The 111,113-nt window shown below is 44.2% G+C and overlaps 2 protein-coding genes across 4 annotated transcripts; one reads left to right on the forward strand and one right to left on the reverse strand.

Annotated features, from left to right (window-relative positions):
- Window positions 1-4,292: 4,292 nt before the first annotated feature.
- On the reverse strand, window positions 4,293-56,867 carry LOC115138088 (adhesion G protein-coupled receptor A3-like). The gene is made up of 19 exons (XM_029674547.2): window positions 55,745-56,867; window positions 35,891-35,962; window positions 28,577-28,648; window positions 23,728-23,799; window positions 23,285-23,356; window positions 22,685-22,845; window positions 21,658-21,871; window positions 21,062-21,226; window positions 19,990-20,191; window positions 19,591-19,740; window positions 18,651-18,812; window positions 18,221-18,424; window positions 17,287-17,494; window positions 16,685-16,893; window positions 11,744-11,868; window positions 9,835-9,958; window positions 8,890-9,035; window positions 7,916-8,011; window positions 4,293-6,168 (listed from the first exon to the last, which is right to left on the reverse strand). The coding sequence occupies exons 1-19, from the start codon at window positions 55,966-55,968 to the stop codon at window positions 4,677-4,679; spliced, it is 4,170 nt and encodes a 1,389-aa protein (XP_029530407.1). The 5' UTR covers window positions 55,969-56,867; the 3' UTR covers window positions 4,293-4,676.
- A 6,933-nt stretch (window positions 56,868-63,800) lies between these two features.
- LOC115138089 (cytosolic beta-glucosidase) lies at window positions 63,801-69,496 on the forward strand. 3 transcript variants are annotated; one of them, XM_029674550.2, is made up of 6 exons: window positions 63,801-63,928; window positions 64,176-64,287; window positions 66,296-66,523; window positions 66,825-67,627; window positions 68,531-68,654; window positions 69,051-69,496. In XM_029674550.2, exons 2-6 carry the CDS (start codon window positions 64,233-64,235, stop codon window positions 69,257-69,259), a joined length of 1,419 nt encoding a protein of 472 aa, XP_029530410.1. In that variant the 5' UTR covers window positions 63,801-63,928; window positions 64,176-64,232; the 3' UTR covers window positions 69,260-69,496. The 3 variants fall into 3 exon arrangements, with proteins under 3 accessions (XP_029530410.1, XP_029530408.1, XP_029530409.1); XM_029674548.2 differs by lacking the exon at window positions 63,801-63,928 and adding an exon at window positions 63,936-64,036; XM_029674549.2 differs by lacking the exons at window positions 63,801-63,928; window positions 64,176-64,287 and adding an exon at window positions 64,328-64,472.
- Window positions 69,497-111,113: the final 41,617 nt, after the last annotated feature.

The raw sequence follows: 111,113 nt of genomic DNA on the forward strand, positions 1-111,113 counted from the left end.
CTGATGGTTTCTTGACAGATGATTCGTTAACAGCAGCGTTAACTAATATGGCAGGTTAGGAGAGGTTAAGGTTAGCAAAATAGTTAGGGTTAGCTACAACGCTACAGTTGTCCCCAACGGACCAGAAACTGGCACAGACCAATGGTGAACGTCAATGAATGTAACTTGATATCAAGAAACACCTAAATCAGAAAACACCGCTAATTCGGTCTGCAATTACACCCTTTTTATTCCAAAATGTGAATAAAATAAGGTAAATGTCTAACTATTTTGCTAACCTTAACCTCTCCTAACCTGCCATATTAGTTAACGCTGCTGTTAACGATGCACCCATTTAAATGCTGTAGTCTGCACCGTACAGGGATATGAAAAGCTGACTCAAGGACATATACAAGTTCTTCCTGTTGACACAATATATTGACTATATATAATTCTGGGGCCATGCAGGAGTATGGTACTGTAGGTAGCTAATATTCCAGCTGTGCATGCACGTGCACACACACGTCTTGGTTTAACCATGCAGACCCTAATACTTTAAATTCTGAGATCAAAAGACCACCCAGATTGCCTGTCAGCAAATGTAGACAACAAAACTGACGTTTCACAGAAAATGCTTCCTTTCTGCTTTTTACAAACTGTACCGAGTGCCTGTCAGTGACAAATCAAAGGAGTTTGCGAATGAGTGTAAAAAGTTATACTCGGCATTACTGGGAATAGACATTTTCATCTCTATTTTGGACACTGTCAGTTACCTAAAGCACAACGGACAGATTTGGTGTAACCATTGGTGTGAAACAGGAGTAAATTTACTCAGTTGATTGCAGAATTTGCTGACAATATGTAGAAGGGACGCAATCCATTATAATCCTTTTTAATATAAGAATTATGCTGTGAATTATGTATTAAACCACACATTCACATCAAAAGGTGCAGTTGTCCTGCTGAGCTTTGCTGAAATTGCCAACCAGCAATGATCCTCAGCACCTGGATAGAACTTGAAGAATTTTGAAAAGAATAATGGGCAAATATTATACAGGTGTGCACAGCTCTAATGAGACTTACCCAAGAAGTCTCACAGCTGTAATCGCTAGTGTTTCTGCCATATATTGACTCAAGGGGGTGAATACCTATCTAATCAAGGTATATAAACTTAGCAAAATAAGAAACAACACTTAAGGACCCTGTCAGTCAAAGATAATTCGTAAAAATCCAAATAACTTCACAGACCTTCAATGTAAAGGGTTTAAACACTGTTTCCCATGCTTGTTCAATGAACCATAAAAAAATGAATGAACAAGCACCTGTAGAATGGTTGTTAAGACACTAACAGCTTACAGACGGTAGGCAATTAAGGTCACAGTTATGAAAACTTAGGACACTTATTCAGGATGGAATAAGAAGGAAATCTGTAAATCCTCCAACCAGGATTTCTAGAAAAACTGGGAATTTTGGGAAAGTTACTGGAATTGTGCAACCCTAATTGCATACAAGCCTAGTAGGGTATACTATAGAAAATGTGTCCCACTTGGATGTTTTGTAAATACCACTGCCAGCACATTCACTTGACTTGAATAGCATATGAATATGTGCAAATGCCCTAGAGTTGAATTGTAGTACATGAAATAAGCTAGTTTACCCAAAAAGCTAGTGGTTCAGTCATAGTAGCTTCCCCTTCAGATGCAATTTGTAAGCTGTAACCTGCTGATTCTACTATGCAGTTGACGGGTCGCACTAGAACTGAGTGTGGCCTGGGGGTGATGAGGCTAACACACAGTGTGTTATGTGTGATGGGTTTATGTAACTTCAGTCTAAAGTCCAAATTTTCTGAGCTATATGGTACACAAAAAGCAGGTCCCTGGATTTGGATATTACAAACACGTGTGTGTTCTCCATTTACCGTGGTCAGTCATTGCCTTTGTGTGGATTATCCTAACGCTCTGAGGTATCGTGGGTAGTCATAGCCTAAAATGCATGCCTTCCAATGGAAATGTAAGCGAAAATCATAAACATGTCAATTAATATAGAAGACTTTAATGAGTCAAAAGGTTTCAGATTATTTTGAAAGAATCAATCAATAGTGCAATATTGTGGCTTTCTTGTAAACCTGTAACATATTGCAACATTTCAACTAACCAACATATGTAGGTTTAGTGCAGAGGTGTTAGTGCAGGGCTGTAACAAAACTGAGCACTCAGAGTCCTACAGGAATGGAATGAAAAAACAAAGGAACCTCTCTTCTCCTCCTCAACTTCTACTTTCTCTCTTGCTCTTCCTTCTGCTCAACCATCTCTACCTCTTCATCACTTAGCTGAATCTGGACCTCTGCCCATTGCCTTAAAAAAATGCCCCCCCACACCCAGCCATCTGCATAGTCAAGAATCCATTTGGATGAGCCTGAAAAGACCATGAGATCCCACTTTCCCATACCGACATCCTAAGTGACTATACCTATAGACCTGCAACAGTTGGATTCAGGACAAGCAAGCCAAACAACGACTTTTGCTTTGACTTCAGCATAGGCCATTGATGAATGTCCTCCATTTCACTCGGCTCAAGGCAAGTTCTTCCACTCGCCCAGTCATCTCCACCTGGTCTTCTCTCGCCCAGGTGTGACTGCAAACAATGCGTTCAGATAAAAGCACATGACTACTCATCATTTTTAGCTGAAAATACTAAGAATATAGAATAGAGAAAAGCTCCATCAAAAGGGACTGCATGGTCTTAAAACATCAGTCCAAATGGCCCCCCATGTGCAGGAGCACACCAAACGATCAACTCTCACCACCACACGGATTCCTGGTTTCATATTTCGCTACATGTAATAAGACAATGGCTTGACACTGCCGTAATCATTAGAAACGCTGGTTGCTCATTTATAGTTCAGGCCTCTAAAGTTGTAAGTAATTAAGACGCTCCAGGTAATATATGTATTTTCCTCTAGACAGTTCGAGCCAGCTAATTGTGACTAGCACAGATGGCACGACTTTGTGGAAGGTATCAATCTTAATTCCCATGGCAAGTTTCCACAACAAAGCCAGATGCTTCTTCCAGGCAAGGTATGCAGTAAATCGGGAAAATGTCAAAGACGCATTACTCGTCTGACCTTAACCGTCCTTCGCCTCCCATAAGAACGTGGTTGGCCACGCTCTTAAGAAATCATAGTTGATGACAAAAAAACACCATTTGAAGTTTCTCAACTACTTTTTTTTTTTTTACAGGCAAGTCCAGGAAGCATTTGGATATCCTTTGCCGAGTTCTCAACACACATTTGGGGAAGCAATTGACTATTAATATCGGATCTCTGCGTGATTTCAAAGCAGATTGTATCAGCCCGTTGGTCGACTTGATTAGCTCAAGAAAGAAAACAGAAGTGTCAACCTCAAGTTAACTTCCTAACAGATGGGATCGACTCCTTGAAACCTCTGTCATTATTTGAAGCTCACTCTCCTGACTGGAGGGAATCACTGAAGCCAACACTAATCAAGCCATAACTGCTCAATACATTATTCAAAGGCCGTATTACAGATTGTCACTTTCAAGATGGCCGGGTAATACATCTCTGCCTGCCTGAAATATGCTTTGTATTGCATCATTAGCATAAACATTCAAGTGATGTCTTTACTTTCTTTGCTGTGTCCTTCGTGGCTTCGAAAGTTAGTCAGTCTTTTTTTAATGAATCCCATCTGGACTTTCTTTTTACATGACCTTCACACAAAAGTTGAATAAAGGACAGGTTGATTCGTAATAGGTGCAGTATGTCAAACAAATGACCGTCAAAACGTATTGTGAACATTTAGGGCAGACCCTCCAGCATGGATTGTCCCTAGGCCCTATACGGGGATTACTAATCAACGGATTAAGACCAGTACATGATAACTGACAAGTGGATGCATCTAGCAGACTAAATGATGGCAATCCATCCCTCTGCGACACATTGTGCGGTAAAGTACAGCTCAGTCGTCACTCCTCCCCACTCTCTCCTAACAGATATATGCAGCAGTATAAAACACTGATGGTCTGCTACAGAGAGGGGAGAGGTATAGAGGTGAAGATGCACTGCACTAATGATCCTCTCATTGCCGACAGTGACTCTCGCTGTCAAATCACTGCAGGCGGTGCAAGCCAGCGGACCCCTTGAGCAAGCCAGTGGTTTCTTGAGCTTGTCAAGGAACCACTGACAGTAGGGGAACTTTTGAGAACCAAGATGTTTTGACTCGCCTTCGCACTCTTGAAATATGCCGGAGTCAAATTTAACCGAGAACAGGGAAATGAGAGACTTTCAATTAGGTGAATGGAATTAGAAACTGTTGGTTTATTACGTTGGAACACACTAGAAAATACAAAAGAACCAGCCCAATGGATATGCACGGTACAGTAATGGTACAGACCTTGCAGTTTCACGTACAAAACTTGAGAACAGTGTAACCAAATCGGGATTAAATGATGTAAAAATAGACCATTTATAAAATGTCTCCTACAGAAACAGATGAGTGGCATCCAAAACACACACTTTCACAAACTCAAAATAGTGGGACTATTTATCCCGATACATTTTTCTTTTTAAATGTAAAAAAAAAATTGTACAGAAATCTAAAAAGCAACAATAGTATACAATTAAATTTCACAGTTGAAGGGTAGAGCACGTGATATGCAGTCTTTGGTGCAGAAAACATTCGCTACACGGTAGTTTCGTGTTTCCATAGGCCAGTCTTTATGTTGGCCGAGCTCAAGCTCTCTGTGTTGATTAAAGGCATGTTCTGCCCGTTGTCTTTGAGCGTGCCGTTTTGTATAGCCAAGTTGAGCCCGTACGATTTGGGCTGGCCCTCCACCAGTTCTGTGTTATTGGGCTGCTTTACGCTACTACTGCTTTTACTCGTAACGGAAGCAGCAGTCCCAACCCCCTCACTTTCTCCACCTGATCCTACTATTGTTCCTACACTACCACTTCCAACTCCTCTGACAGCCCCGTTGCCCAGGGTGCTAGTGCTGCCCCCTCCCTTGCCGGCATAGCGCGAGCGTCGGGGCAGGGACGTGCTGGCGTCGCTGCTGTCCTGTTGCATCTGGCTCTGGAGGCGCTCTCTGTAGGCCATGTAGGCTGCCCGTCGGCTGCTCCGTGCCTGCTGACTGTCGTGGTGTTCGTGGCGATGCCGCCTGTGGGGGGTGCTCTGCACGCTGCTGTCCACGCTGGTGGGCACATCATAGGCGTACTCGCGCAGCACCGTGAGTCGGCTGGCCCGGTGGGCCCGCGCCCTGTTCTTGTGGTGCCGGCCCGCGTGTCCATTGGTGGCGGCGGTGGGATTGTTGTTGTTGTTGACGGGCCGGAACTGCACCTCCACAGGAGCCACGTGCATCTTGATCTCGTTGTCCACAGAGTGCTCAGTCAGGCTGTTGTCCAGCAAGGCTGCGCCATTAGCCAGCGCGGGCAGGTGTAGTAAGGGCAGGGACTTGTTCTGCGCCGCCTCTGCATGCAGATTGGTCAGTTTACTTCCCTGGGCGGAGTTTCGCATGCTGGGGACACTCTTATTGGTGCAGGATGACTCAGCGCTGCTGTGGGCACACTTGACTGCATCTCCGTTGCCCCTACCAATCGACCCAGCCGCGGAGGCCGTGGATGTACCCGGCAGCGGCAGCAGGGCGTCCTCTTGCGCAGAGCATGCCCGTCTCCCAGGGCAACAGGCCTGAGCCCAGTGGTGCCTCATGTCCTGGCGGTTGACGCAGTGGTGCGCCATTAGAAAGCCACCCAGGGCCAGCGCCACCACGCCAAACAGGCAGGAGAACACCAGGTCGGCCGGCCTCCCCTGGGACACGGCCATGGCACCAAACACCCACAGCGCAGCGTAGAGCCCAAGAGCCACGGCCGCGCCCAGGAGCTGCACAGCGAATGTATGCTCGTTCTCCAAGGCCAACAGGGACATGGCGTGGGGAGCCGAAACTGTGGAGGACGAGGCGTCGTGGAGGTGGAGGAGGGTGGCTGGGACATCTCCGGCCTCGCTGCCTGCTACCGCCAGTCGCCGCTGCTCCTCGGTGGGCTCTTTGAGTTCGTAGCGGCGCTCAGGGTGGCGTCGCAGCTGGAGGAGGATGCTAAGGAAATACATGCAGTCCACGAAGACGATGAAGCTGACAGGGCCGAAGAAGGCCCCCAGGCTGGGCTCCCACGCCATCCAGCAACTGAGAGACACACAGAGGGGAAAGGCAACAGTACAAACAGTAAATATTTATGTAAATGTGGTACACACGCACGTTATCATTCACACAAATGTAGTATGCAGTGGTGTTGATATGTCAGCAAAAACATGTTGGCAATGGAGCCATATGACATGTAATTAGGGTCGTGCCACAAAGAGTGCCTTTGATATTTTAAGTAGAAATTATGCACCAATACTGAATGTTAAATTAAATGAATGAATTGTCCTTTAAAATAGACCAAATTGTTAATTCAATAAATCTTTTTATTTTATTTTTTAATATATACTGTATATATAGACTTGCTAAAGTGCCAAAATTCTGAATTATCACATGTCCCTCCATCAACCACCTGTGTCACTTCTTGGGAGATTTTAACCTCTTAACCCCAAGTTTCACCAGCCCTAGTTATTTTGTTGCTTTACAAAGTCATTTCTGAGATAATCATTTATTTCATGTGAAGAGTGATTCATTTACATCTGTCCCTCATTTTAAGGCCAACCCTGTTACGTGAACTGAAATGTTGTGTTAATGGTGAAACTATTCCTTTTTGTTATTTTTGCAAAAGAAACAAACATTTTAATAGTCAAATAATAATGTTAAAGCAGGTGAGCTGGTTCTCTTTTGGGGCATTTTCTCATGTTTTGTGGTGGAAAACTAAGCATAACATCTCAACCCTGTAGATAGGCTTAAAATGTTTTCACAATTTAATTTTGCCACTCCTATTTGCACACAACAAGCTTCCCATGTCACAAGGGGATTTATGGCCAATTTAAGGTGAAATAATCAACCCGATTAGTCATATCTGTTACTTTATTTGGCATTTAATAGACACTTACTATTGTATTTTTCTCTCTTTATGACAGAATGTTTAAATGAGATGAAATCAAAAAGTTACACTTTTCAAAAGGCACCGAATTGGTGGAACAACCCATGAGTCACTGGATGAGTCAAGTGCCAACCATTCAAGTGGTCCAACCTTTAAAAATATATATATATATAATAACTTCGTCATTTCAAGTTTGACTCAACCCCTTATCTCATTAAATCAGGTAAAGACACACGTGCACTCATTGAGCCTCTTTGTATTAAACATCCTGCTCTTCCTATTCTCAGAGAATCGGTTCCAGAAAATTCCACAGGGCGGTTTCCATTCGTCTCGGTAGCTGTGAATTAATTAAACTCCAAAGACTCCCAGGTCCAGATTTCCAAATTACCCAGGGCGCTTATGCAACCCAAACAGCTGCCACCATAAAAGAGAAAGGGGGGAGCGAGGGAGAGAGCAAGAACAAGAACAAGAGATGAGAATGAGAGAAGAGGACGAAAGAGAAGAGAACGATAGATTAGGAAAATGGCAGAAGATTCGAGAGAAAAGAGAGCGAGAAGAGAAAAAGAAAGCCAGAACACGAGATCGAGAGAAAAAGGAGTGACACTGGCAGCAGACGTGAGGTCCCGAGACGCTATAAATAGCGCTCCCTAATCGGGTTCTCAGAACTTCACAGGGACTCGGAACTTTTCCTATCCCCGCTAAATATTTGTTATTTACATAAATCCACACACGCATTCTGGTCAGTCAAAAACAAAAAGCAATTTGTCTTGCGTATAGTTTTGTCTATATATACACACACAAAGCCTTCTGGCGAGATAAAATGTAACAGAATTTCCATAAACACACAGTATAGTAGAAGGACTAATTGGTTTCCATACAATGTGACAGGCTGGCACTACTTACTATGCCGCGTTGGCCCGACTACCGTAGTTCTTGATGTTGGCGGCTGCGGTTATGCCACAGACTATGATCGGTATCCCTCCGCCTATTAGGTAGAACCTGGTAGGAAAAGGTATTGGAAAAACAACTTATTAGGACCTGCTTTCTTGTGAAAGAGATCAAATTGGTGGTAGAGATGGTATATATGCTTTAGGCCTCTATAGTAACACCCTGTGATGGAATTTAAATTAACAACACAAACCAAAATGTCTCCCTCCACAAGTCACAGAGCTAAGAGAAACCTTTTTAGAATATATTTCAATAGTATTAGCAACTCCTTGTAAAGGGAGAGAAAAACATTCAAATGTGAATGTACAGCATTCCAACTACAGTAAACACACTTGTCGGACTCGCTAGATGCCCTGAAAGTGGTACTTCCTGTTTCCTCTTTTTGAAGGCCAAGAATTGGCTTGAAATTTACACAGTCAAATTCATGAAAACGTGGTCATGTAAACATGTATATTAAAATGTATAAGTGTTTCGAGTGAATTTACGAGTGAATAGTACTGTCTGGCAATGTTCAGTAAAAAAAACAGAGTAATCTAATATAAAACACGGCAAATGGACTGTAACTAAAGGGTTTTTACCATCTGTGAGTCCTCAACTCAAGCAAGCACTCTCCAGCAGCACTCTCCAGCATGCTAACTAGACTACAGGAATTGTAGTTCAAATGAGACTAACTTTCGCCGATGTGTCTTACGTATTAAGCATAAAATATTTTGATAAAAGGCATCAGGTACGAGCAAATCAATGCACAAATATGAATAGAATTTTATATATATATATCTTATACTTCGTTTTCATGAATTTGATGATATAAGCTTGAAGCCCATTCAAAAACTGTACAGGACTAAAATCAGGAAGTAGGCAGGGCTTTCATAGGGTATAATGACCAAGCAGTTTCATAACAGTGCATTGTGGGAACTGTAATATTTTACCTCAGCATGGGTCGTGGAGGGGGCGGGGGCTCGTCCAGCTCTTCATAGCGCTTGGCCTTGCGAGTCACCTGCTTGTAGATGTTGCGTGCCGTCACGCCCACCCACAGAGCTGTGGCCAGGGTAGAGTAGTGCAGAATGATGCCCACCTAAAAACAAGACAACAATCTCAGTCCAACTTCAAACAAAAACCTTAGCTGTGAAAAGGTTCAGCACCCCAAACTGTACAACTGTACCAAATGTCATGCTTTTATGAAAAAGTGAAAGTTTTTCCACATATTTTGCCTGTACTATATATGAAGGCTTTATAGAGCATTCATACATTCTACATAGGCACTATATAGATGCTTCACAAATGATATGAGCAAATTACTAGGCATTTTCTGAAAATTAACTTCATAAAATGTTATTATACTAATTGTCAGTTGTTTAAATTCCTCGACAAAGTAGAGCCTAGCTGTCAGATATCCTTTATTCCTGGTGGAAAACCAGTACTTTCCCAGATGTTCTCCACCAGCCGGGCCCTTTGTATGAGGGACAATTCATTAATAAAAGAACCTAGTGAAGATCAGCAGGGGCTGCCTTCAGCTGAAATATAAATATTTGAGAGACAGATTGAGTCACGATTCTCCACCCTTCTCCCAAAGTGTGCACTTGCACACATCTCCTCATGGATTTAACAAGTGGTGTAAACTCTTTAGCCAATCTAATGCATTTCAATCTATGACGGCAAGTGCACACTTTGGGAGAAGGGTGGCGAGTCGGGACTCAGCCACAAGTCTAGAATCACAGTATGTTGCCAAAGGCACATCTTTCTCCACAACATCTTGAGATCCCCATATAATTGTGAGATGCTTTGGGCACGGGAAGGCAGGTTGGCAGTCTGCATGGTAGGCAGATAGGCTTGCACACCAGGGGGTATGGTGGGTAGTAGGGGGGAATACTCACGGCTTGGCACACGCTGGCGTAGCGTGTCTGGTTGATGCCACCCACAAAGACGCCACAGGTGAGGAATATGTGGAGGCAGAGGTTGACCAGCATATGCCAGTACTTACGGCTGATCCGGACAGACCTGGACAGGCAAACACACAGAACTGACATGGTAAGATTCGGCAAATAAATGCTGAGCTCAGGGAATAAAAGATGTCAAATGTCAACAACAAAAAATTAAAAGCTATTCGTACGTTTGACTAATTCAGAATCTTTGTTGTAATTTTGAATGAGTGTGGAATGGTGTAGATGTGTTTGTGGAGTGGTGAAAATATTACTGGAGCCTGGACAGTATTGGTTCCCAAACTTCTTTGCATTGTGACCCAACCAATAAGAAACCTTTTGCCAACAAATCTTATGCTGCGACCCGAAAGCGAGTCACAGTCCACCATTTGGTAATATACACGGTATTAGATACCGTACTACTAGTAAGATGGGTACTTGGTATTGTCATGTCGTTGCCCTGTTGGTGAGGTTTATGACCCCTATAAATACCTTTCCCCCTTTTCTCTACTCTACAGATTGGACTCTTAGAAAGCCCTTTGTTAACATAGAGAGAGTCTGGTAACATCAAAAGGCTGGGGAATGGAACCATATTTCGGTAATCCAACCAGTTGAAAATATCCGTTGGTATATAAAGAAAATGATGTCAGATCAGTTGTCGTCTGATACATTATTACTGATGATAGGATGACAAACTGTCACATCCTAGTTATCAGATTCACATGGAATTGTTGTGCAATTTAAATGTTTAAATATGAAACTATTTGTGAAAAGATTAAATGTAAATTTTAGCTTCTAAATGAGATAATTATTTTCATGAGTGAACTATGCTCACTCAGTGGCCCCGCCCAAGTGAACAGACATTGGTTGTGAACTATGCAACACGCCGTTCTTTCCACCACGACAAAAGCCCATTGACGAAAGTCAACCTTGTGTTCCCGATGACGTGAGAACTGCTGTCCATACGTTTAAAAGAGCTAATATCAACTACAGAACTAAGCCAACCTCAGTGTGAGCTCTGGTTGCGAATGGTTGAATGGCAACTTGATATGAACTTTGAACTCTTATTCTCTAAAGAATACATCCTAGACGTCGAGTTAGCAGCAGCAGCTGTAAACGTGGGCTAGGAAAGGACGGACAATCTCTTCAGAAAGACAGGGTACTACAATGTACCCGTTCTACCACACATCGACGGTTCTACAACGTACCCGTTCTATCACAAGACATATTCTTCAAAGGACAAGGGAGATCTCTGCTGGGCAACCCAGTCTTCCATCTACGACCAATCTATCGAAGCGCAGCTCAGAGTAAATATTTCTTGCATTTTCCTTTTCCAAATGGGCGGTTATTTAGAATGCATAAGATTCTGTATTTACGATAGCAAAGCTTTATAAGGTCCGATAGAGACTCAATCCTTTTGTTCCTCAGTCTTCCCGCGCTTTCATTCAAACACAACCCCCTTTCTTTGTGTAACCAGGCGTCATATCGGTTCCGTCCGCTAGGGACGTTTTCTTGTATGACATAATTAGTCATCAATGTATGATCCATCTTGTGTATATGTAATTCTGTGTGATTATTTAGGTTAATAATTGACTGCTATCGATATAAAAGATTACCGGGTCTTTAAGAGTCTTTTCGGAACACAACAGCTCTATAAACATTCTTCCGTGGTGCCCCGACTTTCTAGTTAATTACATTTACATGATTAGTTTGATCAGGTAATATTAATTACAGAGAAATTATTTTATAAAATAGCATTTCATATCACTTAATCCGGCATAGCAAACACACAACACGTATCTTATATACCTGGTATACACTGTATTAGATTCTAACAGGACGAGTATGCAGGTAGAGCTGTTACCTGTGGTGGTATATGTAGCTGATGATGATGATCAGTAGACAGAGCAAGAGGACGATAGCCGTGGCGTAAATGACTGGGTGGAGAGGCTCGATGCTGGGAGAGAAATACTCCACCCCAGTAAGATCCTGTGGGATCAAATCAAATAGTTTTTGTCACATGCGTCAAATACAAAAGGTGTAGACCTTACCGTGAAATGCTTACTTAGTGAAATGCTTACTTAGAAGCCCAATGCAGTTCAGGAAATAAGAGTTAAGAAAATATTTACAAAATAAACCAAAATAAAACGTAACACAATAAAATAACAACGATGCTATATACAGGGGGTACCGGTACCAATGTATCAATGTGCGGGGGTACAGGTTAGTGGAGGTAATTTGTATATGTAGGTAGGGGTAAGACGGACTCTGCATAGATAATAAACAGTGAGTAGCAACAGTGCAAAAACAAGAGGGGGGGTGTAAATAGTCATGGGGGCCATTTGATTAATTGTTCAGCAGTCTCATGGCCTTTTGGACCTAGACTTGGCTCTCCGGTACTGCTTGCCGTGCGGTAGCAGAGAGAACAGTCTGACTTCAGTGACTGGAGTCTGACAATTTTTGGGGCCTTCCTCTGACACTGCCTAGTATTATAGGTCCTGGATGGCAGGAAGCTTGGCCCCCAGTGATGGACTGGGCCATACGCGCTATCCTCTGTAGCGCCTTTTTTTTAACCTCTATTTAAGTCCGTTAAGAACAAATTCTTATTTTCAATGACGGCCTAGGAACAGTGGATTAACTGCCTTGTTCAGAACAACAGATTTGAACCTTGTCAGCTCAGGGATTTGATCTTGCAACCTTTCGGTTACTAGTCCAACGCTCTAACCACTAGGCTACCTGCCTTACGGTCAGATGACGAGCAGATGCCTGCCATACCAGGCGGTGATGCAACCGGTCAGGATGCTCTCGATGGTGCAGCTGTAAGGATCTGGGGACCCATGTCAAATCTTTTCAGCCTCCTGAGGGGGAAAAGGTGTTGTCGTGCCCTCTTCACGACTGTCTTGGTGTGTTTGGACCATGATAGTTTGGTGATGTGGACACCAAGGAACTTGAAACTCTCAACCTGCTCCACAACAACCCTGTTGATGTTAATGGGGGCCTGTTTGGTCCTCCTTTTCCTGTAGTCCACGATCAGCTCCTTAATCTTGCTCACATTAAGGGAGAGGTTGTTGTCCTGGCACCACACTGCCAAGTCTCTGACCTCCTCCCTATAGTCTCATCGTTTTTGGTGATCAGGCCTATCACTGTTCGGTCATTAGAAAACGAAACGATGGTGTTGGATTTGTAACTGGCCACACAGTAAACAGCAAGTACAGGAGGGGATAAAGCACGCACCCCTGAGGGGCCCCAGTGTTGAGGATCAGTGTGGCAGATGTGTTGTTGCCTACAATTACCACCTTGGGACGGCCCATCAGGAAGTCCAGGATCCAGTTGCAGACGGTGGTGTTTAGTCCCAGGGCCATTAGCTTAGTGATGAGCTTTGTGGGCACTATGGTGTTGAACACTGAGCTGTAGTCAATGAACAGCATTCTCACATAGGTGTTCCTTTTTTCCAGGTGGGAAAGGGCAGTGTGTTGTGCGATTGAGACTGCGTCATCTGTGAATCTGTTGGGGAGGTATGCAAATTGGAGTGGGTCTAGGGTTTCTGGGATAATGGTGTTGATGTGAGCCATTAACAGCCTTTCAAAGCACTTCATGGCTACCGATGTGAGTGCTACGGGACGGTAGTCATTTAGGCAGGTTACCTTTTCTTTCTTGGGCACAGAGACTATGGTGGTCTGCTTGAAACGTGTATGTTGACCTGTTTAAAAGGTCTTGCTCACATCGGCTACGGAGAGCGTGATAACACAGTCGCCCGGAACAGCTGGTGCTCTCGTGCATGCGTCAGTGTTGCTTGCCTTGAAGCGAGCATAAAAAGGCATTTAGCTCTTCTGGTAGGCTCGCGTCACTGGGTAGCTCACGGTTGGGTTTCCCTTTGTAGTCAGTGACAGTTTGCATACCCAGCCACATCCAACGAGCGTCAGAGCCGGTGTAGTAGGATTCAATCTTAGTCCTGTATTGATGCTTTGCCTGTTTGATTGTTTCGTCGGAGGGCATAGCACAATTTCTTAAAAGCATCCGGATTAGTGTTCCGCTCCTTGAAAGCAGCAGCTCTAGCCTTTGGCTCGGTGCGGATGTTGCATGTAATCTATTGCTTCTGGTTGGGATATGTAGAGTTGAAGTCGGAAGTTTACATACACTTAGGTTGGAGTCATTATAACTCGTTTTTCAACCAATACACCAATTTCTTGTTAACAAACTATAGTTTTGGCAAGTCGGTGAGGACATCTACTTTGTGCATGACACAAGTCATTTTCCCAATAACTTTACAGACAGATTATTTCACTTATAATTCACTGTATCACAATTCCAGTGGGTCAGAAGTTTACATACACTAAATTGACTGTGCACTTAAACAGTTTGGGAAATTCCAGAAAATGATGTCATGGCTTTAGAAACTTCTGATAGGCTAATTGACATCATTTGAGTCAATTGGAGGTGTAACTGTGGATGTATTTCAAGGCCTACCTTCAAACTCAGTGCCTGTTTGCTTGACATCATGTGAAAATCTAAAGAAACCAGCCAAGACCTCAGAAAAAAAATAGTAGACCTTCCAAGTCTGGTTCATTCTTGGGAGCAATTTCCAAACGCATGAATGTACCACATTCAACTGCACAAACAATAGTACGCAAGTATAAACACCATGGGACCACACAGCCGTCAAACTGCCCGGGAAGGAGACGCGGTGTACTTCGGTGTGGAAAATGCAAATCAATCGCAGAACAACAACAAAGGACCTTGTGAAGTTGCTGGAGGAAACAGGTACAAAAGTATCTATATCCACAGTAAAACGAGTCCTATATATCGACATAACCTAAAAGGCCGCTCAACAAGGAAGAAGCCACTGCTCCAAAACTGCCATATAAAAGCTACTACGGTTTGCAACTGCACATGGGTACAAAGATCATACATTTTGGAGATATGTCCTCTGGTCTGATGAAACAAAAATAGAACTGTTTGGCCATAATGACCATCGTTATGTTTGGAGGAAAAAGGGGAGGCTTGCAAGCCGAAGAACACCATCCCAACCGTGAAGCACAGGGGTGGCAGCATCATGTTGTGGGGGTGCTTTGCTGCAGGAGGGACTGGTGCACTTCACAAAATAGATGGCATCATGAGGGGGGGAAATGATGTGGATATATTGAAGCAACATCTCAAGACATCAGTCAGGAAGTTAAAGCTTGGTCGCAAATGGGTCATCCTGTCACGCCCTGACCGTAGAGAGCCCTGCCCGCATTCTATGTTTCGTATTCTATGATTTGGTGTTTCTTTGTTTTGGCCGGGTATGGTTCTCAATCGGGGACAGTTGTCTATCGTTGTCTCTGATTGGGAACCATACTTAGGTAGCCCTTTTTCCCATCTTTCTTTGTGGAAAGTAGACTTTGTTTAGGTCACATAGCCTTTGAGCTTCACGGTTTGTTTTTGTAGAGTTATTTGTTTTTGTTCGGCATCATTTTGATTAATAAAAGGAAAATGTACGCTCACCACGCTGCACCTTGGTCCTCTCCTTTCAACAGCTGTGACACTTCCAAATGGACAATGACCCCAAGCCTACTTCCAAAAGTTGTGGCAAAATGGCTTAAGGACAACAAAGTCAAGGTATTGGAGTGGCCATCACAAAGCCCTTACCTCAATCCTATAGAAAATATGTGGGCAGAACTGAAAAAGCGTGTACGAGCAAGGAGGCCTACAAACCTGACTCAGTTACACCAGCTGTGTCAGGAGCTGTTTCAAGGCACAGTCAACTTAGTGTATGTAAACTTCTGACCCACTGGAATTGTGATACAGTGAATTATAATTGAAATAATCTGTCTGTAAAGTTGTTGGGAAAATGACTTGTGTCATGCACAAAGTAGATGTCCTCACCGACTTGCCAAAACTATAGTTTGAACAAGAATTTTGTGAAGTGGTTGAAAAACGAGTTTTAATGACTCCAACCTAAGTGTATGTAAACTTCCGACTCAAACTGTACGTATGGTCACTGTGGGGACGACGTCGTCGATCTACTTATTGATGAAGCCGATAACTGAGGTGGAATACTCCTCAATGTCATTGGAAGAATCCCGGAACATATTCCTGACTGTGCTAGAAAAAAAGTCCTGTATCGTAGCATCCACATCATCTGACCACTTCTGTATTGAGCGAGACACTGGTGCTTCCTGCTTTAGTTTTTTCTTGTAAGCAGGAATCAGGAAGATACAATTAGGATAGAATCAGATTTGCCAAATGGAGGGTGAGGGAGAGCTTTGTATGTGTACGCTTCTCTGTGTATGGCATAAAGGTGGTCTAGTTCCCCCCCTCTGGCTGCACATTTGACATGCTTATAGAAATGAGGTCAAACTGATTTCAGTTTGCCTGCATTAAAGTCCCCGGCCACTAGAAGCACCACTTCTGGATGAGTGTTTTCTTGTTTGCTTACAGCCTTATACAGCTCGTTGAGTGCGGTCCTAGTGCCAGCATCAGTCTGTGGGGGTAAATAGACAGCCACAAATAATATAGATGAGAACTCTCTCGGTAGATAGTGTGGTCCATAGTTTATCATGAAGTACTCTACCTCAGGGGAGCAATACCTTGAGACTTCTTTAATATTAGACGTTGTGCACCAGACAAATAGACACACACCTCCGCCCCTCGTCTTACCAGACGTAGCTGCTCTGTCCTGCCGATGCACCGAAAACACAGCCAGCTCTATATTATCCGTGTTGTCGTATTTCCTGAGGAAAATAGCCCTTGTTGGGAACAAACAACCTTATGTTGTCACATTTCTTCATTAAGTTTAAAGGCCAGGAACCCCCTGGCCACTCACCATGAGCACGGCATAGTTGCTGAGCGAGTCACAGGAGAGCGTGGTGAAGTTGTCATGGTGGCCCAGGAGACGGCAGCCCTCGCTTTGCCAACCGCCCTGCCCACCAAACAGGCTGAAGTTCCAGCAGGCGGGCACGGCGTCAGTGCCGCGGGCAAACCTCCGCAGCGTGGCGTTCACCGGCATCCGCAGGCCGCGCAGTGGGAAACCCTCTGACCAGAGAGCGAGGCGTTAGTCTTGACGGTCAAAACATGTCATGGTTCTTATCTTTATGAATCTATCAATCTTTTTTGCGCAACATTTTCAAAAACCTGTTGTAACAAAAAACAAGTTGCCACCTCACACGTAATTAATAGAAAATAAAATGGCCTCACACACTTTCACTACATAGAACTAAATGTTTTTAGCTTTTTCGTACACTGTAAAATGTCAAATTACAGATGGATCCTAAATCAAGTCTTTGAAAGCTTTAATCAACATCTATTCATTCTAATAACATTTGTTGCCCATAACATAAAATTCACTATTAAAACAAGTCACAACAACATCTTGAACAAAACCCATCTAATACTATAGTGATACAGTGAGGTCCATGCCAGACTCACCTATCTTGGCCAGGAGCACGGGGGTGGCCACGTTCCTCCTCTTTCCCCCGTCGGCCAGCAGGGTGGAATTGCCCGTGGAGGGGAAGAGCTTGCCGTTGCGAAAGGCCAGCAGGTGGAACTTGTAGACGTTGTCACCGGCCTGGCCAGGGACAGAGTACTGGGAGAACAGAGAGGGGGGGAGCTGCAGGGAAGCCTCCACTATGGTGTTCTAGGGAGAGAAAGAGGTGATTTATTCTAAAATTGTATTTATACCTTATTTCTACAGGTGAATCCCATTGAGATTAAAATAATGGAGTGTACAGTATAACTGTGGGATTCTGGGTAACGCTTTATTCTACAGTTCATCGTTTTAATATGTGAACGTCACATGACAATGCACCTCATTAAAGACGTCCGCATGTTTCCCCATCCGAAACTGTTTGTGGATAATTATGACAACATTTTGTGACGTTTTGGTCCTTGGTATGTCAATATTGGGCTGTTCGTGCACACAACAAGCCAAAGTCTACGCCCCCAAGGGATTCTTCAATTAGTTGTGTTTTGTCATTCAACAAGAGTTGACTCTTTTTCCTGCTCATATTTTTCACTAGAGAAATACTGCACCAAACAGATTAGTTCAATGTAAAATTTTACGACTAGGCAAAAACATCAACATTTATGACAGATTTCTTAAATGATCTTAAGACTAATTCTGACTGTTTTGAGGAGGTGTATAATGGCTACGGCGTCTCAAGATGGACAAGCTAAGGTCTGAAGGGAGTTCACGTCGCCTAGCCGAGTTCTGCTAGGAGCAAGGCAAACCAAGTATTCAGACGCATTAAGGAGGCCCGTTTCAATTAACATGACTGCTGCCGCTTGCTCTTTGCGGTCGAGACTTGGTTACTTTAAAAGCACCTTGTGATCGACTCCCTTATGGACATTCCTGTGTACTGACCTTAAGAGCAAGGCTGGACAGGGTGCTGGTGATGTTACACTTGAAGCTGAGCTGGCGGTCAGGGTTGCCGTCTAGGTCGATGCGCGGACCCAGGTCTCTGATCCCAACACGATCAGGCATCAGCTTCTGAAACAGTGTGCAGGTCATGCCGTTGAAGCTGCTCGCCTTGATGGCGTGGGCCTCCAGAGCGATGTTATGGGAATTCTGGGAACAAATTATGGGAATTAGAGACAGAATAATACACGAGGCGAAATGAAGAACAGTAAGATCAGACGGGCTTTGAAATTCAAATAGTGGAAAACACATCTACAGACAGTAGTGCGCCTCCCAATGACATCAATGCATTTATGCATCAATGCTGCTTAGGATTTGGTCCGTAGAGTTGTAATAGGACATTATATACTGTGATCTCATGATTTACTCCACTTACGGTGGAGTAGGCCTGGGCTGTGCTGGCTAAGCGGTGTACAGCGATCCTCTGGAGACACTCCACGATGCGGGAGCAGGCCCTGGCCTCGTGCTGAGCCATCCACAGCAACCGCTCGTCAGCCAGCATCAGGTTACTGGAGATGTCCACCATCACATCCCCCAACTGAGACAGACAGAGCAGGGTTAACACACACGCCAAGAAACAACATAACTGCACGCTAAAAGTTACCTGCACATACACGCAGGGCCACAGACAGGGCACATGCATACACCAGCCGTATCAACCGAAACAATGTTATTATCATCACCGTGGTTCCTCTCAGCGCTCTCTCCATGAGTGCAGACTGCGGGCCGCAGGTCTCAACCAGGTGTGACATTCAGAGCCCTCTCTAATGAGCGCAAACTGACAGGTGCGCCACTGAATGCCCTTCCAATGGAAACCAAACAGGCAAAGAAACCTGACCCGGCCTTGCTCTGCAGTCCCTCACAGCTCAAATCCCAGACAGGAAACATCCCTCATTCCAGATCCTATCTTTTCCGCTCTCATTCAGATTCCTGTGGATTTAAACAGGACAGGGTTGCCTTGTCTCAACTACGAGGAACGTAGTGATAAAGTCAAGGGAAGACGCCCCAAATATCAGCAGTAAGATGGAAAGGCCTACAGTAAGTTGTATATTCACACTGTCACTTGCACTCAGAAGAAATGTGGCAGCATTCACTTAGAACACAGTGAACACACACTGACAAACTATTACCTACAGTAGCTCCACTTAGTGACCCCATTTCTTCTCATGACACCTATGCCCGAAGGTTCACCTCATCGTGCATGGGGTTCGTATCCTCGGTTTGTGCGTCTGTGTGTCTTTATATGCAAGTGCGTGCATCTTATTCGTGCCTAAATGAGATACACGGTGGGACTGTGAGATGGAAGCGGGACTCACCTCCTTGTATTTCTCTGCAAACTTGCCAAACTTCTCGATCATCTCGGCCACGAAGATGACGTCCATCTTATCGGAGAAGTTGGCGGCCTCAATTGTGTAGACGAGCAGCTGGCGGGCCGTGATCACTGCGTTGGTCATGTTCAGAGGCATCTAGAAGACACAGACAAGACAGACAGATTTAGGGTGAAAGCGTCAAGAAGGAATTTGAGTGTAGGAGGGGATTAATAATCATAAAAACACTGTCAGAAGAAAGAGATGAAAATAACAGACCAAGAGTAAAGACTTGAAAGATGAAAACAAAAGGAAGGAGGAGGAAAAAGAGAACGATGGATGTAGAGAAACAACACAGACAGACAAAGAGGGCAAATCAAACATGGGCAGAAAGAGTGCCATGGTCACCTGGTTGATGATGTAGAGGATGCGGGTGACGTCCTTCTGGTACTGGCAGCGCGAGTAGTTGTCCTCGGCCCATAGGCCCCCACGGTCACAGTGCCGCCATGCCCGCAGCTCATCACCCACCGAGCCCGAGTAGATTCCCGCGCCCGACGCCAACTTGTTGCAGGGCATGTAGGCTCTGATGCCCGCCATGGTACGAGGCCATCTGAGAGATGGGGGAGGGGGAGAGGAAGAGCCGGAGAGCGGGAGAAAGAGAGAGAAAGAAAGGGGGGGAAGAGAGAGAGCCAGATGGAGCGGAGAGAGACAGACGGAGGGGAGAGAGAGGAGAGAGAATTTGTTCAGTTAGCAAAATGCCAGAATCCCCCTAAGATTGATGAAGTGCTTAATAGATGTGCCAGGTTCACGTTTATTGTCATGAGTCTTCCTCCCAGCAAACCAGTTAATCAGCGAGAGAGTTGGTTACGAAAAAGAAGAGTGGGAATGCCAGAGTGTGGTTAGCATGAGTCACGTGGTGTGTTCCAGGAACATCATGTGATTATTTAGCCACAGCTGCTGCCACTTACTGGTGCTCAACATCATCATCTAAAACCGTGGAAAGCTTTAATTCCAGCCCTGTTCTACGATTCACTCAATGGATTAGACGCTTGTAGACAATTACAATTTTACAAATTGAAAACATTCAGCAATCAAAACAAGCATTTCTTATCGGACAAGTTCACGTTAGTCCTTCCCTCGTTCTGTCAAGTTTTCTTCCATTTGGTGCCTAGTGAATACGACCTCGATATTACTACAATTAACAGTCTGATATTCAACCACTAGGAGGTGCCACAGAGCCGAGCTTGTTCCACAAACAACTGACACACTTAAGGGATGGGTAGCGTCAAGAAGTTAAACAGCCTAAACAAGTCCATTCAAATTACACAAGTCAGTATATACATACCTGCTTGCATAAAACAATAGATGAGATTAAACCACATGACGGAGATGTAGATTAAACCAATAGATGAATAAAAGTACAATATTCACCTGAAAACATATATCTGACAGATTACTGACTGACATCAACCTAGCTCACCTGAAGTCTCCCTTGTTGTTTAACACCCTGTCGGGTGGGCAGTACTTGGCAGAGCTCTCCAGAGCCATGATGTGGACGGTACGCGTGGTGTTCCCACGGCTGGTCCTCACACGACACTCCCAGTTTCCCGTAGAGCCAGGCTGGATGTTGGAGATGGTCAACGCACTGATAGAACAGAGAGGGACAACAGTGACATAATATATTACTGACAAACAGTAGCTAGTTTCAACCATGATTGCTGACAGGTGCCATTTGCATCAAATTAAAGTTTTTTTTTTAAAGGTAACGTTCATGACCATTTCTGACTTTGGCCTTTTACTATAACATAGGATTCATGCACAGGATTTCCTCAGGGCTGACCGCATTGCTTTTTTTACAAATGCATATACTGTGGTTTCATACACTGCCGAGGTAAAGAGGACGCTTCAACTTCACGGTATCAATAACATTTTGTTTACGCTGACCTCCCCCCCTCCAAACAGCATTTGTCACAAAGTGCAAACAGCAGCACAGTGAGCAGATAGCAGGAGCACAGTGGCAAGAAGAAACTCCCTGGAAGGAGGAAACAGACAGGAAGCAGATGGTCTTCATCGTACCTGGCGATGAGGGAGCAGTTCTGCACCATGCTCTTCTCGATGAAGATGCCCTGGGCTGCGTCGGGTTCCACCATACGGCCGTCCTGGTACCACAGCACCTGCATGTCCTCCGCCACGAACGAGGCCTGGCACTGGAAGGGCAAGCTGTCGCCCTGGAACACGACCTGATGCCGGGATGGTGTCAGTTGGAAGGAGGGCAGCTCCAGGGGTGCATCTGGGGGGGACACGGTTCCATTTAGGGCATTTGTTTCAGGTGTGGTTTATTTTAGAGTTTTGGATTTTTTACTTGGTGGTGTGTGTGTGTGTGTGTGTGTGTGTGTGTGTGTGTGTGTGTGTGTGTACACATGACCATAGGTGAGTGTCTCTCTCTAGGGGACATGTCTGAGTAGGATGGGGTTAATTCAATGCATTTCAAAACAACTTCATTCATCTCCTGCTGGGATCCCCTCAATAGTCAAATGGTGGTCCTATTCATCACTCAGGTCATGTGTGTCTACTTGTGAAAGCTGTGCCACGTATTTCCTAACCCGTGCAGTGAAGAGTGCCAAACTGATAAGACAGGGCAAGCACAAACAAACGCTGCACTGCGACGTACTGCTGGCCCTTTCCTTATCGCCTGTGTCATTGGACAACTCCCATTCCCAAAAATACCAGCAACACAAAACAGACGACGAGCCAAACTCACCACTATGGAGTGGGGGGAGAGAGTTTTTAAGTACATCTATATATCTGTCCTGTCTGAGAATGCGTCTTAGGAGGGCAGCGTGCCAAAGACTGCTTGTGAGAGTGTGTTCATCAAGAGTTAGCCTTGAGCAAGGTGATGTATGGTGTAGGGGAGTAGCATGTATGTGTGTTGTTGATTGTGTTCTGACAAAACTTAGGTTTGATGAAGGTGAGTGAGTGTGTGTGCGCGCACATGTGCATTGGTGCGTGCCTATGTCTAGTGTTCTCTCTGTGTATATACGTACGTGGAACTTGAGGGCTGATGACTAAGTGTAGGACCAAATGTGTGTGTCTGTATCCTTACCACAGGTGAACAGTTCAGGCTTGGTGGAGGTGATGAGCTGGCCCTGCAGGGAGCGAGGGTAGGAGCAGCTGGTGTCCTTCACCCCCACGTTGTTGTCATTGATCCAGCGCAGCAGCCACAGCAGGTTGCAGTCGCACAGCAGGTACGGCGTCTGGAACTCCCTGAGGTAACATGGAGACAGACACCGAGTTAAAGGGGCAGTTCAACACTCCCGATGACATCGTAGAGAGTCATTTTCTTATCTTTTTGACTACAGAATATATTAAATCACAGTTTTACACATCTGTAGAAATAATAAATATGAGGTTAAAAAGTGGTAAAGTGCCCCTTTAAGTTTAATTTCCAGTCAAAAGTGCTAGCCCTATGAAGCAGTCTGGAAACAGAGGTTGAGGTTTTTTTGGCAGAACCATTTGATTGTATGTTTTGTAATGTGTTTGTAGAACCTTGAGTTGCCAACTGGGAAATGAAAGTTACAGATTCCACCTTTAAGTGGCGGCGTGAAGAATGGCGTAGCCCTACCATTTGTAAATAGCCCAGTAAAAACACTGTAAACTGCTAGAGAGACGCATTTCTAACCGTCACCCCTAAAATCATACTTACAATGTCTTCAACGACACCAAGCTGTCGAACGTCCCTTGGGCTAGCGATGAAAACATATTTCCTGAAAGGTTTCTGAAAAGACAAGACGAAGGCTATCAATCACCTATAACAAATTCATTCAAATATGCCAACCTGTCACATCACACCATCAGGACCCAAACACAAACGGTCATTGGTTACTCCAGTGAGATGTCCAGGAATATCGTAATCCTCACCTTTGTATTGTGGGAGCAGGACATGGAATAATGTGTTGCAGCTGTTGCACCATTCTCTGGTGTTCTAAGAAGGGCAAATACTATTGGGGCACTGGAGCCAAATATGTAACTTTCCTGTGAATGTACCTATCAATGACTTATGGGGTTGTTTTGAAAGTAATTTTTAAAGATGGATAGAGAAAAGAAATGAACGGTTTTCAAAGCAAATCGAAAATAACTATTACTTACAGTCGAACCAGACTTAAGAGGCCCTTGAATATGTCCACGTTGAGGCAGCCAATGCGGTTGTTGGACAGGTCTCTGTAGAAAGCCAAACCAATGGAGATTCTGGTTATATTCTGTCCTGATTTGCTCATGTCAAACAGCAGCAATATTTTTTGAAACATCATAGGCCACCGCAAATTGTACAAACATGGAATGCATACGTTAATTGACATCATGTGGTGACTCAGTGAATTCGAATAAATCCATGTTTTCGGTCAACAAATCAAAATCGGAGAAAAACTGTCAACTAGACTGGTGTTGTCGTTCCCCGAGAGACAGGTTGGGGCAGAGGCAGGGATAAAAAATAATAATAATCATTTTAAAAATATCGGGTGTCAGTTGTACAACTTTTCAAGGTGATTTGAGACGTCTGTGTTCACCCAGAGGGGGTTTCCACATCAAAGCTTGTGTAACACACTAAACTAGTCAAGATTAACCTCTTATAGTGCATGTCATACACATCAAAGCTTGTGTAACACACTAAACTAGTCAAGATTAACCTCTTATAGTGCATGTCATACACATCAAAGCCTGTGTAACACACTAAACTAGTCAAGATTAGCCTCTTATGATGCATGTCATACACATCAAAGCTTGTCTTTTTCGCCAGGACGGCAGGTAGCATTATCTATTGCCCGGGGGTCCTTTGTAAAGAAACCATGTTTGGGCAAAGATTTTTCTTTGACAACATTCTGGAAATATGTTAACTCAAAGATACATTAGGTCAAACTAGAAGAAATTAGGTAGGCAGGGAATTCGAAACAGCCATTCCAAAAACATGCCCCCATGTATAAAAGTAATGCTGTGGGTGTATAAAAAGAAATCAAGGTTGTGGGTGTATATGCAAGCAGTAACAGTGGGATAAAATAACATCCGCTTAACGACTCAAACGTAAACAAATGACTAAAGTGTAACACCAGTACATGTTACGAGCATGATAGTGTCGATGACATCCGTACGATGGCATCGTCCATATAAGGTTAACCCACATTTACATTATCAAGGTCTCACAATGCAATACAAACCCTAACCCAAGGCCAGGGCAGCATCATTGCTACAACCCTAACCCAAGGTCTAATGCCAGGGCAGCATCATTGCTACAACCCTAACCCAAGGCCCAATGCCAGGGCAGCAGCATTGCTACAACCCTAACCCAAGGTCTAATGCCAGGGCAGCATCATTGCTACAACCCTAACCCAAGGCCCAATGCCAGCAGCATTGCTACAACCCTAACCCAAGGCCCAATGCCAGGGCAGCAGCATTTCTACAACCCTATCCCAAGGTCTAATGCCAGGGCAGCATCATTGCTACAACCCTAACCCAAGGCCCAATGCCAGCAGCATTGCTACAACCCTAACCCAAAGCCCAATGCCAGGGCAGCAGCATTTCTACAACCCTAACCCAAGGTCTAATGCCAGGGCAGCAGCATTTCTACAACCCTTACCCAAGGTCTAATGCCAGGGCAGCAGCATTTCTACAACCCTAACCCAAGGTCTAATGCCAGGGCAGCATCATTGCTACAACCCTAACCCAAGGTCTAATGCCAGGGCAGCATCATTGCACTGGCAAACATCACAGCACTAGCAACACTTTTTTCAAATAATTGTGGAGCGCATCACGTAAACGTCCTGGTGTTGGTCTAATTATTGTTGTGGGTCCTAGGGAGGGTGGCAGCTGGGGAATTTACTGTGTGAGGTGATTAGTTCCGCCTGCCCCGGAACCCGGAAAAACCTTTCGGGGGCTGCCAAGAAGTCGTGCTGGCATCCTGTGTCTGAGGAGGATTACCTAGTGGGGGGGGGGGGGGGGTACTTCTTTAGCTAAAGGGATAAACTCCTGTCTTGCCAGTGCTGCCATGCCATATCACTAGACATGGTGCAGTGCTCTCGCAGTTGGGAAAATGTAGTGTGATGTCAAAGCAGCCCACATAAGGAGGAAACCATCTGCTATGCCTCTCACAAATGACATTGTTGTTGCTTGTGTCATCATCAGCAATGATCATAGCAACATCATGTCCAATGAATTTCCAACAATATTAAATGACAATTGCAGATCTCCTTGCCAGTCCCCCCCACACTATAACGTCGCTTCAGGGCTGTGTGTCAAAGTCACAACGATCTTGGTTGTACAGTACTTCAAAACATAAAACCTGTCCATGAACTTGTAGTCTGTCCATGAAAGTAGCAGCAGAGCTCAACATTACAGCCAGGCAGATGCAGACCCAGAGCAAGCCGTCTTTTGTGATATGAGCAGATGTTTAAAATAGCCTGGTGTGTCAGTAACAACGCAGGGTCAGTGACTGTTCAGCTGTTGGTGGAATGTTGAGGCTGCTGCTAGGTGGTAAGGCCCTGGAGAGGCCAGTACGGAAGAGGAGGGGTTGTAGTGTGAAGTTTCCCCCAGACGCTGATCTTTGGTCAGTTTTGCATTTTCCCCACTATGGGATAATATCAGAGTTGGTGGAGGGGGAAGTTGTTCCTACATCTGTACCCAGGGGAAACTTCACCCTGGAGTGACTTGAATAGGTGGCACTAATGCAGTGCCTTATATCCAGTGACTCATGCAGCACAAACGAGCAGTCATTTCATAGGTGTCATGTGACTATATTGGCAACGTATGCATTTGGCTGAATGCAGATGATATATCGACACAGTACTGAGTCGACTACTTGCTCCTCACCAGGACCTTGACTAGATGTATCAGGTGTTACAACAGGGTTGGAACTAGCCTTCCCTGGGGGCTCTCTCCTCCCAGGGTCTCTACTCCCCCACCTCTAGCCAGCCCGCCCCTAACAGCTGAGACCAGGCACCGTCTGACTGACACCAGATCAGACATTTGTCCCGTGAAGAGTCCAGGCGCCAACCTAAAAGCAAAGCTAAGCGACCCTGCCGACGTTGCGGTCATGTTGTGTTGGCTCTGCTTTTTATTTACAGCAGTGGGAGTGGATCAGTTGCATATCTACTGTGCTGTAAGAGCCCTGGTTTGACTTTCATTTGAATTATTTAACCTTTATTTAACTAGGCAAGTCAGTTAAGAACAAATTCTTATTTACAATGACGGCCTACCCCGGGCCAAACACGGATGATGCTGGGCCAATTGTGCGTCACCCTATGGGACTCCCAATCACGGCCGGTTGTGATACAGCCTGAAATCGAACCAGGGTCTGTAGTGACGCCTCTAGCACTGAGATGCAGTGCCTTATACTGCTGTGCCTCTCGGGAGCCCATCAATAGGCTACAACATTTCCTAACAATGTACACTGGAATGGAAAGAAGACTTTGACCTAAGTAAGTTTTGATTACAAATGATGACAATGAAAGGGGTGAAGTAATGCATTGTAGCATGCATTGAACATGTCTGTTTATTCATGAGAACATTCAAGTCTGACTTCCCTCTCCTCTCTCTGACAAGATGGGTAAAAGAGGCAGGCAGCCTCGGTTTGGCCTAGCCGCTAGCGAGTGGCATGTCTCAAAAACAAGCAAAAATCTAATTAGGGTTTTTGGAAAGAGGTATAAGGACAGATGGGACAAACTTAAGATTGGCTGAGTGTGTGTGTGTGTGTGTGTGTGTGTACTGTCTTTGTCACGAGTCTGCTACTGACTGCATTAGAAGAGAGGGAGCGTGTATTTTCATGTCCTCCGTGTCAATTAAGTCGATCACCTTTTTCCAGAAGCCCAGCACAGGGCAGGTGCAAGGGTAGGAGTTCAAGACTTTTTACCTCAGCTACTCTTTTCGCTCTTTCGTTAGCTGTGGAATTGGTTGAAGTGTAAGCGATATATTGGAGACGCAGCCAGTTACCAATCAAATGCATGATTTAACGACCTGACAAGCTGTCTGCAATATATTTCCACTGCCAAACATGTTCATTTTGTGAAAAGACTGCTGTGTCGTTCTGAACAGAAACGCATTGATGAATTTTCACCAATTGGATATACAGTGTTTCTGATCAATTCGTTTCATTCTGACCCAACGTTGGCATTGTGTTATATAGTCCCATTCAAGATGAAATAGCTGTTGGCTGAATGATATAGGTTAGATAAGGGAAATACGGCTATAGGTTTAGAGAATATAGTCATACTGTTGGTTGTAAAATGGCCGCGGCTTGACAAGGGGAAATGAAGCTCTGTCCAAGCCAAGGAGATGACAACCTTCCCGTCTCACTCACTGCTCTGCACCAGCAGCCAAACTCTAGTTGATGTTGGCAAGGTCCGGCCAGTGTGAGATGACAATACACACGCACTCGCGCACACACACACACGCTCTCTCCCTAACACACACACATACCAAAGCACAAACCCATCCCCCTTTTCCCCTGTATGTGTGAAAGTAGATCGGGCCTCATGCAGTCCCTGGCAAGGGCCCAAGTGGACTGGAGAACTGAATAGAAAGCTGCTTTACAGCAGTCGCTTATAGACTGGATACACTAGAGACAGAGAGTTGGCAATAGCCTCGATACGAGATACGACAGATAGGGCCAACATGAGTCAACATGAGTCAACAGTATTGATGAAACCTGACCTATCGGTCAAAATGTTGCGATGTGGGACCATCTACAACAGTGTGGAGGTATTTCTCTTATCATCATACCCATCTCTTTCTCTTCTCTAACAGTATTGGAAACGGTGCGAATTGGATTCTGTGAAAGAAATCTGACGTTGAGCAAAAGAACTGGGTATAGACACAGGTTTGAAACCGTTCAGCCCATCACTCGTGCAGGCTGCCTTCCAAGAGCTACACATTAAAGCATCTGCCAAGAAATTGACAAATGTTATTCAAATGAAAATGATTTAATGCAGATGGTAATACTGATAATGCTCACAGTCTTTTGAGTGCGAGCAGTCCAAGAAAAGCCCCCGGTTCGATACGGCTGATGATGTTGTTCCGCATGTCCCTGTGAAAGACAAAAAGAGGGTAAGACACAAGAAAATAAAGACAAACTAAACAAGTAAGTACACAACTATTAATACTTGTAGTCTTGTCCAGATATTACGAATACTTGCAACCGACTTCAGTAAAAATGAGTAAAAATCATAAAACACACATCAGAAAGAGTTGATTCATATTCCCTGATTGACTGCTCCGATAAATAGGGCTACTGTTAATATAAGTGCGTTGTACATTCAGGGACCACATGAGGGCAAAGAGACTAAAGGTGTTCGCATGCTTCCCAGCTGAAACAGTTCGGAAGAGTTTGTGCATTTTTGTTAGTTTTGGACATCAGTTAGCGTTTACATTCCTTCGTCTGCGATTGGTCAACAGCAGGGATTCTTCAATAAAGTCTGTTGTCGTCATTCAAAGAGAGACAACTCGTTTTGATGCACATTTTCTTCATTGAGAAATACTGGACCAAACATCTTCTTTAGACGTATAATTGTGCGACTAAGATCTCCTTGGCAAAAATGTAATCATGTCTTGAGTGATTTTAGATTCATTCTGACTATTTTGAGGAAGCGTATACTGGCTACGGCATCTCAAAATGGACAAACAGTACTAATGGTGTTTTTTTTTCGTATTTCAAAAGAAGGTATTTTAAGGGAGTACGCAAGCACACTAGTTCGGTTTGGCTAGCCAAGTTCGGCTAGGCGCCAATCGAACTGAGGTATGCTGACGCCTTAAGGCCTTCACCCAAGAGCCAGCTTTAAGCTAAAAATTCAGAAAAATGCATTGACTGAAACCCCACTGCTGCTCACCCCATTAACCCCTGGTTCTATGGTACTTTGTTACAGGATAACCACATGGCCAACAATCCTCCCATATCCCGTAGGACTCTCACCCACTCAGATCCCTGTGGCTAGGGCACGAGACCCCACCCCCCTACATCTATCAGGCGGCCTCAGCACAATCGCTGACATCCGTAGGTCCCCACACACGAAGGACCCCGCCACGCTTCGTCCTGGACCAAGTTCAAAGGCTGCGAGGTCACAGATACCCGCTAGCGCCTAGCGCTCCCCCGCGCCGCCACTGCCGAGTCACTCATTTACGATCCATGTTTCAAAAGATCTCGGGGGTCGCCACCTGAGCCGCTGGGTAACTGACTGGGCTGTTTGATGATGAAGAGCTGTCATCTGGTTGGAGGGGGATGGTGGAGGGGATTGGGAGGCAGGGCTACACATGGATCATAGGAGTCTATTGCTTTTGATGTGAACTGGCAGAATTGGCTTTCCTGTAGAGGGGTGTTGAAAGAAAGATGGAAAAGAGGGAGGACGAAAAAAATTATTCCCTTTGAAATGCAAGGCACAAATAGAGCACAGAGTGCCTTCGACCACCTGCAAGAGGCGAGGAAGTGAGGATGTTTGTACTTGCTTTGTGCCGAAATTGTACTTTTCCCCTACTCATTTCTCTATAGCCAATTCTGTTCTACCCTCTAAAAACCTTCCAAAAGTTTCACTTTGAAATGCTGGTGTTGCCATCCCCAACCCTAGCTGTGGTTTTTACCCAGCTGTTTGATGTTGCTGACCATAGTAAATCAACAGAGGTAGAATAGCAGTCCAGACTCTGGGGGAGGGTGTTCAACAAGCAAAAGGTGGGTTTAACATTTATCCATGTCTTGATCAGGCTTAAATCGTGCCATGGTGGGGCCGGTTCCAGTCAAATGGCCAGTGTGAAAACATCAGTGGGGGCAGTTTAGCACCAAAGCCAATCCCAATCTAATGAGCCTTTCATTTCCTCAAAGAGTAGTGTTGGAATGCTGGCAAAGGGTGAAACAGTCCAACAATTGTTCTGGACTCGTTTCGAACTCCAGTTCAGATCTCTCTGTGATTGCCTTTCCTAAGTTCGTTCAATGGGTTTCCCAAAAAAAATGACAGCTTGAAGTGATCAGTTCTGGGCTTCTTGGAAGGGGGTAAAGAATGCTCTTTGTTTGGTGGATTACTTGAGGCGAGTCACTGAAAGGTACCGTTTCCAATCTGTTTGCAATTCAACGGAGTGTGTCAGTTGTTTAAAGATGGAATTTGTATTAGGGGAAACAGCGCCACTGGTCGCCCCCACCGCCTTTGTTATTGTTTGAACAAGGTGAGGAGGGTCACCGTGTGGTAAAGAAGACTTGCAGTACACATTCTTCTGTTCTATCGAGAGTCCAGTATTTGTTATTGGAAGTAACTTCTTTGTTGTTGTAATAGCCCCAACGGACGTGGCCGTTTCACCATTACGGATTCCAGCTTTAAGAAGCTGGTTGATCTAGATTTTTGATTCATCGACGCTTGGGTGAAATACAATCTGCAGTACCCCACTGTCAAGTCGTCCCTGCTATCACTAAGATGCAATTTGAGGGGTGGCATCGACGTGTTGCAAAGTAAAATCTTACATACCCAACACTACCACCTTTCCATCTGCAATCTACTGGCAGAAATAGGAGTCAAAGTGCAGAATATAAAACCATTTGAAGTTTCCTTTTTAGAGAAGCTTGTGGATAACACGAGGGAGGGGTTGGGTTAATGGTGGGGGTTGCATTTGGAGGTACACCGTGCACAACCTATCCCAACTCAAATTCTATCGTCTCTTTGCAAGAACACACTAGGTCTGCTCGCCATGCTAAAATGGAAATTACTGGATAATGGAGTGGGAATTAATTTTACCTCAAAGTGCTTTAGGGGGTTCCAGAATTATCCTCATGTTCGGTCTAGTTTAAACTAAAAGGTTATGAGAAGCCAATGCAGCTATTTTGGAAAGGTGTAGAAACACAGCCAAATGCGCTGTTCAATATGAGAGCACGGTAGCTACTGGCAAACATTATGACCTTGTCATTCTGAAGGTGGAAAAGAAAGTCTCTTCAATTTCCATTTGCCACAAGCAATATTAAAAGCCACATTGTCTCTTTGGCAGGTTTCTAAAAAACATACTCTACCAAATCTGTCACAAAAGGCTGCAATTTCAAGATGAACATTCATGTTGCGACGAAGAGAAATTGCCAATGTTAAACAAGGCTGTCTGCTGAAACAAAATGATGGATGATTCCTTGTTAGCAGATCACAAGAGTTGATCAAATAAGGCTTCTCTCAACTTTGAGATTTTTCACTCCACCTCAGTCCGGTTAAGTGAGAAACACAAATGTCTCACCCCATAAATATACCTTTTCTGTAATTGCTTTATTATCTTATGCACAATATCTACAGTTCTCTTACATGCATACAGTTCCAGACTAGCATTCCTCATAAGACGGTTATTCCCCATAATAATGCTTCCTCTTGAAACTCAATACCTCTCCAGTCTTTCCAAATAACAAGAGATTAGTCCTGCTTCATTCGTAATAACCCTTCGCTCTGCATTGAATTTGTGGCAGCTTTGAGAGAGAATAACCGTGCGACGGGGGCTAACTTGGGTTCATATTACTGTGTAGGAGGGCAATAATGGGGATTCAGTGGGCCCGTCTCCATGCTAGGACACCTTTGGCCCTAACAAAACACTGCCGTCGTCACAGTTACCCTGCCATTTCACAGCTGGGGCTGGAAAGGGCTAATCAATGTACCCCCTGCCTGCCACTCACAATCAGCTCCAATCACAGAGCGCACCACTGCACATAGACTTACCCAAGCAGAGAAGCCCTATTTTTGTTGGCTGTGATCTGGGAAAGGAGGGAAGGAAGGAAGCAGGGGAGGAAGGAAGGTAGCAGGGGAGGAAGGAGGGTAGCAGGGGAGGAAGGAGGGAAGCAGGGGAGGAAGGAGGGAAGCAGGGGAGGAAGGAGGGAAGCAGGGGAGGAAGGAGGGAAGCAGGGGAGGAAGGAAGGTAGCAGGGGAGGAAGGAAGGTAGCAGGGGAGGAAGGAAGGTAGCAGGGGAGGAAGGAGGGAAACAGGGGAGGTAGGAGGGATGACAGAGCTCGTCACTGCATGCAAACCGACCAGGGCACAGCATTTTTATTTTTTGTTGTCGACTGTAGTCAAAGGAGAGAGAGACGGGAGTTGGAGGGAAGAAAAGCAGGGGGCATGCAACCGGGCTGGCTTTGTGTGTGTGTGTGTGTGTGAGAGAATCATTCTGCCGACACCTCTGGTCTTGGCCTCATTAGAATGACAAAGCAAAGAGCTTCTCTGGATGAGGGGTTGGGATGAAAGGGGGTTGGAGAGGAGGGAAAGCACAATGGGAGCTGCTTTGAGGTACATGTGCCACTGGCTGCACACTTCTTCCACCCAGAGAATTAACTCGCCAGCCGAAGCGACTGGCCGTACACTATGCATTAAGATGAAGCAAAGAGCATTAAAGGCTTCCTCAGCGTGGGGGATCAAAGGAGCTTACACTCACCGTCAGAAAGCACTTCCAGTTTATCTTACGACAGGGCTGCCCAACCCTCTTCTTGGAGATCTACAGTCCTGTGGGTTCAGTCCAACCCTAATTTAACACCTGATTATACTAATTAGCTGCTCAACAAGACTGAATCAGATATGCTAAATCAGGGTTGGACTGAAAACCTACAGGACGGTAGATCTCCAGGAAGAGGGTTGGGCTGAAAACCTACAGGACGGTAGATCTCCAGGAAGAGGGTTGGGCTGAAAACCTACAGGACAGTAGATCTCCAGGAAGAGGGTTGGGCTGAAAACCTACAGGACGGTAGATCTCCAGGAAGAGGGTTGGGCTGAAAACCTACAGGACGGTAGATCTCCAGGAAGAGGGTTGGGCTGAAAACCTACAGGACGGTAGATCTCCAGGAAGAGGGTTGGGCAGCCCTGTCTTACGGCCTTCCACTCTGAAATTCTCAAATCTGACCCACTTCTAAAAACCAGGAAGGAAGGTCGCCCCGAATAATCTGGGAGCGGATGTCTTATTAACACGGCAAGGTAGTCTGAGTGAGGTCAGGCATGCGGCTGGTCCAAGCATAACTCAAAACAACTACATCAAATCAAATGTATTTATATAGCCCTTCGTACATCAGCTGATATCTCAAAGTGCTGTACAGAAACCCAGCCTAAAACCCCAAACAGCAAGCAATGCAGGTGTAGAAGCACATGCATCCGTTTCAGTGCAGTGATATTCTAAAGCAAATCCATGCCTAGGTACATCCCTGGCCGTGACCCCACTCTCCAAGGGTGTCTTAGGGGGAGTTGGGACATTTCCATTTCACACCCGTACAGGTTACCCACTTGTACATGCAGTGAAACAGGACAAATATAAGCACCCCCAATTTGACCTTTGATGTCATTCTGGGTCTTCTCATTGGTTCAAGATGCATTAGCATGGATCTACTAGTCAATAGCATCATAACATATTCAGATGAGGGATAGGTATGGTGGGGGGTGAAAGACAAATGGAGGGTAAACAGGCTAACAGACTGGAGCGAAACATGTAGCCTCACACACAGAGGAACCTCAACAAGTGGGGATGTTTACTAGGTAGAACTCAAACTTCCACTGAGCACGGTTACATGCACACAATAGTGTGATTATTGTGGACAGACAGGTTCATGTAATAGTTTGTTTAAAATGTGTACATGCTTTGCAAGAAGAACGATTTCCCAGAATAATCCTATTTACATAGACACAACTGAAATCAGGCTACTAAATGGGACTTTTAATAAATGCAGAAAATCACCAATCAGAATAAAACAGTCTACCACAGTGACCATGGTATTCTTGCGGATACTTTTTGACATATAAAGTTTGAATGTGAAAACTATTTATACGGATGCATACTCAGTTCACTCGTACAGAAGAGAGAGGCTTGCGCTACCCGGTGCTGGCACATGTGCAGATCAAATACACTGCTGGAACGCCGATTAAGCAGTTTTACATATCCTAATCATTTGAAAGATTGCTCAAAAATCCAGGTGTTTTAATCGGCGCGTGCTTAAGTAGATTATGACCGTACGCCGATTACGATAAGCAGAGTAGGGTGTTTTAATCGGCGCGTGCTTAAGTAGATTATGACCGTACGCCGATTACGATAAGCAGAGTAAGGTGTTTTAATCGGCGCGTGCTTAAGTAGATTATGACCGTACGCCGATTACGATAAGCAGAGTAGGGTGTTTTAATCGGCGCGTGCTTAAGTAGATTATGACCGTACGCCGATTACGATAAGCAGAGTAAGGTGTTTTAATCGGCGCGTGCTTAAGTAGATTATGACCGTACGCCGATTACGATAAGCAGAGTAAGGTGTTTTACGTGACTAATGCCGCACTCGACCTTCTGCCATATTTAGTTTAATATCGAATTATTAGTGTGCATGTAAACGTACTGTGACCCAACATGAGGGGATACGTTTGTTCTACTCAACCTCCAACCGCCTGGCTATGGTTTCTAGACCGATACCAGATAGCTAACTGCGGCCAAAAAAGGCTTCCCATACCTCCCACAGAGACTCCTGTACCTTTTAACAAGACCTTGGAAAATATTCCCTTACAATTCCCCATTGATGCGGTCATTGGTTATTGTAGCCTTGGGTAACAACGTGGCTATTAATGGTCTGGTTATTTTATCAGCATGAAGCCATTGCGAAGCAATAAATCATCAGAGGTCCATAACGCACGGGCCGAGAGCATTTCCTCTGAGTCTCGGGGGAAACTGCGGCTGATAGGATTCCAAAACAAGACTCTTTGCGTTGTGGCAGGAACAACGTATTTCCTGCGTGCTCACTCAATCGTTCCGACGCATATTCAATATTGACCGAGCAGAGTAGACTTGAATAAATGTCTTCGCTGACAATTGACAAGGAGGCAGAGAAAGTACAATAGGCCTAATCCTCTCTGTATTGCTCCCCTCTAGCTTTCGCTCTTACTTTCTGCCTCATTTATCTTTAAAAAAAAAAAAGTTCACTTCCTAACACTCATAGCTTATTGCATAATGTTTACTCCCCTTACAAACACTAGATATTGTTCTGAAATGAAACACTAAGAAATATCTGGTGTGTGAAACGAACTGCCCCTAGAAAAGCTTTGCAAGCCTGTAGTAAATAAAGCACATTTCTGTCTAACATAGCACTTCCCCAAGCTTTATTATGGTATATATAGTAAGAGTAATGGGTTTGGTTTAGGACTCATCTCACACATTATACTGAAAGGAAGCCGTCTTGTCAAAAAGTATGCGTAAAGTGAAACGTGATTCTAGATATTGATTGACACAAGACGAAAGGCATAAATTACACTTAGTATTCATTCTCCCATGGTCAGAGCTTGTAGGAAATATCAGAATATTATGAAAATGTTAAGACTCACAATCTTTCCAAAGTAGACAGCCCGATGAAGGATCCATTCTTCAGTTCCTGAATTTTGTTGTTGCTTAAAATCCTGAAAAAAAAAAAAAAGATGTCAACTTCATTTAAAGAATTCCTACAAATGTACAGCAGCTTTCAGCAGTAATTAGTATTAGCAGAATTTTAACTCAACCACATTTCACATACTAAAACGTGCTCATCACCTAACAAGAATGAGTCTACTTTGGACATTTTAAAATTCCTTCAACACTGGAAAAAAAAAAAGCCCAGCTCTAGTAATCCCATCCTATTGTCCCTCAACCCTCCATTCATGGAATGTTCTCTAGTGCCAGAAAGAGGCCAGGGAAAAACTTTAGCTTCTGCCCTCCATGGTCTTTCATGATGCTAAACTGGTAGCATGTGTCTCTACAGGGTACAATTCGTCCAGGTTGGTGAGGTGTGATAAAGTCGGTGGATGCATACTTTCCATCAACCCTCTTCCTGCTTTGATGATTAAAGGTATGATCATTTGATCCAAAGCGGCGGTGACTCACTTTGAGATCGTTTCCAGAGTGCCACAAGAAGTCATTTGATGCAATGCTATACGCTTGATCGTAGACACCGGTAGTTCAGGTGTCTTGTCTTGACCTTCGATAATGATAGATGCGTTGGCAACCAGGCATTATCTTTTTATAGGGGTTAGATCCACAAGTCACTGGTATTGCTAAATCTAGGTTCAGACTAGTCCTGGTCAGGGCAACAATGACTCAATGAAAGTATGCAGAACTTGTCTGAGAGAAATCTGATGTGTAGATATGGTAAGATGCATCACCTCTATATACTATCAATCAGATAACAGATAAAGCATTGTACAAAGTGCTTAAGTATTGTACTTATTGACCCCTTATGATTTTGAGAGAAGATGCTATCAGGTAATCAACTTTGTGAGTGTCAAATACCTCACCAGGAGCACATTGCCTGCCCTCCCGGACATTTACAGCACCCGGTGTCACAGGAAGGCCAAGAAGATCATCAAGGACCTCAGCCACGACCTGTTCACCCAGCTACAAGGCGGAGACCATACAGGTGCATCAAATCTGACACCGAGAGACTGAAACACAGCTTCTATCTCCAGGCCATCAGACTGTTAGTCACCACTAGCCTAGCCGCCGCCCAGTACCCTGCCTTGAACCTTAGTAACTGTTACTTAGCCAGTTACCACCCAGTACTTGACTCTGCACCTTAGAGACTGTTACATTTACATTTAAGTCATTTAGCAGACGCTCTTATCCAGAGCGACTTACAAATTGGTGCGTTCACCTTAAGACATCCAGTGGAACAGCCACTTTACAATAGTGCATCTAAATCTTTTAAGGGGGGTGAGAAGGATTACTTTATCCTATCCTAGGTATTCCTGAAAGAGGTGGGGTTTCAGGTGTCTGCGGAAGGTGGTGATTGACTCCGCTGTCCTGGCGTCGTGAGGGAGTTTGTTCCACCATTGGGGGGCCAGAGCAGCGAACAGTTTTGACTGGGCTGCGCGGGAACTGTACTTCCTCAGTGGTAGGGAGGCGAGCAGGCCAGAGGTGGATGAACGCAGTGCCCTTGTTTGGGTGTAGGGCCTGATCAGAGCCTGGAGGTACTGAGGTGCCGTTCCCCTCACAGCTCCGTAGGCAAGCACCATGGTCTTGTAGCGGATGCGAGCTTCAACTGGAAGCCAGTGGAGAGAGCGGAGGAGCGGGGTGACGTGAGAGAACTTGGGAAGGTTGAACACCAGACGGGCTGCGGCGTTCTGGATGAGTTGTAGGGGTTTAATGGCACAGGCAGGGAGCCCAGCCAACAGCGAGTTGCAGTAATCCAGACGGGAGATGACAAGTGCCTGGATTAGGACCTGCGCTGCTTCCTGTGTGAGGCAGGGTCGTACTCTGCGGATGTTGTAGAGCATGAACCTACAAGAACGGGCCACCGCCTTGATGTTAGTTGAGAACGACAGGGTGTTGTCCAGGATCACGCCAAGGTTCTTAGCGCTCTGTTGCCCCATGTATATACTCATCGAACAATGGTCACTTTAATCATGTTTGGATACAGCTTTACACATTTCATACACTACCGTTCAAAAGTTTGGGGTCACTTAGAAATGTCCTTGTTTTGAAATAAAAGCTATTTTTTTTGTGGATTAAAATAACACCAAATTGATCAGAAATACAGTGTAGACATTGTTAATGTTGTAAATGACTATTGTAGCTGGAAATGGCTGATGTGTAATGGAATACATAGGTGTACAGAGGCCCATTATCAGTAACCATCACTCCTGTGTTCCAATGGCACATTGTGTTAGCTAATCCAGGTTTTAAAATTTTAAAAGGCTAATTTATCATTAGAAAACCCTTTTTCAATTATGTTAGCACAGTTGAAAACGGTTGTTTTGATTAAAGAAGCAATACAACTGGCCTTCTTTAGACTAGTTGAGCATCTGGAGCATCAGCATTTGTGGGTTCGATTACAGGCTCAAAATGGCCCGAAATAAAGCACTTTCTTCTGAAACTCGTGAGTCTATTCTTGTTTTGAGAAATGAAGGCTATTCCATACGAGAAATTATCAAGAAACTGAAGTTCTCACATGCTGTGTACTACTCCCTTCACAGAACAGTTCAAACTGGCGCTAACCAGAATAGAAAGAGGAGTGGGAGGCCCCGGTGCACAACTGAGCAAGAGGACAAGTACATTAGAATGTCTAGTTTGAGAAACAGACGCCTCAAGTCTTCAATTGGCAGCTTCATTAAATAGTACCCGCAAAACACCCGTCTCAACGTCAACAGTGAAAAGACCAGGATGCTAGCCTGGATGTCCTTTGGGTGGTGGACCATTTTTGATACACATGGGAAACTGTTGAGCGTGAAAAACCCAGGGGCGTTGTAGTTCTTGACACACTCAAACCGTTGCGCCTGGCACCTACTACCATAACCAATTAAAAGGCATATTTTGCCTTGTCCATTCACCCTTCATCTATAGTGATTGAAGTGGATTTAACAAGTGACATCAATAACAAATCATAAACTGACCAGGTGAAGGCTATGTCATGGAAAGAGCAGGTGTTCCTAATGTTTTGTATACTCCGTGTACATAGACTAATTAAACATCTTTAATTGAATCAGATGGTTCATTTTTCCCCCTCAGACCGTGAGGGAAGTCAGTCATTCCAATACCGAATAATGGTAAAGTACCCCTTACTGGTTCTAACAGCTGACCAATCAGTTTGCTACCGACTTTTAGCAACATTTTGTAAAAATGTTATTTGGCAGGATAGTATTTATCTGTAAACGAACTAAAAGACTTTCAGCATGATTATAGAGAAGGGCACTCAGCATGCAATGTACTGACACAAATGACTGATGAATGGTTGAAAGAAATGTATAATAAGAAGATTGTGGAAGCTGTACTGTCATTATCGACCTTACCCTGTTGCTGAAAAAATCGTGTGTTATGGCTGTTCAACCTCAGATTGCCATATTGTGGAGTCAGAGCTATGTAATAGAACAGATAGTTTTCTTTAATGGAAGCTTCTCGAATGTTAAATATCTAAAGTGTGGTTCTCTTGGCCCTCTACTCTTTTCTATTTTTTACTAATAACCTGCCACTGGCATCAAACAAAGACTATCTATTAGAGGTCGACCGATTAATCGGAATGGCCGATTAATTAGGGCCGATTTCAAGTTTTCATAACAATCGGAAATCTGTATTTTTGGACAGCGATTTGGCCGATAAAAAAATAATTATGTATACACCTTTTATTTAATCTTTATTTAACTAGGCAAGTCAGTTAAGAACACATTCTTATTTTCAATGACGGCCTAGGTGGGTTAACTGCCTTGTTCAGGGGAAGAACGACAGATTTTTACCTTGTCAGCTCAGGGATTCAATCTTGCAACCTTACAGTTAACTAGTCCAACGCTCTAACCACCTGATTACATTGAACTCCACGAGGAGACTGCATGTTACGCGAATGCAGTAAGTAGCCAAGGTAAGTTGCTAGCTAGCATTAAACTTCTTATAAAAAAATCAATCAATCATAATCACTAGTTAACTACACATGGTTGATGATATTACTAGTTTATCTAGCGTGGCCTGCGTTGCATATAATCGATGCGGTGCGTATCGTTGCTCCAATGTGTATCTAACCATAAACATCAATGCCTTTCTTAAAATCAATACACAGAAGTATATATTTTTAATCCTGCATATTTAGCTAAAAGAAATCCAGGTTAGCAGGCAATATTAAACAGGTGAAATTGTGTCACTTCTCTTGCGTTCATTGTACGCAGAGTCAGTGTATTATGCAACAGTTTGGGCCGCCTAATTTGCCAGAATTTTACGTAATTATTACATAACATCTCTAAAACTAAAAGCCTTGTATTTGGTACAAATCATTCCCTATGTTCTAGACCTCAGATGAATCTGATAATGAATAATATAATGTAGCTGCTGGTCAAGTTGAGGAGACTAAATTACTTGGTGGTGCCTTGGATTGTAAACATTCATGGTCAAAACATATTGATTCAGTGGTTGTAAAGATGGGGAGAGGTATGTCCGTGATTACGGGATTTGACACCACACTCCACAAAGCAAGTCCTCCAGGCTTTAGATGAATCTTATCGTGATTGCCTCGTCTTATGGTCAGGTGCTGCGAAGAAGGACCTAGTTAAGCTGCAGCTGGCTGAGAACAGAGCGGTACGTGTTGCTCTTCACTGTAATCAGAGGTCTAATACTATGCATGCCAGTCTCTCTTGGCTAAAAGTAGAGGGAGAGACTTACTGCATCACTTCTTTTTTTACAAGAAATTCCTAATTGTTTGCACAATAAACTTACACACAGCTCTGACACACACTGACTCCACCAGACATGCAAGCCTTGTGTCTTTTCAGTCCCCAAATCAAGAACAAATGCAAGAAAACAGTATGATATAGAGCCATGATTGCGCGGAACTCCCTTCCATTTCATATTGCTCTAGCGAACAGCTAAAAAACAACAGATAAAGCAACACCTCACGGCACAATGTCTCTCCCCTATTTGACCTAGATAGTTTGTGTGTATGTACTGATATTTGCAGGTGTGAAAGTATAATTAATTTCTTCCTGGAACAGAACCTCCTAAACATTTTATGGGCCTAATCATAGAATTGCTATTAATTCAATAGGATCTCTGTGTGCCTAGTTGTAAAAGATTTGTCATTTAAATTTAAAAACCTATTACCTTTATTTTGTGGCATAAACACAAGTCATGATGTTCTCGTCTGATTGTCAAACAATCACTTCAAAAAAGGGCTCCTTTACTAGGCTACCCCCGCACGTTCATCCACTTTAAATATATTTCCAGCCTCAAAACAGTTGTGAATGGAAAGAGACATCTGTTTCTCTCTACGTCTAGTCTAGGACACCAGTCTAGTTACACAAGACACCATTTGGAAATGGTTATTAGGCCAGAATTTAGGCATCGACTGCTGTCCACACGTGTCTTTGTGTCGGCCACTCATCTCCGCCTTGGCAAAATGTCCGTGTTCTCATCGAACCACATCGCATTTTGGAGCATAGGCTGTACCACCCGTTTTCAAGTCCATTCGCTCATTTTCCATTTATCTGACATGCGGTAATGATCAAAAGTAATGGCCTACAGTTTTTGACATTTTGTTTTTATTATTGTGATTGACTCATGTACTGGACCACCTTACCGCTGGCTATGTGTGACGATTTCATTTGAAGTAGTTCTTCCCTTGAGCTGTTCTTTTCTATTAATGTTCTGCATTATGTCACGTTTCATGTTTGTGTGGACTCCAGGAAGAACAGCTGCTAATGGGGATCCTAATAAAAAACGTTTTTTTTCTTTCTTTTTTTAAGTGATACATTTTATGAAAGTCTCTTTATTCAAGGGTAAAAAACCCTTGAATGCTAAAATGGGAGAAGCCTCGCAGAAACCATACAAATCGGGGAATTTAGGGTTTCAAACTTCAATTACCAAAGTTTTTTTAAATGGTGGCTTGAGCCAAAAGCATAGGGTATCCAATTAACAACAAAAACTGTTTTGACCAATGGGTAAACGAACAGATAATCCTCTAAGAAAACCAACGGTCCAACCCGCTTGTCTCGATCACAATCAGTTTAAAAGTTGAGTTTTTACCCTTGCAGGATGGCCGGAATTAGGGTGACTAAATCAGAGGCCAGAGGGGAAAAAAATAGTGGTCAAAATTCCAACCTGGTCTCAGAGCATTTCGTATTATTCCATTTAGTATGATATGTTACGTTTGCTATGGTTACATAAGACAGATGGTTACGTGAGGCAAAAACAAAAAGGAAGGTGGTTGGTCGGGGTGGATGGGTATAACATCGAGTTCGAATCTCATCATGGACAACTTTAGCATTTTAGCAACTTTTCAACTACTTACTTCTACTTAGCATGTAAGCGAACCCTTCCCCTAACCTTAACCCCTAACCTAGACACCTAGCTAGAATTTGTAACATAAGTTTAGCAAATTCAGAACATATTTAACATTTTTGACAATTAGTAATATGTTGTACCGTTTGGCAAACTCATAACATAATACAAATTGTCATTCTTAACATATCACACAAAACGGGTGATGGACATCCACAAATTAATACATACCATATGAAACGTAACATACTGTATCATACTAAATGGAGTGTTTCACATTTATGTACAGAATAGTCAAAAAAAGCTCTGAGACCAGGAAAAAAAATAAAAAGGAAAATTAGTGTCAGTAGGCTGGATTCTGTGCAAGAATTAAGGCTCCTGGCTACCTGACGGGCTCACTTTCCCGCTAAACTCGAATCCGCAGGAAATATAACGATAGAGGTAAGGCATGTCATATTTTCATACTTATTATACGCTTCTCATTATCAATTACAAATTCCTGTTCTTATAGAAGAAGATTTCTCACAAAAACAAGTGTCTCTCTGGAATGTCAACGAGGCACTGAGCGTATTTTTTTATTTTCAAAGCCTTTCACGTTTAATTCAGCTTGTGTCATGCTAATTTTGCAACCCGCTGAAACAACTTTGAAGACAAAACACAAAATGTAAAATAAAAAAAATAAAGAATGGACCGCTATGTCAACAGAGCTTGGTGCTTATTATCGGATGTATAAGGTTAAGATTTCCAACTTTTTAGATTTTTTTTTATATTGTTAGAGAATGACCCCACTGAACGATTCAGAACATTAATAATTATATTTGTCTTGGTAAAAATGTATTTTATAGCATAAGGAAGTGAATTTATCACCAAAGTGCTTTTAACAGTCATTGGTTTACTCTGAAAAACATTGGTCAGAGAAAATGTCCTGTGACAGAAGCAGTGTCATACATGTCAGAAGAAAACACAAAGGGCAGGGACATTTTTGGCCCCAAAATACACTTTATTCCCCCTTTCTTCAGATTTTTAATCATGCTAGTCACCTTTCACAGTATAGTATGTTATTCAATAGTATGTTAACATCACTATTCAATTACTAAGCCTTTGGAGGAAGAGGGTGTGAGAAGAGGGGGCTTGTGGTCACCCTATTTTTTGGCTTTCTGGGGGGGATGTGGTGGGTCACACACAAAACCAGTACCCACAACCCCCGGCCAGATTGGAGTCATTAAAGGGTGTTGAGGACTAGCTTTATTACAGGGTTGGCCGGTGGAGACTCATTCTATATTTTCTCTTCCCTGCTAAAAACCCCTCAGAGAGGGAACACAAACAGTTCCTGTGTTTCACGGCTGGCCCATGCAGACTTTTCTCCCTGCTGAAACTCCAGATGTCGGGGCTTGGCGAGGAACGAGACTGCAAAGACTATCACAGCTCTCAACACGTACCGATGATATAGACAGAGCCACAGGGGCCTCGCATAAAGTGCCCGGGTCAAGAAAATCTCATTTGTATTGAGGAATAGCTGGTTTGACTGATTTCTATAGCCTACTTGATTGCTATATTATATGGTTTAGGGAGGGATGGTCTAAAAACACAATTCCATTGTGAATAAATAATAGGTAAAGTACATGAATGGTTCTTGCACTGATGATAATGTGCACAAAGACGAAAGCAAGCAACGCTACAAATGAATTACGTTTGTATATTTTTGGGGGGAACAAAACTGTGCATACAGCTTTGTTTATCCACAAATATCCCTGCTATTTCCTTAGAAAACTGCATAATTCAGTATAGACTGGATTCAGAATGACAAAATCAGCACAGCTATATTACAAATACACACACACACACTGTTTGGAATTCTTCCAAGTCCGTCTAGATAAATATGCACTTCTGACCTTGTGACTCTCTGACTGTCAAAATAAATCTGTGTAAGAGAATTCTCCTGAGTCGTAAGCTTTGTTCTCGCTCTTCTCCGGAGTCTCACCCATGACTGGTGTGTGACATCCGTGAAGGGAGCTGCTTAGCTTCCAGGACTGCAGAACAACTTGCATATAGTTTACCATAAACAACTTCCTCTAAACAGCGGGTGTTTATAGTTCTGTTGACCACTCATAATATTCACATCTTAATTGGAACAACGGTTCCGCATTGTAGATGAATAGAGGAGCCTACGATGAAGAACAGAGTCACCCTGTGCTGTAGAATCGATTTTGAAAAGTACGTCAAAGTAGGCCTATAGACTGCGCTGTTTCATACGTGAAAGTTCAGTTGAAGTCGGAAGTTTACATACACCTTAGCCAAATACATTTAAACTCAGTTTCACAATTCCTGACATTTAATCCAAGTAAAAATTCCCTGTATTAGGGCAGTCGGGTTTGTAGGCCTCCTTGCTCTCACACGCTTTTTCAGTTCTGCCCACAAATGTTGTATAGGATTGGAGGTCAGGGCTTTGTGATGGCCACTCCAATACCTGGACTTTGTTGTCCTTAAGATATTTTGCCACAACTTTGGAAGTACGCTTGGGGTCATTGTCCATTTGGAAGACCCATTTGCGACCAAGATTTAACTTCCTGAATGATGTCTTGAGATGTTGCTTCAATATATCCACATAATTTTCCTCCCTCATGAAGCCATCTATGTTGTGAAGTGCACCTGTCCCTCCTGCAGCAAAGCACCCCCATGTCTGATGCTGTGATTCACGGTTGGGATGGTGTTCTTCGGCTTGCAAGCCTCCCACTTTTTCCTCCAAACATAACGATGGCCATTATGGCCAAACAGTTCTATTTTTGTTTCATCAGACCAGAGGACATTTCTCCAAAAAGTATGATCCTTGTCCCCATGTGCAGTTGCAAACCATTTGTCCCCATGTGCAGTTGCAAACCATATGTCAATATAGACCTCATTTTACTGTAGATACTTTTGTACCCGTTTCCTCCAGCATCTTCACAAGGTCCTTTGCTGTTGTTCTGGGATTGATTTGCACTTTTCGCACCAAAGTACATTAATCTCTAGGAGACAGAACACATCTCTTTCCTGAGAGTATGATGGCGGCATGGTCCCATGGTGTTTATACTTGTGTACTATTGTTTGTACAGATGAACGTGGTACCGTCAGGCGTTTGAAAATTGCTCCCAAGGATGAACCAGACTTGTGGAGGTCTTGACATCAAAAGTTCTTCAGTCTCTCAGTACCAGCTTTGATGCACCTGTACTGACCTCGCCTTCTGGATGATATGGGGTGAACAGGCAGTGGCTCGGGTGGTTGTTGTCCTTGATGATTTTTTGGCCTTCCTGTGACATCGGGTGCTGTAGGTGTCCTGGAAGGCAGGTAGTTTTCCCCTGGTGATGCATTGTGCAGACCTCACTACCCTCTGGAGAGCCTTACGTTTGTGGGCGGAGCAGTTGCCATACCAGGTGGTGATACAGCCCGACAGGATGCTCTCGATTGTGCATCTGTAAAAGTTTGTGAGTGTTTTTGGTGACAAGCCACATTTCTTCAGCCTCCGCAGTTTGTCCGTGATGTGTACGCCGAGGAACTTAAAACTTTCCACCTTCTCCACTACTTGCCCCATCGATGTGGATAGGGAGGTGTTCCCTCTGCTGTTTCCTGAAGTCCGTGATCATCTCCTTTGTTTTGTTGACATTGAGTGGAAGGTTATTTTCCTGACACCACACTCCGAGGGCCCTCACCTCCTCCCTGTAGGCAGTGTCGTCATTGTTGGTCATCAAGCCCACCACTGTAGTGTCGTCTGCAAACTTGACAATTGAGTTGGAGGCGTGCATGGCCACGCAGTCATGGGTGAACAGGGGCTACAGGAGAGGGCTGAGAACGCACCCTTGTGGGGCCCCAGTCTTGAGGATCAGCGGGGTGGAGATGTTGTTTCCTACTCTCCACCTGGGGGCGGCCCGTCAGAAAGACCAGGACACAGCTGCACAGGGCGGGGTGGAGACCCAGGGTCTCGAGCTTAATGACGAGTTTGGAGGGTACTATGGTGTTAAATGCTGAGCTGTAATCGATGAACGGCATTCATACATAGGTATTCCTCTTGTCCAGATGGGTTAGGGCAGTGTGCATTGTGATTGCGTCGTCTGTGGACCTATTGGGGCGGTAAGTAAATTGGAGTGGGTCTAGGGTGTCAGGTAGGGTGAAGGTGATATGATCCTTGACTAGTCTCTCAAAACACTTCATGATGACGGAAGTGAGTGCTACGGTGCAATAGTTTAGTTTAGCTCAGTTACCTTAGCTTTCTTGGGAACAGAGACAATGGTGGCCCTCTTCAAGCATGTGGGAACAGCAGACTGGGATAGGGATTGATTGAATATGTCCGTAAACACACCAGCCAGCTGGTCTGCGCACGCTCTGAGGACGCGGCTAGGGATGCCGTCTGGGCCGGCAGCCTTGCGAGGGTTAACATGTTTAAATGTTTTACTCACGTTGGCCACGGTGAAGGAGAGCCCACAGGTTTTGGTAGCGAGCCGTTTCAGTGGCACTGTATTGTCCTCAAAGCAAGCAAAGAAGTTGTTTAATTTTTCTGGGAGCAAGATGTCGGTGTCCGCGATGGGGCTGGTTTTCTTTTTGAAATCCGTGATTGACTGTAGACCCTGCCACATACGTTGTGTCTGAGCCGTTGAATTGCGACTCTACTTTGTCTCTATACTGACGCTTAGCTTGTTTGATTGTCTTGTGGAGGGAATAGCTACACTGTTTGTATTCGGTCATGTTTCTGGTCGCCTTGCCATGATTAAAAGCAGTGGTTTGAGCTTTCAGTTTTGCGCAAATGCTGCCATCAATCCACAGTTTCTGGTTGGGGAAGGTTTTAATAGTCACAGTGGGTACAACATCACCGATGCACTTGCTAATAAAGTCGCTCACCGAATCAGCGTATACATCAATGTTGTTGTCTGAGGCTATCCGGAACATATCCCTGTCCACGTGATCGAAGCAATCTTGAAGAGTGGAATCAGATTGATCGGCCCAGCACTGAACAGACCTGAGCGTTTCCTGTTTTCGTTTCTGTCTATAGGCTGGGAGCAACAAAATGGTGTCGTGGTCAGATTTGCCGAAAGGAAGGTGAGGGAGGGCTTGTATGAGTCGCAGAAGTTAGAGTAGCAATGATCCAGAATTTTGCCAACCCGGGTCACCCATTTGACATGCTGAAAAAATGCAGGGAGCCAGATTAGCCGGATTAAAATCCCCAGCTACAATAAATACAGCCTCAGGATATGTGGTTTCCAGTTTACATAGAGTGGAATTAAGTTCTTTCAGGGCCATTGAGGTGTCTGCTTGGGGGGGGGGGTAATACACAGCTGTGATTATAATCGAAGACTCGAACCTAAGTGTATGTAAACTTCTGACTTCAACTTCAACTGTAGCTGGTTCCAACGGCATTTGATTATCAATACATACACTGAACAAAAATATGAAACGCAACATGTAAAGTGTTGGTCCCATGTTTCATGAACTGAAATAAAAGATCACAGAAATGTATAAAATGTAATGCAACAGTGAGCTAGGTACAGACACAGCTGTAGGATATTTGTGCAAGGGATAAAAAGTCATCAGGTATTTTATGACGGTTTAACTGGATCAGAGCTCAACAGCAAGTAGCTTTTGAAAGGGAAAGAGCTTGAAGTGTTTTTCAAATAAATTGAGGAACTATTGTCATCCTCAATGGATTCTAAAAACAGACTGTTCACTTGCTGTTTGATGGGAAGAAAAATTACTTTGAGAAGCTCAACAGCACATTAGTGGTGGTCATTTAAGACAAATCAGAAATACTATCAGACATCCCCAAATGGGCACATTTATAGGCCTACATTTGTGCACAGCCCGGGTAGCCTAGACATGCATTTATATGCGCAATCAGGTGTGCGTCTTTATTCAACATTGGACAGGAGTGTTCCAAAAAAAGACAAAGAATAAATTGACAAAACTCGCAAATGGAATGAAATAAACCAAAATGTTGTTCCTCACAAGTGCTGCATAGGTTGTGAGCTCTGCAAACAACGTGTCCACTCCAACAATAAGAATGGTAACCGACTGTAATAATAATAAAATAATAAATAGATTACATTAACAGAAATTACCGTAACCAAACAAGCATTGTGGAGCTTACATTATGGGAATTAACAGTAAAGGAACTATTGGTGACATACAGAATGTAATGGGGAATTGAGAGACTAACAAACAAAGGGCAAACAGCTCACACAATGAAGTTACGAAACAATGAATGTGCATCTTAGCCAAACTCCCCTTCTGCTTGGACCGTTCCATCCCTGCGGCCTCCGCAATTGATTATTCCATTGACACGGTTCAGACAGCCTTCTTGTGTGCCATGAAAAATATATATATATATATATTTGCGACTGCTCGACTAAAAAAAGAATCTCAGTCGACCAACAGCCTATCGACCAAACAATTAACTAAATGGGGTCAGCCCTAAGAGATCCACATAAATCTCTCGTAATATGCTCTAATGTAATAGGGACTGTAAATCACAAGAATTGTAGCCTCTATCATACAAACCGTGTGTGTTGTCAAGCCTAACTGACTGAACTCTCTCTCTCTGGTTTCACCACCATTGCGATAATTCCTCATCAATAAAAAAAAACACTAATATGTTCTGTTCTCCCCGTGCTCTTCAAGTGAAGCAAAATAACTCAAAAAGATAAAACACACCACCTACAATACGGCTATTCTTTCCCAGAATGGGCCTATCAGTCTTGAAGGTAAGGTTGTACTCTTTTCACAACAGAAAATCCAGCCATTTGAAGTGCATCGGCCCCAGGTTATTAGCACTAAAGTTAACCAGGGATTGAGTAAAAAAATAAATAATCAGCCACTATACAACCCCCCCAAAGGCAACAACAACAAAAAAGCCTTGCAACACTTTCTTTATGCTTAGAAGGCTTAACAAAGGACGACCTGAAGGAGAGCTGGAGCCCTTTAGAAAACACAGGGGTAACAACGTTTCTGACGGCAATTGAGCTCATATAAAAAATAAAAAAAACTGCTAAAGAGACTCCACCATTCACTAAGCTCACACAGAGAGAGGGGATGGGCTGTGTTGGTGAAAGAAAAGGAGAGCTCAATAGCTGTGGTGCTGCCGAGCTTCAGGAGGAGCCTTACTTTCAGCCCTTTACCTCTTGCCAGTCAATATTAAAAAGGGGAAACTATGAACATTCCTCAAAAGTATCTGATTGAGATAGGAGGGTAGGCATCATATTACTTAATTACATCTGATGAAATAGCGGTTAAAGGTGACCCTGGCACTTTCTCTCCACTCCCTGAAACTGTGGTAACAACCAGAACGCTTGGGAGACCATAAGGAAACTCCTCAGAAATTCCCATAGATTATTCTTTAACTAAGTTATGAATTGGCAGCCTGCGTATTCTGCAAAATGAAGGCCTGAATACTGTCTTGCATTTGGAAGGAAAAATGCACTGAGGTCACTTGTCATACAAGAACAGACTATGCGGTGTCACTCTCCCACAGCTATAAGCCGGACAATATCTCCTTTTAATTCCAATGATCTACGTTAAAGCATGTATAGAAAACAGTCACCTTTACGTGCAAGGTAGAGGTCGACCAATTATGATTTCTCAATGCCGATTGTTGCGGGACCAAAAAAGCCGATACCGATTAATCAGCCGTTTTTATAAAAAGATGTGTGTGTGTGAGATATATATATATATATCACACACACTTGTCTTTTTGTAATAATGACAATTACAACCATGCTGAATGAACAATGAACACTTATTTTTAACTTAATATTATACATAAATAAATACATAATGAAACATGCTCAATTTGGTTTAAATAATGTAAAAACAGTGTTGGAGAAGAAAGTAAAAGTGCAATATGTGCCATGTAAAAAAAGCTAACGTTTAAGTTCCTTGCTCAGAACATGAGAACATATGAAAGCTGGTGGTTCAATATCCCCAGTTCTTCAATTTTCCCAGTTAAGAGGTTTTAGGTTGTAGTTAGGAATTATGACGCATCGGCTATTCCTCTCTATACCATTTGTATTTCACATATCTTTGACTATTGGATGTTCTAATAGGCACGTTAGTATTGTCGGCCTAATCTCAGGAGTTGATAGGCTTGAATCAAGCATTGCTAAAAGCTGCTGGCAAATGCAGTAAAGTTTGAATGAATGCTTACGAGCCTGCTGCCGCCTACCACCGCTCAGTCAAACTGCTCTATCAAATCATAGACTTAATATTATTAACACAGAAATATGAGCCTTAGGTCCTTAATATTGTCAAATCCGGAAACTATCATTTAGAAAACAAAACTTTTATTCTTTCAGTGAAATACAGAACCGTTACGTATTTTATCTAACAGGTGGCAACCCAAAGTCTAAATATTTCTGTTACATTGCACAACCTTCAATGTTATGTCATAATTATGTAAAATTCTGGCAAATTAGTTTGCAACGAGCTAGGCAGCCCAAACTGTTGCATATGCAACATACAGGGCTAACAGACAACTGAATAGAAACCAAGAACTGGAGCCTTTCAGATAGACAAACAAGAAGGCCCAGATCCTTGTACAGAAATTCAGGTGCACATAAGACCAAGCCCAAATGAATAGCCTAGCCTTTGAACTTGAGGCCCAAGTATGGTCTGGCAAACCAAATGCTCAACCGGTCTGAGTGTGCAAGGAGAGTGTGAGCCGCCTGGATGTGAACACTCAGCCGCCAGTCATTGCCTCGCCTTCGGGATTTGGTTCTCCTCTCCAAACATCACACAACAGCAATGAAAAACACAGGGGGCGTTGCGTTAACCCAAACGCATGCCTGAAAAGCAAAACAAACCTTTCTAGCCACCGGACATGCCGCATAGTCAAGCCCAGGTGCCTGCTGGGAAGGATCCGAGAGGGGCTGTTCTAATGTAGGGTAAAACATGAACAGGAACAGCCTCACACACATGCAGTTGCGCATATACTCTTCAAAACGACACACCTGAAATTATCACACTGTGCGGAAGAAGCAAAGGTTTTGCTAGCACGAGGCCTCATTTTACAAAAAACTTTTCTGACAAGAGAACAAGCTGGTTGTGTCGATGCGTTTGTGTCATTTCTCTCAGATTCCTTTGGCATGCACTATCGGTTGGAGAGTCCAAATGCTGGGAATGCAGCACTCATCCTTCCTCAAGAGGCATTCAGCAGCCTGAACTCACAGGGTCCCCAAATACTTTCCCTATGAGCCTAATGAGTTTGACTTTTAAACCAATCAAAGTTATCCAGTCATTTTGATTACAAACAATGTCCAACTAACATTTTTCTAAATCATAGTCCTCAGTTACTCTGACTAAAAATGTCTAGATGAATTTCGTTGATGATTCAAGAAAGTTTTAAACTTGTCTTTGTTATTCGCTTTAAAGCTGCAATATGCAGAAATCACGTCGCCATTTACTGGTTGCAAAATGTTTTTGTTTTTTTTAAAAGGCTATCTTATTTCAATTTATGTGACAAAACAAGCAGTCTGGATAGAGTATCATTGTACCATCTAAACCGCTGTGAAATATGTTTTCTATAACCAAAAATATTGTATTTTCAGCTGTTTGAAGCTAGTGTACAAAAAAAAGCAAAAATCGGAACTTCAGAGCGGGAAGCGTAGACATATTGCACATAGAATAGATCTACTGCATTTCGCTACACTCGCATTAACATCTGCTAACCATGTGTATGTGACAAATAAAATTTGATTTGATTTGATTTGATTTCACAGACCCTAGACCAGTGGTTAAGGCTGGATACGATTGTGTGAACTCTGTCCAGAAACATCCATTATCTGCACAAGTCAGAGGTAGCTCTAGATAAGCCATTCCCTGAGATAATGGCGTGGTAATCCAAACTAAACCAGATAGAAAGGTTGATTTACCCACAATGGTGGGTCTGACACAGGTCATCTTGACATAGAAAATTCACTGGGGAAACGTTGTAACTTTTGCATACCACAGACTTAAAGATGAAATGCCCACAAAACAATCAATGTATGTGGTGTGCTTAACCAGAAGTTAAGGACTATCTTATTGGCAGTCCATTTTTCAAGATAAACCGAAAGAGCTATCCAAATTTCCTAACACTATCAATTTAGGTTTTTGCACTTTCTCTCCTCCCAACTTTAGCTTTTGGGGCCAGAAGGCAGGGTGAACTTCTTGGCCCCACAGAACAAAAGCGAGAGGTAGTAGGGCATGACTGGGATCTACGGTGTCCAGGCAGGGGGAAGTGATTGATTTTCAGGGTCAGGGAAGGTCGGGTGGAGCAGCTGGGATCAGGTCAATCCAGGCCCAGTGTCCAGACCGCTGTTAACCCCTCTGACAGGGCACAGAGAGGTCGTAAACGAGCCCCAAAATGTAGCAGCCAAAAAGAGGTTTCATGGAAAGCAGTCACTTTCATCTGGACAGAGTTGCAGTGAGTCTATTTGACAGAAACCTTGACAAAAAACTTTAAGAGACCCATGGGGAAGTTTAGTGGGAAACCCATAGGAATGCCTGAGAACTTTGCAATGTGTGCAATCTAATTAGCGCTCTTGTTCTGCAGTGACCAACTCTCAGACCTTGAATCATGGAGCTTGGTTCAATGCTCAAGACAGGAATATGTTTCCACTCCCAATCAATCACTGTCGGGCGGAACAAAATGATGGCCATCCAAGCAGTTGAGAAGTAAGGAATTGTAAGGAAGGAAAAAAGAAAGATCGCATACCATGACGGGGGTAATAACATCTCAATCAATCACTGACTTAACCAACATCATGCCTAGTCAGAGTAGAAAAATAATCCTTGAGGAACTACAAGTTTCTTTGGAAGAACTTAAAAATGAAGAAGAAAAAGCAACAGTCTACCACCCACATCAATCCACACCTACATCCTCTGTTTTAAAGTTCTAGAGGCCCACGTACAATCCCTAAGCCTAATTCCTTGCATTCTTGCCTCCTATTTTTGGAAGAGGGACTGGAAGTGGCCACTAGAAGAGAGACAACTGTACCAATGAGGCTTTGATACATGCTTGACGTAGCCTCTTGAAAAGACATCCCATCACGTGGTTTGTCATTAATTTAGCGCCGAACAAAAAAAGGCACCCAACAACACATAGATCAAATTAGGCAAAGGCTAAACCTTTCATCAACCAAGTCACAAAAAATGCATTTTCCATCTCTTGGGCCATTGAAATGAGGTATTAGTGTAGAGTACTAGTATAATGAACTGATGCTCTTGGCTGGTGTAGACTCCAAAACACTTCAGTCTTCTCTCCATCGGGGTAACTGCATGTGCAATATGCTGTGGTGGTTTAATGGTACACAGTGTGGTTGCATTACACAAATAGCTGTGTTGTGGCAATGAAAATGATTACCAACCACACACTAGATGTGTTCAACAATCTCAGTATACGTGTCTGCTTAGCCTATATAAATAACCTTGGGATGCCATAAAATTATACACTGCATTTACCATTATAAACTGTATTCTGGTCACTGACATTTCCATCATACAGGACTAGATTATAGTGAGACATGACAATGACATCTGTTAGAAAGGATACTACTATTGTTAAGCAGCTGACGAGGGATGGACGTGGAGGTGATACAATAAAGCTACACATGAAATCGGGCACTCTGTATCCTTGACACAAGCAATAAATAAATGTGGAAATTGAGCAAGGAGAGACGACTAAACTGCTTGGAGTAACCCTGGATTGTTAACTGGCATGGTCAAAACATGTTGATACAACAGTAGCTAAGATGGGGAGAAGTATGTCCACAATAAAGCTCTGCCTTCTTAATTAACAACACTATCAACAATAGAGGTCGACCGATTAATCAGAATGGCCGATTAATTAGAGCCGATTTCAAGCTTTCATAACAATCGGAAATCTGTATTTTTGAACACCGATTTGGCTGTTTGTTGTAACCTCTTTTTAACTAGGTAAGTCAGTTAAAAACAAACTGTGTGAAATGAGTGAAGACTGTGCAAACTGTGTGAAGACTATTTCTTCCTAACAAAGACAGCCAACTTCACCAAACGGGGGATGATTTAACAAAAGCGCATTTGCGAAAAAAGCACAATCGTTGCACGACTGTACCTAACCATAAACATCAATGCCTTTCTTAAAATCAGTACACAGAAGTATATATTTTTAAACCTGCATATTTAGCTAAAAGAAATCCAGGTTAGCAGGCAATATTAGCCAGTTGAAATTGTGTCACTTCTCTTTCGTTCATTGCATGCAGAGTCAGGGTATATGCAACAGTTTGGGCCACCTGGCTCGTTGCGAACTAATTTGCCAGAATTCTACGTAATTATGACAGAAATATTTAGACTTATGGATGCCACCAGTTAGATAAAAATCGCACCTTGACTACTGTTCAGTCATATCGTCAGGTGCCACAAAAAGGGACTTAGGAAAATTGCAATTGGCTCAGAACTGGGCAGCACGTCTGGCTCTTGGATGAACACAGAGAGTTTATATTAATCATATGCATGTCAATGGAGGAGAGATCATCTTCATCACTACTTGTATTTATGAGAGGTGTTGAATGCACCTAGCTGTCTTTTTGAATTATTGGTACACAGCTCGGACACCATTGCATACCCCACAAGACATGCCACAAGAGGTCTCTTCACAGTCCCCAAGTTCAGAACAGACTATGGGAGGTGCACAGTACTACATAGAGCCATGGCTACATGGAACTCTATTCCACATCAAGTAACTGATGCAAGCAGTAAAATTAGATTTACGAAAAAAAATAACACCTTATGGAACAGCGGGGACTGTGAAGCAACACAAACATAGGCACATGTATACACCCACGCGATAACATACGCACTACACACACTGATTTATTTAGTACTGTAGATATGTGGTAGTGGTGGAGTAGGGGCCTGAGGGCACACAGTGTGCTGTGAAACCTGTGAATGTATTGTAATGTTTTTTAAAATTGTATAAACTGCCTTAATTTTGCTGGACCCCAGGAAGAGTATCTGCTGCCTTGGCAGCAGCTAATGGGGATCCATAATAAACACAATTTAGTTAGGGCAGGGTCATTTTATTTGAGCTGTAATGTACAGTATGTGTATGTCAGTAGGTGAATTCATCAGCAGAACTTAGTGATTAACCTAAACATTCCCAAACGAGGTTAGTGTAAAACTAACAAGATATAGCTGGCTATTAGCTAATTGAAGAATTCTGCAGTTGGGATTCTGCAGAATCTAAGTTGGTCCCCCAAGACCCCTCGCTAAGCAATAGTTGTAACGTTCAAAAAACAACTACCGGTATGTTATGCCAGTTGTGTTGGCCTGAAAGTTGAATAGTAGTTGGCCTCAACAGAAAGAATAAAGTGCCGGTAATAAACAAGACAAACATTTGGCGGTTTGGTTATTTCTGTGTGCCCAAGCTGTTCCAAACAAGGGGACAGCATAATTATTCTGTTGATGCGATTTATACTTACAACGTGACTGTTCTGTTGGGGAAGGAGTCCGGGGGTAACACCTGATGGAGTTCCATATTGCTGCAGACCACTTTCCTATCCGCTGTGGCCACCGACTGTGTGCTTTTCCCTGCGCTTTTTGAACGTTCACCATATGATTTACAATCAGATGATAGCGCAGATCCATCGCCACCGAGTAGCAAAACAAGTAACAATTGCAACAAATCCACCGCGTTTACCCTCATTTTAAATTATATGTAAGATAATTAGGCTACTGAAGAAGAAAAGTATATATTAATATCAAGTAGCGTGGAAGGCAGGGATTTGTGGTCGTACTATGAAATGGCCTGGCACAAATAGGCTACTGTTCAAATGGTAAGCCAAAACGTCATTCAGAATATTCTGAGCTTCAATCATGTTGCAAACATCTTGTCCACCATAATGTGGATTTCCCCCTCCATTTTTTTGCAACGGTTTCGATTTGTGTTCGGCGTCAATTACTCCGAGAGAGGGTCTATACATCCTTTGTTTGCCAAAACACACGATTTATAAATCAATTTCTTTATCGGGTCTTTGCTGCCTTCCGAAAAAGAAAAAAAAACACTCACTTGTAATTGTACCGATTTTTCTAGGCTACACAATTTGACTTCAACGATTGAGAAAATGTTTTCTTTTGTCGCCAATAGCGCGGATCCAAGTGAGAATTGTGCCTACTCCACCAAGAGACAGCTGCAGTCATCCAAAGATAACACACTAACTTAATGAAATATGATCACGCCTAAACTTTAAAAACGTTCTCCCTAAGATAACTGATCCCGAGAGACGTAGACTGCCACACATTTAAATAGCCTTTACAACTAACTAAAACATCTGTAAGCAACTTTTCACTTTAGGCGTCCATCGAGTCCAGTTGTTGGAGCAAAGGGAAATCATAGCACTCCTAAAAAAAAACGAACGAAAGAAACATATTCCCACTCGAGTTAGTCAGTAACGTGTAGAAATTCTCCCAAGTTTAAATAGATATCCATAATTGCGGTCCTCGTCTCTCTCTTTGAAAGTACTCATTGGCTTCATTTCCGTTGAGAACTCTTCTCCCACAGTCTTGACCCGGGCTCCATGTTGCATGCGTTTACAGCCACTGACGTCACTCTACAGGCAACACAGACTGCCTCTTGTCTCCCATTCTAGCTGCTGCTCAGGTTTACATTTTACGTGCAGGTGAAGAAAAAGATGAAACACAATAAACAAAATTGTGCACCCCATCAGTTACAGAGAAAACAACCCTATTTTCTTTCATTTAATGGAAAATAGATAAGCCTAGCCACTTTGACTATGAAATATATCCAGTATTGGTCCTTGAACTTTTGAGCATTCCCGACTAACAAATATATGTTCTTGAATATTCCTAGAAAATAATGTAATGTTGTCAAGCTTTAGGCTACATCACAAAACGGGGAATGTCAGTTATTAACATGTATTGCCCCTCTCCTTAATAGACCGATAAAAAAACTTTTTTTTAATTACATTTTTTATTTAACCTTTATTCAACCAGGTAGGCCAGTTGAGAAAAATTCTCATTTACAACTTCGACCTGGCCAAGATAAAGCAAAGCAATACGACAAAAACAACAACACAGAGTTACAGTCAATAACACAAAATAAAAAAATAGAAAAACCTACAGTGTGTGCAAATGTAGAAGAGTAGGGAGGTAGGCTATAAATAGGCCCTAGAGATGAAAATAATTACAATTTAGCATCAAAACTGGAGTGATAGATGTGCAGATGATGATGTGCATGTAGAGATACTGGGGTGCAAAAGAGCAAGAGGGTAAGTAATACTATGGGGATGAGGTAGTCGGGTGGGCTATTTACAGATTGGCTGTGTACAGGTACAGTGATCGGTAAGCTGCTCTGACAGTTGATGCTTAAAGTTAGAGAGGGAGATATAAGACTCCAGCTTCAGAGATTTTTGCAATTCGTTCCAGTCAATGGCAGCAGAGAACTGGAAGGAAAGGCGGCCAAATGATGTTTTTGCTTTGGGGATGACCAGTGCAATATGGAGCTGGAGTGCTTGCTATGGTTGGGTGTTGCTATGGTGACCAGTGAGCTGAGATAAGGAAGGGCTTTACCTAGCAAAGACTTATAGATGACCTGGAGCCAGTGGGTTTGGCGACGGATATGTAGCGAGGGCCAGCCAACGAGAGCATACAGGGTCGCAGTGGTGGGTAGTATATGGGGCTTTGGTGATGAAACGGATGGCACTGTGATAGACTGCATCCAGTTTGCTGAGTAGAGTGTTGGGGGCTATTTTGTAAATTACATTGCCAAAGTCAAGGATCGGTAGGATAGTCAGTTTTACGAGGGTATGTTTGGAGACATGAGTGAAGAAGGCGTTGTTGCGAAATAGGAAGCCGATTCTAGATTTAATTTTGGATTGGAGATGTGAGTCTCGAAGGAGAGTTTACAGTCTAGCCAGACACCTAGGTATTTGTAGTTGTCCACATATTCTAGGTCAGAACCGTCCAGAGTAGTGATGCTACGGGTGGGTGTTGATTTGGAAATGTAGCCTATTTAAATCCTTTCTCATCCTTGGGTAAAAATAATTTGGTAACACTTTACATACTCTTGGTGCTATATGCGTAGTAATACTGCAATAACTACAGTAACAACATTGTTGTTACATAGCAATTTAATTTGTGGAATCAAATGCAATTTTTAAAATGGTATGTAACAACATAACAATACTTAATTGTTGTTAATAGTGTTATAATAGCATGATTACCCGTCTACCTACACATGTCTACCATAATAACAATGCAGCCAAGACAATTAAACACTGCTTTCCTTTTCAAATGTAATAAAAGCAGGTCTTTGCGATGCACCCCCTCTCTCTTTTAGTTCATCCAGCATTGTATCTCCTCTCTTTCTGTGTTCCTTCACACAAAGCTTCTCAAACAAGTTCAGACTAGCTTTTCAATGGGCAATAGCCATGGAAAGCCAGAGTCAGTCAGAGAGGAAAACACCATATAAGAATTCACATGTGCAATACTACAATACCCTTGTCTAACACTCATGCAGAGCCAACCTGTCTTCACTCATATTTTCTATGATGGGGTAAATTGAGCATCTTGGTTTTAGAAGAGCGACAGACGGACAGATGGACAGACAGACAGAGAAAGAGAGACAGAGAGACATACAGAGACAGAAAGACAGAGAGACAGAAAGACAGGCAGACAAAGTAACCCAATTATCTCAGGAAACCCCATACCCCTGGGCTACGCAGCTTTTACTTCCATTAGTCTTGTTTGTTTTCAGGCTCACATAGGACTTTGACATCCACTGAAAGAAGGTTGCCTGCAAACATACGGACGACAGCTATTGTAGTAACACAAAAAAACACACAAAAAACAACAACAAAAAAGCTATTGTAGTAACAGATTTTCCTGGAGACAAAGCAAGGAGTGCTTCAGGATGACATAATTAAACGTATTTATGAGGTGGTGGCCTTCAATATTTACTACCAAGAGACCAAAATAAGGTAACATAAGACAATTATATGAAATATGAGTCATGTAAAATGACTGTAATTTATCTATTTCTCCAGATGCAGGACTTACTCCTATTATATTACCCATAAACTATGCAAATTCTCACTATGGTCCAAAGGATGTCTGTTATGGATAGTATGCAATGACTGGTAATTTGATTACTAGATTGTGCTATCCCTATAGAGGACAGAGGATTAGTCACATGCCTGATCATGAATGATTCAGGAAGTCATCTCACTCTCTGGGTAATTTTTTTAATCAATGGACTCCTGGAACCACTGTTGTGAGGTAGCCTATAACTAATGCATTTATGGATATATGGATATATATATTTAAAAGAAATTCTGCCAGGATACAGGACAGGTAACAAGTGATTAACTCCAATGTATATTTGGCCTTGTATTTTAGGTTATTGTCCTGCTGAAAGATGAATTTCCCTCTCTCAGTGTCTGTTGTAAAGCAAGCTGAACCAGGTTTTCTTCTAGGATTTTGTCTGTGCTAAGCTCTATTCTGTTTCTTTTTATCCTAAAAATCTCTAGGCCAAGGCCCAGTTCTCTGTGACATTTTAGAGACACATTTGCGTACACACATGTACACACTTATGAAGAAGATTCCCTTTCACACCCACACCCAGAGCACAAAGAAGAATGAACATTGAGAGAGAATTGACGTTGACTAAGGAAAATACAAAAAATAAGTCAAATAAATGAACTGGGACTGGAATTTGATAAAATAATGATTAAAGGTTAAATATGTTAAATGACAAAGTGACCGTAAGTACATACCCCAACCAGAAGCCATGGATTACAGGCAACATCCCCACTGAGCTAAAGGGTAGATCTGCCGCTTTCATGGAGTGGGACACTAACCCAGACACTTATAAGAAATCCCGCTATGCCCTCTGACAAACCATCAAACAGGCAAAGCGTCAATACAGGACTAAGATTGAATCCTACAACACTGGCTCCGACACCCATCGGATGTGGCAGGGCTTCAAACTATTAAGGACTACAATGAGAAGCACAGCCGTGAGCTGCCCAGTGACACGAGCCTACCAGACGAGCTAAATGACTTCTGTGTGCGCTTTGAGGCAAGCAACACTGAAGCATGCATGAGAGCACCAGTTGTTCCAGACGACTGTGTGAACACACTCTCCATAGCCGATGTGAGTAAGACCTTTAAATAGGTCAACATTCACAAGGCCGCAGGACCAGACGGATTACCAGGACATGTACTCCGAGCATACGCTGACCAACTGGAAAGTGGGGCTCCCGAGTGGCGCAGCGGTCTAAGGCACTGCATCTCAGTGCTAGAGGTGCCACTACAGGCCCTGGTTTGATCCTGGGCTCTATCACAACCGGCCGTGATTGGGAGTCCCATAGGGTGGCACACAACTAGCCCAGCGCCATCCCGGTTAGGTTTCGGCTTGGGTAGGCTGTCATTGTAAATATGAATTTGATCTTCACTGACTTGCCTAGTTAAATAAAGGTTGTATACAAAATGTCAAAAGTATTTTCACTGACATTTTCAACCTGTCCCTGATCGAGTCGGTAATACCTACATGTTTCAAGCAGACCACCATAGTCCCTGTGCCCAAGAACACCAAACTAACCTGCCTAAATGACTACCGACCCATAGTACTCACGTCTGTAGCCATGAAGTGCTTTGAAAGGCTGGTCATGGGTCACAACAACACCATTATCGCAGAAATCGTAGAAACACTGCAATTTGCATATCCCCCAACAGATCCAAAGATTACGCAATCTCTACTGCACTCCACACTGCCCTTTCCCACCTGGACAAAAGGAAAACCTACGTGAGAATGCTATTCATTAACTAATGCCTCAGCGTTCAACACCATAGTGCCCTCAAAGCTCATCACTAAGCTAAAAACCCTGGGACTAAACACCTCCCTCTGTAACTCGATCCTAGACTTCCTGACAGGCCGCCCCCAGGTGGTAAGGGTAGGTAACAACACATCTGCCATGCTGATCCCCAACACGGGGGCCCCTCAGGGGTGCATGCTCAGTCCCCTCCTGTACTCCCTGTTCACCCATGTCCGACACCAACACCATCATTAAGTTTGCTGACGACACAACAGTGGCAGGCCTGATCACTGACAACGATGAGACAGCCTATAGGGAGGAGGTCAGAGACCGGATAACAACCTCTCCCTCAATGTGATCAAGACAAAGGAGATAATCGTGAACTTAAGGAAAAGGAGGGCCGAACACACCCCCATTCACATCGACGGGCTGTAGTGGAACAGGTTGAGAGCCAATGAACTATCATGGTCCAAACACACCAAGACAGTCTTAAAGAGGGCACGACAAGACCTATCCCCCCCAGGAGACTGAAAAGATTTGGTATGGGTCCTCAGATTATCAAAATGTTCTACAGCTGCACTCTCGAGAGCATCCTGACTGGTTGCATCACCGCCTGGTATAGCAACTGCTTGGCCTCTGACCGCAAGGCACTACAGAGGGTAGTGCTTACGGCCCAGTACATGACCGGGGCCAAGCGTTCTGCCATCCAGGACCTCTGTACCAGGCGGTGTCAGAGGAAGGCCCTAAAAATTGCCAAAGACTCCAGCCACCTTAGTCATAGCCTGTTCTCTCTGCTACCGTACGACAATCGGTACTGAAGTGCCAAGTCTAGGTTCAAGAAGCTTCTTAACAGCTTCTACCCCCAAGCCATAAGAGTCCTGATCAGCTAACCAAGTGGCCACCAGGACTATTTGCATTGACCCCCCCTCCCCCTCCCCACTTTACCAACATTTACAGTGGGGCAAGAAAGTAGTTAGTCAGCCACCAATTGTGCAAGTTCTCCCACTTAAAAATATGAGAGAGGCCTGTAATTCTCATCATAGGTACACTTCAACTATGACAGACAAAATGAGAAAAGAAATCCAGAAAATCACATTGTAGGATTTTTAATGAATTTATCTGCAAATTATGGTGGAAAATTCTTACTGCATTGTTGGTTAAGGGCTTGTAAGGAAGCATTTCACTGTTGAATTCGGTGCATGTGACAAATACAATTTGACTTGATTTGAGTGCATTGGTAGGAGTCGTAGGAGGGGAGATTCTGGGCTAAGCCAACCCGGGAGGGAGCCTCTCATAGTGCTCTAAGGTTGAAGCTCTGGCCTGGACGATCCTGCCAGGATGCAGGGTGAAAGAGCACAGGCAATCGACTTTGGGGATAGCCCAATCTACCGTAAGGCCCTTACTGTTGAGTCTGAAGGACAGTCCCTAGCTGTACACTAACCCAGTGGTAAAGCAGAGTGGCATCTATCAGATCTGTGGGGATTATGGGCAAGAGATAACAGAACTGCCATTGGGTAGACAGGGCCTAGTTGAGTCAGTTAATCCTGCAGGGGTGGTATTTTAGCTTTGACAACAGCTATTAAACTCTGTAACTGTTTTAAAGTCACCATTGGCCTCGTGGTGAAATCCCTGAGCAGTTTCCTTCTGCTCTGGCAACTGAGTTAGGAAGGACAGCCTGTATCTTTGTAGTTACTGGGTTATTGATACACCATGCAATGTCACGATGCTCAAAGGGATATTCAGTGTCTGCTTTTTTTTTACCCATCTACCAATAGGTGCCCTTCTTTGTGAGACATTATAAAACCTCCCTGGTCTTTGTGGTTGAATCTGTGTTTGAAATTCACTGGTCGACTGAGGGACCTTACAGATACTTGTATGTGTGGTGTACAGAGATGAGGTAGTCATTCAAAAATTATGTTTAACACTATTATTGCACACAGAGTGAGTCCATGCAACTTGTTTTGTGACTTGTTAAGCACATTTTTACTCCTGAACTTATTTAGGCTTGCCATAAAGATGGGGTTGAATACTTATTGATTCAAGACATTTCAGCTTTTCATTCATTAGTAAAAATGTCTAATGTCCAACCCCTCTTTTACGCTGCTGCTACTTTCTGTTTGTCATATATGCATAGTCACTTTAACCATATCTACATGTACATACTACCTCAATCAGCCTGACTAACCGGTGCCTGTATGTAGCCTTCCTACTGTTATAGCCTCGCTACTGTATATAGCCTCGCTACTGTTATTTTTCACTGTCTTTTTACTGTTGTTTTATTTCTTTACTTACCTATTGTTCTCCTAATACCTTTTTTGCACTGTTGGTTAGAGCCTGTAAGTAAGCATTTCACTGTAAGGTCTACTACACCTGTTGTCTTCGGCGCACGTGACAAATAAACTTTTCCACTTTGACACTATGGGGTATTGTGTGTAGGCCAGTGACACAAAATCTCAATTTAATTTTTAATTCAGGCTGTAACAATAAAGTGTGGAAAAGGTCTACGGGTGTGATTACTTTCTGAAGCCAGATAGATCCTCATCTTCCAGCTATGTTTTTTTTACTCCAACCTTCATGTAGCCTACAAACAGAATTTGCGCAGCGCGAGTTCACAACAACGCTTGCGAACAAGCCCTAGTGATGTAACGCATCAGAGTCTACGTAACTAAAAGCCAATTTATGCTTTGTTCTAAATATGGTTGGAGGCGGTGTGTGGCGGGTGTGAGACCAAATTGACTTCTGTACCGTACCGCCGTGCACTTCCCAAATGTTGTAACAATGCGGAGGGCTCCGTATAGCTAGCTCCGCATCGACATTGATGGTTGACAGTAGGTAATGGCTGGAGATCCTATATAAACACAAACTCACTTCCTTGAAAACTTCCTTCACAATAACACTGCTCAACAGTTTAACGCTGTTCCACGTAGCATGAATGCCACGGTAAATGCTGCACGGCCAATGCAGAGGACAGATTGACTATGTAGCTCCTTTAACTCTAACTCTTGCTTGCTTGACAATACAATATTTCACAACAAGAGGGCTGTTGTCTTTTTTTATATATATTTTTTTGTACATGTAGGCAAATATAACCAACAGCCCTGAATGGAATTGTATCCATACGAACGATTCTGAAACCATGTTCCCGACTAACTTTGCATGGGGCGCGGCTACATCCGCATATCAAATCGAAGGTACGTAATAGGAATTTGTTTGGCGCCGGCAGTCACACTGTACAAGTGTTTTTTTTGTGTGTGCATGTGTAGATACAGTAATTTGATTAGGAAAGGTAATGCGCGTCCCCGAGACGACTTTCTCTGGCCTAGAGCGAGAAGTAGGCTAACCTACACACAACTACTTGCAACCTATAGGTCTTCCGGTAGGCTGCAGTTGGATCTCTAATGCAAAAGGGGGACTTTAGAGTTTCTCTCAACCACTGTATCATGTATTGATAGTAGCCTAATAGTTGAAACATTAATGTAGTTATGTATACAGCTATGTATACGTTATGTATACAGTTATGTATACGACAGCATGAGCTATATACATATACAGAATGAGCAACCATAGACTTACAGTAGCCCATTGACAGTGCATTCAGAAAGTATTCAGACCCCTTCACCTTTTCCACATTTTGTTACATTACAACCTTATTCTAAAATGCATTAAATAGTTTTTTCCCCTCATCAATCTACACACAACACCCCATAATGACAAATCAAAACTGTTTTTTAGATTTTCTTTGCAAATGTATAAAAAATACAAATTCATACTCTTTACTCAGTACTTTGTTGAAGCAACTTTGGCAGCGATTACAGCTTTGAGTCTTCTTGGGTATGACGCTACAAGCTTGGCACACTTGTATTAGGGAGTTTCTCCCATTCTTCTCTGCGTATCCTCTCAAACTCTGTCAGATTGGATAGGGAGCGTTGCTGCACAGCTATTTTCAGGTCTCTCCAGCGTTGTTAGATCGGGTTCATGTCCGGGCTGTGGCTGGGCCACTCAAGGACATTCATAGGTTTGTCCAGAAGCCACTCCTGCGTTGTCTTGGCTGTGTGCTTCGTGTCGTTGTCCCGTCGGAACCTTCCAACAGGATAACGAGCGCAAGACAACGAGAGCAGGTTTTCATCAAGGATCTCTCTGTACTTTGCTCCGTTCATCTTTCCCTCGATCCTGACTAGTCTCCCAGTCCCTGCCGCTGAAAAAGATCCCCACAGCATGATGCTGCCACCACTATACTGCACCGTAGGGAGGGTATTGGCCAGGTGATGAGTGGTGCCTGGTTTCCACCAGAAGTGACGCTTGGCAATCAGGCCAAAAGTTTCTCATGGTCAGAGTCCATTAGATGCCTTTTGGCAAACTCCAAGTGGGCTGTCATGTGCCTTTTACTGAGGAGTGGCATCCATCTAGCCACTCTACCATAAAGGCCTGGAGCTCTGTCAGAGTGACCATCTGGTTGTTGTTCACCTCCATGACCAAGGCCCTTCTCACTCTATTGTTCAGTTTGGCCGTGCGGCCAGCTCGTGGAAGAGTCTTGGTGGTTCCAATCTTCTTCCATTTAAGAATGATGGAGGCCACTGTGTTCTTGGGGACCTTCAATGCTGCAGAAATGTTTTGGTACCCTTCCCCAGATCTGTGCCTCGATACAATCCTGTCTTGGAGCTCTTTGGACAATTCCTTTGACCTCATGGCTTGGTTTTTGCTCTGACATGCACTGTCAACTGTGGGACCTTGTATAGACAGGTGTGTGTCTTTCCAAATCCTGTCCAATTAATTGCATTTTCAATCAAGTTGTAGAAACATGTCAAGGATGATCAATAGGAAACAGGATGCACCTGAGGTCAATGTAGAGTCTCATAGCAAAGAGTCTAAATACTAATGTGAATAAGGTATTTTTTAATATATTTTTATGTACATTTACAAACATTTCTAAAAGCCTGTTTTCACTTAGTCATTATGGGGTATTGTGTGTAGATTGATGAGGAAAACAATTAATACATTTTAGAATAAGGCTGTAACGTAACAAAATGTGGAAAATGTGAAGGGGTCTGAATACTTCCCGAATGCACTGTATATAGGCTACATACAGTACAATAGCTATTTTTAGGAATTGTAGGCACATTTTTCTCTCAAACTTTTTGTTGTTGATATTCAAACAGTGCGTTATGGATGATCAGTACTGCTATGAATTGAACCTTGCAGGAGGCTGGAATGTGGATGACAAGGGACCGAGCATTTGGGACACGTTCTGTCACGAGGGGGGCAGACTAGTGTTCGAGGGCCAGAGTGGAGATGTCACCTGTAACAGCTATGAGCTCTGGGAAGAGGACCTCCGGTGTATCCGTCAGCTAGGCCTGACCCACTACCGCCTGTCTCTGTCCTGGTCCCGCCTGCTACCGGAGGGGATAACACGGCATGTCAATCAAAAAGGTAGCCGTACTCTGAGACTGTGTAGTGGTTACTTACGATAAGATTCCTCCAGTATTTATTTGTGGTGAATGCCTATGGCATATGATATGATTAAAAAAAAAGAAATATCATACATTATTGTGTTATGACCTGGCTTTTGTTTATGTAAACAATGCAGTGCCACAAACTCTGTCAAGGGGTCTGGACCCTTTTGCCACAGTTTGTTGTGTGCTACTCTTAGAAGTGCAGCGTCCCTGATTGAAGCCTAATTTAGCCTTGATACCCATGATTTACTACTAAGCTATGTGTCTCTGTCCTGCAGGTTTGCGATACTACAACAAAGTGATCAATGATTTGGTGGCTAGTGACGTGTTGCCCATGGTTACTCTGTACCACTTTGACCTGCCACAAGCTCTCCAGGACCAGGGAGGTTGGAAATCACCTGAGATTGCGGCCATCTTTGACAGCTACGCCCGCTTCTGCTTTGAATCGTTCGGGGATCGTGTGAAACTGTGGATCACGTTGAACGAGCCGTACGTGTGCGCTAAACTGGGCCACGAGGATGGCATCTTTGCCCCGGGGGTAAAAGAACCAGGGATGGCTGCCTACCTGGTGGGCCACAACATGCTACGTGGCCACGCCAGGGCCTGGCACAGCTACAATGTCCTCTACAGGGCAAAACAGGGTGGCTCGGTGTCCTTAGCGATTAATAGCGACTGGGCTGAACCGTTGGACCCGGCCAGTCCCGATGACACGGCCGCCACCGAACGCTACCTGGCCTTTACACTAGGGTGGTTTGCCTGGCCCCTGTTTGTCACTGGAGACTACCCAGAAGTGATGAGGTCTAGTATTGAGGTCAGAAGCAAAGAACTGGGTTACCAAGAAGGTTCTAGACTGCCCAGGTTCTCCAAAGACGAGCCTAGTCTTCTCGGCACGGCTGACTTTTTTGCGTTGAACTACTACACGTCTCGGAGGGTGAAGCCAGGGGAATGTTGTCCAGGGGTGTTGGGGTTGAAGAGTGACCAGGATGCAGAGGGGGTGGTGGACCCATCCTGGCCGGTATGTGGGGTGTCATGGCTGGCTGTGGTTCCTGACGGCTTGAGGAAACTGCTGAAGTACATTAAGGTAAAGAGGACCAGGGTCCTGTTCCAATACTTAATAATAATTAATAAAAATAAAACAACTTTTTAAAAGTTCCACTTCCACCAATCCACGTCATGTCAGATCAGTGATTACACTAAGGAAAGTACACATTTTTAAAGTATCCAAACAGCGCCCAGGTTAACAGGGTCGGCTCCATTCGAAAGCAGTCAATTCAAAGGATGAAATCAAGTTTTAGAATACATTTTTTTCTGATGATTTTACATTTAAGGATTATTCAATCCATGGATTGAATCCCCTGCCTTGAGCCAATCAAATTGAGCCAAACCTTTAGTGAGGAGAACATTTAACATGAACATAGTTGCTCGCTATTGATTGTTTTTTTCACAGTAAACAGATTGAAGAGCCATTACAGTTGTCACATTGAATTGTGTTACACTGAATTGTGTCACATTGATCGCTTCAGGTGAAAACAGTTTTTTGAGAATGAGAAATATCCTACTGTCGCGGTTTGTCACCGGGTTAAATCGATTTGAATGCAATTTAGCTAGTATACCATTGAAATTTAATTGATAATGTAACTTCTAATACTGCAAAGATGACCGGTCCACCCACCTTTGAATGTCAACTTAATGTCTATTCTATTATCTATATTTCTCTGATTTTCCTATGGAGGATTGACAGTATAATTAAAAACAACATATTCCCATTCAAGTCAACATTCTCTGATGTGTGGACCTCCAACCATCTTTGTGGTACCATTTGAAAGTTTAAATTTGTGCAACAAAACCAACAAAAGCCAGAACACACACACACACACACACACGCACACACCACTGTACTTTAAAGCCTTCCACTGTGTTGTTTGACTGTCATTATTGAACTCGTGTTTTGTTGGACAATGATAGCAACCAATTTCTTTGACAGGACACATTCAACAACCCTGCGGTCTACATCACAGAAAATGGCTTCTCCCAGGTGGGGCCAGTGGACATGGAAGATGTCCAGCGTTGTGGGTTTTACCATGACATCATCCAGGAAATAGCCAGAGGTAGAGACCAGAAAGTGGCCGCCATAAAGCTACCGTATATTATGGAGAATCTATCATTATTTAATGTGAATTTCTTCCAGTCGCTACTTGTACTCTTTAAACCTCTGAGGGGTTGCTTCTCACATCAAATCGTAGTATTTATACATCATCCAGAAACTAAGTTACAGGGTGCTGAGTGACTTGAATCCTTCGTTGATGAACCTGTTCTTTTGAATTAGTGACAGTATTTAGCTCATTTCAGGTCAATGGAGAAGGTTAAGAGAGTGACTTATGACAATCATAAAACAATGGGATCTTGTCCTTTTGTGATGTGTAAACAATTTCACATTACCTCTTAATGCGCACTGTCACATGTATTTAAAACAAATACCATGTATGTTTGTCTCTTTGTTCTAGCTCTCCGAGAGGATGGTGTTGACGTGCGAGGCTATTTCGCCTGGTCTCTCCTGGATAACTTTGAATGGGCCGACGGGTTCAGCGTACGTTTTGGCCTGTTCCACGTGGACTTCTCTCGACCGGAGCGACCACGGACTGCGTACCGCTCTGGAAGGGAGTATGCCGGCATAATTTCCAAGTACAGATCTCAGACCATGGTAAATATCTAAACAGCCAATGGGCACAGTGTTAATCAGCCAATAACAGCTATTTTGTTTTGCTCAATGTTCTGTTCTAATCGACTGCAACCAAGCTTGGTCCATTGCAATGTTCCTACAGGCAATTTTGAATTGAAGCCCATCTGAAACAGATTGTAGCTCCACTTTTCTCTGTCAACCCTGAAAATGTTTTGTTAAACAGTGCTAAGCTTATTCTGCTTCCTTTGCAATAAAGTGATTTTTGTCTGATTTCTTCCCTGACTTTGGCATATAATTGCAAGGACCCAGCCAAAGAGTGTTACATTTATTCAAGTGTATTCTATCCTGCCCAATTCCCATTCAATTTGTACAACGGGTTTATGTTGCCAGGCCAAGCTGTTGTGGCCAATGCAGGGCTTGATGAGGGGCACAAGTCTACAGAGGTGTGTGTGACCTCATATCTCAACCCTCAAGGCCCCTGTATTGCTCAGATGATAAAAAATAAAATCCTATACAGCCCTCATGTTGAAACAAAATACACAATGCAACTCACTGTGTCCCGGTGGAGAGTTGGGGTTGAGTGAGAGCTTGATTTAACACTAAAAATGACGCCAGGCAGGAGCCCATGCCCAGGTAAGAAGGATCACATAGTCTTAAAACACAGGTTTGTATTTACAAACAGAGAATTGGAGATAATACACAGGGCGGAGTCACTTGTATGTCAGTGCATGATGAGGGACGAGAGTTACGGACATTTAAATGTCCAAGATGAGGACAACCATGGAACAACATCTACCAGCCGAATGTTAGCAAATGTCAACATTGTTACTGGTGCTCAAGGTTTGCTGCTCATTGTGCTATTCATTGTCAGGAGAAGCCTTCAAAACAGCCAATTCGTCAGGGCATGGACTCTACACGGTGTCGAAAGCGCTCCACAGGAATGCTGGACCATGTTGCATCCAATGTATCCCAACTGTTAAGCAATGAGAAACCCAGTAGCGTTGCAGTTCTTGACACAAACCGGTGCGCCTAACACCTACCACCATATCCTGTTCAAAGGCACTTACGGTTTTTGTCTTGCCCATTCACCCTCTGAATGGCACACATAGTACCTGTGCTTCTACACCTGCATTGCTTGCTGTTTAGGGTTTTAGGCTGGGTTCCTGTACAGCACTTTGAGATATCAGCTGATCTAAGAAGGGCTTTATAACTCAATTTGATTTGACATACACAATCCATGTCTCAATTGTCTCAAGATTTAAAAAAAAATCCTTATTTAATCTGTGGATTTTACAAGTGACATCAATAAGGGATCATAGCTTTCACCTGGATTCACCTTGTCAGTCTGACATGGAAAGAGCAGATGTTCCTAATGTTTTGTATACTCTGTGAATACTGTACATACTATAAAAGGGAAACCGTCCTTTTCAGCATCAAGCGAGAAAAGGCATCCGTCAGATGTGTTTTTAGTTGAAAGGGTAAAGGGTCCGCCCATTGGGGGCTGATGTACAGACAACCTATTGCTCTCTTATTGGATCCAAACACCAGGGGGATTATGATACTTCCTGTGTATGAGACCCTAGTCGAATGGAATAGCGCTGTGGCATAAAGACTCATGGACAGGAGTACTGAGAACTCCAAAACAGCAAATGCATCCAACAAACTTATACAGTCACAAGCTTGATGTAGTCATTGAATGCTATGAATATGGGACCAAACACTTAACTTTTTACTACTATAACCCACATATAAGTGAATATGTCCCAATACTGTTGGTCTCCTAAAATGGGGGGGGACTATGTATAAAAAGTGCTGTAATTTCTAAACGGTTCAACCAATATGGATGAAACTACCCTCAAATTAAAGCTGACAGTCTGCACTTTAATTGGAGTATACAGACAAAAGACGAAAAAATGCTTCACTCTCCCAATAATTACGGAGGGCACTGAATGGAACATCCTGTTTGTGTTTCCCTGAATCGGAACCCTTTTCATACAAATGTTCCTTTGTGAACTGCAGTGTGTACTGTACAACAGCCTTAACCTGTAGTTTTGGTAGTAGCTCTGTTTTGCCATCTCGTCTTTCCACTCATTGAATTCAAAGCCACCAATGACATTCAATAAAAGGTATTAAAAAGATACAAATAGATTTATTGCATTATGAGCCTGTCGGCATGGATACAACCCATTGGAACACCTCTGATCGGAATGCCATGCTGAACAACAGATGTCCTCATGCCACCTGAAAATCAGGGTGGCATTTGTGTACTGCTCTGGCTGCTCCCGCAGCTGTTAGAAACTACCCAGAGAACAAGGTGAACATCCTCCCTCAAGTTCTGTGTTTACTTGATGTACATACTGTGGTTAATTCTGTTTTCATTTTACATTGACCGTCAAACAATGGACTGCAAAACCTGCACAGCTGAGGCTGGTCTTTCTCTGGGCAAGCCATTGCAAAACACCACTGAATGGCATGTCATGCACCCAAATATTTTGAGGGGGACTTAAGGGATGACCAAATTGAATGTATTTGAATTAATACAGTGTAGAATTAACTACATCTTGTATGTTTTATCCGACAAATGAATGAAATTGCTCCCTTAGTTTCAGTGGGCATTGACGATCGAACAGCCTCAATTGAGGCTGAAAATGTTCAAATAAAATTATACTTATTTTCAGTTAAAGAATTTAATTTATTTGTTGTTTTGTTGTTCGATAAAAAAAAATATTCCTTTAACTCGAATACACGTGAACAACGTTGGTTCTTTTTGTTGGCTTACACTGCCGCTGTGTGGTACTAAATGGAACTACAGCTTTAGTGCAAAATTAAATGATCATGGACACAACGTGGCATCACACAATAAAGTGTTTTGAACCATTACAATGTATCACAGACAATCTATCTATCCACAAGTCCCTAAACCATATCTGTCGTTATGATATATTTCACATTAAATATTAATATTTCTGCACCAGTAGGATAGAAAGCATCATTTATATTATGTATTATGTGACTTTTGTTGTTTGCATTAATAAGGATATTGTGGCATGACGTATCGTCGACTATGCAGATTGTTTTCAACAGATGTGAAAAATGCCTCCGTGGCCCTCCTCTATCTAAGTCAAGCAGAATGAATTTGTCTTTTGTCTTATGATGAATAACAACCCATTGTGCAGCCATCAATAATGTCTTTGAAGTCGGCAGTGAATATTTCTATGCAAATGTCTTTTATATGTATGTGTGATTTAACAACCTTTCACACCACTTCTCCAACCTGTCTTGAAAACCTTTGGACCAGACAATACATGCTTTAAAGTGCTTTCACCAAAGTTTGCCTCCTCTTTTACAGAGGGAATAACAACATTAACAGCAGATTATCAGTATGGTAAGTTATTAATTAAAGGGGCATGTCACCACATTTAAACACATCTATTCACATCTATTGTGGAAACCAGAACATTAACACACTACTAATCATTTTACACAACATATCAATGATCCTACTCAGTTTGAACCATACAAAACTTTGCACGTTATAATTCTACCAGCTTCCAAACTATAAGGCTACATTTAGAACACGTGACAAGCCCGTATTCAATTGGGTGTTTCTTTTCAGCATCAAATTGGGGGGAAAAAATAAGAGATCTTGAGTTATTTCCATATGACCTTTGATTGTCAAGGTATGTAATTTCCCCTCTAAATTCTAGCCTGGATTGGGGTGAGTAATTTCCCAGCCTGTCTTTCCCAACCTGTCTTTCCCAGCCTGTCTTTCCCAACCTGTCTTTTCCAGCCTGTCTTTCCCAGCCTGTCTTTCCCAACCTGTCTTTCCCAGCCTGTCTTTCCCAACCTGTCTTTCCCAGCCTGTCTTTCCCAGCCTGTCTTTTCCAACCTGTCTTTCCCAGCCTGTCTTTCCCAACCTGTCTTTCCCAACCTGTCTTTCCCAGCCTGTCTTTCCCAACCTGTCTTTCCCAGCCTGTCGTTCCCAACCTGTCTTTCCCAGCCTGTCTTTCCCAGCCTGTCTTTCCCAGCCTGTCTATCATTATTGATAGATTCATCTTTCCATGTGACTAACTAGGGACTAGTATGTCTGAGAGAACTACTTCGGGGATTGATTGCCTGAAATATGAGGAGAAGTTAGCATTGCCCCTAACGAGCGGCAAGATTGGTCTGTTGTGATAGTTAGGATGTCATAATATGTGCCTACTGCAGGTTGGAATGCTGAAACATTAATTAAAATGTTAATAATTCTCTGTTACAGCCTCCTTTAATCAGCCCCACAAATATTAAACTTTAATTCTTTATGTAGGAAATTAATTCAAATTAGGCTGTGATGTAGAAAGTCACTAAGCAAGCCGTTTCCGAACGTGCTTTCCAATTAAGCCACAACTGTATAACTTATAATACATTCATAATACATTATTATTGTCATTATTATTTGCATTTGGACAAACTTAACTTGTTAGATTTGACAGGCCCTATAAAATATTCAATGGCTAGGGAACTCATTTTCTTAATATAAGTTATCTGAATAATTTAGCTGCAAATGAACGAGTATCTCCATAACAAATTACAGTGCGTTGGGAAAGTATTCAGACCCTTTGACTTTTTCCCACATTTAGTTACGTTACAGCCTTATTCTAAAAGAAATTTTAAAATTAATTCCCCTCATCATTCAACATTTATTAAAAATAAAATACATAAATACCTTATTTACATACAGTACCAGTCAAAAGTTTGGACACACCTACTCATTCAAGGGTTTTTCTCAATTTTTTACTATTTTCTACATTGTAGAATAATCCTGAAGACATCAAAACTATGAAATAACACATTTGGAATCATGTAGTAACGAAATAAGTGTGAAACAAATTTAAATATGTTTTATATTTGCGATTCTCTAAAGTAGCCACCTTTTGCCTTGATGACAGCGTTACACACTCTTGGCATTCTCTCAACCAGATTGATGAGGTAGTCACCTGGAATGCATTTCAATTAACAGGTATGCCTTGTTAAAAGTTCATTTGTGGAATTTCTTTCCTTCTTAATGCATTTGAGACAATCAGTTGTATTGTGACAAGGTAGGGGTGGTATACAGAAGATAGCCCTATTTGGTAAAAGACCAAGTACATATTATGGCAAGAACAGATCAAATGAGAAAAGAGAAACGACAGTCCATCATTACTTTAAGACATGAATGTCAGGCAATCTGGGAAAATTTCAAGAACTTTGAAAGTTTCTTCAAGTGCAGTTGCAAAACCCATCAAGCACTGTGACGAAACTGGCTCTTCTGAGGACCGCCACAGGAAATGAAGACCCAGAGTTCCCTCTGTTGCACAGGATAAGTTCATTAGCGTTACCAGCCTCAGAAATTGCAGCCCAAATAAATGCTTCACAGAGTTCAAGTAACAGACACATCTCAACATCAACTGTTCAGAGGAGACTGCGTGAATCAGGCCTTCATGGTCGAATTGCTGCAAAGAAACCACTACTAAAGGACACCAATAAGAAGAGACTTGGTTGGCCCAAGAAACATGAGCAACGGAACTAGAATTTTGGTTCCACTAGATTTTTGGTTCCAGTGTCTTTTTGAGAAGCAGAGTAGGTGAACAGATGATCTCTGCATGTGTGGTTCCTACTGTGAAGCATGGAGGAGGAGGTGTGATGGTGCTTTGCTGGTGACACTGTCAGTGATTTATTTAGAATTCAAGAAACACTTAACCAGCATGGCTACCTCAGAATTCTGCAGTGATACGCCATCCCATTTGCATTGCGCTTAGTGGGTCTATCATTAGTTTTTCAACAGGACAATGAACCAACACACCTGCAGGCTGTGTAAAGGCTATTTAACCAAGAAGGAGATTGATGGACTTCTGCATCAGATGACCTGGCCTCCACAATCACCCGACCTCAACCCAATTGAGATGGTTTGGGATGAGTTGGACCGCAGAGTGAAGGAAAAGCAGCCAACATGTTTCTACAACTTTATTGGAGTCCACCTGTGGTAAATTCAATTGATTGGACATGATTTGGAAAGGCACACACCTGTCCATATAAGGTCCCACAGATTTCAGTGCACGTCAGAGCAAATACCAAGCAATGAGGTCGAAGGAATTGACCGTAGAGCTCCGAGACAGGATTGTGTCAAGGCAGCATCGAAGCTTCCCAAGAACACAGTGGCCACCATCATTCTTAAATGGAAGAAGTTTGGAACCACCAAGGCTCTTCCTAGAGCTGGCCACCTGGCCAAACTGAGCAATCGGGGGAGAAGGGCCTTGGTCAGGGAGGTGACCAAGAACCCAATGGTCATTCGGACAGAGCTCCAGTGTTTCTCTGTGGAGATGGGACAACCTTCCAGAAGGACAACCATCTCTGCAGCATTCCACCAATCAGGCCTTTATGTTAGAGTGGCCAGACGGAAGCCACTCTTCCGTGAAAGGCACATAACAACACGCTTAGAGTTTGCCAACAGGCACTTAAAGGACTCTCCGACCATGACAAACAAGATTCTCTGGTCTGAACATTTTGGCCTGAATGCCAAGCGTCACGTCTGGAGGAAACCTGGCACCAACCCTACATGGTGGTAGCAGCATCATGCTGTGGGGATGTCTTTCAGTGGCAGGGGATGGAAGACTAGTCATGATTAAAGGAAAGATAAACTGAGAAAATTACAGAGAGATCCTTGATGAAAATCTGCTCCAGAGCGCTCAGGGCTGGGACAAAGGTTCCCCTTCTAACAGGACAACGATTCTAAGCACACAGCCAAGACAACGCAGGAGTGGCTTCCGGATCAGTCTTTAAATGTCCTTGAATGGCCCAGCCAGAGACCGGACTTGACCCCGATCGAACATCTCTGCAGAGACCTGAAAATAGCTGTGCAGCAACGCTCCCCATCCAACCTGACAGAGCTTGGGAGGATCTGCAGAGAAGAATGGGGGAAACTTCCCAAATACAGGTGTGCCAAGCTTCTAGCGTCATACCCAAGAAGACTTGAGGCTGTAATCGCTGCCAAACGTGCTTCAACAAGGTACCGAGTAAAGGGTCTGAATACTTATGTAAATGTTATATTTCAGTTTTTTATTTTTTATAAATGAGCAAAAAATAAAATAATAACTGCTTTTGCTTTGTCATTATCAAATCAAATTTTATTTGTCACATGCGCCGAATAAAATAGGTGTAGACCTTGCAGTGAAATGCTTACTTACAAGCCCTTAACCAACAAAGCAGTTTTAAGAAAATACCCCCCAAAAAGTAAGAGATAAGAATAACAAATAATTACAGAGCAGCAGTAAATAACAATAATGGGGCTGTATACAGGGGGTATCGGTACAGAGTCAATGTGTGGGGGCACTGGTGTCCAGGTAATTGAGGTAATATGTACATGTAGGTTGAGTTATTAAAGTGACTATGCATACATAATAACAGAGAGTGGCAGCAGCGTAGAAGGGTGGGGGGTGGGGGGGGGATGCAAATAGTCTGGGTAGCCATTTGATTATCTGTTCAGGAGTCTTATGGCTTGGGGGTAGAAGCTGTTTAGAAGCCTCTTGGACCTAGACTCCAGTACCATTTGCCGTGCGGTAGCAGAGAGAACAGTCTATGACTAGGGTGGCTGGAGTCTTTGACCATTTTTAGGGCCTTCCTCTGACACCGCCTGGTATAGAGGTCCTGGATGGCAGGAAGCTTGGCCCTGTATGCACTACCCTCTGTAGCGCCTTGTGGTCGAAGGGTTTTTATGGGTTAGTGTGTGTAGATTGATGAGAAGAAAAAAACAATTAAATCCATTTTTGAAAAATGCTGTAACGTCTTAGGTCTTGACATATACAGGTACAGATACCTTTTCTATTTACTCTCATATACATATTACTGGCAGAAATGGTGCATTGAAATTGTTAATTTATTATCACGACAAAGAGATGTGCCCTTTGTGTACTGAAATGATAGATTTCATGTATTTCACCATCTCTTCCTCACATTCCTAGTCTCTCGATCTCGTTCTCTCTCTCAGCCAATCAGAAAGGGAATGAGGAGAGGTCTATACAGATCTATGTATCTCCATCTCTCTCTCGCCCCCTCTCCTTTTCTCTCACATCTACAGTATATGCGCGCCTCTGTCTATCTTCCCCATCCCTCTTTCTCTTTCACCCTCTCTCTCTCTCTCTCTTCCTCCTTTCTCTCTTCCTCTCTCTCACCCTCTCTCCTCCCTCTCTCCCCTCTCTTTCTCTCCAGAGCTCATCTCCTTCCCTCCTTCTAATCGCATTGCTGCTCAGTCTCCATTGACAAGAGAGGAGAAGAAAGAAAAAAGAAACAGGCCAAACTTTCTAAATCCCATTGACCTACTTCACCAGACATTTTGCTGGGAATTCATATTAATGCGAAACCCTGAAAAAGAAATGTAGAAAAAATGTGTTCTCTTTTGATTTTTTTCTCATCACAACCTCAATATCCCCCTCTTCTTTGAGCTAGAAGCCATTTCCAGCACATCACATTCTGAGGGTGGGGTGGGGGGTAAAGGCTTTTGCGTGGCATAACTCGCTCTTTCTGAGCTTTTGTCCATCTCGTAAGAAGTGTGACATCGGAGTTAAAAAGCGATTGGATGGCCTCGACATTGATTCTTGAATTTGGGGATGAGACAAGATTGAGGGATGAGTGCTTCGGCCTCGAAGACAGGAACTGACATAGCAGGAGCGATGCCGAGGACTAAAGCACACAGAAATTATGAAAAAAAAGAACAAACTATTCAAAGTTTTTCTTTGTGGTCCCACTGAGAGAGAGGAAATGACCTCACTGACGACTGTTCTAGCTCAACTTCTCCCGCGTACGACAGCTCTCCGTGATGGGAGTTCACATACCCCTTGAAAAATCAAAACGCTTGTGGAATATTCAGCTGCTTCTGAGAGCACAGTGGGTGAGGTGTGAGGAGATTGGTATTCAGTGTGTGTGCGTGGTAGGTAGGTCTAGCGGGGGTGGGAGAGAGACCCCCTGTGTGTGTGTTGAGGTGACCAATGAGCCAAGTTCCGCCGTCTCTATCTCATGGCGGAAACCGCGGAGAGAGATAGAGTGAGTGTGTGTGTGTGAGTGTTTGTGTGTGTGTGTGTCACTCCAGGACACCTGCAGCAGCTCGAAAATCAGAAGTCAGTAGTTAGGAGCCAAGCAGAGAGAGAAAGAGATAATATATTAACTATAGACACTCTTGTGACCACTGTGATTATTATCTGACCTGCTCATCATCTATGAACGTTTGAACATCTTGAAGAACAATCTGGCCTTAATTGCCATGTTCTCTTATAATCTCCACCCACACAGCAAGAAGAGGACTGGCCACTCCTCAGAGCCTGGTTCCTCTTAAGGTTTCATCGTAGGTTCCTGCCTTTCTAGGGTGTTTTTCCTAACAACTGTGCTTCTACATCTGCATTGCTTGCTGTTTGGGTTTTTTGGCTGAGTTTCCCTATATGCCCAAAACAATACCTAACTATTTCCACAAAAACATCATCAATGATCCCTACCGAAATGATCAATAAAACCCCATGATCATCCGATAATCACCTTATTTTTGCGTGAAGGTTTCTGGTTCCAGCAATCGCTGTCGACTGCAGCCTCCAGCCTTACACCAAAAGGTATGTGCTAAATAAAGGGAGATGCCTCCGTCCTCTCGCTAGTGACAGAGCAAGGAGGTGAGGTGGTGGTGGGGAGCGACAGTGTGCTACTGCCTCGCTAACCAGTGGTGGAAAACGTACCCAATTGTCATACTTGAGTAAAAGAAAGTAAAGATACCTTAATAGAAAATGACTCAAGTAAAAAATGAAAGTCACCTACTTGAGTAAAGGTCTTAAACTATCTGGTTTTACGTATCAAAAGTATTACCAAAAGTGAATGTAATTGCTAAAATATACTTAAGTATCAAATGTAAAATTGAAACTAGAAATCATTTCAAATTCCTTATATTAAGTAAACAAGATGTCACTATTTTTGTGTTTTTATTTTATTTACGCATAGCAAGGGGCACACTTCAACAAGCAAAGCATTTGTGTTTAGTGAGTCCGCCAGATCAGACGCGGTAGAGATGACCAGGGATGTTCTCTTGATAAGTGTGTGAACTGGACCATTTTCCTGTCTTGCTAAACATTCAATGTGTAATGAGTATGTAATGTAATGGTTGTCAAGGAAATGTTTATGGAGTAAAAAGTAAATTATTTTCTTTAGGAATGTAGTGAAGTAAAAGTTGTCCAAAATATAAATAGTAAAGTACAGATACCCCAAAAAACGATTTAAGTAGTACTTTAATGTATTTTTACTTAAGTGCTTTAGACCACTGTCGCTAACACTAATGAGCTCTAGGTGTTGTACGACATGCTCCCTCTCACCCGCGTTGTCACTCAGGTTTGGAGTGTGGCTATTGAGTGAGTAATCTAGGCCCCAGCCCCGGTGATAATGCATTCAAATGAACACCGCTGACCTGACCTACGGGATGGCTTTTTAATCTCACCACTTAATACCAATCAGACCGCTCGCTCGACGCTCGTTAGCTTAGCTTCTTTTTTTTTTGTTTGCCCAGTCGATGTCCATTTTCGGCATTGATCAAATGGTAGGTGTGCTAGGTGTGCTAATTGTGTTTAGTTTCTCTGTGATTCCTCCACACGTGGATCGTCAGGTGTTTTGGAGCGAGGGGGGGGTGAAGTGGCGCACACACTTGAGTCCTGAGACAAAGTGACATGGGTGTGTGTCAGGGTGTGTAAACCCCTTATCGTGGGTATACAGTCAAGGATTAGGGAGGTTAATAAGGTCACGAGTTTACAGCGTTATTCCACGACGTGCAAAAGAGCTTTCGCTTTGTTTGGATTAACATAATCATTATCGGCTGGCGCCAAAACCCGACACTGGTTTGTTGTGCAAACATTGTTTTCCAACGCAATACAAACCTTCCAAAAGGGTTGCCGGGGAAATGTTATAATAATTACCTGGGTGATATTAGTCATTTAAGTGTTCACACTTTAGCAAATAAGCTTGACATTTTTTAATTGGATAAAGGTTGTTGTGAAGGAGGGAGGGAATGTGTGTCTGTGTCGCTTTCTGCCTCTCAGCCAGACAACATTGAACCCCAGCAAAATGAGGTACAGCTCCCTTCAGGTGTTTGGATGTTGGTGTTTCTGTTTTTCCAAGTGATACCGGTAATACGTAGCGGATCAGGCAGAGTTCAATGCTGCGCACAAATGTGCTTATGAGTTGGCTGGCTTTTTGGGGGCTTTTATCATTATGAATCTCTTTGGTGTTTGGGTGTACGTATGTGGTGTGTCTATGTGTGTCTTTCCGTCTGTGAATGTGTGTGTGTGTCTGTTGGTGGTGGGGGGGAGGGCATTATCAGTGTTTTAACTCGTGAGCAGGACTATGAAGGTAAATCAAACCCCCTTGGCCCTCAGACGTCACAGGGAGCGGAGAGGATGGAGAGAAAAGAAAACTGAAAGAAAAAAGGAAAAAGCAAACTCACGCCTACACACTCTCTGGAGTGACTTACATAGAAGGCCCTCCACTCCCCAAACTCACTTCTTTATATTGTGTACAAGAAATTTGAATCGAACTGAATAGCGTGCAATTAAGAGGGACTTAACAGGATTTGCTAAGAGGGTCACTCCGGGGAGATCAAGGCCTATACCTTGGATAGCCAATTGGGTCCGGAATGTATATTTCCAGTTCAATTTAAAAACGCAACAATGGCCACTCGAAGACTACTGTCATCTTATGGGAGTTGCTACGCCACCCCGGAACCTCAATAATGACGGGATTAGACGCATGGCAATTGTTATTCCAGCCCTTTTGTTTAGACAAGAGCTTTTTGTTAGTGCATCGCTCTGAAACATACTTCCATCCTCTCCTCTGTCACTCCGATGGACGCAGAAAACTCCACCAGCCAGTGGACTTGAAACGTGTTGGATACTGTGGAAGTGTAGTCATTCTTATATAATTATAACTCTCTTAGAATCTGTTTTTCAAGGGAGATTTGGCCCAAGACTTGACCATCGAGTACATGATTAATGCATCAATGTGAAGGCAATTGTGGCGTTCGTCATCACGAGGAGACCAAGGCGCAGCGCGATTGGATTACATTATTTTATTTAACGAATAACACTTAAACAAACGTGCCACTATAACCAACTAGTGCTGACATGCAACTACACATAGACAATAACCCACAAAACCAAAATGGAAAATGGCAACCTAAATAGGATCCCCAATCAGAGACAACGATAAACAGCTGTCTCTGATTGGGAACCAATTCAGGCCACCATAGACCTACATTTACCTAGACAATACCCAAAACCCCATAGATATACAAAAAACCCTAGACAAGTAAAAAAACACATACCACCCTCGTCACACCCTGACCTAATCAAAATAATAAAGAAAACGAAGATAACTAAGGTCAGGCCGTGACAGCAATATGTATTCAAGCAGTGGTGTACAGTGGTGTACTTAAGTAAAAATACTTTAATGTACCACTTATGTAGTTTTTTGGGGATCTGTACTTTACCTTACTATTTATATTTTTGACAGATACTTTTACTCCACTACATTCGTTAAAAAAAGATGTACTTTTTACTCCATACATTTTCCCTGACACCCAAAAGTACTCGCTACATTTGGAATGTTAACAGTACAGAAAATATGTCAAATTCAGGTACTTATTAAGAGAACATCCCTGGTCATCCTTACTGCCTCTGATCTGGCGGACTCACTAAACACAAATGTTTGTAAATTATATGTGAGTGCTGGAGTGTGCCCCTGGCCAGAAGTAAATAACAAAAACAAGAAAGTTGTGCTGTCTGGTTTGCTTAATATAAGGAATTAGAAATGATTCATACTTTTACTTTTGATACTTACAGTAAGTACATTTGAGCAATTACATTTACTTTTGATACTTAAATATATCTAAAACCAAATACCTTTAGACTTTCACTAAAGTAGTGTTGTACTGACTTTCACTTTTACTTGAGTCATTTTCTATTAAGGTATCTTTACTTTTACTCAAGTATGACAATTAGGTACTTTTCCCACCACGGTATACACTACCATTCAAACGTTTGGGGTCACTTAGAATTGTCCTTGTTTTTGAAAGATAAGCACATTTTCTGTCCATTAAAATAACATCAAATTGATCAGAAATAGAATGTAGACATAGGTAATGATGTAAAAGACTATTGTAGCTGGAAATGGCTGATTTTGAATGGACAATCTACATAGGCATACAGAGGCCCATTATCAGCAACCCTCACTCCTGTGTTCCAATGGCACGTTGTGTTAGCTAATCCAAGTTTATTATTTTAAAAGGCTAATTGATCATTAGAAAACCCTTTTGCAATTATGTTAGCACAGCTGAAAACTGTTGTTCTGATTAAAGAAGCAATAAAACTGTCCTTCTTTCGAACTTTCTTCTGAAACTCGTCAGTCTGTTCTTGTTCTGAGAAATGAAGGATATTCCATGTGACACATTTCCAAGAAACTGAAGATCTCTTCACTGTTGACGTTGAGACTGGTGTTTTACGGGTACTATTTAATGAAGCTACCAGTTGACGACTTGTGAGGCGTCTGTTTCTCAAACTGTTCTGAGAAATGAAGGCTATTCCATGTGAGAAATTGCCAAGAAATTGAAGATCTCATACAACGCTGTGTACTACTCCCTTCACAGAACAGCGCAAACTGTCTCTAACCAGAATAGAAAGAAGTGGGAGGCCCCGGTGCACAACTGAGCAAGAGGACAAGTACATTAGTGTCTAGTTTGAGAAACAGACGCCTGTTGTGTTACAGCCTGAATTCAAACTGTATTAAATATTATTATTTTTATCTCACCCATCTACACACAATATCCCATAATAACAAATGTATTGAAAAGGAAATATAGAAACATCTCATTTACATAAGTATTCACACCTCTGAGTCAACACTTTGTAGAAGCACCTTTGGCAGTGATTATAGCTGTGAGTCTTTCTGGGTAAGTCTCTAAGAGCCATGGCCTCCTGCTAGCTGTGCCACTAAAGATTCTGGGTTCGAGTCCATGCTCTGTTGCAGCCGGCCGCGACCGGGAGACCCATGGGGCAGTGCCCAATTGGCCCAGCGTCGTCCAGGTTAGGGGAGGGTTTGGCCAGCAGGGATGTCCTTGTCCCATTGTGCACTAGTGACTCCTGTGGCAGGCTGGGCGCAGTGCATGCTGTCACATTCACCAGGTGTACGGTGTTTCCTCTGACACATTGGTGCGTCTGGCTTCCGGGTTAAGTGGGCATTGTGTCAAGAAGCAGTATGGGCTGTGTTACGGAGGACACATGGCTCTTGACCTTCACCTCTCCAGAGTCCGTATGAGAGTTGCAGCGATGAGACAAGACTGTAACTACCATTCGGGAGAAAAAAAGTCTCTAAGAGACACCTCGATTGTGCACCATTTGCACATGATTATTTTCAAAATACTTACAGTTCTGCCAAATATTTCTTCTTGCTAGCAACCATTTTCAGATTTTGCCATAGATTTTCAAGTAGATTTAAGTCAAAACTGTAAATCGGCTACTCAGCTATTCACTGTCTTCTTTGTAAGCAACTCCAGTGTAGATTTGGCCTTGTGTTTTCGGTTATTGACCTGCTGAATTAATCTCCCAGTGTCTGGTAGAAAGCAGACTGAACCAGATTTTGCCTGCGCTTAGCTCCATTCTGTTTATTTTTTTATCTTGAAAATCTCCCCAGTCCTTAATGATCACAAGCATATCCATAACATGATACAGTCACCACTATGCTTGAAATAATGGATAGTTATACTCAGGAATGTGTTGTATTGGATTTGCCCCAAACATAACACTGTTGTATTCAGGACAAAAAGTGAATTGCTTTGCCACATTGTTTGCAGTATTAATTTAGTTCCTTGTTGCAAACAGGATGCATGTTTTAGAATATTTGTATTCTGTACAGGTTTTCTTGATTTCACTCTGTCAATTAGGTTAGTATTGTGGAGTAACGACAATGGTGTTGATCCATCCTCAGTTTTCTCCTATCACAGCCATTAAACTCTGTAACTGTTTTAAAGTCACCATTGACCTCATGGTGAAATCCCTGAGCGGTTTCCTTCCTCTCCGGCAACTGAGTTAGGAAGGATGTCTTGTAGTGACTGGGTGTATTGATACACCATCCAAAGTGTAATTAATAACTTCACCATGCTCAAAGGTATATCTAATGTCTGCTTTTTGGTTGAATTAACATTGTTTAAACGTAATTTGTCTACATATTGTGAAGTGGAATCTACGTGGAAAATACAATGGAATTGAAAAAGGTCCTTAACATTAACTGTTGTTTTGAGGGTGAAATTTCAAACACAAGATTATTAGTCATCATGGTAACCAAATTTCAACAGTCCTTTTATCAATTTGATTTCCTCACCTCCTGCATCTTCTCTCCTCCGTCCTCTCTCACCTCCTGAAAAATGTCAAAGGTTATCGAGAATCGTCGAGAAGAGAGCGTGGATGGAAATGTGCTTGCTTGAAATGAGACGGTCCTTCTCCACTTGTGCGTCATTAGGCTAATGACAGTTTACAGGGTGAAATCACAAAATAGATGTTTAAAGGGATCAAAACAAATGTAGCTAGTTGTGTAAGACATTTTATAGATAAAAGGATATGTAACATATTGTTTTGAAATGTTTTCATGCTTTTCTCCTTTGAGAAAACAATAGCTGATTCAAAGGGGGTGTGGCAGATTTCAAAGATTTCAAATTTCCTTCCGCAAAGGACTCCATGCTTCCATGGCAAAAAGAGGCTATTGGAGGAGGACTTCTTCCGTTTGCCTACTAACGAATTGACGCACTCCTTTTAATTTTTTTTTTAATTTAATTTGGACCCCTTTTTCTCCCCAATTTCGTGGTATCCAATTGTTGTAGTAGCTACTATCTCGTCTCATCGCTACAACTCCCGTACGGGCTCGGGAGAGACGAAGGTTGAAAGTCATGCGTCCTCCGATACACAACCCAATCTTAACACAGCGCATCCAACCCGGAAGCCAGCTGCACCAATGTGTCGGAGGGTACACCATGCACCTGGCAACCTTGGTTAGTGCGCACTGCGCCCGGCCCGCCACAGGAGTCACTGGTGCGCGATGAGACAAGGACATCCCTACCGACCAAGCCCTCCCTAACCCGGATGACGCTAGGCCAATTGTGCGTCGCCCCACGGACCTCCCGGTCGCGACAGAGCCTGGGCGTGAACCCAGGGACTCTGATGGCACAGCTGGCGCTGCAGTACAGCACCCTTAACCACTGCGCCCCCCGGGAGGCCGCTTGACGCACTCCTTGACCACTCAACCACTTATCGGTTACCTGGTCACGAGAAGAGAGGACAAGGGCGATAGGACAGAGGACAGACTTTTGCCAAAACAAGAAAACCCCGTAGACAAACCTTGGAAAACACATGTTGAGTTTTTACCTTTAAAACAACAGCAGACTTTCAACATTATATCCACTATCATTAAAAAAAACAATAGACTGGGCAGCACCTCCTACAGAAGAGTTAATCTATCTACAGTTACCCTTTGGTTTCCCATCCAAGATTTGAACCAATCCCAGTTTATCTACGGTATTTGTCACTGACTATTACCGATGAGAATGACTGTTGAGAGATCTGTTCTTCAAAACTAAATAGATTCACTGTTGCTATCAAAGTCATTCCAAATGGTAGGCTTACCAGAGCAAATGAAATGTGAGCATACTTTATCAATCACCAATGATGTTATTTAGGCCTATATAACATTTGAATCCCAGAATTCAACTTAAAATAGACAAAACAATAGGCTTAGGGTTTCAAGCTCTGGGTGATTTCAATTGTAATACAATTTAATGATGTTGAATTGTGTTTGGTTGTCTATGCAACATTTGAAGGAGATGTATCTACCGCTTGGATAGTTCCATCTGTCCCACTGACCTAGTCTGGCTTTAATTCCAGTTTGTCAACCAAAAATCTACGTTAAAGAAGAAGACTAAATCAAATCGAACTTAAAATGCCCTTGAAATAAAGTTTGGTTTGATTGTCCCATTCTTTAACTTCGATTTTTGTTTGAGATGGAGATGTGAACGCAACATATAAATGATTCATTTTTAGACAAACTGGAATTAAAGCCAGACTAAGTCAGTGGGACAGGTGGAACTATCCAAGCAGAAGATAAATCCCCTTTAAATGTTGATGTTAGGTCATGTTGACAACCAAACACATTCAATATCACTTTTAAAATGCAATAAATGGCCTATTAACGTGTCGACAAGTTAACAAATGATATGTTGGATTCATGTCTCCAATTCAACCTAAAATAAACATTAAAGAATGTGATTAAGCCAGTGGCTCAGATGGAACTATCTGAGCAGTAGATAGATCTCCTTTAAATTATGATATTTAATTGCGTTCTCAACCCCCCAAAAAATCAATGTTACTTTTTAATATAGTAAATAGCTTAAAGTTAATGCTTTTCTTACAAACTAATGTAACATTCGACCTTAAAATGAGTAATACATCCGTGGACACATTTTGAGGTTCCTGTAATTGTACATTTCTTCTTATGTAATCATATCAGGTGTGCATGTTCAAGATAAAATGCATAGGTCATCCCAGGTCTGTGTGACCTTCACAAGTGCTGTGATCATCCTCACAGAATCTCGAATGGCATTGATCACTTGCACCATGTACTTCTAATGTAATCTCAACTGCAATCCAGCTCCTTTGCTTCTGCTATTAGATGATATCAAATTCATCTGGTTGTATAAATTCATCTGTTGTATAAATAAACAAAACGTCTGACATTGTATTCCCATTGGAACTGCTGTGCCTTTAAATGGTTGAAAGCGCAGTGATAGACATTTGGGTGACACTAAAACAAAAATCATAGGAATTTGGTAATGCTTTTAGATGGTATAGCATAGTGATAACACAATTGGAAATTCAACTAACTTGTGGCTGTCTTATTGATTGGGTGGATATATGTTGTGATTCTCATTGATCACCGTCTCAACTAAATATGACCTAATTATCCACGTTGAAATGACGTGGTGTGCCTAGTGGGTAGCCTCTTGTTGAAAGCCATGAGAGTGTTCTATATGGCCTATGGGAGGCAGATTCATCTCTCTATCTATCGCGGCGAGGCCCACTGTCACCCAGTGCCTCGGGTAAAGAGCCCAATCGTCATTTAATCCCGTGACGACCGACGCTATCTACCCGGGCGGTGACTGATGACAGGGGTGCCTGAGTGTGTGTGTGTGTGTGTGTCATTTCCGAGGGGGGTCTGGTGGATGGAGGCTGTGTATATGGGAGAGATGGATGCCACCCTGGCCAGTTGCTCTGTTGGAGGCCGGTGGACAGTGCCACGCCGTGCAGCCATGCCCATGACAGAGGATGGGGGCGGACGGACAACCAAGGGCGACCACTGTCGCCAAGATGGATCAGTTGTCAAATGGTTGTTTGTTGGTGTGACCGGGGGGGCCCTCAGAGGGTGCCCATTTTTGTTCTAGCCCAGCACTAACACATCTCATCCAACTAACCAAAGGCTTGGTCATTAATTGATTAGTTGAATCAGGTGTGTTAGTGCTGGGCTAGGACAAAAATGTGCACTCTCTCTTGAGACAGACCCAGTGAGTCACAATCACCAGCCTGGCCGAAGTGCCTGAAGCCGTCTAGTTGACACAGGGGTATGTAACTCAATGTGACCATGGGTCATTACTGGACCTATAGCAAGGACTCGTCTCTGAGGTGCTGAGGTGTGAGGTGCTCGAATCACCACAATGAACTCTGGGTGCTGAGTGTGTCTGTGTGTGTGTGGACTGAGGCTGAAGGTGATGTGCATGTGTATGTGTGTGTGTTCTCACGCAGCCTTCCCTGAGAAGATCAATGTGTCCCCATGGAACATGGTCCTGACTCTAGTGAGTAGAGACTAAGGGTTTGTAGGGGAGGAGGGGGAGAAAGAACAGCACACTATGGATGTGATGCAAATGGCACCCGAGGACATCAGAATCAATTTACCTTATTGAAACAAATGGGGAGAGCAGCTCAGCCAGGCGGGATACATTTTCTTTGGCAGCCCCCATTGTTATTGTAATTAACCCTCCCAACCCAAATCCGTGACACCCCCCTCTTAACTCTCCCCCTGCACCCCACTCCCGGCGACCCCGTTGCCGGGTCCTGCCTCAGATCCCTTTTACCTTAATGAAAAGCCCTGACGTTCTCAGGTAAAATGTAAATGCAGTAATTGTGATTCATAGTCCTGGGTGACACGCTAAAAGGCATATGAGATTTTACATTTACATAAAAAAATACACAAATGTAGAGACTTAGCAGAAACACTCTCTCTTATCTGGAGTGCACACATTTTAAAAACTTGTCCCCTGTGAGAATTGAACCCACAACCCTGGTGTTGTGAGCATCACCCTGGACCCCAGACCTGCTGTGGAAATCATTTACCAAGACGATTCCATGTAGGCTGTAGCACCCACTCTCAGCACCCCTCTGAGATGGTTACGGTCATTCCCCAGAACGCTCTCATGTTGATAAACTCAGCCACATTCATGAAATCCTAAATATATGTGGCTGGCCACATTGACGTCTGTGGTGGCAGCGGCTATTCCTGAGCGCGGCAGGGCAATGTGATGCGGTCACAGTGGTGATCAATGCCTCCATACAAATGATCAAGAGCCGCCGCTTGACACCCGAGACGGACCTTTCGCCAAACGCCCTCCATACAGAAATGCCACGATGGCGGGGCAGAGGCAGGTCTACAGATGCCGCGGATCCATAACAAAAAGAGGCTATATGCAAACTAACCCAGCACCCGGGAAAGTGCCGCCACAGTTTACCCTGTACTACCTAAACACAAACACATGCACCTGAGAATGTAAATTAGCCTATGCACAGTGCATGTGCCCCCCGCTCGTGGCTTGCGTTTAACAGGCAAATTGAGATTAATTTGGGAAATGGCAGGCGTGGAGGTGACGCCGTGCCGTTCCGCCCCGAAGAAATGGGGTTTTCCGTGGCGAATATGGAGCGGCAGGCGACATCGATTGTTCCCCCATTACCCGAGTGCCATTTTGCATAAGCGCCGCTTGGCTGTGATGAAAACAAGTGGTGGTTGGTTTCAGGGGTGTGAGGCAGACACACAGACAGTTAGTTTGTCTTTTTTCTCTTCTCGGCCCTTTCCACCACAGCATAATTCAGGGGAGCCATCTTGTGGAAATGTCAGCGTGTGATGGGGCCGCAGAGCCGCCGGCGTGACAAAACGTGACACTTCCCAGGTTGCCGGGCCCTGAGACGGGCTAAGGGGAATGAACGCCGCTGCACGCCTGACCTTGTGGCTGGTGATGTATGCGGGCGCATTTGCGCCATGAAAAACTGAAAACGGATGCCTCTGTCTTGGTCAATTCCATGCCAGGACAGCTACAAAATATTTTGTCTATCTCAGATTGTTCTGGCAGTTGTCACGCAAGGCTGTAATTGCTGAAAATGGAGGATTCTTTGACGAAAGCAAAGTTTGAAGGACACAATTATTATTTCAATTAAAAATCATTATTTATAACCTTGTCAACATATTGTAATGACCTGACTAGATCATAAATGAACAATTGTCCAGACAGAGGCTTTAGTTTGCGAATTGACGGTTTATTGAACCAACTTTACACAGGCTACTGTTTGGGCCGTAGCACACGCCAAATAGATGACAGATAACCCACCAGCCAATCGTGACCTTCTCTTGTGAAGCCCAGATGTAAGAGAGAGAGAACAAAGGCTGAACCTGGTCTTAACTTCCAATGCCCAACCCCCCTCCACGCCACTCCGCTAACCACCAGGATGCCCGGCATCAGAACATTCCAGGCATTCCCGTGATTGGCAGATAGCAGGTTGATTGACATGTCGGACCCCGCGAACACCGGGTACTGGTCAGTACAACACAACCACCTCCTAGCCTAGCACATAACACACAGCTGTCTGTGCGGGTCGCTACACAGCCCCCCACCACAAAGTCCCTCGTCCCGAGGGAACAAACAAAGTCTCTGAAGCGACCCGGAGGTCTCCTTTGCCTGCGTGGCCGTGATGGTCGCAGAGTGCCCCTCTGGGAACCAGGGGATGAAGGCAGGGATATGGGGACAAGGAAGTGGGACGGGTAATACAGTCCGTGGTTCTGGGGAACCACGCGGTGACACAGGGGGAGACAGGGGAGTGGGCTGTCTGGAGCCTTGTCTGCGGCACCTGAGGGTGGGTGCCTGGAGAATGTCATTGCCAGAGAGGGGAATTGTGGGGGTTCCTGGGGTTTGGGGAGAAGAGGCCCCTCTGTATGCGGCTAACCTGTCCCGGTGCAGTGCCACCTTTCTCCCCTGGGAGGAAGCTGCACCAGTACACAACCTCCCCTACCCTCTCCAGGACACTGCAGGGTCCCACCCAGTGACTGTCCAACTTGGGGCATCTGCCTTTTTTTTCCTTAGGGGCTGTAGACCCAGACCAGCTCCCCAGCTACAAAGTGCCTTCCCGGGTGTGCACGTCATAGTTCCTTTTCTGCCTCACACCTGCATTCACCAGCTGCTCTCTGGCGAAGGTGTGGGCTGTCTCCAGGCGGTCCTGGAGTCTCCGGGCATACTCCGGCCCCGGAGGAACATGAGGGCTATCCAGGGGCCGACCAAACGCCATCTCCGCAGGGGTGCGGATCTCTCTCCCCAGCATGAGGAGGGCAGGCGTGCAGGAGGTGGAGTCTTGGACAGCGGAGCGGCATGCCATGAGGACCATAGGCAGGTGCTTGTCCCAGTCACGCTGGTGTTTGGAAGAGACGATGGCCAGCTGCTGTCCAAGCGTTTTGTTGAAGCGCTCCACAAGGCCATCACTTTGAGGATGGAGAGGAGTAGTGCGGGTCTTGTGCATACCTAGCCTCTCACACATGGTGGCGAACACACGGGACTCAAAGTTTCTGCCTTGGTCGCTGTGGATGGACTCTGCAGCTCCAAACCTGCTGAACATCCCCGCTGTCAGGGCGTCGACGATGGTCTCTGCCTCCTGGTCAGGCAGAGCATAGGCCTCGGGCCATTTTGTGAAATAGTCCATGGCCGTGAGCACCCAGCGGTTTCCACTGTCTGTGGTGGGGAACGGTCCAACTACATCCACTCCCACCCTCTCCATGGGAGCCCCAACTGGGAACTGTTGGAGCTGAGCATGAGAGCGGCCTGGGGGGCCCTTTCTCGCTGTGCAGTTGTCACAGCGGCGACAAAAGTCCTCCACATCCCTCTTGTGCTGCCCCCAGTAGAAGCCCTGACGGAGACGGCGCAGTGTTTTTGTGACCCCAAAGTGTCCAGTCCCCACCCCCATGAGTACTCTGGAGCACAGCCTCCCGCAATGCTTTTGGGACCACCACCTGCCACCTCTCCTCTCCCGTAGCTGACTCCTTCCATGCCCGCTGTAGCACGCCATCAGCCAGCCGCAGTCTCTCAAACTTCGACCACAACCCTTTGGTCGCGAGTGAGAGCGCTGTCACCTCTTCCCATGGTGGCCTCACCTGCGCCTCTACCCACTGTAGCACTGGCTGTAGGTCTGTGTCCCGTCCCTGCTGCTGCCGCCATTCAGCCACGTCGACAGTCTGCAGCTCACAGCAGACAGGCCCGCTCGCCCGACACACTGTGGCACAGACACCCTCCTTTGCCCGCAGCTCTCTCTCCCGTCCCTCTCTCCGTTCACAGTGGCGGCAGCCGTCTGCAGTACAGGGCCGACGGGACATGGCGTCGGCGTTGGAGTGGCGTGCCCCTGCCCTGTGCACCACCGTGAAGTCATACGGCTGAAGCTCCTCCAACCAGCGTGCCACCTGCCCCTCTGGCTCTCTGAAAGACATGAGCCACTGGAGAGCAGAGTGGTCAGTCCTTACAGTAAAGGGCAGACCACCCAGGTAGTACTTGAAGTGTTTGACGGAAGCCACAACAGCCAAGAGCTCCCGCCGGGTGACACAGTAGCGGCGCTCATGTTTGTCAAATGTCTTGCTGAAGTACGCCACCACTCTCTCCCCCTCTGGCCCCACCTGGGCCAGCACCCCACCCATGCCCACATTGCTCGCGTCTGTGTCCAGGATAAAGGGCAAGGTGAGGTCAGAGAGCGAGCACGGGGGCCTCGATCAGTGCACGTTTGAGGGTGTTGAACGCCTCCTCACACTCCACTGTCCAAGTGAAAGCCTTGTCCTTCGGCAGCAGGCGGTTCAGTGGAGCAGCAACGCTTGAGAAGCCCCGTACAAACCTCCTGTAGTACGAGGCCAGGCCCAGGAAGCTCTTCAGCTGGCTGGTCGGTGGGGGTGGGCCAGTCTCTGACAGCCCCTACCTTGTCCTCCATGGTGCTGATCCCCTCCTTCCCCACTCGGTGGCCCAAGAAGGACACCTCTCTCCTCATGAAGTGGCACTTCTCGGGGTGGAGCTTCAGACCTGCGGCAGCCACCCTCTCCAGCACACGCCGTAGCGCCCCAGGGCTGACTGGAAGGAGCTGCCATGGGCCAGGATGTCATCGAGGTATACCAGACACTGCTGTCGGGGATGCCATCCAGCACCCTGTCCATCAAACGCTCAAAAGTAGCTGGAGCGTTGCACAGGCCAAAGCACAGGACCTTGAACTGCCAGTGTCCTCTGTTAGTGGAGAACGCAGTTTTGGCTCTGGCCTCTGGGGAGAGGGGCACCTGCCAGTAGCCGCTGCGGAGGTCTAGTGAGGAGAACCAGGAGGACCCCTAACCAGGTCCAGCGACTCATCGATACGTGGTATGGGGTATGAGTCCTTCCTGGTTACCTCATTCAGCCGCCTGTAGTCCGCACAGAACCTCAGCTTGCCCCCTTCCCGAACCATGACGACTGGCGCCGCCCAGGGGCTGTCTGAGGGCTCAATGAAGTCTGCCCGCTGCATCTCCAACACAGCCTTGTCTGCCGCCTCCTGGCGTGCCAGCGGGATACGGCGGGGACGCATCTTGATGGGTCGAGCATCACCTGTGTCGATCTCATGCTGCACCAGATGGGTCTGACCCACCTCTTCCTCACTCAACGCAAAGCTGTCTCTGAATTCAAACAGCAACCGCCACAACCGTTCCTGCTGCTCGGGGTCAAGACCAACACAGTTCCTCCCCCATATCTCCCTCACTGCAGACAGTGTCCTCTCCCTCTCCCATCTGGGGTAGCTGGGCTGGGGGGTGCGGCCCGGGCTCACAGAGGGCTGTGTCATGGAGGTAGCTGGGGGAATGTAACACACCGCCGTAGGTGACAGGGGGACTGGGGAAAAGTCACACACAGCTGTGGGGGGGGGCGCAGCCATGAGTCTCTGCTGCTTTAACTGTTGGAGTAAAGGGTTTGTTGGGTTGAGTGAATGTGACATTAGGGGCCATGGTGACTTCCGTCCCTCCTGGAAGCTCAGTGTGCCCCTATTTAGGTCTAACTGGCAGCCTGTGCTCCTAAGAAAGTCCAACCCCAGGATACAAGGGTCCTGCACAGCCGCCACCCACACAGGATGACGCACAGTCCTACCCCCTACTGTCAGAGTCATTATTCCCTTCCCTTTCATGGGTGCCAGCTCACCTGTGACTGTGCGGAGCTGCACAGTTGTAGGCTCACACTGAGTCCAACCTGGCACAATATCTGGCCTCACCAGGGTTACTGTGGACCCAGTGTCCACCAGGGCGGAACAGGGCACCCCCTCCACAGTGACAGGGACATGACAAAGTCCCCAACACAGGTCCGGCCCACCACAACAACAGGCTCCATCCGCTTGCCCTCGTCTGCTTCTGGGGAAGTGGGCCTTGCTTCCCTGTCTGTGCGGTGGGCTCCTCCTGAAGATGATGGTGGTTGGGATAGAAAGCCAGGGGTCCGCACTACCCGGTCTATGCGGACCCCGAGCCGTTTCCCTGAGCTCTGGGGGACATGGGGCAATCTCGGCGCAGATGGCCTGGCTGGCCACAACCCCAGCAGACCCTGGGACCAGGGCTTGTGTTTCGTGCCGCCTGTAGCGACACAGCCGAATGAGTTCTGTCATTTCGGCCACCCAAGCAGGCTTTTCCGGCTCCGGGCTGCTCTGCCCCCCAGCTCGCACAGAGGGTGTGTCTCCCTGCACCCCCACCAAAGCCCCAGCTGAAGCCCCAGCCCACACCAGCTCCCTCTCCAAAGCCATCTCCAAGGCTGTCTGCAATGACTCAGGATGAGCCAGCTGGGTCTGTATGCGCAGCTCCGTAGGGGAGAGCGCCTGTATGAACTGGTCCCGTGCTAGCTCGCTCTGCACGGAGGGGGGCATGTGAGCATATGCCCGCCGAGAGAGGCTCTCAATGTCATTAGCTAGCACCCGTAGAGGCTCTCCAGGCTGCCTGCGTCTATTCCTCAGTTCGGAGCGCAGTAGCCCGGGCTGTACACATTGTCCATAGCGCCTCCTCAGTGCTCCCACTAGAGCACCATAATCATGCCTGTCCTCGGGGCTAATCAATATCAAACAGGCCAGAGCTTCATCCGTGAGGCATAAAGCCAACTGCAGTGCCCTTTCTTCATCCGACCACCCCCTAAAATGAGCTAACAGTTCAAACTGAGCATGAAAAGCTTCCCAATGCCTTACCGGAATACTTCGGGGTCTTAACAGATACGGACGCAGCCGGGAACTGGGCGCCGCCATGTTTGTTTACATCCTGAGCCCCAGATTCCTCGTCACGCCGCGTCGACGTCGCCACCGGTCCGCCCACCAGAATCCGCGCGAAATACACTCGACGAAGCACTCATGCCCGCTTCAGCGGCCATCACTCTAACGTCCTCCCTCAAGCGGCCTCTGCGCTCCGACGCCCTGGCGATCTCCTCAGACAGAACCCCGACGTCCATTCACACGCACATCCTTGGCCATAATCGTCCCCTACCTCCACCTTCACTTTCGGATTCCCTCGAAGCATTTTCAATCCCCGTTCTCACCTACGGTAGCTAGCCACATAAGTCAGCTAGCTAGCTGGCTAACTTGTATCAACGTTTTTACTTCTGACACCAATGTAATGACCTGACTAGATCATAAATGAACAATTGTCCAGACAGAGGCTTTAGTTTGCGAATTGACGGTTTATTGAACCAACTTTACACAGGCTACTGTTTGGGCCGTAGCACACGCCAAATAGATGACAGATAACCCACCAGCCAATCGTGACCTTCTCTTGTGAAGCCCAGATGTAAGAGAGAGAGAACAAAGGCTGAACCTGGTCTTAACTTCCAATGCCCAACCCCCCTCCACGCCACTCCGCCAACCACCAGGATGCCCGGCATCAGAACATTCCAGGCATTCCCGTGATTGGCAGATAGCAGGTTGATTGACATGTCGGACCCCGCGAACACCGGGTACTGGTCAGTACAACACAACCACCTCCTAGCCTAGCACATAACACACAGCTGTCTGTGCGGGTCGCTACAATATTGACGATATTTCCTATTCACTTTGAAACTACTTTCATGTATGTTTTCATGGAAAACAAGGAGATTTCTAAGTTACCCCAAACTTTTGAACGGTAGTGTACATAGACAACAACTATTATGGTTGGCGAGTCCAAGCTAACCAAGCTAGTTGGTGATGTTAATAGTCACGTTTCCATTGATGGCACAAGGTGGAAGAACTGTCCATGGTCCTAGTCCTTTTGGTGACAGACAGTACTTGCCTCTTCTTTGGTGGAGAATGGGACTTCCCACTCACATCGTTGCCAGCTAAAACAGCACTCCAGCGCTTCTTGTTCTCCATGTTCGGAGCTGCTAATAACTCTTGAGTGAGCTCTCACACCGATGACCACTTACAGCCATTATTTCCCTTGCCTCCAGGCCCGCATCTGGTAACTTTTGCATTCTGAAGTTGATACCCAAGCGACTGTTTGACCCAGTCTTCAATTCGAATAATTCTATTCATTCTACGTTGCTATGCTAAACAAATCATTGGCATGTAGCTAACTAGCAGATAGTCAATGATTATGAGAGACAAGAACCTCAATAAAGAATGATTTAATAAATACCCAATAGGCTTACATAGGTCGCAATGCGCTGCTTAGTGAATACATGGAATTCTGAGTGTTTACAGTTTCCATGATGAACAATTAGGTTCACGTGCATTCTTGGGCTAGCTAGCCTACTGGCATGGGAGAGATCGCATTTGTAAAATGATGCATTGTTGCACAGGTCGTGGAGGCAGAGAGGTAGGTTTATACAACACCCAATAGGGTGGCGGGTAGCGGAGTGGTCAGAGCGTTGGACTAGTAAGCGAAAGGTTGCAAGATCGAATCCCCGAGCTGACGAGGTAAAAATCTGTCGTTCGGTTCCTAGACTGTCATTGAAAATAAGAATATCTTCTTAACTGACTTGCCTAGTTAAATAAAGGTAAAAAAAACAGTTGCAAACCTGCCATTTAAAAAAATGACCCAACGCAGCTCATTTCCTTTTTCTATCATGCAGAGACGGGCAGCATGAATATTTCGTAATTGATTTTTCCCGGAAAGGGGAGAAATTGTACTTTTCAATGGTATTCATATTACAGTTGACCTGGAAGTATTACGCTTTTTGGGCACTAAAATAAGGTTAATTGTATGTTACAAAGCGAAGCACAAAGTGTGTTCGCTAACTATACAGGTCTAAAAAGCATACAAAATGGCCACATTCATCATGATTTCCTTATTAAAAAGAAATTGTGATACAAATGTCAAAAGCATGTCAAACATCCTTCCTCCCAATTAAGTTCATAAGTGAGAATTCCCAGAACAATTTGAGATACCCAAAAGGTTGACATTTATTGGGATGAATCTTATCCTGACGGCAAAGCTCATTTCTACTAGATGGGCCAGCTGTAAACATGCATGACAAAAATGATCTATTTTGTCTTAATCTAAGGTTAGGGTTAGGCATAATGTTAGACGTGTGGTTAAAGTAAGATCTGATGACTTTGTCAGCTAGTGGCCACGCTGCAGTGCAGCAGTCACCCCAATTGTACATTTAAGTGATTTAGCTCTTATGTAGAGCGACTTACAGTAACGAGTGCATACACATTCATACATAGAAATTGAACCCACAACCCCGGCGTTGTACGCACCACACTCTACCAACAGAGCCACACAGGACCAAAACATTCCAACCTGCGTGGAATCTTGGTGGGGTTTTGTCACCGTGAGTGAGAGTGCACCTTTTATGGAGAGGTGGCGCATCTTTCAAAAAGAGGGTGTTACGTTTTTATTTTCCAGAGGAACATTTTTCCTGCTCCTTTTTTTAATAGAGGTCAATTATCTACCTCACATATATTTTTTTTGTGCCCCCCAATTCTTTGCTGTATCTATTGGCACATCCGTAAACCTTCCACTGTTCTATCACAACCCGCTCCACCCCCTACTTCCTACATTGAGAACAACAGCAAAGGTACCATCACCATTTCTGCCAACTCCTCTCTCCTTTAGAGACCTGATTACAAATGGTCAACTTGAAAATAGAGTCAAATGTCCTCCAAGGCCGCTTGCTTGTCAATTTGAAAAGGCACAAGGACGAGTAAGTCGCCCGTGTCCTCATCTTGATATTCTGAGGCGAGAGAGATAGAGAGAGAGGGAGGGAAAGAGAGAAAGAGAGAGATAGATAGAAAGAACATAACAAATTGTCCCTGTTCAGCAGGCAAGGCGATGGTAGGTGATGTGGATGCGAGCGAGGAAGAAGCAGAGGCAGAGGCGGCGGGGGGAAACAGGGGATCTTGAACATCTAGCCCTCAGCATTTATATCAGAAGTCTCCACAAAGCCGCAATGGATCACTCCAGTCAGCTGGTGTTCGCGGTATCAGGAAAACCCTGGGACTTTCATAATTTACCACAGACAGGCCCTACCCTTTTCTCCCTCAGCCTCAGCCTCACTCAAATGCAGACGCAAGGCTTTGAGGATAATATCTTCTCAAATCCCTCTTCACCATGCTGAGAGAGAAGGCTATTTTTATTTCATATACTGTATATATATATTTATTTCATTCTCTCACTATCTTTCCATCTCCCGCTTGTTTGTTTTCACCGTCTCTCTCTCTCTCTCTCTCTCTCTCTCTCTCTCTCTCTCTCTCTCTATGACTTTACCTCTTGTGACTGCTGGAGGAATCGCTCCAAAATTAGTCGGGGAGTGGTCTTAGCACGGCTCATTTTTCTGCTGTTGTCCCCACTGATTCAATTCTTCAAAGTGGAAGTGGTATTTTCTTGTCTTTTGGAGTTGTATATGTAATACCAATTTATACAGTCCCCATTCAAGTATTTTCACAGTGTTAATGTAACAGTAAGTACCACAAGTCGAAAATATTAGGCAGCGAAGCCCCAAAAACATTTCATCTGAAATAAACCTGTGACAGTGATGATCAGCTTTGGCACTTGCTCTCCTAATAATTTATCACACACATTTCACCCATCCTCTGTCCATAGAAATACTAAGGCCATTGTAATGCTACAAACCAACGCTATGAGAGATGTCATCTAGGCATCTGCTGTGATTTTCTCGCATTCATGATGGCCCGCTCTCTGATTAATCATAGCTATGATGGAGAGTGCCCTTTGAAACACTCCAGATGCCGACTGCACCGCAACTCTTCGAAGATTGCTTGTAATCAGATGGGATACACGCCCCCCCCGCTGTTTTCCCCCACTCTCCTGGAATATATTATGGAGGAATATGAGCGACGGAATGGTCTTTGATATGGCGAGGTGAATTGAAGAGGTCGTGCTTGTGTCGTACTCAAAACAGTTGAATGGTAATAGATATTAGAAGACATATTTTGTTTTATGTGAGCCCGGGGCTCACCAGGATAGCAGCAGGCTGTGTAGGTACACTGCCCTGGACTCGTACAGATAAAAGGGAATATTACCATAAATCACTCTATTGGACCATTACCATGCAGGTGCTTATCACTGACTGTTCCAAAGCTGCAACATCACCCTAAATGTGTGGATCCTGTGAACTTTCCCCCCACTTTGCATGACAGGGGCTGTGTTTCATATTGAATGCTGAGGCAGCTTTTGATACCTATCGGCCTACACAAAGCTAGAAAAGAGTGGAAAATGTACAGTATAGCTTTCCCCTCTAGGCTCAATGACGTCTTTAGGGTCGTGACCAGAAATACACCTGGTAGAATATAGGTGTGCTAAATGTATTCCTTTTGTTTCGCCCTGATGAAGGCATTTCCCCAGAAGGTGTTGGTTTTTACCAATAAAGCATTGGTTTATAAAACAAACTATTGTCCTGCCAAGAGTTGCTGAATATCTTTTCATCTAAGATGAGAAGCCTTATAAACTGACAGGTTCTCCACCAAGCTAATAAGACGATGCTACTGTTATTACTGCAGACACCTATAGCCTACTAGATAAACAAGGCCGCATCGACCTAATTATTTTTTTATTTTCTCTCCTCTACTCCTCCTGACAGTTGTTTTTTTTGCACACGAAGGCACATTTGAAGTTGTTGTCTATTATTCTTTATCTAATTCCTTCTAACTACAGTTAAAAAACAACTTTCCTATCTTCCACTTCTCCACTAAGCCGGGTCTTAGTGCGGCCCTCTGCTTACGGGGTTGGGGAGGAATGGAGGGTATAAAATGCTTGGGTTAGCAGAGTAAGGATTCCTTCTTTTCCAGGTAGTTTCCCTCCTTTAGCTGAGATGAGTTTTAACCCTGACTTGTATTATTATTATTATTATTACTATTATCAGCAAACAAGTATTTTTGACGATGATAAGTAATAGCGGAATCCGTATGTGTAGGATGAACATCTCGTTGGAATAGCAAAAGCGATATGGCCATTTTTCGTTTCAGTTCAGTATCTAACGTTCACTGGGAAAATGGAGTGTGTGCGGGTGCTTATGATTTGTTGTTTTTGCTATTCTCAATTGGCGGCAATGAAGGCAAACTGCTGAGAGTGAGTAGGCCTAATGACACAGACCAGGTGTGGCCACCAAGTGTTTGGTATACTACAACAGCTTTATTAGTTGAGAGTTAAATTCAGATTTGTTCAAGGGAAGCCAGATTTGTTCAAGGGATGAAATGGCACATTATTTAGTCTTGAATTTCACGCACGCACGGACGGACGCGCGCACGGACGGACGCGCGCACGGACGGACGCACGCACGCACGCACGCACGCACGCGCACACGCACACGCACACACACACACACACACACACACACACACACACACACACACACACACACACACACACACACACAATGTGGATAATACCCCATGATCAATATGTCAAAATGGACTAGCGAAGGAAAGCTGCAAGCAGAAACTTTGCACTTGCAAAAGCAATCTATAATCTCTTTATGGTAGCAGTAGCACAAATGTCAACTCAACGTGAATAATGCATAGAAAGAAGTTTAGGCCCATTTATGTATTAGCATACAATGCTGAATTCTCAGCTGCAACTAAAACCCACAGAAAAGGTCAGAAAGTTCCTCTGCAAACCATGCATTAGTTAACTAACCCAAACCCTAACCCTAACCGTAGGCATAATCTGCATATTCCTTGGTTTGTGAAGGAAGGTCGGCTTCAAAATCAGGTCTATTCCTCCTGACAGAGGTTTTGCATCTCGCTGTTGATGGGAGGATGGTGAGGAGGATGAAAGAGAGGCATGGACAGGAGGAAAATATATGCTAACCAAGTGGACACAAATAAACAGTGTCTCAGGGCCTCTAATCCTGGAGACATGCTCGACAGTGCCCTGTCAAACTGCACGTCGCCAATTTGAATGCACAGCGGGAACTCCCCACTCATCAATTTTGAGGGATCTTGTTAATTTGCAACCCCTCTCTCTCCACATCACCAAAAAAACTATACCCCTACAAAAAAAAAGTGTATTATTTGTTTGTGTGCAATTGCTGTTTGACATTGAGGAATAGGGGGAGGATAAGTTGTCCGAAGACGAAGGATTTGGATATTTCAGTAATTGGGAAAATAAAGGTGTTGGCCTTGTGGACAAGAGCTTTCAGTCTGTTGTTGAAGCGTCAGCTATGAAGTCTTGAAGGCCTTCAGGTCCCTTGCCAAGTATGCCATTCACCGACAGTGGAATTCGAAGCATGTGTCCAGACCAATATATCAACAGGGCTGTGGCCCCGCCAACGGAGCGTCACACTGGGAGGTGAGACTGAGGCTAGGTTTGAGGGTTGTGGGGAGGAGAAAGGGTAAAGAGAGTTGCCTCATACATTTGGTCTTTAAAGCCTACTGTTGTCTGTGGTAAGGACACTTCCCAAATGCGACAGGCCGTTTATTTGTGGTTGCAGTCCCACTCCTTACGGATTTTGTCATGTTTATTGAATAGAGAGTTGAAAGGTATGGGAGAGTGTGCTGAAAGAGCACTGGGCTGGATTGGAATCCATGCTGACAGTGGTACATCGTACATGTGCTTCAGAGGCAGCTGCTTAGACCACAAGACCACCCCAGGCCAAAGGATCTAACGTTTTTTTAAATCCTGTTGTTAGGGCTAACAAGCTTGGTAGATTACAACATCCTGCTAGTCAAATTTACAACACTGGTTAAGTAATGGCATAGATGGGTAGAAGGGCCAACCATTTGAATGCAAAATTACAGTACGTTTCCTCAGACTTCACACGGAAGTTTGGCTTCCTATAAAGTCCGAGGAACAAGCAGAGGAACAAGCAACTAAACAAAACATTTTTTATTATCACCTGAAAAAACATGTTTCTCCTGTCTTTAATGAACATTGCAATCTCCCCAAATAAATGCGAGCTCTGATGAGGTCTCGTCCATCTTGCGTTACAAACACTGCACTTGTCCATCCAGCAGCAGAATAAGATTGCATGAAAAAGACATACGGCTGAAGGGCGGTGAGTAGCTGAGTGGTTAAGAGTATTAGGCCAGTAACTGAAAGGTCACGGGTTTGAATCCCTGAGCTGACTATGTGAAAATTCTGCTGATGTGCCCTTTGATCAAGGCACTTCACCCTAACTCCTCCTGCAAGTTGCTCTGAATTAGAGTGTCTGATAAATGACTTAAATCTAATTCTGTCTGGCTGTGATTAGGGAATAACACACACACACACACACTAATGCCTGTTGGGTTGCCTGACAAGTAATGCCTTGCAGTGTGCATGTAACCACACCTTCATGTTCCTGTTTGAATATGTTGTACACGGCACAGTCTCTCTCTCGTGTGAGTCGCCTACAAAGGGAAGGAGCTTGGAAAGACTCGGCCTTGTTCTATTAATAGGACTTGTCGTTTCCATATGTGCCCAGGCTGTAACTGAGTTACTCCATCATGAATACAAATCAGAATAGTTAGGTTGATGCCAGGCTAGTTCATAAACCACGGGGCCTGTCTGGTAGTAAGGCTGTTTTTCTACTTTAAGGCCTCAGTGTGGGAGCGGGGGGTGTCATAAAGTTATCCCTGTAAAGGGAATTGTTGGACAGTGCCACACCTCGCGCCACGCGCATCTTTTTCTACCTCTTTGTCTTCCTCAAGAGTTCCGGCAAGGTGTTAATTGTGCACCGCTGTAATTCATCCGCGTCAGGTCAAAAACAGGCAAAAGTGTGATTGCCACGTATTGTTTCGCATTGACAGGGAAATGTAGGAGCCCAGAGGAGCTCTTGCTGAGTCTTCATCTTCTACAGTGCTTTCATGTTTTTAATGCCTGCTAATGCCTCACGTGGCTTACAGCAAATAGTACACATTCACTGCTATGGGATATAGCTTGGGGTTAGAAGTGACAGTAGACTTATGAAGTGGAAATGGAAATGTCCATTCAATGGACACCATGGAACTAATGTACATGTGTCCACTGCCTAACCCCGATTTCTGGTCCAATCACCAATTCAAAAGAGCATGTTGATGTAATTCTTATGAAAAATATGTTCCCCAAAGAGGATGAAAGTACGCCATGGTTCCAGGATAGATTGGGTTCGGAGTCAAATGCCTGTCCTCCCAGCAGGAACCCACGGGGCACAGACATCAGTTCAACGTCTAGTTTTGATGTATTCAAAGTGAAGTCAACCAAAAATGTCACCCTGTCATTGGATTTAGGTTCAAAGTTGGGTGAAAATAAAACAAAATTCCCGAACATTGATGACTTTTTGCAAATCCAATCAGTTTTCCACCTTGATTCAAGGTCGTCACATTTCATGTTTTGGTTGAAATTACGCGAAAAACAACGTTGATTCAACCAGTTTTTTTTCCCAATGGGGAAAAAATCACCGGAGTCCAGCCGCCAACAAGCCTGGAAAAGGCCCCGGGTGATGATGCACCATATCATCGGAATTTATCTAGCAGTGTAAAGCTACATTAGTTACAGTAACTCTACACTGTACCAGAACTCACACCGGTTGTAAAAAAAACTAAAAAACAAAAACATCTACTCTAGCACTCCTGGAAGCCCTTGCCACCTTTCCCGACAGGTGCCATGAGGGTTCTGACATCGACTGCTTGGATGAATCACTTGCAGCAAAAAGGAGTTCAAATTCAATCGATCTGGACGAACAAAGAGCATGAAAACCCAGGTAGCTTTTAACAAGTACGTCACAGGGGATAGAGCATGAACGTAAACATGAGGTTGAAGAACGGGAGGAGGCCCGGACCACTTTCAGAGTACACACACATCTCGAACACTCTGAATACACCTTGAAATGTCCAAATATACCAAGCGCATTCAGAGGCAATCGAGAAGGTCCCACATGCCCTTGCCTCACATTCTACTCTCTTAACACCTGTGAGTATCTAACTGTTTGGCCCAATGCATAATATGGAGCTGCTCTATAGAAACAAAAGCTTCAGGTGAAGGGGTGAAAAAGACCCATACCAAATTTGGACCACTGAGCAAAACCTCACATGAATCTCTTGGCTCAAAGATGAGAGCTAGGGTAGAGTATTCTAAAGGGATCTGTGTTTAAAAAAAAACTTTATTTAAACATTATATATTTTTTTTACACAGGTTCAAAAGTTTGCTTCATTATCAGGTCTGATTAACATTCCTTAAATGAAAAGTCAGACGAACCAGCGATGAGAGGGAGAGAGAGAGAGAGAGAGAGAGAGAGAGGACTTGGGATTTTAGGTGCGATGAGGGAGACGAGGCGCTGAAGAATTGCAGCATAAAAAACTTTTTTTTGAACAGATAATGAACAGATAATGAACAGGTAATGAACAGATAATGTGGTTCTCCCAGGACTCCGTCAAAGGAAGAGCGATTTTGGTTTTCACTCCTGCCCCGGTGCTCATTTAGACCCTATTAATCTAATTACTCGGCCAATTGTACATATTTAACATTTGCAGGGTTCTCTCCACACTTGACGATATCAAGACATGCCGTGAACCAAGGTGCTTTACAACACGATAAAATAAATTGCTGGAGCTCGTAGATAAAAAAAAAAGCTAAATGGCCGCAATTCATCAAGCGATTACACCAATTATGGTCCTGGATTTGGATGGAACCTCCGGATCACGAACCTCTCCGTCTGCAGTTCCTGGCACCGCATCCCAACACCGGCCCATCCATCTACCTTTGGGAATACCGGACCCAAATGTCGGAGTTCCGGCGCATAGATATTAATGTCCGGCTATAATTCCCGACATCCCTCTGCCTGGCCGGTGACACAAGCAGTTTATATATATGTTATTAATAGCCTATAAATATTCACTAGATGTTTAGTAGGACTTTGTGGTGAGAGATTAGCTGAAGTCATTCTCATGGCGTGGCAAGGAAGAGAGGGAATTGTTTTATGTTCTGACGTGACAAAGTGCCATGCTGTGGCTCACCTTGGGGATCCGATGATGGGGGAATAGACCTTGGTTTGAAGCGCCCACTTTTATTCTCGCGCTTTTCATGACTAGCCAGGCAGAAAATGAGGGGCTGCATGCTCCAGACGACTCTCTCTCATAGCCTTCAATCCCAGACCCCCAAAATCCAAAAGAATCCAGTACACCAGGCACGTGTGACTGTCTGGGATTCAAACCCAGGTCTCCAGCATGACTGCGTTAGCCCGCTCAGCTAAAGGTTTGTTTTCAGATCTGAGGCAAGATTATTCATCAAGCCACCTCTGTTAAATAAGGCAATAAGGACATGCCTTCACTTGCTCAAATAACACAGCCAATTCAATCCAGTCTTCAATCCACTTCAATTTTCTACAAATACACCTTTAATAACTGAGCCGACACCTCTCATTGCATAAACCCTTTTCTAGACAACACACAAAGCGGGGAGAAAAACACAGAGAAAATGTATGTGTATTGTGAGAAAATTTGTCGGTTGACTATTTCACCACAGGTGAAGAGAACCAGATCCACACGAATACCAAATACAACCAGATATCTTCCTGGAACAAGCACACACCGCTATGTACACCTCAGCTCACAGAGAAACAAATTGCCATCGACAAAGTCTTGTCGCACATTCTCCTACGCTGAGTATGATCTAAATTGTATTCATATTCATACAGATTATTTTGGAGAGAGAGAAAGAGAGAGAGAGAGAGAGAGAGAGAGAGAGAGAGAGAGAGAGAGAGAGAGGGAGGGAAGAGAGAGAGACAGAGACAGAGATAAAGAGACAGAGAGAGAGACAGAGATAAAGAGACAGAGAGAGAGGGGGAGAGACAGATAAAGAGAGAGAGAGAGAGAGACATAGAGAGAGAGACAGAGACAGAGACAGAGATAAAGAGAGAAATAATAGACAGAGGCGCACAGATAGAGGCACAGAGAAAGGAAGATGAGAGGGCAAGAAAGAGGAAGAGTCTCACTGTCTCTTTGAGTCTGGCTAGGTTTGGTTCACTCTAATTCATGGAGACAGGATAGGGGATAGATTGCTAGCCTTGGGTGTTTAAGGACAGGCCCATTCTCCCAGAGAGATGGATTAGGAGAGGGAGGGGAAATGAATGATCATGGGTTTTAATGGCCTTATGGCTTTCCTACGCCACACCTTCATACCATTTCTGGTTGGGGGACTTTTGCGATTATAATATTTTCGCATATAGAGCATCACCCCATTGCAGTTTGACACCACTACAACCACTCCTGACTATATTATGTGACTGAGAGGTCTCACAGCCAAAATGGGCAAATGGTAACAGCTAAAGTATAAATAAACCACTGCAGGTTGACACAGTACTGAGGCAGAAACGGACTGGCCATAGCGAAGATTGGACAGTGGCCATGTCTAAATAGTTGTTTTTAACACGATGATCATTATTTCGCTAATATTGTGGAAGATATAGCCTGGTGAATTGGAAATGCCCAGGATGTCTGGTCACACTCCGTCCGTGTGCCTCCATGTTCGCATGCGCTATACGTCTCTAGAATGGACGTATGCATCCAGCAAGGTTTCTTGGCTAACTCAAACGGTGCCACCTCAAAAGGTTCTTCACAGACGAGCAACGACCCCCACACCCCCCAGATAAACCTTATTCGCCCCCCAAGTTGCCCCCCCCCACAAAGCACACATTGTAACCTAACTATGTATGGGTCAACCATTGCCCCCTGCAGGGGTTGGAAGGTTAGATCTACTTGGCCGGAAACCAGCTGCCAAGCTCTCTATCTATACTGCACTACTGTCGACGTGAGCAGAAGTGATGAGAGGAAAGAACATGAGAGCCATAAATATGAGCCCGGTCAACACTATCTCAAAATACAACACATCATAAATCTTTTTATGCACAAGGCACATAGAAGTCTCTAATAGTTGAATAATACACTGTGCCATTACTTTATATGGAAATGTAGCCTTGGGTCTTGGAATAACGAATGGGGCTAGCTCTTAATTTCTGTTATGATAAGTTCTCTTCGTGATTGCCTTCCATAAGGCAAAGATCTATCTTCATAAGGCTCTGTGAGGGTTGTGAGGACTATTAGTGCTGATAATCCATTGGTTTGATTTATTTCTATTACAATATGCCGGGTTACATCTTTTTTTTAAGAGATGACCAAAGAGCCGGACAATGAAAAGGAATCTGGGAATGAAAGACGTGAAATGTTTGTACACGTTTGAATGAATTTTTTCTCCATTCAACTTTCCACTTTTTTTTTATTGACAAAGGAGAAGACGTGGTAACATTTTGGAGGTCATCTTTCAGAATTTCTGTGTTTTTTAAATCTTCTGCAGGGCCTTTATATTTGTATTTCACCTTGGTTTTTGAATCTGATCAATCTTTAATGACTTAAAGGGACACTCTGGGATTTTGGCAATGATGACCTTTATCTTCTTCCCCGGAGTCAGACGAACTTGTGGATACCATTTTAATGTCTCTGTGTCCAGTATGAAGGAAGTTAGAGGTAGTTTTGTGAGCAAATGCTAACTAGCGTTAGCGCAATGACTGGTGGTCTATGGGTATCTGCTAGCATGCTATATAAAAATGGTATCCATGAGTTAATCTGACTCTGTGGAAGTATATACAGGGCTGCATTACCAAAATCCCCCAAAATGGACTAAATTAAACAGAACTGAATATTACAACGCACCAGAGTCCAAATAAGAACTTGAATCCCCATTTTATTATACATGTCCATTTGAGGCTGTGACCATGGAAGATGAGAAGAGCACAAAGTCAATGCATCACGCTGTCTCTCTGTCTCTCTCTTTCCATCTCTCTCTCTCTCTCTGCCCTTCTCTCTCTCTCTCTGCCCTTCCCTTCTCTCTTGCTCTCTGCTCCCCCCCCCCCTCTTTCTCTCCAGCCCCCCCTCCCCCCCTCACCTTTGACCAGGCCAGCGTCGAAGGGATTAACAGCCCAGTTTAGGGCAGAGACTGGAATGAGTTTGGGGGGCTTCGGCCTGTCTGTCCAGCCCCGGGAATCCGTCACCGTCACACAGACCCTACTGGCCCCCACTCTGGAATCGGTGGGAAAGGGGGATCGGAAGAGGGAAGGATAAAGATGGATGGGTAAGGGGCTTGTGCTCCTCTATCATCATTTCACAGCCCTGGGACAGCTACACCTCACACTGGGAATCATCCCATCCCTAATCATCCCTGTGCTGGAGGACGGAGGGAGAAAGGGATCGAGAGAGGAAAATAGGTTGGCGAGAGTGAATACTGAATATCAACCCTGTGTGGCTTGTCACTTACAAAGAACAGCTACACCTATTTGCGGTCAGACATTGAATTGACAGACTTGATTGAAATCCAATTTAAACTGATGTGACAATAGATTGTTTATGGGCCACTTGATGAAAAGGTCCATCAAATACTACCTTGCAAGAAATTCGATCACTCTTTTCAATTCATCCAATGTGTTTGACACCTCTGTGCATAATCACGAAGGGAAGGGAATTTAGCGAAGCCATATGTAGTAGGCACACAGCCATACAAACATGTATCCTCACATAAAGACTTCACCCCCCATACAGATTAGGCCACTGCTGGGACTGAGGAAAATAGGTTTAGGGGACCCAGAGCTGCGTCTGTGGTTCCCCGTCTGGGCTTAGACACAGCCTGTCGATAACTAATCCTGACCTTTCCCCAGCCGCAAAATTGAAAATAAGAATAAGAAAAATAACATAGATGGTGGATGCTATCAAGAGGCGTGCGGCTCCAGCGGAGGATATGGTAGAGCTAATGGATTCAGCGCAAGGGTAAGGGGGAAATTGGACAGGCGTTCAGTTGGACGGCCCTATCAGTCCGGGGGCGAGGCCACACAGCACAGGGACTAATTCCTGTCTCCTTGTTCCGACCCAACAGCACAATCCCATCCAGGAGAGGAGCGGCAGTCACGGAGTGGCCGATTGCAGTGGGGATAGAGGGCAAACAGAATGGGAAATGTGCGTGTCGGTCTTCTGGATAGATAGAGATCTAGAAATTGACACCTGAAATGGCACCTTCAGGTAATTGGTGACCTATACAGATTGTAATATATGTGCAAAGCACTCTTCCGGCTCACGCCCTCCTGGTTCACACTGTGCAGGGAGTAGGGACGATATCTGTGGCCTCACCTATCATTTAGCATCCCTTTCCTTACACACACACAAGTACAAACACACATGGCGGCATGATCACACACACACACACACACACACACACACACACACACACACACACACACACACACACACACACACACACACACACACACACACGGCGACACAAACGAACACACACACTCCCATAAAAACACACTCCTGCTTGCTCTGTCATACCTGTTAGAGCTCTAAATGACCTTCCCCATCGCCATGGCGAGGGTTGCCATGCATCTCAGTGTAGCGCATACATTTGGTTACATTACCTAGCCACCCATGGAGCTGGGGGGAGTAAGTACTGGGCTAACTCTCCCCAGGATCGAAAAGCAATTCATGCAAAAACATCATTTCGTCATCTGCAGATGGTAGTCATGTCATTGTGTGAACACTAGATACATTAACTAAAATAGTGTCAACTATCTGCTTCGTACAAGTTACTCATTAATACATGTCACTCTCTCAATGTCACTCATTTTCACTGGTTGACAGGTGCGGCTGTGTCGCATTTTCACACAACACGACAACTTCTTAATTAGGTTGATCATTTAGCAGGCTGTGAAACCTTTCGCTATTTAATTCTGAAGCATGATACATAAGAGAGCTAAAACTAGGAGCATCTGCCAGTGGTGTTAACTGCTGAGCTGAGCTCTCCAAAACCAGGCGACCAAAAACCTGTAGAAGATCCTGGCCAGCTCTCCTAAACAAAATCCAACAAGGCCCAATCTCATTTAAATTTACAAACAGCCGTGTAGTTACAGCCACCCTGTCCAACTGGAACTAGGCTCCTGGGTATACATTCATACGGCGAGCCTTGGCACGGAATGGCCACTTTCACACACAAAGGATAAAGAAACACACACACAGAGCTATACACACAAGGGCAGGCACGCACGCACACACAGATGCATACACAAGCACACAGAGACACAACACACACACACACACACATACACACTAATCAAAGTGCCAGGCTGATGTACTGCTGGGGGCCACTAGGGGGAGCTATTTCCTCTTTCCTTATCGGACAAGTGCAAAGGCAGTCAGTCTGTCCAGTCAGGTCTGTTTAATCTCTTCTATGCTGCGCTGGTGTTGTGATTTAGCTCTAGCTCATATACAGCCCTCACTCCAGGTCACCAGAGGGATTTCAGGTCAGTCCGTTTGCAGCTCCTAATTCCCTGCCTGTTGGTGGTTGGGATAATAAGGTGCGAGGATCTCGGCCGGGTCATTAGGCAAACCTAATCCGGTTTGAACAAGTCGACTGTACACACAGAGACAGAGAGGAGGAGGAAGAGAGAGATAGAGACAGCCGGAGAAGGGAGGGAGAGAGAGAGAGAGAGAGAGAGAGAGAGAGAGAGAGAGAGAGAGAGAGAGAGAGAGAGAGAGAGAGAGACTGAGGATGGGGTGAGGAAGAGAGAGAGAGGAAGAGCGACAGATGGAGGAGGGAGAGAGAGAGAGAGGGAGACAGAGAGAGAGAGAGAGAGAGAGAGAGAGAGAGAGGGAGAGAGAGAGAGGGAGACTGAGGATGGGGTGAGGAAGAGAGAGAGAGGAAGAGAGCAAGCGAGAGTGAGAGAGGAAAGGAAGAAACAGACACAAACCTGTACACGTACTGTTTACACACACACTCACTCACTAAAATGATTGGTTTCGCAGACGTTCGGGCATGTGGCATCGAGAATGAGAACGGTATAATCTCCCTCCCTCCCTCCCAACCCTCCCAACCCTCCCTCTTTCGGTTGGCAGATCAACAGGCCATACCTGTAACTGCTTCTTCCTGGGCGCTGGCACGTCTCTGCTGCTGAAAATGCGCCATGCCTTTTGATGCAAATAATACACATTTGTAAGACTCATTAGTTGCTCAGTGGGTAATGGTGCCAGGCAGACGCAGAGGCCCGGCTAAACAAAAGGAGATAGCATTTTAACAGCCGCCCAACACAGTATCCTTCCCAGAATTGTCATGGTATTGT

The sequence above is a fragment of the Oncorhynchus nerka genome, linkage group LG12, assembly GCF_034236695.1.
Source record: "Oncorhynchus nerka isolate Pitt River linkage group LG12, Oner_Uvic_2.0, whole genome shotgun sequence".
Lineage (NCBI taxonomy): Eukaryota > Metazoa > Chordata > Actinopteri > Salmoniformes > Salmonidae > Oncorhynchus > Oncorhynchus nerka.

Coding starts and splice junctions, on each gene's coding strand:
- LOC115138089 (XM_029674548.2), top strand. Junction 64,288..66,295: donor ATCCGCATATCAAATCGAAG/GTACGTAATAGG, acceptor TGAACCTTGCAG/GAGGCTGGAATGTGGATGAC. Junction 67,628..68,530: donor AACTGCTGAAGTACATTAAG/GTAAAGAGGACC, acceptor TTTCTTTGACAG/GACACATTCAACAACCCTGC.
- LOC115138088 (XM_029674547.2), bottom strand. CDS start 55,968: ATGAGGGTAAACGCGGTGGATTTGTTGCAATTGTTACTTGTTTTGCTA. Junction 11,869..16,684: donor GCAACTATGCCGTGCTCATG/GTGAGTGGCCAG, acceptor TTGATCCCACAG/GATCTTACTGGGGTGGAGTA. Junction 8,012..8,889: donor CCTCCACGACCCATGCTGAG/GTAAAATATTAC, acceptor TTTTCCTACCAG/GTTCTACCTAATAGGCGGAG.